Source organism: Lagenorhynchus albirostris, chromosome 2 (genome assembly GCF_949774975.1).
Source record: "Lagenorhynchus albirostris chromosome 2, mLagAlb1.1, whole genome shotgun sequence".
Lineage (NCBI taxonomy): Eukaryota > Metazoa > Chordata > Mammalia > Artiodactyla > Delphinidae > Lagenorhynchus > Lagenorhynchus albirostris.
This window is the reverse complement of record NC_083096.1, coordinates 2,184,765-2,328,943: the sequence shown is the minus strand read 5'-3', so window position 1 is coordinate 2,328,943 and position 144,179 is coordinate 2,184,765. Positions and strand designations below refer to the sequence as shown.

At 44.3% G+C, this 144,179-nt stretch overlaps 1 protein-coding gene across 2 annotated transcripts; it reads left to right on the top strand.

The window, feature by feature from the left end:
* Positions 1–24,788: 24,788 nt before the first annotated feature.
* On the top strand, positions 24,789–142,377 carry NR5A2 (nuclear receptor subfamily 5 group A member 2). Of its 2 annotated transcripts, none has more exons than XM_060126777.1 (7): positions 24,789–24,933; positions 28,989–29,107; positions 30,626–30,767; positions 33,258–33,904; positions 87,516–87,635; positions 93,017–93,164; positions 139,324–142,377. In XM_060126777.1, exons 1-7 carry the CDS (start codon positions 24,852–24,854, stop codon positions 139,569–139,571), a joined length of 1,506 nt encoding a protein of 501 aa, XP_059982760.1. In that variant the 5' UTR covers positions 24,789–24,851; the 3' UTR covers positions 139,572–142,377. The 2 variants fall into 2 exon arrangements, with proteins under 2 accessions (XP_059982760.1, XP_059982769.1); XM_060126786.1 differs by lacking the exon at positions 24,789–24,933 and adding an exon at positions 27,872–28,002.
* The last annotated feature ends 1,802 nt before the right edge of the window (positions 142,378–144,179 follow it).

The following is a 144,179-nucleotide window of genomic DNA, read 5'->3' as shown; positions in this document are numbered from 1 at the left end:
ATATGTCAATCCCAAACTCCTAATTTATCCCTCTCTCCCGTTTCCCCTTTCGTAACCATAAGTTTGTCTTCTATGTCTGTGAGTCTATTTCTGTTTTGTAAATAAGTTCATTTGTATCTGTTTTTTTTAGATTCCACATTGAAGTGGTACCATATGATATTTGTCTTTCTCTTTCTGACTCACTTCACTCAGTATGACAACTCTAGTTGCACCCAGGTTGCTGCAAATGGCATTATTTCATTCTTTGTTATGGCTGAGTAATATTCCATTGTATATATGTACCACATTCGCTGTATCCATTCATCTGCTGATGGACATTTGGGCAGTTTTCTCATTCTTTTTTTTTTTTTTTTTTTTTTGCGGTACGTGGGCCTCTCACTGTCGTGGCCTCTCCCGTTGCGGAAGCACAGGCTCCGGACGCACAGGCTCAGCAGCCATGGCTCACGGGCCCAGCCGCTCCGCGGCATGTGGGATCTTCCTGGACCAGGGCACGAACCCGCGTCCCCTGCATCGGCAGGCGGACTCTCAACCACTGTGCCACCAGGGAAGCCCTCTCATTCATTTTTTAATTTGTTTTTTGCTGTGCCACGCAGCTTATGGATCTTAGCTCCCCGACCAGGGACTGAACCCAGGCCCTCGGCAGTGAAAGCACAGAGTCCTAACCACTGGACCACTAGGGAATTCCCAGTTCCCTCATTCTGAAAATAGTTCTGGGAGATATTTCCCTCATGGAGGAATTAAAATCATTTACCTAATACCGGGTGCTTTTTAAAAAATTATTTATTTACTTTGGCTGTGCCAGGTCTTAATTGTGGCGTGCAGGATCTTTAGTTGCGGCACGCGGACTTCTTAGTGCAGCGTGCAGACGGGATCTAGTTCCCTGACCAGGGATCGAACATGGGCCCCCTGCATTGGGAGCGCAGAGTCTTACCCACTGGACCGCCAGGGAAGTCCCCAGCGTGCTTGAAATGAGTCAGTGAGACAACCTGCACTACAACTTAGCCCCGTGCCTGCCACACAGCAGGGACCCAAAAGTTAGCATTTAATTGTGTACTGTAGCCAACCCTGCACCCTGCGAGCCAGAGTTTCCTCACTCTGATTCTCTCCCCAAGTGACCAGCCCCAGTTCACACTACCAAGACCCTCACCATATCTTCACACTATCTTCCCTTTTTTCACCTTCTCCATTTCCCTAACATTTAATCCCACTTCCCATGATCATTTTTTAATTAATTAATTTATCTATTATTTTGGGAGGGCTGCATTGGGTCTTTGTTGCTGTGTGTGGACTTTCTCTAGTTGCGGCGAGCGGGGGCTACTCTTCATTGAGGTGCGCGGGCTTCTCATTGCAGTGGCTTCTCGTTGTGGAGCACGGGCTCTAGGCGCACGGGCTCAGTAGTTGTGGCATGCAGGCTCAGTAGTTGTGGCTCGCGGGCTCTAGTGCGCAGGCTCAGTAACTGTGGCGCATTGGCTTAGTTGCTCCGCAGCATGTGGGATCTTCCTGGACCAGGGCTTGAACCCATGTCTCCTGCATTGGCAGGCAGATTCTTAACCACTGCACCACCAGGGAAGTCCCCCATGATCATTTTTCTTTTGTTTTTTTCTTTCCTGTTCTCTCAAATAACCTTCATCTTAGATCTTCTTTCTCAATACTCTTCCTTCCCCAGACATTCACTGAGTGCCCACAGCGTATAATCCTTGTGTCGGGAGGTGGGGACAGACAAAAAAAGGACTCACCTCTTCACAAACAAAAGAGAAAATAAGCCATCACAGTACAGAGACATAAGTCCTATATATAAGATATAATATAGATAATAACATAGCATACAATATATAATAGAATATGCGCTGGGCACCATCTGAACATTTTATGGAGACGTGAAAACACCCAGGGAAAGTGGACTATGGGTCTGTGGGGTGTCAGGTATCACATTAACCACTTGGAACATTTTGTTTAATATTCACACAGTGGTCTGAGGGAGGCCCTGTCATCTTCAGTCTAGAAGAGAAGAAATTTTCATATGCTGCTTCTGACAGCTTCCAAAGAGAGAGCTTTTAAAAAAGAAAAAAGAAAATAAACCAAAAACAAATGAAAAAACAAAGAGTGTTTATTGAGTACTTTCTTTGTGCCAGCCTCGCTTACAAGGAAATGCATTTTAAGTCATTTTACTTTTTTTTTTAATATTTATTTGGTTGTGCCAGGCTCCTCAGTTGTGGCAGGCAGGCTCCTCAGTTGTGGCAGGCAGGCTCCTCAGTTGTGGCAGGCAGGCTCCTTAGTTGTGGCATGTGGACTCTTAGTTGTGGCATGTGGACTCTTAGCTGCAGCATGCATGCAGGATCTAGTTCCCTGGCCAGGGATCAAACCTGGGCCACCTGCATTGGAAACGCAGAGTCTTAACCACTGCGCCACCAGGGAAGTCCCCATTTTGCTCTTTATAACAACCCTATACTATTACTATTTCCATTTTACTGAGGCACAAAAAGATTAAGCTGTCCATGGTCACACAGCTAATAAGTGACAAGGTCAATGTTATTTAAATCAGGAAAATTAATGAATGAACACTGAATGTCCAACAAGAGAACGATAAATTACAAAAGAGCAATCTAAAGGAACCACAGCCAGAAATTAAAAATCATGATTTAGAAAAAATATAATGGGATGGAAAAATATTGATCATATAACGTAGATGTTTAAAAGGGCAGAATATAGGGACTTCCCTGGTGGTCCAGTGGTTAAGACTCCATGCTCTTAATGCAGGGGGCACGTGTTCAATCCCTGGTTGGGGAACTAAGATCCCACATGCTGGAAAAAATAAATAAATAAAATGAAATAAACGTTGTAATATCTATTAAGCAAGGGTTGTTATAAATAATTTTTTAAAGGGCAGAACATAAAACAATATATACAATATGATACCAAATTTGTCTGTATTTAAATCCTTAAATACATAGGAAAAGATTAGAAGAAAATATTTCAGAGCTTTAAGATCTCAGGATGTCAGGATTACAGGTGATTTGTATATCTTCCCTTTATACTTGACTGCATTTTCTAAATTGCTTTAATCTCTTTATTTTATTTGTATACATATCTACATGCACACAGATTTTTACCTAAACGCATAAATGTGATCACACGCCTGTATCATCTTTTCTTCTCTTTTGCTTGGTTCTCCCACGCATACAATTACCTTGCTTTGCCCATGCAGCCATAAATACTTCACAGGAATCCCTCCAAGCCATCCAGTGAAGGCTCTGCTTAGCTTGTTTTTTTTTCAATGGCTGCATTGTAGCCAGTGAAGTGGAGATAGTATCATTTATTCAGCCATCGCCAATTGTTGGCCTTTCTCTCTGTTTGCATGTTTCCAGGCTCCAAGGACATATGTTAAACTCAGGCCAGGCTTTGCTCCTGTGGAATGGGGTTAGGGCCCCGAGCACGCCACATCTCACGCTTCCATGGCTGGTGTGAACTGCTTCCTCCCAGGAGCCCCCTTGTCACTCGGCTCACTCTGGATCCTCAAGGATACTCCAGCCCCACTTCCTCCCCACTTCCTCCAGGGTGCTTGCTGTTCATCTCTCCCAAGATGGATTAGGGACACCTGCGTACCCCCAGCACCCTAAGCTCTGATAATTAACTCTCCTCTTTTCTCTCTTCCACCAAATCGAACCTCGTGAGGTTGACTCTTTATCCCCAGCACCATTATAGCCTCTTGTACATTTTAGCTGATGAAGCAGATGGATGGATAAATGAACAAACGAAGAGATGAGTGAACAGAGAGAGGCATGAAACACTGTGATGTTTTGAGACTTGACAAGTAGTTCTTATAGGTAGAGTACAGAATGAATGAGAAAGTGGGGGAGAAGATAGATCAGAGAGGTTAAAAAAAAAAAAGGTCAGATCCTAAAGGGTCTTGTGTAATAAACTTAAACAGTATGAACTTTTTATCCTAAAGAGTATGGCAGGGCTTCCTTGGTGGTGCAGTGGTTAAGAATCCGCCTGCCAGTGCAGGGGACAAGGGTTCGAGCCCTGGTCCGGGAAGATCCCACATGCCGCGGAGCAACTAAGCCCCTGTGCCGTAACTATTGAGCCTGCGCTCTAAAGCTCGCGAGCCACAAATACTGAAGCCCGCACACTTAGAGCCCGTGCTCTGCAACAAGAGCAGCCACCGCAGTGAGACGCCTGCGCACCTCAACGATGAGTAGCCCCCCCGCCCCCGGCCGCAACTAGAGAAAGCCCGCACACAGCAAAGAAGACCCAACACAGCCAAAAATAAATACATTTATATATATAAAAAACGAGTATGGCAAACCACTGAAGAATTTTAAGCAGCAGAATCATTATTCAATTTTTTAAAACTCGTTAAGCAGGAGTGTGTGAAAAGCCTAGAAAAGCCAAAGCAAGACAAGGAACCCTCGGGAGGTGACAGAAAGGATCAAAAGGAGAAATGATGAGGGGCCTGTGTGTATCAGTCATCAGGCTACACCTGCCCCGCGAGTTCTCATCTAACCTTCCCACCATCTCAGGAGTCGTGGTTCATGCTGCACCCACACTGAGAAAACAGAGTTAAAGGGAACACAGAATTCACCAAGGGTCACCATGTTAATCAAAGATGTGCCCAGACCAGACCTCAAGTCCCTCTGCCTCAAAGCCCGTGAGCTGTCCGGTGTGGATGTCGGAAGCCAAGGCGATGACAGAACCAGAGGACGGGATGCCATGGAGGGATGTTATTGAAACAGAATGAACTAAGCTGGCAACTGAATAGCAAGTAAATCTGACAACTGACACAGCAAGTAAATCAAAGGGAGATTTTTAGAATGGTACCCAAATTTCCGATTTAGCAATTTGGTGGTGTCATTCATCCAAAAAAAAAAAAAATGGCATTTGAAATGAAAGATAATGAGTTCCATTTGGGACACGATGAATTGGATCTGCACTTATGATTTGTTGATATGTATATATATTTACATCATTTAAGGACATCATGCATTACCAGTTCTATGTTTAAAGGTCTTTGCATTTCCCTAGTGTAAATCTTCCCAGCCGTCAATACTAATATGGTCAGCTGATGTTTCTTGAACAACTACTGTGTGCCAGGCATATATATCATTTAATTCATAATAATTAGTTTTAGGATTAAATGATAGAGCATATGTGAGGCACTTCACAGAGTGCCTGGCATATAGTATGTGCTCAGTAAATGGAGAAATGATACATGAGGCTATAGAGGTAAAGAGAGGTCGAAAAAGTAGTCAAAAATCACATATCTAGTAACAACTGTTCTAAATATCATATCTATTCTAATATTAATATTATATAATTAATATGAATAAAGCTTTAAGATCATAATAAAGGCCAAAAATGTCACTAAATTTAAAAACAGCACATTTAAATTTGGGTGGCAATGGAAGTTAATGAAAGAGAGAATAGATAATTGAAATCTCACAACAATTTCAATTTTTTTATTTACCTGTAATATCAACTCTTTTTTCTCTTAATTATTAGCGTAAAATAGAAAACTTGGATGGTTTGTGGCTTTCTGGGACATGTAAAAGAACTTGAAAAATCTAAAATACATTAGTATCCAAATAAATTATGCTTGAGGGTATAACTTGCTATTTTCATGGAAATAAAAATAACAGGTAGAAAGTATGCCTACCTCTTTGAAACTCATTTTTGTTTTTCTCAGTTACATATAGTATAAGATGACCTTTCTAAGTATCTTCAGTTTTTTTTCAATTAGTCCTTTCTTTTTTGGTTTTATCTTTCCTTCCCCAAAATGTAATGTGCATTTATGCCATTATTTTATTACAGTCAGTAGATTGATGATTGATGTTTTGACTAATCACAGATTGCTGTGTTGAGAAACTGTTTAAGGAATAGATATTTTTAAATTCCACTTTATCATTTTTGATTAAACATTTTTTTTTCACAAAGGATTGAGAGGGCAAAAAAAACCACAATAAAACGATGTCTATTAGAATAACTGAAACGTAATCAAGATTGAGTTGTATGTCCCCATATAAGATTTAACCATATAAAATATTCCATTCTAGAGGAACACTTATTACTCGAAAAAGTGTTTTATTCATGTGGTCTACGAGATAACGTCAGGTAATACATAACCTTCAGTTGCATGAATTAAGCACGTCTGAGATGTATTTTGTGGCTCCGTGTTTTTTAGAAAAGAATTACTACGTAACTCCTGGGGAAATCACTTTGGATGCTCTACAGATCCCTCTTTTAAAAACAGTTTAGATAATTTAGTTATTTGCCTAAATGTTTTAAAAGGCCTTACATGGAAACAAAATGGCACTGAGTTTATTTCATTTACTCTAAATAAAGATATGAACCATAAGTCAAATCACAGATTGTGATAAACGTGGGGAACTCAACACAAGCCTACAGAAGAATAAAGTCTTAAATATTTCAATTGCTGAAAGATTGACTAAGGCTCTGTTTAATTATTAGTGCTATAAAAAGTGAGTAATATTTACCTGGCCATAATAGTACTGTGTAAAAGTAACTTATCTTTCCTGCCAGGTGCCACATTTCTCACAGTTATTAAAAAGAATGAAAAGAAATCTTTACATAGTCATTATTTTTCCAGATCTGCCACCCCATCATCTTATATAATTTGGGGCTTGGGGGTTGTTAAAGAAGCGGATTATTTATTTATTATTTATTCAGTGCCAGTGCTAGCCCAGGTCTTCAATGAAATCAGTAACAAATGGCATTGTTAGTAAAGGGTATCAGCAAAAACGCCCCAGTAAGCCATGGTTTGGCAAAAACTAACTGGTTCTTCTTCTGAGTCCTCTGTAAACTCCCCAATATCTGCTGCAATCAGTCCATTTGAATGATGAGTCATTTCGGGTGCTTGTTCTTAATAAATCCCAGTATAAACATACCCACAGGGTCTTTCTGGTATATGCTTATGCACGGTGCTGCCCAGAAATCCGACTTTACAAGAATATCCATTCCTAACAGATATGTCATAACGCCTTGGAAGAGTGTATTCAGGAAGTTTACAGTGACTGTAATTCATTAACTGAACTTCAACATCCTCATGCAGTACGGGCTCAGATGACATTACCGAACGCTTTCTGGATTTTGGCAAAGATGCCTAGGAGTCATTAGTTATCTGTCAATCATTTACAAATCCTTTCTGAAATCAGTTAGCAAATAATGTTTTATCATTATAAACACGTATCCTTGTACATGTGAGTCACTGTAAGTGTGCTCTGTGGTGGTATCTGAGTTCGGTGGGGTAATGAAGGTGATTAAATGCCCACATTCACCAAAAGGAAGTGGTTAGACTGCCTTGATTGGGAAAAATAATTACTAAAAATTGAGGTTGTAATTTCTTTTGTGCTTTTCCCCCAACCCGGTTGGAACCTAAATTGTTCATTAACCATCTGTGGGGCTGAGTTCCGAGCACCTGTTATTCATATCACATGTGAATGTTATTCCAGCCTTTCTTTCACAAAAATATGTTCATTTCTCACAAAGTACTGAGTATCTATTTCTATTCAATTAGCCCCCTAGATAAGCTTCAAAAGACCAAAGTAACTCATTAATGCAACGTTTCCTCCACATGCCAGTAAGTTCTACAGGAACGTGAATAAGAGTGACAAATAGCAAATAGTATGTTTTAAAGGTTCTGGTGGGAGTTATTAGGAACCCAGTAATGCTATCATCCTTTAACATTTTTTGTATATTTTGTAAATAATTCTGTCTAATCAGAAGCATGTAACGAAGAATGAAATCCAATCTTTTTTATTGTTCCACGTATTATTAGCCATACACAAAAAAGGAAGAGAAAGCAAAGTGCTACATAATACTATTAAACTATAAATCATGGGAGGTCTTCTATAGGGTGTCAAGTAGTATGTGACCAAACTAAGAACTGGTGTCAAAAACAAAATACAAAAGAAGAAACTTGCATATGTTTTCCAAAATTCCATTATGGAAGATGAGTCTCTCACCCAAGAACCCAAGTCACACGGTCCATACTGGTTTTTAATGACATCAAAATATGTATTGGGCACTTTCTATATATGAGCTCATTTACTTCTCACAACAAACACTATCGGATTCCATAATTTTTGTCATTTTTACTTGAAGACTCTAATGCTCAAAGAGGTCAAGCATTGCTTTGCCCCTGAGTAGGGAACAAAGCAAGTATGGCAATTGTGAATTTTCTGACCCCAAATCCCAGATGCTTAACTACTACCTTCATGGCGACCATGATCTTATAATGTGCTCTCCTGCTCAGATAGGCTGCATTCACCAACCACAACTGCATGGTTTTTCAGGTAAAGACAATTAGGTGAACAGCCAGCGTGTTGGGAGGATTTGATGGGCAAGACTATTTGATGGGTTGAATAATATGTAAGGCCTTAACAAATGTGTGTCCAACACTCAGGCACGTGTGAAAGAAGACTTACATCTTCCAAAGCAGTTACAGGTGTAAAATATGCCTGCAAAAATATATGCTCCTTCTGGGTTTCTATCTGAAAATTAGAGAAGAAATCATTGGTTTCAATAAGAATCATATTTTGAAATCCATGATATATTTAAAAGAAAAAAAGTAATCTAAGTAAATAATACCTAATGTATTCATGCAAAGTAGAGCGTACACAAGAGCTTAAAGCTCAGAGAAAACAACGGCATGTTTATCAAATGCCACCTCTGGACCACAGTCATGGCCACTGCCAATTCTCACCCTGATTTCCAGGAGTCACCCAGGCCCCACGCCACCCAAACCGGACACAGAGGAGAGTGTACGTCCAGCAGGGCTGGGAGCCAGCAACACAGCTAAAACGCGGCAGAGAGAGAGGAGGTGAGAGGTCTTCCTTTATTCTCATTTCTCTTCTAACTGGTCTTCCCATATAGCACTTTTATCTTTCCGATGCAGTATTCCAACCATATCTTTCTGATGCAGTATTCCAACATTTCAACCAAAATAACATGAAGAGGAGAAATGAAAACATAACAGTAATCAGAGTAAACAACAAAGAAAAAAAGGGGGGATAATGAATTCTATAATGTGACTCTTCAGACAATGACTGCTTAATCTATTACAGTATATGACGTGTGAAATTATGTTGCAACCAACGTCCACATATTCAGTTATAAATGATCCGTACACATACATACGCACCCCATTTACTTGGTTTAAAAAAAGCATCCACACTACTATATATAAAATAAATAATCAACAAGAACCTACCGTATAGCACAGGGAACTCTACTCAATATTCTTGTAATAACTTATATGGGGAAAGAACCTGAAAAAGAATGGAATTATGTATAATTGAATCACTTTGCTGTACACCTGAAACTAACACAACATTGTAAATCGACTATAATATAAAATAAAAATTAAGTTAAAAAAAGAAGCATCGGGGCTTCCCTGGTGGCACAGTGGTTGAGAGTCCGCCTGCCGATGCAGGGGACATGGGTTCGTGCCCCAGTCCGGGAAGATCCCACATGCCGCGAAGCGGCTGGGCCCGTGAGCCATGGCCGCTGAGCCTGCGCGTCCGGAGCCTGTGCTCCGCAACGGGAGAGGCCGCAGCAGTGAGAGGCCCGCGTACCGCAAAAAAAAAAAAAAAAAAAAAAAAAAGAAGCATCAATGTTAATATTGTTTAAAAGCACATAAAGGCTTGAAAATATTGATACATGGGCTTTAGTCACTGATGGAGAAAGATTCTCTTCCAGAAACCTAAAAGAATAAAATAAAATTTCAATTTTAACATGAAAATTAGCTAGTGTCATAAATTTATATTCCAACTTACCCAGTATCCCTATCCAAGCAAAATTTTCAGAAAAGGTCACTTTGTTTTTATCAACTGCACAGCAGTGTAGTGTACTGATCCCTTCCTAACTAAGGCCCAAGTCTGTGAGTGTTAGCTAGCAATACTAGGTGTCCATCTGATCCTGCAAAGAATTTTTCCATTTATAAAACTTTAAAACTTGGACTTTAGCCTTATTAACATTTTGATTTAAACAACTGATCTAATTAGGTTATAATGTGTTCAAGTCTGTTCTCTATGTCTGTGAGTCTGTTTCTGTCATAGATAAGTTTGTTTGCATCATGTTTTAGATTCCACATATAAATGATATCATATAGTATTTGTCTTTGTCTGACTTGCTTCACTTAGTATGATCAACTCTAGGTCCATCCATGTTGCTGCAAATGGCGTTATTTCATTCTTTTTTATGGCTAGGGACTATTTCATTGTATATATGTACCACATCTTTTTTTTTTTTTAACAAGATGTTGGGGGTAGGAGTTTATTAATTAATTAATTTATTTATTTATGGCTGTGTTGGGTCTTCGTTTCTGTGCGAGGGCTTTCTCTAGTTGTGGCAAGCGGGAGCCACTCTTCATCGCGGTGCGCGGGCCTCTTACTATCGCGGCCTCTCTTATTGCGGAGCACAGGCTCCAGACGCGCAGGCTCAGTAGTTGTGGCTCACGGGCCTAGTTGCTCCACGGCATGTGGGATCCTCCCAGACCAGGGCTCGAACCCGTGTCCCCTGCATCGGCAGGCCGACACTCAACCACTGCGCCACCAGGGAAGCCCGAAAGTCTGAGTTTTATCAGTGAAAAAAGTACTATCACTTTTTTCCTTGAAGTAATAGTTTTACTTCGTATTCAAGAAATGTCTCCAAAATACCTATGTCTAAATAACCATAATCTGTCAGCCATTCTCAAAATGTAAAAATAACATTTCATTAAAAAAGCTGCCACGTTCTTCAAGAGTAACATGGTTTTTTAAAATTGAAGTAGAGTTGATGTACAATGTCGTGTTAATTTCTGCCCCGGTCCGGGAAGATCCCACATGCCGCGGAGCGGTTGGGCCCGTGAGCCATGGCCGCTGAGCCTGCGCGTCCGGCGCCTGTGCTCCGCAACAGGAGAGGCCACAACAGTGAGAGGCCCGCGTACCACAAAAAAACAAAAAACAAACAAAAAAAACACCTCAGACTTTCAAGTGAACATTTGGATTTTAGAAAATCTGTATATTCCACTGAGAGTTGGACAGCTTCCTAGCATTTAAAGACTTCTGATGAGATCAGTGGTGATATTAGTGAGTATAAGTTTTGATATTTGTCCACATTTGGAACATTTGCCAAATTTGATGAACATATATTTTTCCAAATCACCAGTGTAAGATGTAATAAAATCATGCACAGGAGAAGGTGCATTTGAAGTGTAAAAAAGGTCAATGAATTTTAGTGCAATAGAGGACAAAATGTTCACAGATTTGGTTAAAGATTGCACATTTCAACTACGAAGAAGATATCACTTGTGGAATTTGGGTGTAGAATCAAAGAAAAAGATCCATAATTATCTGGAAAAGCTGTTGTAATATTGCTCTTTTCTTCTGCCTTCATATTCTGAAGACCATGTTTTTATTATTATTATTTTAAAATTTTATTTATGTTTGGCTGTGTTGGGTCTTCATTGTTGCGCGCGGGCTTTCTCTAGTTGAGGCGAGCAGGGGCCACTCTTCGTTGCGGTGCGCGGGCTTCTCATTGCGGTGGCTTCTCTTGTTGCAGAGCACGGGCTCTAGAGCACAGGCTCGGTAGTTGTGACACACGGGCTCAGTAGTTGTGGCTCATGGGCTCTAGAATGCAGGCTCAGTAGTTGTGGCGCACGGGCTTAGTTTCTTCACGGCATGTGGGATCTTCCCGGACCAGGGCTCAAACCCGTATCCCCTGCATTGGCAGGTGGATTCTTAACCACTGCGCCACCAGGGAAGTCCCATGTTTTTTTATATACTTCAGCCAAAACAACATATCACTAAAGACTGAATGCAGAAGGAGATGTGAGAATCCAGCTTTCTATTAAGCTAGACATTAAAAAGACTTCTGAAAATGTCACTTTTTATGGATTATTTTGTTTTGGAAAACAGCTATTTTCAATTTTCAATGTGTTATTTATAGTAATATACTTTAATAACTACAAATTAATATATTTATAAATAATACTTTTTAGAATGGATATATATATATATATAAAACTGATTCATTTTGCTGTACACCTGAAACTAACACAACATTGTAAATCAACTATACTCCAATAAAAATTTTAAAAATAATGATTTTTTTACTTTCCCAATTTTAATGTCGAATAAAATAAATACTAATAGATACAATTCACATAAGCAAAAAGCTTTTAGAGCCTTATAATTTTTAAGAGAATAGCTGCTTTTCAGGGTCATAGGTCCTCTAATATCTACATATGTACATTTCTGGTATTATGCCACATTATTGCTTGACTGTTTAAAGAACTAACAACAAAGAACCGACATGGATGGTTATAATTACCCAATCCTTGTTAGTTTGAAATATACATTTACTTGCCCAGCTATATACTTCACTCCCCAGCCTCCCTTGCAGCTAAGTGTGGGTATGTGTCAAATTTCTGCCTAGTGAGCTGTAAGCAAAGTGTTTACATGGCACTTTCAGGAAATGTCCTGGAAAAGGAATATGTGTTTTCTCCCTTCCTCTGTACTGCTTCCTGGTAGTGATGGCTGCCCTCTAGCAGTCATTTTGGAACATGAGGACAAGAGACAGAGGACAGTAAAACGGAAAGAACCAGGTCCTGAACAACCTTGTAGGGCCACTGTACCATCACTACCTCTGAATTTCTTTTACAAGAGATAAATAAATGTCTTACTTAAACCACTGGCATTCTGCTTTTTCTATTATACACAGTCAAGCCTAATCCAAAAAAATTAAAATTTTGATGGGAAAAAATGCTATACATAAACATTCTGGGTTTTCCAAATAGGATCCCAGGCCAATAAAAAATTAAAAAAAAAAAGTTTGCTCCATTAGCAAAATCAAAACATACAAGAAAATAACTAACTGTTGTTCCACAACATAGGAAAAGACATACGTTGCTCTAAGAATCCAGACTTTATTACTTTAAAGAACAACAGGGATATTTCACAAGAGCCTAAAACTACCCTTGGTCATTTGAGTAATAGTTCTTTCATGGTCAGGAGTAATCCAGATTTTTTCCATGGATTCAAGGAAAGAATGATAATTTTTAAATTATGGAAAACGTATTACACATTCATCATTTTGCCAGCATTAACCTCAAAGTATAAGTTTTACTTTATTGGGGTAAAGAGATAGGCTGCCCTTTTAATCAACTGACCAATGTACAAACAAGCTAAGGTTAACTCCTCAGCTAATGAACAGGCATGATAAAAAAAGCTGGTTGACGAAACATGAATAAATAAATGAGCACAAGCTCGGTAATGCTACCCGTAGTGCTTCAAAGTGTCAATCATATCCCTAGTCATCACTTAAAGAATGAATGTCTGCCAACGTTATCATCTAAAATATATTTACAGAGGTCAGAAGAGCTACGTCTGTCCTCCTCTATGCAAAGAGGTGATGACATCAAGGGGGTATGTCACAAGCCTAAGTTTAGTTAGTGGATTTAAGCTGGTTTGGAGTTTTATCCACTAAGTATGATCTTCTGACCCCTCAGTTTTACAACTTTCCACTCTCTAAGCTGCACTGCCCCTCTCCATTTCTGAGTTAATCATTTGTTTGCCATTATCTGCCGAAAGTTCTTATCTCTTTTGCTGTCACTTTATAACAGGGTCCTCTTATCAACCTGCATAGAGTCATGTGATTAGTCCAAGCCTATCGAAAGTTTCCATTCCTCTGATTAGAAACCATCATGAAACTGGATACATTGTTTACAGCAGGTCACTAATGCTGGAAAAAGTACAGAGTCCAGGGAAATACTTGCTTGTAACTTTCTGGATTCTTGGATTTTTTTTGTTTTTTGCTTTTTCTTAACTTTCACTAAGGGTTACTGTAGTCTGATGTGTCCTCCCCAAGGCTACAAAATTTGACAAGCTGCACTTTTTCTTATGCTCAATGATTTCTGCTTTAAGCCAAAGGACTGCCTATAATTTCATTAACAATGTCTTCTAATTCGGATACTGGGGATTTACAAGAATCTCTAAAGCACGGACTTACACCTATTGGTAAGTAGGAGTTGCTCTTTTTATCATCTATTTATTATCCTGCTACTACACTAATACATGTAATTTACTCTCATTGATGGATTTACTATTATAAGTCACTGCTTTTCCAATTGTGTTTATTAAAAGCACATAAGTCCACATATATATCACACATATATCTTTCTTGAAGTTCAAAAAAGGCAAACGAATACTTCAAGTATTCATCATATCCTCTGTTTTTGCACGTCATCCTATTAGCCTAAAACGGCCAGAAAACAAAATGTACAATATCTCACCTTCATCCCTAATATTTTCTGATAATTTTAAATGAGAAATAATAAACTAAGATTTGAACACCTTGAAACAAGTTAGCCATATGGAGTCACCATTGATCAAACTTCAACAAGTGCTTTCGCGTGTCTGTGGAGTTTCAAGCCACATCACAGTATGTCTCATTCATTGCAGATATCATGGAAAACTTTTGTTTTTCGAGCCAAAAACAAAAACAAACAAAAAAATACCGTCATTAGTTAAGGATTAGAAGTTAAGGGTGAGTGTTTTGCAAAATAATGAGCATGTCTTCTTTTCATAAACAGAATAAGTAAACAAAGTTTATTTTCATTTTTAAAAAATAATGGCGAGTCACAAACGTTAACGTTACAGCAAGAATACCTTTAATTAATCCTGAAAGTAAAGGACTAAAGGGAAGTAATTCCCAGGGGTCTGTAATTATTAGTCTGTTGGATATCTTGCCCTTCTTCCTTCCCACTAGTTTTTGAAGGACCTAAGCCCTTTCTTGTAGCCCTTTCTTAGACTTTCGAACCGGAATTTCCCTGTAATTCGCAGAGGCCTGTCATCGGCGCCGAGTTCCAGCGCCGCTGGAACAAGAAGGAAAATCAAGGCTTCGGCTTTTCCTCTCTCTCCCTTGATAACCAGCTGACTCCACCGAACGCAGTGATTGCTTTTTTTATGGGCCAACTACACCCTAAAGTATATCAGTTGAGGAAATGGTTACCAAAAAAAAAATGTTCTGTACTTACGAAAAAGAAAACACCGGGAAGGCAGGCAGAGTGCAACAGAGAAGCAATTGCTCTGTTGATAAAAAGAAAATACGGGCACAGAAGGAGCTGGAAGAGAACACAGAGCGATTTCAAATCTTTGCCCGGGGCGCAGCCGCCTGGGCGCATGGGCGAAGGGTCCCTACAGGCAGCGGCCGCGCTGGGCCACCGCGCTGCTGGCGTCGGCGGCGCGCGGCGAGGGCGCGCTCGGGCCGGGGATGCGCGGGCGCGCGGGGAGAGGCGCGCTCGGGCCGGGGAGGCGGGGGCGCGCGGCGAGGGCGCGCTCGGAGACTCACCCGCCGCGGATGCGAATTCAGGGCGAGGGCATTCCCGAGACCACACACGACGACCCCCACGGCGCGGCGCAGACCCGGGGTGAAGGAATGCGGGGGAGATGGTGGAGAAGCCACTTTCGCGTTGCCTCGGCTACCGCGGAAGAAGCGCATTTTTCAGCCGACGCGCCGGGTCCGTCCCGGGCGTGAAGCTGGACCACCTTTAAGTTTGGGGTCCGCCGGGTCCGGAGCGCCGGCAGCCGGCTGGGCGTCCGTCTAGCCCCGGAGGGATCGCTAGAGGCTGAGCCTCAAGAAGGCCCCGAAGGAGAAGCCCAGGGCCTCCGCGAGCCCGCCCCCGACACCCGAAACCTGTGCGGGCACTTCCGGGCGCCAGATCCTAGGGTGACAAAATAACAGTGAATTTTCCGGTTAAAAAACCCCTCTTTCCGGATCTCATTCGCAGCCACCGCCCCCTCCCGGCCCAGGCACACTCTCTCCCCCGTCCCCGGCTATTGCAGCCCCACGGTTGGTTGTGAGGTGTCCCTATTTTGAACATCTTGGTTACCCGGAGGCGGCTGCTGGCATTGAGGGTCCGTCTGTTCCACAGCGTAGCCTCCCGGGGGTGCTGGGGGCCATTCCCGGGGTTCTTGGCTAGACCGTCACCCGGAGGGACAGTGGAGCCATCAGGTCCTCCAGTGGGTCCCTGAAAGCCGGTTGCCTCTTGGATGGGGGTCTGACCGCCCCGGGCAGGCCCAGTGAGGAGAACCCACGGGTGCAGCTCAGAGGGTCTGAGGTCCCGGTGGCTTTGATGGCAAGTTGCACGTTGGGATGGAGTGGGGAGAGGTTCCCAAAACTAAGCCCAGTGTACGTACAGCTCAGTCAGGGTTTGAATTCTACATCAGCTCACTTGTGTTTTTCTGGGAAATGTGCCTCTGTTTATCTAAAAAGCTGTCTCTATGGGTCCTAGAGACATGGCATGACATTTTTCTTCTTTGCACACCAGTGGTTCCACGAAAATTGCATATAGACGTCCGTGCTCATATAGAAAAGTGAAAATAAGATGCCATTGTTCCTTCTGCCTACCTGCAAGATAATCTGTGCGGTGTAAGAGCAGGAGACTTGGGTTACAACCAGATCGTTCCCCTAAAGTTAACTAGCTCTGGGATGCTGTCCAGATTCTCGGTTTCTGACTTAGGCTTTTTTCTTTCTCACAAATGGGGTGATTTTACTGAATGATACGCAGTACTACTTTGAGAGACACAATAAAGTACCTGTCTATGTCAGCAAAAGAGCCAAACCTGTGTGGTAGGAAACATGTCATGTCACGAGTATTTATTGACCCTCTTGCAATGTGCTCAACGTTATGTTTGATTTGTATTAAATGTATGTCATTCTTCGAATTAAGTGCATTTTTGAAGAATATTATACAGTCCATATAATGTTGCATCCTGACCACAGGAGGTTCTGTCTGTGTGGTTAGGGGTACGTAATACACAGTGCAAATGCTGTCTTGAGACTGTGATGTACACGTTGCTATCTGGTCCCCTTAGCACTCTTGGAGTCTCATTTGATTCCAGTGATAACCTCCAGGAAGCTCTGTGCCCTTAAGATCTCTGGAAGTCAACGTCACACAGTGGAAAGTGAGAAAGCCTGTTACGTCACCATAACCTCTAGCCAGCTTTATTTGCAGTGCTGTTTAGAACACCAGTTACCCAAGCCCACGGTCTGATTCTTGCTGCTGGGCTTATGCACCCAGTTCCCTCCAGGAAGCTGAGCCTCGGAGCCTTGTCTCCTTCCGGGGTCCTGCCTACTTCCGAAACAATGCATCTCAGATTCTCTTTGCTGGCCTGGATCCTCAATTGTGATGGGACTTAAAGAATTTCTTTAATGCCTCTTTTAATAAACCAAGAGAGGTGTATGGATGAAGCCAGAACAGAGGCTTGGGAATGCTTTTTTTCTTTACTTGACCCCTCCACGCAGACACAATGTCTAGGGTTATCTTGGATTCAGCCTTGAACTTGAGCTGAGCTAGAGAGGGAGGGGCTCTGGGACAGTCTCCCGCCAGTTTTCCAACCTCCCCAAACACCTCCAGGGATGCCTTATGCAGGGCAAGAGTCAGATGTCTTACTCCCCAAGTCCAGAACCTACCTCAGGATAAAGCTACTTATTTGAGGGTATGTCTTCACTCTTCACCCTGCTGGAACAACTTCTCTGAGAAACTCACTCGGCTTCAAGGAACTTCAGGAGTTTGGGGGGCCATTGTGTCTGGGAAGGGCCTGGGGAAGAGCTGAAATGTGACCGGTGTATGAGAGATTGAGCCTGGGGAAACATGTGCACTGAAATTGACCAGACGGATCAATAAAGGCTGCCTGTGTGTTTTTGTGTGACTGACAAGTAAGAAAAGATACATTTTACTTTTAAACCTCAAATAAGCTGAATGTCTGCGGGTAATGTGACTGAGTCCTGAGGACTGTGCCAAACACTGCAAGATGGTGGCGTTGGCAAGAACCTCCCACTGGAAGGATCCATTTTTAATGGTCCTTAGAATGGCAAGCGATTCCCTTCCTAGTTGTTTTCCTTACAGAGGATGGTTTGGGGGAAATTAGGGAGAAAGAGAAAAAGATAAAAGAACTGATATGAATAACAGTGCGGTGGGCTGCTCTTCTGACACGATCACACGATCACGATAAAGTTTATTTTGTTTAAAAAAAGTTTTCTTTGTTAGCCTTACTTTACTGATGAAGAAAAAAATGGACTCGGAAAGGTCAAGTGATTTACCCAAGGTCACTCAGTTTGTCAGAGAGTGGGGCTGTAAATGGAAATCATGGATGTGACTCTGAAATCCATGCTTTTTCCTCAAGGTAGTATCTTTTTGCTCTTGTTGATATAAAGCAATTATGATTACAAACAATGTTTGTCTACTCAGACTTTCTTCCGAAAGGCATTTTGGACTTAAGTAAGACATTTGTCAAATGCTCTTTATCTCCCTCTTCAATCCGCAGTGGAAACCCCGAAGAATTTGGAAGGGTGGGCTGGGGCGTGGCGTATGGGTGGGGTGGAACTATCTGGAGCCCTGAGAGCTGAGCAGAGATGGGGGGCGGGGGGGTGGGGGCAGGGAGGCACTTCTGGTCTCTGACTCTGGAATTTCCTGAAAGGATCTCTGGAGTTTGACGTTGAGCTTGCAGTTCTGTGGCTTCTGGTAGCAACTCGCGAGGCTCCTGAGTGGATGAAAAGGAAATTGAGAGGAAATTCACAGCATCCACTTGTTATAGAGTCAGTGATAGGAGGACGGCAGGGAAATCACCCCAAATGAGTGAGTTTAGAGAGGACTTTTTACTCCTAAGAAACGAGCAAAGGTCTCCTGGGGGGAGGGCATAGGGAAAGAGATAGTTTAAGCACCTCCTCCCCCGCCCTTTTTAAGCACTTTTGACAAAGCCGGGTGTGTCTCCCGCAGGGAGATGCTGGTCCCACGCCCGGCGCTAACGTTTTCCACAGTTAATGCTGCTGAGCCTTGGCTCTGGACGTCCGTAGCCTCAGGGCCCCAAAGCTCCGCCGCATCCAGCGGTGTCTATAGGATTGGAAAGAAAACTGCTCGGAACCCGCCACCAGGTCCCCGAAGCGAGGCCCCACAGTGTCCAGACGAGAAACCCTGGGGGAAAGCGAAAGAATTCTGCCCCAAGGCTCGGCGCACGCTGGCCACCATCTCTTAACCACGAAAGTTGTCTGCAAGTCGGAAAAGGAGCCGACACCCTCCGAAAAGCGCGATCCGCGGCATCTCGGGGCCCCTAACACTCTCCCTACGCCCGCGCGGCAAGTCCCAGGGGGACGAGACCACCCCGAGTGCCGCCTTTCCAAACCCACTCTTTCTCTATTGTCCAAGAGGGACCTGAATTGCTCGACGGCCGCAGTTCTGGCGGGTCCGGCACTCTTGGATCTTAAGAACCAGAACACCCTGCGCGGGGGCTTCCCTAAGGCCGGAGGCTCCCGATGTCCAACCCCGCGCGGCCACAGCCGGGGCCCCATTCGGAAGCTAAGCGGCACGTCGTTCTTTCCCTCATGAACCTTCCAGTCTGGCCAGATTCAATGGGATGTCAGCCTAGCATCACCTAGTGCTCAGATCTGAGTTCCCGGTCCAGGTTGAGGCGCGGGAGGGACCATGGGGGTGGAGTCGCCGTGTGAGCGTTCAGCAGGTTTCACCCAGCGCTTGGGGGCCTGCAGGCGCCAGCGTCGTCCTCGAGAACGTCACTCAGTGTTCTGGTTTGTCCCGAGAATGGACAGGGATGGTTCCGAGAGTGGACTCGCCAGTGTTGAGCTGGAGCTGACTCACATCTCCATTTCAATTACAGAGAGGAAGAGCTAGATTAGATTGGACCACCTACCCAAGGTTATTTCCCAGCCGGCTCCTTTCTCCAGACCGGATCTCCCCATTCACCTCGAAGGGCACCACCTCGACCAAGGTGGGACGCGCCTAGACCCCTGGGCAGGGGCAACCCGCCCCAAAGAAAATGAAGTCTAAAAACTTCTACAGGGAAGCCTTATTACCGAGAGCTGTAGATTCCCATAATACAGGCCAAAGTCTCCAAAAACCTCACCTGTCCTTCAGGGAAAGGATGCGAGTTTGTTTGGAGAGGGTGGAGGAGTCTTGATTACCCAGATAAATGCGGCACCTTGCGTTTTCCTCGCTGGTAAAGAGGGGGCCCTGATATACTAAGATACTCCCATAGTGACTGTGAGTCAGTCGCCATTGGCTGGCCACCCCCTACCAGGCAGTCTTTCTAGGGGTAGAAGGTCTAGCTAGACTGGCCGCAGTTTTTCCTCCTGGACTACAGGCTGTTTACTCAGGCAGCAGAAAGGGATTTTTTTTTTTTAACATGACAAGACTTATCACCTATTCCAGTTTATTCTCTGAAAGCTTCGGCCAATTCGATGCTCTTGGTTAATTTATATGTCTGCACTAAAATTTAACCTCTCTTTAAAAAAATAAAAAAGTGCTTCGAACGCGGGGGTGGAGCGCCTAGAAGCGGGGGGGTGGGTAGCCCAGCACCACCCCCCTTCCCGGCTCCAGCTCAGCAGCGGAACTCTGGAGTTCTAGCTGAACTTAATTTTCAGAGGAAAGCAAAAGTGGCTTCTGATGGGCTTTTCGAGTGGGAGGGGCGGAGAACTTAGGCAGAACCCGAGCTTCAGTAGACTGATAAACTTGTTTCTCTTTCCCCTCGGGCTATCCCGGCCTGGTTGTGGAGACTTTCGGAGGGGAAAAGAAAAAAAAAATCTAGGTTTCTTCTGCGGCTAAAGAGTAGGCACGTGCTACGAGAAAAGTATTCTGGTTTCTCGAAAGCACCAAAAAGTAGGAATGGAGGAGGTGTTAGACATTGTTTCCAAGGATGTAGATTTGCAAGTTTCGTGCGGGGTTGGGCGGGTCGTGCTGGGTCGTGGCAGGCTTCTCCCACCCAGGCGGGCGGGAGACGTAGGTCTTCCACGCTGTTCTTCCGGGGACACGTGTCTGCCGAGCCCAGGAAACTTGAACCAGTCCTGAAAATCATGACCTCTTACGCCTTTGCAGACTGCACGCGGGAAGCGCGCGGGGCCGCCCGACACTTCTCAGGTCAGGTCAGGGGCAGGCTGTGCCCGACGCGCGCTCGGGAACGCGGCGCGGAGCCACGGGAAGGCGGCGGCGGGAGAGCAAGGCAGTCGCATCCTCGCGGGCGGGGAGCGCGATACCCCCCTCCGCTCCTGCCCGCGGGTGGACGGGGCGCACGGCCCCGTGGCGCTGAGTCTGGATAAAATATGCCGGGACTGCGCTTCTCGGGCTCATCAAGGCTGCGGGAGCCTCCCCGAGGCATCATCCTTTGTAATTGCAACCGTCAATCAACGCTCGAAGACACAGTCAGAACCGGGAAGGACGAGCCTGGAGACCAGCCCTGTAGGAAAGGAGGTGGAGGCGCGGGGGAAGCGGGGGGAAAGGGGAGCGAAGTTTGCCAGGAGTTGGCAGGGGAGCGGGGGAACGAGTTCAGAACGCGCGGGGCGGCTAAAGCCGGAGCGGTCTCGCCCGGCCTCGCGTCCCCACCGGTTGGTTAAATGCCCCGCAGCCGGGGTGGATTCCTAAGTGCGCTCCCACTAAGAGGCAGTCGGTGAGACTTCCTCGGAGGAGGGTGGGAGGCGTTGGCCCGCCTGCCGGGGCTTTATCATTCCAAGGCAGTGGGTGTATCTCTCCGAGAACGCAGACCACCGCGAGCCGAGACGTTTAGACCACACAGGCCCAGTCCCCCATCCTCATCTCAGGTGCCTCCCCTCCTGGCGTCCGCTTCGCCCTCCCGCCTCGCGCGGAGGCCTCTGCCACCTGGAACCATCCCCAGGTAACCGAGCCGGCACCGCGGTCGGGCTCGGGCACCTCCTCCCCCAGCGCTCCTTACGCCAGGGTGCTCTGGGAGAAGCCCAGGCCCATCCCAGGTCACGGGGCAAACGGGTCTTGGGCTCCAGTGGGGACCCCCAGCCCAGCGGAATTGAAGGGGCAAAGGACCAGAGTAAGTGCTAGGGGGGAGGATGGGGGAAGGGTGCACTTGGAGGGCGGGAAGGAGCGCGAGGTCGGAAGCCCCCCCTGCCCCCCTTGCCTCTGCGTCTGCTCCCCTAAACCCCAAGCAGAGCGCCCGGGGTAAAGGTGACTGTACTCTTGGGTCTCTCCCGCGGGAGATTTCCCGCCCTGTCCACCGAAGACGGGGTTTCGACGTCTCCCGAGGGGACCTGGAAAGGTCTGGGGCCCTCGGGAGCGCCTCCGTTTCTGGAGCTGGAGGCCCGGAGCACTGGGGCCTCGGGGTTCCTTTGGTTCTCAGAAAGGGAAGTTTTCTCTCGGCTTGAGACCTCCTGCGCTTTCGGTGCCCGTTGGGCTCGCAGCTGACTAAGCAGAGCCGTCAGCCTGGACTAGAGCTTCAACTGTGGATTCTCTTAAAACCTTGACCCCAGCCCCTATTCTCCCGCCATCGCCGCGCGCTTTTGTGAGGAGACAAATGGATACCAGCTGGCCCTTTGTCACCGTCACTCCAGGTCTCTGGGGGTGCGATGGGAGGGCAGGCTGGCCTAGACGGAAGAGGTGTCAGGTGTGGCCTAAACAGGCCGCTTCTGGGGCTGAGGCTGGGCCCTGAACACGATCACAAAGTTTGCCTCCAGCCAGGTCAGGCTCAGCCCCAAGTCCCCGGCAAAGATTCAGGCCACACTGCAAGTCCCTGGTGCTGTCAGACCCTCTGTCTACTTCTTTCAGCTCTCCTAACCTCGTCCTCCCGTCCCAGCAACCAGAGGGCCTTCCCTCCCACAGAGCTCCAGCCTGGTGTTGGGAAGGCGTTGCAAAAGTACCCCCATACGCTGTTTGGCTGTTGTGGGATGAGGGTGCTCTTAAATTAAGGCTTTGTAATAAACTGATGCTCGAAGTTCACCTGCATCTATAAGGAAAGTGCAGCGAGCACTGATTTGAGCCCTGAGACTTTATCCCCTTTCTGAATTTAATTCACAGTGATACTTCAAATAACTATAGGAAATCCTGCAAATGGACGGACTGTCACCAAAATCTGAGCATCTTAAGGGTCACTAGTTTTGGCAACTTCAGCCCGCTCCCCTCTACAAACTAATGGGCAGCCCTCCCACCAAGTTTAAACATTTTCATGAAACCTGCAGATGCTACTAAAACTGAGATTTAAATAACTTAAATTCTGCATACTGCATGTTAAACAGCAAAAATGACAAATCAGTTCCGAGAGGCAACAGTATCTGAATCGCCAGGCGCGGGAAGGCGATGAACGACCCATTTCATATAAAAGTGTAGATTATGCGTGGCAGTGACTGGAGTATTTTTCAAGTCATCAAATACTGGACTGGCCAGTTTGACTGTGTGATCTCTATACCATTCAAGTAGAATAAATTCAGAGCCTTTGAGATTCAAATTCACCCCCTTGTGGATGGACTCTGATCTTTACCCGGTCTCACAGCAGACACTGAATATGAGGCATTTCACATGCAGTCAGGAGGCTGGGAAAAAAAAATGTTTTCATCTTGTTGGGATGAGATCTGAAAACTTTGAAGATGGGGCTGGGCGGGTGGAGGAATAGCTTGCCTAACAGATGGTTCTTTAAAACTTTATTTAAAGTGCGGGGCCTCTGGGATGTGGATCGTCCCACCCAAGAGGCAGCAAAATGAAAAAGAAAGCCCAGGCTGCGCTTTGCATTCTATATGGAAACCCAGTTCACCAAAATTTAGGAAGTCTGCCGCCAAGATAATCTTGGGCTCGAGGAGGCGGGGTGGTGTTTATAAGCGAGAGGAGGAACTGGGGAAGAATGGGGAAACGGGGATAGCCGTTCAGATTCCCGGCGACACGGCTGCCCCCTCGGTGGGCAGGTGAACCGTGACGCTCCGCCACTCCCGGGGACCCGCGGACTGAGTGCCGAGGGGAACGAGGCCGGGAGACCCTCGAGAGCAGGCCAGCTCTTCTTTTCATTTCTGGGTTGTTTAAATGTGTTTAACTCCTCCTGCAGCCCCTCACCCGGCGCACACGGGGGGCGCCCCCTCACCCCCAACTCCCACTCGCGTCCCTCTGGCTTCCCCTCTGCGCGCGGACATCTCCGCCCGAGCTTCTCCTTGGCCGCCGCGCTCAGACAGAGGTCGCCTCTCACCCGCTGTTAAGACCCGCCGCGTGCGCATCCCCCGCCCCGGGCCTGGGTGGGGTAGGAGGGGGCGAGGCGGGGTGAAGAGGTTGGGGCAGGCGAGGGGACTGGAGCCTGCGCCTCGTCCTCATTGGCTGGCGCCTGGTGTCCGACCCGAGTCCGGAGCCCGCGTCCCCATTCACTGTCATCACCCCTCATCCCCTCTTGCCCCTACCCAGCCCTACTCGCCTCCCTTCTCCTCTTCCTCCACTTGTCCTTCCCAGCCTCGCCTCCCCGGGCTGGAGAGGAGTAGACGAAGCGACAGAGGGAGGCTGGAACTTCCTAACTCCAAGCCTGACAGCGAGCGGGAGGGAAGCAGAGACGGGGAAGGGGCGGAGAGGAGAGGAAAGGCGAGGAGGGAGAGGAGAGTGAGGCCAGAGAAAGCGCGCGCGAGAGACCCTGCGGATCCGGAGCGCTGGGCAGCGGAGGGCGGGGTGCGGTTGCCAGAGCCGAGCCGTCCGGGAGCAGCGGCACCGCCGCGGCGGCAGCAGGTCGGCCGCCGCCTCCGCTGCGCGCCCGGAGCTCGGCCGTACGCGCGTTCGCGCCCCGGGCAGCTGCGCCCTTGCCGAGCCGGACCGGGGCGCCCGGACGCGGTCTAAGCCTGCAGCCCGCTGCCTCCTCCTCGCGGTTCCGGGGCGGCTCGGGAGCCGCGAGCCTGGACGGGGCTCGGGGGTCCTGACGGCAGCCCCGGAAGCGGCGGAGGCGCGCTCCTGACGGCGGGCGAGGAAGCAGCCACCCGGTCGCCCCCTCCTTCTTCCCGGTGGAGTTGAAGCTGTGCTGCCGGCGTCCAGGTGCTGGGCTTCCGGACCGGCACGGACCCTCTACCCCGCCCGCGGCCGCCTTGTCATGCTGCCCAAAGTGGAGACGGAAGCTCTGGGACTGGCTCGGTCGCATGGGGAACAGGGGCAGATGCCGGAAAACATGCAAGGTAAGGAGGCGCTCGCGGCGCTTGGCTCCCGCGGCTCCAGCGCCCCGGGCTCGCCCCGCGGGCTGCAGCCGCCTGCCCCGCGCGGGCGCTTGTGTGGCCGCCGAGCGCTGGTCGCCGCGGGGCTGCGGGGCTGCGGGGCTGCGCGCGGGCGTCGGGCCCCTTCCCCAGGGGCAGGCATAAAAGTTTATGGCTCTTGAACAATGCGGGGCGGGGATTTTCCAAGCAATGCCTAATTGGCCACTTCTAATTAAGAAAAGAGAGGCTTCGAGCTCTGGCTACAAGAGCGGGTCAGCTTCAGGCCAAAGATCTTATTATTCTAAAGATCATTCTAAGGAACGGAATGTCTCGCGGGAAACCCGAGCAGGTTCCCAGTCGTTGGAATCGGCGGGAACTTGAACCAGTGCTCTTCAGCGGTGGAAGAACACTGCCTGGGAAAGTCAACTGCAGGGAGAGATGGAGCCTCGGGGAGAGCGGGCTTAGCGGTGTTAGGACGCACGGGCGCCCCACAGCCCAGGCGCACCCAGGGAGCCGGCTCGTATTTGAACAACTTCATAAAACTGCAGGCAGAACTGGAGAGAACCAGTTATTCCCAGCCCGTCCTCTGGTCGGGCGCTGCGGAGTGAGTGTTGGGCGGGGGCGGCGGTTTAGCCTCAAGCTCTTCTGTCTGAGACCTGGGAAACTGGAAGTCCTTTTTCGTTTCCCAGCTTTTGATTGCTAATAACAACAGCAAAAAAAAAAAAAAAAAAAAAAGCAAATCCCGTAGGCTGTATTTTCGCCGCATTCCAAAATAAGCGACTCTAGATCTGGCCGTATTGAGCCCTTCAGAAGTTTATCGCAGTTGCTCGGGGCCGGGGAGGGAACAATGCTAGGAAAAGTCACCGGTGCCCTTCCATCCTAGCCCCTGCCAGCGCGCAGGATGTGCGGGCCGGCGGGCCTGTGATCCCGGAACGCTTCCTGCCATCCCCTTGAACGAACTTGAAAGGGCCGGGGAGGCGTTGAGAGCAGAGTTCAGGGCTGGTGCACGCGGCTGTGCGGGAGAGGCGGCGCTGGGCCCGGGGCCTGAGGTCGCCCCGCTGCTTTGAGAAGACGGGGCGGCGGGAAGGCGTGCGTCCTGCTGGTGGGGTCGGATACCAGTCGCGGATCCTGGGGTCTCGCTCAGCCTCCAGGGAGGGCCGTGGACGTCCCCTGGGCCCAAGGCCCTAGAGTCCAACTTGTAGGTTGGCTGCCGAGGGGACCCGGTTGGCCCAAAGAGGCTTTCCCTCTGGCACCTGGGATTCCGCGAAGGGGGGTCGGGGGAAGCGGCGCCGGGGAGCTGCCTCCGAGACCCTCCGCCGCCAGCTGCCGCGAAGGACTATCCTTTGGGCGTCCTTGGGGCCGGCGAGATTTTTGGGTCAAGGGGAAGTTTCTGCTTCTCCTTACCGCGCGCGTTTCTGGGTGACTCGGGAAAAGCCGCGGAGGGAGAAGCTGGAACAGGAAGCCGGGGAGGCAAGAATCAGGGTTTGGGGGCAGGTGGGACGGAGATGCCATTGCAATATTTTCTTTGTAGAATTCGAGAGGGGCGTTCTCGACCCGACCTACTGCCCCAGAGCAGAAAGCTGGCTTTCCCTGGTGCCTAGGGCTCCTGGAAGCCTCCGGCCGCTGGCTCAGCCCCGGGGTCGAAAGCGGGTGGGCAGCGGCCGGGCGAGGCTTCCTCCATCCAGGCCACGCGGCCTGCCGCCGGAGGGGAGACCCGGCGGACAGGCACCCCAGGACCGGGCTCGCTTTGGTCTCGGCCGGGGACGCACCGCCGTCCGACCCGCGGGGCGGGGGACCGGGGGGCAGAAAGAGGACCCGCTACCGGGTCCCGGGACAGTTCGGGGAACTTGTCCGCGTGCTTCTGAGGCCTTCGCTGTCCAAGGCCCCACCGCTCCCTCTACTTTCTCAAGACCGGGACTTATTTGCTCGGATGCACTCCGTGCTCCAAACGCTATCTTGGGTTAACAGCACCTGGGCGCCTCTGAAAGGTGCCCCGGTCTCGCACCGCACCGTCGGTCTCCCCACACGGCCTCTGCCTTTGAATTTTCCAAGAGGGTCCCACCCCCAGCCCCGGTCTTTTGGGTGTCGGATCCCCGAGGCGTGCACCGGGTCCCCTGGAAACGGTTGCCTCTCCGAGCCTCTCAGAGGCGAAGTTAAAGTTTACTTTGTTGGGGAAAGGGGGAGGGAGAAGAGAACACACTTGGTAAAGCACACCTTTTTCCGTCCCTAAAACGTGCCTCAAGACAATAGTCACGAGCTTTAGGAGGGATGGGGCTATTAACAAACTTCTGGAACTCTCAGCCTCGGCCAAACCCCCAGGTTCCCCAAACGCGAGCGCGGCCCGCTCAGGGCACCGCCGGGAGGACTGCGCTCTGCTTCTCTTTATTTCTGTTTCTCGGAGCCCACACGTCTGCCTCGGCTGGAACATCTCTTCCCGGCACAGCCCCCCCGCCCCCACCCGCCCCAACTCTGGCTAACTCACCTAGGTTTATGCCCCAGCCCAGGGCTCTGAGTCCCTGGGAGAGAGCCGGCCCCACTCTGCCGGTCGCGGCTCAGCCGAGAAGCGCTGCAAGGACCCTCACCCCGACGGCCCTTTCCGGAGGCCCCTAGGATCCGTAAAGAAAATAGAACTTTATTTTAAAGAGAAAAAAAAAATCAGTAATCATTGGCAAGGAGGCCACTATGGTGATAGAGCGGCCGAGTACTTTGGGGGTGGGCTGGGGGCTATTTCTCCCTTTCCTATTTGGTAAACAAATCAGAGGAAGCTTCTGCCCGGCCCTCGGTTCCCCATCCACCCCCTCCCGCCCCGCCCCGCCCCCTGCAAATGCCACTGATTAACTTAAAACAAACTTGACTGGGGCGTTTGTGCGCCTGTGTGTAGCCGAAAGTTGAGCAAGGGGCGAGAGGCGAATGCGCCCGGGGTTTCACCGGAGGTGCCGGGAGGCTGCGGGCGGCGGCCGGGCTGCGCGGACCTGCCCTCGCCATCCGTCCCCTGCGGCGCGCGCTGCGAGGCTCGATCGGCGAGGACCGAGTCTCCGGGAGGGACCGGATCAGGTATTATCTGGGGTCTCCTGGCCACTGCCTCCGCTATGCGGTTTATCCATCTTGGAGCTGTGAAGACGCCTTCGCGGTGCTGCGTCGGAAGGAAGGCCGGTTACCCGATCCCTGCACGGAGCCGCTCAGAGCCGCGGCCTGATTTCTGTTTAACAGGGCGAACTCGAGGTGTTTATATTTTGCGGTGATGATCGGAAACATGTGAAGTTCATTAAATGACTTCAGTACTTTGCGACGAAACCAAACCCTCGTGTGTATCTTTTCCCTTCCTTCTTTTTCTTCTTCTTTCTTTTTTTTTTTTTTTTTTGGTCCAGGCGTCCTGCCTTTTGCCTTTTTATTTTTACAGGAGATTTTTGAAAAGTGTGGAGGGGAAAGCCCTATCACTACGTAACTGAATGTTTGGATTAATCTAACAGATCTGAACGCTGGGAGCAGCAGGCTGTGGTTAAAATGGGGCTGCTGAGAAGGTTTCTGGGGCATCCGTTCCCCCGCCAAGTGTTTGCATATTGGTGTTGCTTTCCCTAAACACCCTTGTAGTTCGGTGGACTTTAAGCAAACTCATTCCAGTGGGAGGATAATGCCGTGTGCTCCTTTCTCTCCCTTAGGCAAAGGTGACATTTTGGAACTTAACCTCAAGGAGGTTTAAAAGAAATTCGAAGTTGTTACTTTATGCAATTCGTGTTTCTATTCTGATCTGTTGCTTTGCAGAGTTAGGGGGACTCGTGTTCAACAGTGGTCAGCTTAAGAATTTTTAACGCAAGATATTAGAATTATTTTTAAATTAAAATAATGCAAAGCGCGTGCCAAAAGATGTTTTACTTCCACTGTATGAAAATAGCTCTCTGCAGTACATCTGGGTAAAACATTTTTATTTTCTATTTTACCTGGTGATGTTTGCCCACCAGTCACCAAAATGGTTTTTATTGCAGGATTAAAACCTACCTAGTAAATTAATTGGATGTGTGCATGCATTTCTCTTGTTTCAGTGTCTCAGTTTAAAATGGTGAATTACTCCTATGATGAAGATCTTGAGGAACTCTGTCCCGTTTGTGGAGATAAAGTGTCTGGGTACCATTATGGGCTCCTCACCTGTGAAAGCTGCAAGGTTTGCCTTCTACGTTGCTATCTGAGAAATATAATGCTCAAACCCAAAATAAACCATTGGATTACTTCTTAAAGCTAAATATAGGCTGTCTTTTTTGGACCCAATTAAAAATGAGAGAGGGAATGAGTGAGTCTTAGTGAGATGATTCTTAGCAATATGTGTCCAATTTAATTCAAAAGGCAAAGAGATTTATGCTGTTTAGAAAACTTTGCCAGTCTCATGGCTTTAAAATAGTTTATGGTAGGAAGGTGATAGAGCTGTAGAAAGACTTCTATTTCTAACGGTCCAAAGTATTGATTTTGCTTGACTTATATATATTTAAAGCATCGTTGTTCTTGAGAGCGAACATGACAAAGTATTTCCCCAATACATTTTAACTTCAGAGTGTTCTGTGCTACACATCCAAACATTTTTTACCCACAGACATAGAAAAGTCTAAATTCCCAACTGCATGATTTCATCCTGATTTATTCCAAAAATAACCTTTAAGATTTTTTTTGAAATCTATATCATAAAGAATTAGAAACCAGATCTTAAGTTTACAATAAGAGTAGATTTCATAAATATATGACCTATTTAAATGCAAGAAATTTTAATATGTAAGATGTACTGTATTACTACTAACAATGTCAACTGTACGTTAAGGATTTATCTCAGACCTTTTTTATATATTCCCAGTAAATTTGATACCCCCTATTTTTCAACATTTTTAAAAGTAGAAAATTCAGTACAATTACTTAAACCACTGCCAAGAAAATCCCTTCTTTCCTTATAACAAAGTAAGATGGTTTCACTTTGTGGCTAGTAGGACAAACAGAATATACCATCCAAGCTGTTATTATGTTACAAAGCTACAGATTTTATTTTTGATTAATTCTTGTGGGTGAAATATAAGGAAGGCATACACTCTGCTAAAATTCAGCTCTCTGATATATATGCTTTTTTCCCTCATGAGTTTCACCTTTTTCTTTACACAGTTCCCCAACTTGAATGTATTCCCATGGAATTGTGAACATTTTCCCATTTTATTCTCTAAATCCTTTTGCTTTTAACTATCTAGTGCTGACATTTGTAAAAAATCTGAGGTGTTTTGCTATTCCATTTTTCCATTGCTATTATACAGTAGTTTGCCACTGAAATTGTATCAGGCTACTTAAAAACAATGCCGCTCTCTCCATAAGTGCCTTATCTGGAATATGAGGGTTAATAGGAAAACAGATTTTCTTCGAAAAATTACTGGTTAATATGTATGTATTTTTCCCTGAATGTTGAGATAAGATGGTACGTAGCTAAAGGTCCCCAAGATTTGATGCAATTCTTGAAATACAACTTGGATGCCAGGAAAGTCTCTACCATAGCCTGGTTTGGGAGGGTTGATCTTGTTAAAATGTAAAACAAACCACAGAACCACATAAGGGCTCAAACGGTGCAATGAAAAGATTTACTGGTGATTTCCTTAAAATGAAACAATGGAAGAGACGGGTGTTAGCTTGATAATATATCTATTTTCTCTTATAGGGCTTTTTTAAGCGAACAGTCCAAAATAATAAAAGGTACACGTGTATAGAAAACCAGAACTGCCAGATTGACAAGACACAGAGAAAGCGCTGTCCTTACTGTCGATTTCAAAAATGTCTAAGTGTTGGAATGAAGCTAGAAGGTAAGTTTTTTCTAAAGACCACTGCCTGTTAAAACTCTCCAAGGACATAGGATTTAAAACAACATTGTACTTATAACATGGTAACAGTATTTTCCTAGTCTTTTAACACTATTGACAATAAGATCTTTTGATGTTTTGTCAGCAGAATGGTCTGAGTCTCATTTAAATGCTGGTGAAATTTACTAGGAAAAAAATTCCAATACCAGAGTGTCGCCTTCTCACCTCTTTTCTTAGTTTGAGGAGCAGATGCATTTCATAGGTTAGATGAAAGGTCAGGTCAGATGAAAGCAAGACTAACATGATTCAGCTGAGAACAGGTAAAAATAATTTGCCAAAATATTTTTTAAAATCCTTTAAGTTTTCAAATCAGGATGCCCCAGTAAAAAAGTTTGATTTTAATCTTTTTAAATAGGTACGCTTGTCATAATTGTTACTATTAGTTTCATGATTCTTGAACAAGAGTTAAAGCCTTTAATTATAAAAAGATTTTCTCATGTAGAGTATCATTTTTGATTGTGTGGGAAAGCACGTTTCTTTCTTTTTTTTAAGATGATGACTGAGTCTGCAAAGTAAAAAAAATTTTTTTGAGAAGCAGGAAACATGAAAAATAATGAACCGTTACATCGGTAGCATTGGTTTGACGAAAACAAGAGAATGGTTCCTCAAAAGCCACGTTAAACTTTATGTTGAAAAAGTAGAACCTGCACTTACGAGGTACAGGTTGGCAGGAAGTAATGTTTAATATATGACTTCTGTAAATAATTTGTAGTGCATGAACTATTACGGTGTGTTGCTGTTTTGCAGCCTCTGACCTACTGGCTTCCCAGAGATTAAATATATTGTAAATAAAGTAATAAGAAGCGATAAAGATCCCTGAGGTGTGCCAAATACAGGAGTGCATTTTATTTGATCAATGAGGCACAGACTAGCCGTGTTTGGGGCTTTTCTGTTGTGTAGCACTCAGACTTGATGGCAATACTCAAAAATTTTCAGATAAGTCTGCTGAATTGCTGATAGCAATAGAAGTAGCCACTTGGGTTATCAGGGGGACTGTTAAGTCAGTGTTGCTTTTAAGAGGAGGCTGAGAAAAAGAAGTAACTGATTCTTGTTAATTTCTTCATTACCAAGCCCTGTATTATTTTCCAAACAGCAAAACAATGTGGTAGATGCTTACTATAGTATGAGACTCAGAAGATAAAATGTTAAACATTAAATGTTGTGATTGCATATGGTGTCATTTGATTGCTTTTTTTTAACAAAGGGAAAAGGTTACATTTCTTTACCTTAAAAAGTGTGTTTTCTTAACAGTAAGTCACTTGCAACGCATGCTCATGCTTTGTTCACAGTGATATGAAACAATTAAACATTCAATAAATTATCATCGGGTTGAAAAACTCTTTATTATCTTGTGCAGTGTTCTGGATACCTAGCATTCACAATAAATTTTTAATGCTACACTAATCCTAAGATAAAAAGCTCAAAAACTTAACCTCCAGCAATTTCAACATGTCACAAGCTGTCAGAGGTTGCTGGGTCCTATCTAATTGCCACTGGCCACCATGAGCTAGGAGAGTCCCGGTAAGTAAATTACTAGACGTGGCCCCAGACGCCACATAGCATCGTGACGGTGGACCGTTTTGACAGCTTCTGAAATGAACTTGCTTTAATTATGTCCAATTCTGCTTAAATGGAAAACAATAACCGGTGGCTACCTAATGTGTGCCCGTCAAGTCCAGGTGAGGATGCTTTTCCAAGAAGAGCATGTACCTAACACTTTTGCAGCAAATTAACCAAAAGACTTTGAGAGAGGAAGATGTTCTAAGGAAAAGTAGTCACAATTTAATCCAGAAGTGGCTCCTTTGATTTTTTTTTTTTTCCCTTTTAGCAGTTTGGGTTTCCATAAAGAGAATCACAGCGTCACTGGCATGATAGGACCTGAGCCTCTTCTTTAGCAACATGAAGCATCTCCTGTGTGTAGCAAAAATTAGGAAATCTCTGCAGTCACCAAAGGGTTAATATGTCCCTACATATCTGAATTTTTTTTTTTTTTTTTTTTTTTTGCGGTACGCGGGCCTCTCACTGTTGTGGCCTCTCCCGTTGCAGAGCACGGGCTCCGGATGCGCAGGCTCAGCGGCCATGGCTCACGGGCCCAGCCGCTCCGCGGCATGTGAGATCTTCCCGGACCGGGGCATGAACACGTGTCCCCTGCATCGGCAGCCGGATTCTCAACCACTGCGCCACCGGGGAAGCCCCCCGAAATATTTTTTTGATGACAAACACACTTGGAGGAAAGAATTCATAAATAAATAAATAAAGAGGACATGGCTTTTTTTTGGAATCTTGGTGGGCTATTGTAGTGAAAACAACCACACACAGACCACTTCCGGTCCATTTTCAGCCTTTCTAACTATCTGGAGATCTGGAGAATGCTAATAATTTACATCTTATTTTTACCCTTACTTTCTTTTATTTCTTCCCCCACCCCAACAGCGGTAAGGGCGGACCGAATGCGTGGAGGGAGGAATAAGTTTGGGCCCATGTACAAGAGGGACAGGGCCCTGAAGCAGCAGAAAAAAGCCCTCATCCGAGCCAATGGACTTAAGCTAGAAGCCATGTCTCAGGTGATCCAAGCCATGCCCTCCGAGCTGAGCATCTCCTCTGCAATTCAGAACATCCATTCTGTCTCCAAAGGCCTACCTCTGAACCATGCTGCCTTGCCTCCTACAGACTACGACCGCAGTCCCTTTGTAACGTCCCCCATCAGCATGACGATGCCACCTCCCGGCAGCCTGCAAGGGTACCAGCCCTACAGCCACTTTCCCAGCAGGGCCATCAAGTCTGAGTACCCAGACCCCTACACCAGCTCCCCGGAGTCCATCATGGGCTACTCCTACATGGACAGTTACCAGACCAGCTCCCCCGCCAGCATGCCCCACTTGATCCTGGAACTGCTGAAGTGTGAGCCCGATGAGCCCCAGGTCCAGGCCAAGATCATGGCCTATTTGCAGCAGGAGCAGGCGAACCGCAGCAAACACGAGAGGCTGAGTACGTTCGGGCTCATGTGCAAGATGGCAGATCAGACCCTCTTCTCCATCGTGGAGTGGGCCCGGAGTAGCATCTTCTTCCGGGAGCTCAAGGTACGTGCCAGGCCGCGGAGCTTAGAGCGCCCCTTCTGGGAGACCCGGCTCTGTCCCTGCTTCATAGGGTCTTGGTGCGGAAAACACGTTCTCCTTACTTTTCTTCTTTGTAAGATGATGTTTTCGACCTTGACTTCAGAAGTATTTGCAACTTAACTTTACGGGGCTTTTCTTCTCTGTAGCTCTTCATCTGGGGGCATGGCATTTCATGTCAAATAGGGGAAAGTTGGTTGGTTTGTTTTTTCTGAGGAGGAGAATGTCTCTACTTACTCCCTTTAACCTCAGATGGTTTATGGCTAAAGAACTGAAGCCAGTGTGAAACAGAACCTAGTAAACTTTTAAAAGATGACCAAGTAAAGAGCTCTGTTATAATGATGCCAAGTTAGAAGGAAACAAGGCCAACATTTAGTTGTGTTTAGACGCTAAAGAATGCAAGTGGTACCACTGGTTAGTAGTTAGCAAGTAGGTATTTACTACCTGTTTACCTTGACATTAGGTTGGTAGAGCCTTTGTTTTCGGAGCAGATTCCAATAGGATGTTTACTGCTGTCGGCTGGGGAAAGGGCCCATGGCAAGTGCTAGCCTGCCTGGCTGGGCCTTGCTACTCATAATCAATGTCTGTCGTTGATTTTAATGGATTGGTACATTGTAAACACAGCCCTTGTTTGTCTAAGGATCTCTGTTTAACTACATAATTATTTTATTTCCTGAAACTGAAGACCGAATTAATATGGGAAAGTTATAGGGAAGTTTGGGATCTGAGAGTAGCTACCAAACTGTATTTGGTGGTCAGTGATTTCGTTCTCTGCGTTGAAAACAAAACTGAATCCTGGGTTTGATTTCTAGTCTGTCTGTCACAAAATCAATTTCTTCCTCTTCCTGTGGCTGCTTCAGACACCTAGGACTTTGGGAGGAGATTTAAAAATCTCTGAGAGAAGGACAGTACAAAGCAGACTTTTAATTTAAAGGTTTCTGTTTAAAGTTGTGTGCGCGCGGATGGGCTGGGGAATGTGGAAGCCACGTGCAAACGGAAAACGGCGCTTTCCGTGGCCGTCTTCACCTGGCACTGTGATCTGCAACAAAAAATTTAATCTGAGTGGATCCGAGTAAGTTACTAGGCTACCCCCAGCCTGCTGTTAGGATGCTGACCGGTCCAGCCCTACCCTCTAGGCCTCTATGCTGCGCGTACAGACAGCTAATGGTGGGGATCACTCGGGGCGGGGGGGGGGCAAGCCGAATGCACTGTTAGCTGTCAGGCCAAACCCTCTTGAGTGTGGAACCACCCTGGGATAGTCAGGGCGTTGTTTATCATTAAAAACCAAACCAAACCAAAGCTTCCTGGTGCTCTTAGGTTCACGACTTTGTCCCTTAAGAGAACAGGTAAGAAATTGGAAAATGAAAATGAAAATGATAATTTTACATACAGCCGAAATGTTAGGAAATGTGCAAGCGAGGAAAGCACAGCCTTCCAGGTCAGAGGAAACCAGTTTGCGTTCGATCTTTGCTACTTAGTAACTGTCTTTGTGGGCAGGTCCTCAATCTCTGAGCCTTAGTTTTCTTGTAGGTAAAGTTGTAGGTGTGGTGTTTGGGGGGTGATGGAGGGTATGATGGGAATAGCAATACGTGTATTGAGGTTTTTAGAGTAATAAATGAGACTATATGGGCAAAGCCTCTAGTCCTGGGAACCCAGCCTATATTATATACTCAATAAATCGGTGCTATTTTAAAATTGCTCTTATTGTTTTATGACAAGTGTGTGGAGGTATTACTCTTATATTCAGGAAAAAAACATGCACTTGTACTCTGATTAGTTTGACATTGGAAAACAATATTACCACATGTGTGGCAGAAAGTAAAATTGTATAATAGTCATTAACTGCTACCAGTTGAGGACCTCAAATTTGTCGGGCGGTTAGTTGGTGTGAGATGGATGTAAAGGGGAATAAGACAAAATATTTGCTCTCAGATTTTATGATAAAAGACAATTTCATAAATATCTATTCAAAAAAAAGACTGTGGAAGTTTGTTTCACAAAAGCGTGGGGAAAGAAATCATGTGTATTAATTACATGTGAAAAAAGAAAGGAAGGTTATCAAGTGAATATAGAGCCCCCCAGGTAGGACTTTAAGAGTGCTAGGAAAAAACTCTCTCCAAATTTCTCTTTTCTTTTCCCTGCAATTAAATTGTATGAGATTCCTTTCTAGGGCATGAGAGTTCATATTTGGCTAAAATGTAAACACTTTTGAGAACGGGACATATTAAAGCACTATCAGTCATTTATACTGTTGTTTAAGGCATTTATCAGTCTTTCATGAGAATATGCTTTAAAGAGGGAACAGGTATAAACCCTGCGGGTGACACCTGTAAGGGGTGGGAGGTGCTCCCAGGAGAAAAAGACAAACTGGACCCACTTCACCATTTGCCTTGGGCTTACACTGATTCTGTTTAAGTATTTTCCAGAGAAAGAGAAGTAGAATTTCAGAATAACTTAGGGGTCATTTAAATATGGAGCTGTGAGGTGACCATTTGCTTCAGAAGAATTCCTTTTCCTTTGTTTATAAATTTACTTTGTGGAAACCAGACCAAGGCATTTGAAGCCAGCATGGAGACGTGTGTTGCCGTGTATTTCTCCAGGGCAGAGGGTTTCAAACTTCTGAACTAAGACCTGCAGTAAGAAATATATTCTACCCTTAAACCTGGTATACCAAACATATCACACACACACACACACACACACACACACACACAAAACGCACACACGCGTACAACTGAGCCAGAGTTCCACTAGGCAGTACATGATTTTGTCCATGACATGCACTCTGATATTTTCTGTTCTGTTCTGCTTTAGTCTAATTTATTTCATGCTTTTAAAAAATTTCTGGTCATGACCCACTAAATTGGTTTCACGACCCACTAATGAGGCATGACCAGCAGTCCAAGAAACGCTGCTCCTGGAAAGGTGTCATGGACCTTCTGCTGGGCGTTGTCTACCTGCCACCACTAAGAATGACTCCTGGACAAGACCTCTCCCTCCCGGCCTGGCCTCCAAGACATCCCCGAAACCTGCAGCCCGGTCCCTGCCTACCTTCCTGCAAAACTTGTGATTTTTTTTTTTTTTTAACTTGTGATTTTAAAATATCGTGTGGGAAGATGAATGCTCCCCTTCACACATTTGTCTTTTTCTTGTTAACTTCACTGCAAATTACCCATCAAGCGATACACTTATAGGGCAGATCAGATTGCTTATACCTCTACAACCCCAAGATGAAAAGGCACATATTTGCTCCCGGAGAGTAATAGGATAATAAGGCAATTTTGCAAATGACCCCTTGCACACTCTCCCAGGACAAGTTAGACTCTCTCCGTGCATAAGAAGAGGGAATACAGATTCCATTTGTTTACTATTTAAGGGATCAGAAGGGCCAGAGGAAATTTGGTGGGTTGTTTTGTTTTCTACTTAGTTACAAGGTGCAAAAAGAGATATTCTGGTTCCCTTAGTTACAAGGTGCAAAAAGAGATATTCTGGTTCCCATTCAAAATATTGGAACGGGAAAGAGAAAAGTATAACTCCCAAACACGTATCTTGAGACATAGCACATGAACAGCAAAAAAAGAGAAAAAAAAAGCAATATACTCATAGAAAGCGTGCAATCTCAGAGCTGGATGACAAGCAGGGAAACAGATAGAGGATACATGTAAGTCAGCGGTTTCGTTTTTCTCTATACCTGTAAGGAAGGAACAATCCTGGTCTCTATCCATAATCATGGCATGGAAAAGCTGAAATGAACACCCTGAAACTAGTAGGTTTCCAAACAGCACTTGTGCGTCCAATGATACTCCTTGCCTAGAAACCACAGATTTTCCAGATCTGGAAGAGACGGTGGGGGTCGTTTCTCCCCCCTCCATTTACATACGAAGAAGCTGAGGCAGGGGGCCTGTGGCTTGTACCAGATTATACAGCTACCGAAGGGCAGAACTGGGACTGGTAGATTCAGCTTCCAAGAAGCTGTGCTTCTCCGCAGTCCTGCCCCCCACCCCCCAATGCACACACACAAAGAAGCCGTGTAACCTTTGACTCCAGAAATACACGCCTTTGCAAGTGAAGCTAAAGCAAATCTCCACGTTATCAGAAGTCCATCACTACCACCCAATTACTAAATCACTAAATAATCAGGGAGATAGATTTTCTCTGAGCCCAGACGACCCCCTGGGAGTGAGTGAGTCACTTTAGAAAGCTACTATAATTCTCGCAGGCCACTGGGGCATCATTCAGTGAAGTGCATCTACCAGCCGGCACTTCTGAGCCCTGGAGGAGTGTCCAAATCTCTCCGAGTGCCTTTCCCTCTGCTCACAGCCCTTCTTGGGGGAGAATCGGGTGCGGCAACCACGTGCAGTTCTGCTCAGCAGGAAAATGGCTAAAGGAAGTTATGTCCCGGGTCCTGCTTGATGCTGGGTGTAACAGCAAGGGCTCCTTTTTATGTATGTTTGCAAAAATAGGAAAGAAGAGAATTTAGGATTGCAACCAGTTGATAGATGGGCCACGAATTACTGAAGTATGACGATATTTTGGGGGTAGTATCGTACATTCGCTATACCTTCAAATCCTTTTTTCTTTTTTTTGGCTGCGTTGGGTCTTCATTGCTGCACGTGGGCTTTCTCTAGTTGAGGTGAGCGGGGGCCGCTCTTCGTTGTGGAGCGCGGGCTTCTCATTGCGATGGCTTCTCTTGTTGCGGAGCACGGGCTCTAGGTGCGCGGGCTTCAGTAGTTGTGGCATGCGGGCTCTAGAGCGCAGCCTCAGTAGTTGTGGCACGCGGGCTCTAGAGCGCAGCCTCAGTAGTTGTGGCACGCGGGCTCTAGAGCGCAGCCTCAGTAGTTGTGGCTCACGGGCTTAATTGCTCCGTGGCATGTGGGATCTTCCTGGACCAGGGATCGAACCCGTGTCCCCTGTATTGGCAGGCGGATTCTTAACCACTGCGTCACCAGGGAAGTCCCTCCCTTCAAATCTTTAAACCCCATCTGTCTTACAGTGGCCTATACTTTTGACGTTTCCTTGTGTTTTTGGAAATTAAGAGCGAATTCCAGAATCCCCCCTTCCCCCCCCCCGCCCCACCCTATCATAGAAAGCACTGTCTTTGTGAGTCAAGAAGATTGTGCTTTTTTCTTTCCGTTATTTTTCTCTCATCTGTGTCTTGAGTATCTCATAAACACAAGAGCAGTGAGAAAATAATTCCCACTTTGTTAACAACTAATGAATCTGGAGGATCTATTTGATCTTCTAATGAGACCAGATGTCTTCAGAGGATTCTGGGAATGGGTATAGAAGAACTTCCCCTCCGTGAATGATTCTGATACATGGAGGAATAAAAAAAAAATTCTAAATTAATCCTGAGTGAAACACATAACTAGTGTTCCTGTGGAAAATAGGGCTCAGAGGCTCAGGGAGTTGATGCCAAAGGCATTCAGCCGAGCCGAAGCCAGTTTTCTCGAAAGTGAGGAGACTGGGGGCGGGAGCAAGTCTTTTCTCTCTGCTCTGGTGCAGAAGCTTTTTGAGCAGAGTTTTATTTATTTATTTTTAACACCCTAGATCACTTTTCCCAAGCCTCAGTTCACTTCTCCCAACCCATGTAGGTCTGTGGTTTGAGATTTCGCTGGATTTGCCCCCATTTTTTTTTTTTATTGGAGTACAGTTGCTTTACAATGTTGTGTTAGTTTCTGCTGTGCAACGAAGTGAATCAGCTCTATGTAAACCTATCTCCCTTCCCTCTTGGACCTCGCCCCCTCCCCCCCGTCCCACCCATGTAGGTCATCACAGAGCACCGAGCTGAACTCCCTGTGCTATATAGCAGGTTCCCGCTAGCTATCTGTTTTACACATGGTAGTGTATTTATGTCAATCCTAATCTCCCAATTCGTCCCACCCTCCCCTTCCCCCCCACCCCCGTGTCCACATGTCCATTCTCTACGTCTGCATCTCTATTCCTGCCCTGCAAATAGGTTCATCTGTACCCTTTTTCTAGATTCCACATATATGTGTTAATATACAATATTTGTTTTTCTCTTTCTGACTTACTTCACTCTGATGACAGACTCTAGGTCCATCCACATCCCTACAAATGACCCAATTTCATTCCTTTTTATGGATTTGCCCCAATTTTAAGCCATGTTTAATGGACTTGCTTAACCCTTCTTGTGTGTGTGTGTGTGTGTGTGTGTGTGTGTGTGTGTGTGTGTGTGTGTGTGTGTGTGTGTGTGTTGGGGGCAGTGCGTGCATCATGTTTTCCCACATTCACCCGCCGTCCTGCTCCCCTTTGATTCCCCTTGAGCTTTGGGGTTCAGGGTCATATACCCAGACTTATAGTTTGTCACTTTACTTACCTGTGTTTTCATTTCTTTGGATGCAAAGTAGTTCCTCCTGGAAGCAAATGATGAGCATTGAAGTGATTTCCCATCAAGAGGGGAGAAGTGTTTCTATCTGAAGGCAAATTAAAATATCTATGACCATTCAACCTACTCATCAAAAAGAGATCAGAAGAAAAGAAACGGACCCTTTGTATGTTTACAAGGAAATGAGAAAACTGGCTTTTCTTCCACTGGGGCTGGGAAGTTTTCTTCTGCCTTTGAATTTGGAGGGAACATTCCATGTTCTGATTCCATGACTCGGGGCTCTTCAGGCATCAGACGTCTGCTTCTGTGATTCCCTGCAGGCAGACCTGGCACAGAAGCCTCTGGGCTGGTTGATGGTGCTGAGAATGTATATGATTCTAACCTCCCTTGCTTGTACAGGCATGGGTCTTACTGCACCCATGTCGGTTACTGATGGAGAAATCCATTCTTAAGACTTTAAAGTCTTCTTGGTCACTGTCCCATCAATACCTGCTTGTGCTATAGGTGTTGTTCTTTGGTGGAAATGGCCCCCTGACTGCGGAGACGTGGCTTCTCCACCTTCTGTGTTCCTTTTTAAAGTATTACATTTGCTTTATTTAGAGAGGATGCATCTGCAAACTGCAGACTCGGTTTAGACTCTTAACTTCTCGAAGCTTGGTTTCAGCGTAGCCAGGCGCTAGTCGTTTCCTCCCTGGGAGGCCAGGAGATTTGGTCGAAGCAATGACGATGGCTTCATACCGGGTTTGCTTGTTCACACGCCCGATAGGCTTCCTGCTCCTTTAGATCTTTGACTGTGTTGGGTCTTCGTTGCCACACGCGGGCTTTCTCTAGTTGCGGCGAGCGGGGGCTACTCTTCGTTGCGGTACACGGGCTTCTCATTGCTGTGGCTTCTCTTGTTGCAGAGCATGGGCTCTAGGTGTGCAGGCTTCAGTAGTTGTGGCTCGCAGGCTCTAGAGCGCAGGCTCAGTAGCTGTAGCGCACGGGCTTAGTTGCTCTGCGGCATGTGGGATCTTCACAGACCAGGGCTTGAACCTGTGTTCCCTGCATTGGCAGGTGGATTCTTAACCACTGCGCCACCAGGGAAGCCCCCTGTTAATCTATTTGTTATCTACCAGCATCGTGGGGAGCATGGGAATAGCCAGCCGTACCCAAGGAACCCGTGTTTAACTGGCTGGGCCATTGTGAGGCATCTGAAATGAACAATGAGGGTAGGAAGAAAATGGGCATCTTCCTTGCTCTGCTCAAGGTCAGGTGGTGAAGGGAAGAGAGGTCCCTTTTACTGGGTGCTCACTCTTTGCCTGATCTAGGACTGGGTGCCTCAGGCCCTTTTCTGGTCCGCTCCTTAGGGCAGCTCTGGGAAATGAGGACAGGACAAGGTCTCCTTTGGTCTTAGAGAGGGAGAGGGAAAGCCCTGGACCACTGCTGTCACATAACGTGGTCCTTCCAGAGGACACGTCCATCCCTCCCTTATGGGCCTGAAGAGACACGGAGTTAATTGATTAATAAAAGTTTGTTAACTAGGTTTTTATTTTTTAATTTTTTAAAATTTATTTTATTCAAGTATAGTTGATTTACAATGTGTTAATTTCTGCTGTACAGCAAAGTGACTCAGTTATATATATTCACTTTCATATTCTTTTCCATTATGGTTTATCACAGGATAGTGACTATAGTTCCCTGTGCTATACAGTAGGACCTTGTTGTTTATCCATTCTATATGTAATAGTTTACATCTGCTGATCCCAAACTCCAAATCCACCCTTCCCCCAAACCCCCTCCCCCTTGGCAACCGCAAGTCTGTTCTCTGTCTGTGAGTCTGTTTCTGTTTCATAGATAAGTTCATTTGTGTCATATTTTAGATTCCACAGATAAGTGATATCATATGGCATTTGTCTTTCTCTGTCTGATTTACTCCACTTAGTATGATAATCTCTAGGTCCATCCATGTTGCTGCAAAGGTATTATTTCATTCTTTTTTATGGCTGAGTAGTATTCCACCATATATACATATATATATGTGTGTGTATATATATATATATATATTACATACATACACATACATACACACCACGTCTTCTTTATCCATTCATCTGTCGATGGACATTTAGGTTGTTTCCATGTCTCGGCTATTGTAAACATTGCTGCTATGAACACTGGGGTGCGTACATCCTTTTGAATTAGAGTTTTGTTTGAATATATGCCCGGGAGTGGGATTGTAGGAAACTCTATTTTTAGTTCTTTAAGGAACCTCCATACTGTTCTCCATAGTGACTGTATCAATTTACATTCCCACCAACAGTGCAGGAGGGCTCCCTTTTCTCCACACCCTCTCCAGCATTTATCATTGTAGGCTTTTTAGTGATGGCCATTCTGACCAGTGTTAGGTGTTACCTCACTGTACTTTTGCTAACTTGGTTTTTTTTTTTTTTTCTTTAAATTAAGGTTTTCTAATTTATTATTAGCTCACCCATTAATCTTACGGTCAATCTCTATTCTGCACAGAAAATCATTTAAAATTACATATTAGAATAAATGCTTCTAAAGACCTAATTTTTTTTTTACATCTTTATTGGAGTATAATTGCTTTACAATGGTGTGTTAGTTTCTGCTTTATAACAAAGTGAATCAGTTATACATATACATACGTTCCCGTATCTCTTCCCTCTTGCGTCTCCCTCCCTCCCACCCTCCCTATCCCACCCCTCCAGGTGGTCACAAAGCACCGAGCTGATCTCCCTGTGCTATGCGGCTGCTTCCCACTAGCTATCTACCTTACGTTTGGTAGTGTATATATGTCCATGCCTCTCTCTCGCTTTGTCACAGCTTACCCTTCCCCCTCCCCATATCCTCAAGTCCATTCTCTAGTAGGTCTGTGTCTTTATTCCTGTCTTACCCCTAGGTTCTTCATGACATTTTTTTTCCTTAAATTCCATATATATGTGTTAGCATACGGTATTTGCCACCTCCTAGAGAAATGGAAATAAAAACAAAAATAAACAAATGGGACCTAATGAAACGTCAAAGCTTTTGCACAGCAAAGGAAACCATAAGCAAGACCAAAAGACAACCCTCAGAATGGGAGAAAATATTTGCAAATGAAGCAACTGACAAAGGATTAATCTCCAAAATTTATAAGCAGCTCATGCAGCTCAATTAAAAAAAAAAAGCTAACTTGGTTTTTAAACAACCAAGTTTTTTAGTCAAATAATCTGTTAGTACCAGCAAAATTAACCTAGGCACTTGAATCGGTTGGGGGATGGGTGGGGATCTGGAATGAGAAAGATGGAGAAAGAGACAAAGACGTGGGGAAAAAACACCTCAGCAGGTAACCTGCCCCGGAGGTTGGAGCTCCATTAATAGGCGAGGGTTTAGGGAAGACTCAAGGTTAACAGAAAATACTTCCATTTTTCCTCGACTGCAGAGTTTGGATAATAGGTGAGAATAATACCCGCCATTTATTGAGTTTTTACTGTGAGTCAGACCGTTGTTAAGTGCTTTACCAGTACTGTATCTCACTTAATACTAATTAATCCCTGGGCAACGGGCATGTTTGCTCCCAGTGTACAGAGTAGGCTACCAAGACCTAAAGATTTTCACCGATTTGCCCCAAGTCCCATGGCTAATAAGTGGTAACAATGTCATCGAAACAAAAAATGTATATGGCGGTCTTTTGTAAACTACGCCCATCTCAATACCACTTTACAATAGGTCTTAAAGGACCTCTGTGACTCTTAAACTACAGAGAGCAGTTTCTTAAATTGGCCCAAGAACATGTAAATTCTTTCTTTCTTTTTTTAATTGGAGGGCCACCTTGTAGGGCTGGAATCCGGAACCGTTTGCATTGGAGAAGATGAGTTTGCCATTGGTGGCAGACTCTGGAGCTTCTAAACCTTCATCCGTAAAAGGGGCCGTAACTGGGGGGGCCGCAGAACCAGGCCATCGGGTGCAGCAGGGGTGCGGTCTTCTCGACTTGGGGACACTGGGCAGGCTGTCCCCGCTGCCCCACCGCCCGTGCCCAGCACCACTTTCTACCGCGTGATCAGTAGAGGCAGGTGCATCAGTCTGTCTGCCTAGAAGCAGGTACACACTTGTTTGCTGAGAACAACGAGGGTCCCTGCTCACTCCAAGACCTGCGTCTGCCCAGCAGGGCACACGAACTGCTCACAGATCTTACAGAAAGTCCGAGACGTTCATTCCTCAGTGTGGGGGAGGGAGAGCTCCCTGAGTCCCTGAGCCCCAGGACCCTGTCTGCCCACGGTGTCTGCTGTTATACAGAGTCAGGTTATGGGTGACAAAGCCAAAAACATGACTCGTGTGTGACACTCCTTAACACGATTTGAAGGACTTTGCCCTCTGAACCTGTGAGGTAAAACAGGTCTTCCTATTTTCCAGGGTAAGTGAAGGATGACTGTACTCCTACTTATTCTTTGACTTGGGAAGTCGATCATACAAGTCTTTGAGGGCTCCACATCCATTTGCAGAATGGCTGCATGGAAATTGGGCATTTGTGCTATTGTTCACGTTAAAGACATTAATGTCTAACCCAAGAATACCACCCACACTCGAGAACAGAGACGTACACGGCATCACCTCTGCCAGCAGCTGGGTCTTTCTTAAATGACTGATGCTTAAAACCTAATTCTTTCTGCACTTGTGCCTTTTCCGTGCACCAGGCGAAGCTCAGGCCGCCTGTTCATGGGTCCCCAGCCAGCTTCTCTGGAGACACTCGGACCTTCTGTATCATTTTCCTGATTTTCTCCACTTTCCTTCACCTCCGTCTCTCCTTTTCAATCTGCCCAGACTCCCTTCCTCTTCTCACTCACGTGGCTTCTCCTCCTTCCCTCGGGATGCCTCAGCTTCCTAGAGGCACCTGCAGGCATTGCTTTGTACAGCATCGTGGTCCCTGGGACCCCTGTCCTCGGCCGCATCTGCGTTTTCCCTGCAGGTGGAATGTGGTGGACCAGGAGAGCACCCGAGCCCCGTAGGTCTGAGGATGGGAAACAGTTGAGTACATAGACCCTAGGAGTGGGCTGCATTCAAGGACGTTCCACGTAGATGGAACGTCTATGTGGCCCTGTCTCCGGGTGAGGGGACCCCACGCAGCGGGGTCTTCTGTTGGGGGTACCCTGTAACGCCCGTGCAAAGACAGCTTCGAAATTCTCCTTGTTTCTCAGCAGCGGTGCGTGGCAAGGCCCCGCTACCTATGTACGTTGTGTAGCGACATCTCCACACAGTCCCACAAAGGTGCCAAGGCGTCCCTCCCTTTGAACTTCCTCCCTGGAAATCATTTTCAAATGCCATGCTTCCGACCTCCCAGGACCAAGTGTGTGAGTTCTTCACGTACAGCGTCCTCTGAAGGGACAGCCAAACACTTGGAGGGGAAATTGCACAGATCTGAAGTGCGCAGGACCCCTGGGCCGTGCTGCTGTTCATTTCTCTCCAGAAACTAAAAGAACACCACGTTAGCTCGAATATTTAGAAGTGTCACCAGGATTACACAACATTTGGGATTAACTTTACAACCAACCTTGATCCGACTTCTAATTCCGTAAGAATGCTTTTTCTTTACATGACAAGTGGACTCATTGGCCAGTAGGTCTAAAGTCTGTCTTTTATTGCACAATAAGAGCGTTGCAAAGGCAGAAGGTAACCCCAGATGGGTGCCTCTTGTCTTTCATTTGGGGAGCGCGGAGATAGCTGGCCTTTCATCCAGTGGCTCACAGAGTTGAGTTTTGAAGTCAACCGGTGAATTGACTATCACATTTCTAAATACCCTGTTTACAGAATACTTTACCTGTGAGAGCAGGATAATTATTTCATTTAAATTAAAAACATATTTTTTAGGGGGGGATGAAACATAGAAGGTACCAGATCCGTGTTGAACGGATACACCCAAGGTGTGGAGGAGGACGGGTTGGGAGGGATGGGGGTAAGGCAGCAGAGATAACATTCTGTCTTCACTTTGAAGCGACGTCAAATTGCTAATTGGTAATCGGAAGATTCTCAGGATTTCAATGTCTTCTTAAGCAGTGTTCCTGACGTGATTGATACAGACACGCTCACATTCATTTGGTAAAAAATAATTCCACTCACATACAGGTTTTGGGTCCCACGTGGATAGGTTTTGGGTCCCACGTGGTTCCCCCGGGCAGATCTTGTGTGTATATATCACAGAGTTTTGAGTACATATCCTGTTTTCAGATGTGTTCCCTGAAATGTTGGCTCATTCTAAGACCTGTTTTATTTTGACCACTGTATCTTGCCTCGTCTAACATCACCACAAATCCTCCTTTACCACACACATCCCAGCACCATGGTTGTGCTTTTTGGATCTGTAGTCGTGATGGATAAGAGGCTTGGCTTATTGCCTAATTAAAAAAAAAAAAGAAACCTACTAAATATTACATTTCCCCTTGTAAAATAATGATATAGATTAGTGTTTGTGCAGAAGTGTTGGCAACAGAATTCTTCAAAAGTTTTCCTTCGGGTGATGAAAGCTGTTATATTATTTTGACTAGCTAATCAAATATAATTGGGGAGCTTGAAGTACCTTACATTTTCCTTGTACAGTTATCAAAGTGGGAAATGTAACTCGTGGAGCTGATGAAAGGCATCTCTCTTCAATTATGAACCTTACAGAGGGAAGAAAGAACAGTTCTGTTGCTAAAAACTCAGAGCTTGAAATGCCCCTTAATGTTAATTGCTGTAATAGCTAGTTAACACATTATTATACATTTTAATTGATTCTTGCTCCAGTTTCGGAGAAAAAAAAAAACTCTGGATCTGTGCGGCAAGTAAATTAAGGAGGGAAGATGCTTGGGGACAGTAGTATTACTGTTTATATTAGGTTTAAATCATGCCAGATATTTGCAGTACAAACGGTAGCCCTCACTTTTGTGGGGTCTAACTTGCTTTAAAAGCATTAATAGTTTGCACTCATGTATTGGGGTTTGTGGTTATGAATGTTTTCAAAGGAGTTTTATTTGACCATTGAGAATTCCTTTTACGGTTTTATCAATGACATGTCACAATCTTGAAAACATAACTTCATTCCAGTCATGTATTAGGATGGGTCCAGCTGAGGGTTGGCTTTTGAAAAGAATCAAAACATATTACACCTGCATTTCATTCACCAGGACGTAGCATTTTTTTTTCTTTAGGGTTGAATCCCACTCTCAAGCTACCTGTAAAACACTTCTGGCATAAATGATGAGTTGTGACCTAGGATCAGGACAGATTTCAGCTTTTATTCATTTATGAATTCACTTGTTCACCCCCTCGTTCATCAAACCTGCAATGAGTTCCTACTGTGTGTCGGTCCCCTTGCTACATTATGGCAGACGAGACAAGTGGGCCTGGCCGGACACAAGTTACATCCTCCTGGGCACTTTTCTCAATTAAAGTCAATGCAGCACCAAACACCACAGCCAAGCCTGACTTTGAGAGCTTGTGCAGCTGACTATGCTTCCACTGATGTGTGAAATGTACTGGAACTGGAAAAGACGATTGACTTCTCATAGACAGCAAGCCGACCTCTGAGAAACATGGCAGTAGTCCAATAATGACGAAAACTGAGAGATTGAGGTGTGTCCAGAAAGTAGGGTAAGCTCTTGGGGGGCGCCTACCCAGCCTGGGGCAGGGGAGGGGGAAGTCTTGGAGGATGAGTGGGAGATGCCAACCAGATGAGCAGCTAGAAGTGAGGGGAGTCAGGGAGGCGTCCCCAGCAGAGAACGGCTGGTGCAAAAACGTAAGGCCTGTGCACTGTACTTTGGGGACCAGTGCATAATTCCTGCGGTGGGAAGGTGAGCCTGTACATGGGAGGTGGCTGGACAGGGGACCAAGGTCACTCGCGTGGGCTCTTAAGTAAGGATTTTATTCAAGGCAAAGGGAAGCTACCATGGGAAGTTGAGAAGGGGTGACCCAGAGGGATTGGAAATGTACCACAGTGACTGTTGGACATATATGCCTACTGTTTCCTTTTTTGTTTTGTTTATTTATTTATTTTTGGCTGCGCTGGGTCTTCGTTGCTGTGCGCGGGCTTTCTCTAGTTGCGGTGCACAGGCTTTTCACTGCGGTGTCTTCTCTTCTTGCGGAGCACCGGCTCTAGGTGCGCGGGCTTCAGTAGTTGTGGCACGTGGGCTCAGTAGTTGTGGCTTGCGGGCTCTAGAGCGCAGGCTCAGTAGGTGTGGCGCTCGGGCTTAGTTGCTCCGCGGCATGTGGGATCTTCCGGGACCAGGGATCAAACCCATGTCCCCTGCATTGGCAGGCGGATTCTTAACCACTGCGCCACCAGGGAAGTCCTGTTTCCTTTTTTGAGTTCAGCTTTGGTGTGGTTTTCCCTCGTTTCCCAGCATTTAGCTGAAATACATTCCAATGATTTCTTTTTGTGTATCACTTAAAACCTTGTTGTTGTTGTAAAGAAGGCATATAGTTGATCTCTTTTCTGTATAGTTTATTTCTGCTATTCTTTCCAATAGACCTTTTCCTTCTAGGTGAATTCCAGTTAATTGGTGACATGGATATATTTGAGGTCTTGGTCTTTGTTTCATGTTTAATTTAAACAGATGTGACATTTGAAAATTTCTTCAGTATAACTTGTGTTTTGACCAGAAGAGGTTTTCTTTATAACCTTACACTTATCTATTGCTGTTTATTTCATAGTCATGGATTTAGTGGCACCAAATCAGTTTATATTCGCGTTATTGGGGGGAGGGTGCTATCTAGCCCAGTGGATCTAGAGTTATCACATACCAGCTTTTCAAATTATTTGTTCGAATCATTCGTTCATTTATTCATTCAATACATGTTAATTAAATACCCACTAAGTGCCAAGCCCTCCTCTAAACCAGAGGATGCTGTTGTGAACAAGACCAGCTGGGTACCGTTTTTATGGACACTCGCTTTGTAGTGGGAGGGAAGCAGATGATAAACTGACAAGAAAGATCCTGTGAACAGTTAGAATAAATGAGTGAGGAGCGTAGATAGGAAGAGAGGGAGCAGTTAGAGGGCTGCAGAGAAGACAGACGTGAAGGGCGGACACTTGAACTGAAACCTAAACAGCAGGAAAGAACCAGCCTTGCTAAATCTAGAGATGTAGCCGTCCAGGCACAGGAACAGCAAGTGCAAAAGCCCTGAGGTGGAAACCAGCTTGGTATTTTCAAGAAACATGGAGAAGGCCAAAGTGCGTAAGTCAAAGAGTTGGCAACGTGCAGCCCACATAGGGCTTGGATTTTCTTCTGTTTGGGATAGGAACTCTTAGGATTTTAGGCAATGGATGGAGTGTCTTCATCGAATTTCATCATAGGAAATGTTGCTCTGGCTGTAGGTGGGAAATGGGTCAGGAGGAAGCAAGAAAGGGCGTAGGAGAGTCAGCAGCCCAGCGGCTTAGACAGGGCGTGACGCTGGGAATGGGGAGAAGTGGATGGACTCAGGACACAGGTTGAGGTAAAGCCGGCACAATTTTGCTCAAAGGGGCTTTGGGAGAAAAAGATGAGGCAAGCACAACTTGGGTTTTTGGCTTGAGCCGTTGAGAGCCATTTGTTGAGAAGGAAGGAACCAGCATCCCTGGGAGCAGGGGCTGCCAACTTCCTAAAATGCTCCTGGGACAGATAGACGCAGAGGCCAGGGCTGGTCCTTAGATGCCTGCTTTGGGAACCACGGATTATTCTGGAGAACACAACTAAACCACCCCGTGCAGATAAAGAATCCAAGCTCTTCTTAGAGGCCAGGATTCTCCACACTCGCCTGCAGTCTACTTCAGAGTTTAGCAGCAGTCAGTATGCTCTTTGATTTGCAACTTAAACCCTTCCTTCTGCAGAAGTGTCACCCCCTCTGTCATAAAGTCAAAACAGGAGGGTACCCTTGGCTTGATTCTAACCTGTTACTGAGTTACAGCTTGTTGAGTTGTAGCTCCGTGAAAACCTACAGATATTGTCCTTAAGGGATTCAAACTGATTTCAGTAATCAAGACACAGGAGTCTGGTTAAGACTGGACCCCTCTGCCGACACAAACTGACCAGGATGCAAATTCAATCGGAGTGGCACCTCAGGGAAATTAGTGGCTGATCCCACGTGACTTTCCCCTTCCAAGAACGTAAACCAGATTTGGACCATCGAACCTTTAAAAGGATTTTTCTTACTTCAATATGGATTCTCTAGAATTTGACCCCAAAGTTTGAGTCACCACCTTGACATGGACCCAGTTTGTTTTCCTCCACAGTCCTTTTTATGAGGAGAAAATTGCTAGTTATTTTAAATATTCTTTCTAAGCTTTATCTCCAATCCTTTCATTATCTTTGTTGCTTTTCTAACAGCTTTCACTTTCTTTTCTGTAGTAGAAATCAGAGATAATCTAAGCTATAGTCTTTGCAAAGCTTCTCTCACCCCAGTGCAGAGCAGTGGTTGGTGTTTGGACAAATCCAGGGATTTACCTACAAAATTATAGATGGGCATGAATATGCCAGACATACCAGAATCAATAACCCTGCCAGCAGCAATGAGTGTTTTATCTACTCCGAAAGGACTTTGTTTCCCACTGTGGAGCACCTTACTTAATTTACTTCTAGGCACTGAAAAAACCCTGATACTATTTTGTCCAGTATCTTTGCAGTTGAAACACCTTCTTACCCACTCACTTATTAGCCCAAGTCAGTGGTCACTTGCAACACAGACTGACCTCAGCTTTGTGGACCCTGAAATTTAAACAATTTGGGAAGCACTCGATGAAAACAAAAACAAAAATATCTTCTCTTTTGCACATTTTACAAACTTTAGTCCTTGTGCATAGAATTGCTTGGATTCCCTCAAGAGCCTGGAGAGCACTCATACATGGGAAGGTTCCTGAAGCTTAAGCTCATTCGTTTCAGGTATAAGTGCCTCTGATCTGCTGTCTGCTAAGGAATTTCTTGCATAGGTCATCACTGGGGCTAGCAGGAAGGTGGGGATAAAGAATCTGCGTGGTGGTCCAATAGGATTTAAGTGTAGACCACCCAGATTGAATAACACAGATATGAAGCCCAGACACCTTCACCGAGTTTTCTTTCTAAAAATAATTCCTCATTGGTCATGGGACAAGAGATAGTCCTGCCTGTAGACTGAAGACATAACTACAGCATCGTTAGATGCTCTCTGGGTGGTCCACCTTCTCCTCGCCTCGGCTCACTGACCGGCCGCTGTGACACCTCATCCTATCCGACCCCACTCTCCTTGCCCTAAGAAATGTCTCATACACATATCCAACCAGTTTATGCAGAAAGTGCTGTTAAGTTCTATTTCAGTTTTGATGAAGGATTCATAGAGAATTCAGACTCTCCGATAACAGTAGTACTTCGTGTACATGCAGGTGCTACAGTGATCTCATGAGAAACGTTAGGGGTTTCCCATGGTGCGATGAAAGAGGATATAAAGGTTGGGGGCTCCTCAGATTGGAAAATTTCAGTTTTTTCCTTCCTCTTAGAATCACGTTGTAAACTATTACGTGATCATACATTTCCTGTTTGATTTTATTTACCCAGTCTTGACTTACACATCTGAGTAAAAAGACCAGAACTCTGAAGGGATTCGTTAGAAAGAACATTGGAAAATAGAATCTCTATCTGGGTCTCAGTACTGTGCACGCATCCACGAGTGGTTACCTCTAAGCTGGACGTGTTGGCTTTCAAATGGGACCTTGCAGAATGTTTTGATGAAGAGTTTAGTCTCGAGAGCTCAACATTCAAAATAAAGTTTAAAGGTTTTGAGAGGTTTTTAAAAAGTGAATTTTACTCGCTTCTAGTATGGCTAAAAAAATGAACTGAATTTCTCAAGTGTTTTTCATTTGTGAGGTGGTATGACTATATAAATTGTGCAGAAGAACTTAAGTTTCTTGCCAAAACAAAAATAAATAAATGAGATGGTAGATGTGTTCATTAACTAGATGGGGGGAATCCTTTCAAAATGCAGCAGGGAGGGATAAACTGGGACATTGGGACTGACGTACACACACTACTATATATAAAATAGGTGACTAATAAGGACCTACTGTATAGCACGGGGAACTCTACTCGATACTCTGTAGTGACTTATATGGGAAAAGAATCTAAAAAAGAGTGGATGTGTGTATATGTATAACTGATTCACTTTGCTGTACAGCAGAAATTAACACAGCATTGTAAATCAACTATACTCAATAAAATTTTTTTTAAAGTAGATGTATAATCAAATCATCACAATGTACACTTTAAATATCTTACAATTTCATATGTCAACTAAATACATCAATAAAACTGAAATAAATTCATTTATTTATTGTACAGGGGACCAAAGGAGTATGTATTCGTTGAATGGACGGGTAACAGGGTCCCTTTGTGTATTAACTATGGACTTTTGTTTTGAGGAGTAGTTAAGGTAGAGAGGAAAGACAGTCTAGCAAATTCTATGAGCCAAGTCATATTTTGGAGTGTCTTGTGGTTTTTATTTCTAAATAAACTACAAGTCAAGAATCTCCTTTAAATAAAATGGTCAGTCAGAGGTTTCATGGACTGTTCCTGCATAATAACGTTTAATAGAAAATCTCTTCTAAAAATGGAATGTATCAATGAATCTGGATTAGAGCTGATTCAGGTTGCTGACTCTTCGTGGGAGCATACCCTACCTCGTGACGTATAAACATGAGTTGTGGCAACGGTCATTAATTGAGAGAATTCTGGAAGAATTTGTAGGGCAGAGGAGAAACGCGTTGACATCCTTTGGAACAAAAGAGTGAAAATGAATTTATTTTTTAAAATTTTTATTGGAGTATAGTTCATTTACAATGTTGTGTTAGTTTATGCTGTACATCAAAGGGAATCAGTTATACATATACCTATATCCACTCTTTTTAAGATTCTTTTCCCATATAAGCCATTACAGAGTATTGAGTAGAGTTCCCTGTGCTATACAGTAGGTCCTTATTAAAAGGAATTTATTTTTTGAAATGAGAACAGACTACCCATTTTTCCAGATTCCTGTCCTTTTATGAGATTTTTTTTTTTTGAGCCATTTTCTTCTTTGGTTAGGAATTATTTACCCAGATGACTACCTAGTGAGAAATTAGAGATCGGTCACATTATGTATAGAGCCATTTAGATTAACGTTCTTTGATTTCTAAATCAAATGTGCCACACAGAACACGCTTTCACAGTGTTATATCCACAAAATAGTGGCTACATCACGGTGCTTATATCCACAAAATAGTATTTCACATGCTTTTGCAGTAGGTTTTTCCACAGCTTTGAGCCCTGACCCGCTTCACTTCAGGAGGAAGGAAAAACCCCACTAAATCAATGATTAGCTTAGATCTGAAAACACTTTGCTGCAAAGGTGTAATATCTTTACAAAGGTTTCTGAGGTAAGGAGTATTTGTTTAGCTTTAACTTTATCAAAATAGAACACTAGGTAAAAACACATTGAAAGGACACTTGAAACAACAGAGCTGCCCCAAATCTATTGTTCTGTTACATTTGAGGGTCGGGCAAATCCAGTTGTTAAATTATCTCACGTTGAGAATTGGTTAAATAAATGTTTATTAATTGCTCCCACTTTTCCTGACTCTCTTAGTTCAATCAGTTTTAGAGCAGAGAAGTAAAATATATATATATATATATATATTAAAAGAGAGCTTATCCTCTACTTAACTGCTGATTATTTCTCTAAATAGACTATCTTCTTTTTTTCTTGTATTTTTTTTTTTTTTTGCTGTACGTGGGCCTCTCACTGTTGTGGCCTCTCTCGTTGCGGAGCACAGGCTCCGGACGTGCAGGCTCAGCGGCCATGGCTCACGGGCCCAGCCGCTCCGCGGCATGTGGGATCTTCCTGGACCGGGGCACGAACCCGTGTCCCCTGCCTCGGGAGGCAGACTCTCAACCACTGCACCACCAGGGAAGCCCTTTCTTGTAATATTAGTTCCCTTATTTATTGTATGAAAGATTCATTAAATTCTATAGTGCTTTACAGTTTTCAGAAGCTTCACACACATGATTTCATATAATCGCAGAATAACCCTCCTCACCCCTATATTGCCCCACCCCCCCATCAAACTGGTAACCACTAGTTTGTTCTCTGTATCTGTGAGTCTGCTTCTTTTTTGTTTTATTCACTAGTTTGTCATATTTTTCAGACTCCATCTATAAGTGATATCATACAGTGTTTGTTTATTTTTCTCTGACTTATCTCACTTAGTGTAATGCCCTCCAAGTCCATCCATGTTGCCGCAAATGGCAAAATTTCATTCTTTTTTATGGCTGAGCAATATTCCATTGTATATGTGTACCACATCTTCTTTATCCATTATCTGTTGATGAGCACTTAGGTTGTTTTTGTGCCTTGGCTATTGTAAATAATGCTGCTATGAACATTGGGGTGCATGTATCTTTTCGGATTAGTTGGGGTTTTTTTTCGGATGTATATCCAGGAGTGGAAATTCTGGGTCATATGGTAGTTCTATATTTAGTTTTTGAGAAATAGACTATTTTCAATTTAAAAAAATACACTTGTCTCCATTCTAGTGGATTTAAAGCTGTGATGCAAAGCAAAGCTGATATTCAGGAAGACCGCAGGGGCCGGTACACCTGGGTTACTCAGCATCTCACTCCTCCCAGACAGAGCCAATCATAATATTTAGCAGATATTTTTTTCTGAAGGTCTTAAAAGTTGATCAGTTTAAAAACAGATGTACACAGGCTATCTTGCATTTGATTTTGTGATTAAAACAGTCTGTGCTGTGTTATGAAGGGATCCAGGGACATGGGACGCTGCTTCAGGTTGACAGAATGTGCTTGTCTCTGGTCTGATATGAGGGAGAAATTGATTTCTCTTTGCTATGACTGTCTTCACTTGTAAACAGATAGGCTCTAACTCATCAAAAATCAAGGTAATAGATGGGAAAAGAATTTGAAAACGAATAGATACATGTATGTGTATAACTGAATCACTTTGCTGTACACCTGAAACTAACACAACATTGTTAATCAAACTATGCTCCAATATAAAATGAAAAAAATCAAGGTAAAGAAACAGCAGAAGTAAATCTCGCAAAATTGATCTTCCTGATTTTAGATACTTCTTATACCAGAATACCCATTAGCTACAAAGGGAATCCCTAGGTGGGACCATTTACAGAGACTGTATTCGAGCAAGCAGTTTGGGGGGCAAGGGCAGGGAGAAAATGAGGCTTTTTTGTGGGGGCTGTGTTGGGTCTTTGTTGCTGCGCGCAGGCTTTCTCTAGTTGTGGTTAGCGGGGGCTACTCTTCGTTGCGCTGTGCGGGCTGCTCACTGCAGTGGCTTCTCTTGTTGCAGAGCATGGGCTCTAGGCGTGCAGGCTTCAGTTAGTTGTGGCGCATGGGCTCCGTAGTTGTGGCTCGCGGGCTCTAGAGCACAGGGTGAGTAGTTGTGGCGCACGGGCTTAGCTGCCCCGCGGCATGTGGGATCTTCCCAGACCAGGGCTCGAACCCATGTCCTCTGCATTGGCAGGTGGATTCTTAACCACTGTGCCACCAGGGAAGTCCCAAGGCATTTTTTAATATTATTTTTTTAACCATATTATACAGCCATCAGATATGTTTTTAAATGATAGTCTGTTGATTAACAAACTCCTTGTGGGTTAGTTATAATAGCAACTTCGCTTCAATATCAAAAGACAAAATTTGAGTGACTTGAGGATACATGAGCTGCCACCTGAAGTGAGATTCTTTTAATCAAAACATCTAAAGGTCAAATAATACTAATTCATATAAAATTTGGAAAGAACACACCGTTGTATACCCCTCCCACACCCCACCATTGAAATCTGTTTTTAGTTAATAGGAAATGGGAGTAAAATATTTTATTGAGTCTAAATATAGACTTTCATATATTAAAAGAAATGCTATTTACAGGTGATTTGTTACTAAATAAAATCTTGGAGGGACACTTTTAATTACCAGAATGGTAAGGTAACAATAAACACGGGAAATATAAATGAATAAAGTGTTCACAGACTCACACTGCTATAAATAACCCCCCAAGTCTGCTACTATTATTAGCATGGATGAACAAAAGAAGAATCCAGAAATAGAAAGGGGAAGAGCTTCTCGGAGAGCCTTGTATTCCATGGCATAGGAAATATTTCTAGCGAGCTCAAGAATTTAGGGGGTTAATTGATTTTTAAAGAGGACATTTCCATGCTATCTGTTTGCCAAGGAAATTCTTCTTACTGGCATGTTTGTAAAGTTGGCCGGCTAATATTTCCTCTGGGTGACAAAAGGTGTGATGAAGAATTTTATCTTGACCTCCTTACTAAAATCGGCACTGAGGGCTTGCCTTTTTGTTAACTTCTTTGGTTATTATCAGATTGTATCTCTAGAGGATTAGTCGATGTGGCTGAAGTTGGAAGGGGCCGTGGACAGCCCTGGACCGAGAGTCAGGTCTCAGCATCACCTGAGCCACCAGTGAGCTCTGGGTCAAAGCACTTACAGATGTGTCCCTGTGCCAGTTGCCTGACTGACGCATGTAGCAAACACGTATCGAGCCGCCAGGCCCAACGCTAAGCAGTGGGGTTACAAGGTAAATAAAAGTACCTGGTTCTGGGCTTCCCTGGTGGCGCAGTGGTTGAGCGTCCGCCTGCCGATGCTGGGGACGCGGGTTCGTGCCCCGGTCCGGGAAGATCCCACATGCCGCGGAGCGGCTGGGCCCGTGAGCCATGGCCGCTGAGCCTGCGCGTCCGGAGCCTGTGCTCCGCAACGGGCGAGGCCGCAGCGGTGAGAGGCCCGCGGAGCGGCTGGGCCCGTGAGCCATGGCCGCGGAGCCTGTGCTCCGCAACGGGAGAGGCCACAACAGGGAGAGGCCCGCGTACCGCAACAACAACAACAACAACAAAAGTACCTGGTTCCTGCTCACAGGCCATTTGTGGCTGGGAGGGCAGACCTGGAGTTTACAGAGAATGTATCATAGAGATGATCCCTATGCAAGAACACAGGGCAGAACTGTACTCTATCTAAGGAAAGGGCACCCGGGAAAACTTTGTAGAAATGGGGCCATCTGAATCAACTCCATCTTGAAGGATGCCTCATTATAAAAAAGGATGAAAATGGCTGTGCTTGGTTATCTTACAAGGCTCTGGTGAGGATCCAATGGCATGATAAAGGTGAGTTGAAAAACATAAAAGACAATATAAACATAGGCTACTACGGTCCCATATGACACATAAAACATTTCTATTTTATCTTATTTTTTATAACAAAGGATTCACATGCATGAATAGTATTATACATTGTCTGCTGCGTTTTTTTTTCTTTTTTCATAACTAGTGATGAGTGCAATTATTTGAGAACTGATTATAAAACTGTAGTTAAGTGACAGAAAAACAGATGTCTAGTACTTTGTTTTTGTTTTTGCTCAGTATGACCCAGAATCAAAAGAAGAAAAGATAACTTCCGCAAATACAGCTATATTTTTCCATATGTGGTAATGATAGGAATTATTTTTAAAACGGTTATATTTGTGGTGATTTTCAGGATATGAAGTTATGACTTTGAGGTATTTAGTATTAGTAGATTATTATTTTTAAACATAAATTACTTATGCACAAACTGTGTGTTTTCTGGTGAAAAAGGTTATCTTTCTTAGGCAAATGAAATATGAGATTTATCTCTCTCCAGTAGAAATTATTATTTTCTTATCCTCAGTTGGATAGCTGCCTCTGTGATTTAGTGATTTATTCAACAAGTATTTTTTGAGTGCCTATTATGTGCAGTGTCAAACAGGGCAAACAGTATCTTACAGAATACGTTCCAACACGTCTTTTTAGAGTGAAACATTTTTTTAAATTAATTTTTTATTGGAGTAGAGTTGATTTACAATGTTGTGTTACTTTCTGCTGAACAGCAAAGTGAATCAGTTATACATATACATATATGCACTCTTTTGTAGATAGAATGAAACATTTTAAAAAATACATGGAATTCAGGCATTGATTGCATTTCCCCTCAGCACCTCCATGCATATAAGTGAATCAGTGTTTGACCCCCAAAAAACAGGGAAGCCTCTTTGCTTCAGCAATATGCAAATTAATTTGGAGTATGCAAATAATTTGAGCAGACAATGAGTTACCATTTAGAATTACCATTGTGAATCACTTTTACTCCCGATGTGGTTTTTGTTTAAAAGTAGACATGAAACAGAGAAAAGGTGTAAAACAGAGGAGAAATCTCTCCTGTGCCCTTGCACGGCTATTGATAGGTTAGCATAAACCATCGCTGGTACAGCCAGGTTCAAGTTCAAAGGCACAAGCCCCACGTCTGCATCCTGTGTCCCCCGCTCCCTGTGTTCTATGCACACTGGCTTTTCTCCCGGAAGCTCTTCGCCTTCCTTCTTTTAACAGCTTGGACTGAGGTGAGGATTCTCTAGTCAGGAGCCTTTATGAGCCCTGTGTTGCCAGGTTTCTAAAAAGTGTAAGCATGGTAGTTTGAATTTAGGAAAAAAAAATACCAAAGTGTATATAAAAGCTCTTCTGGTTTCATTTGATTTTTTTGTTAAGAAACAATGGTGTTTATTTACCATGTTCGGCTTAGAATTTCTTTGGTTTCTCGGTTCTCTCAATTTTTTCCAAGAAACTAAACTCAATCACAACCTTAGCAAACAAAACGGTTTGCAGTTGAGGGTGGATGAGGAAGTTATATGAAGATTGAGTGGGAACGTCAACCCAAGGACATAATAGACAAGAAACCATGTTTTTCCTCCCTTTTCTTCAGAAGTAGTCTTCCGCATGGTTTAATGTGCTAACATAACCCCGGTTCCAATATTTCAAAAGATACAGAACTTCCCAGCACGATGATAAAGTTTTCCTGTGTTCCAATAATAAAACCTCAACGTACCAGTGACTTCCAGTTCCTCTGTGGCAACTTGTGAACACCAACCAGGTCCTGAGTCCTCAGCCTGCAGTATCAGTGTAGGAGTCGGAAACAGATGTTCACGGGACAATGCCATTTGTTGTCACTGTCGATACTATGTGGCAACTTTCCCAAACGAAATTGTTTGTGGATGGAAAAGAATGTAAGCAGTGATTCATGCCCAGGAATTCTTTTTTCTTTTCTTTTTTTTTTTTTTGGCTGCAGGCTAACCATATTTTTATTTGTTTTAAAATCATAGACCATTACTGGATTAAAAAATTTAGGATAGCTTATTATTAGCAGATCTTTTCCATTTTGGGGGTCCAGCATTTCCTTTTAAAAAGAGCGACTATTTTAGGTGGTTTACTGGAAGTATTCAATGCCTTACTTTAGTCTGAGGATTCAGGTAATTGAATGGCATGCCTTGCTTTGTACTTTTGTTCATAATTTGGAAGCAGAGAGAATTCAAAATAAACATTAAGTAGAAACATATTTATTGGTAATAGGTAGCATTACATGATCTTTGTAATTTGAAATTTTCATGAATATTCCAAAGGCGCATCCATGCTTACCGTAAGAGACAATGGATTTATCTGTGCAAATTAAATATTAATTTATAGAGAAGCTTAAACTGTGCTTACAATGAAATAGGTACAACAAAGCTACTTAAAACTTAGGCCCACCCTGTCCTACGACACACACACACACACACACACACACACACACACACACACACACACACCATCTATTTCAGGAAGGAAACCTAACAAGAATTCAAGGCATCGTATCCATCATTCTACTGCCGTTTTTGTCAAAACAAACTCTAATCCGCAAAGGAAAGTCTTTTAATGTTTATTCATAACAGCAGATGCCTAAGGCCATAATTATAAAATGTTCTATGCTTTTTAAAATACATAGGTATCATAATTAGGCTTCTGTATCACAGAGAAATTATTTTAAGGGACATGAAACAAAATCTGACTTTTATTTTTTGTTTTGTTTTTTTTGCGGTACGCGGGCCTCTCACTGTTGTGGCCTCTCCTGTTGCGGAGCACAGGCTCCGGACGCGCAGGCTCAGCGGCCATGGCTCACGGGCCCAGCCGCTCCACGGCATGTGGGATCTTCCCGGACCGGGGCACGAACCCGTGTCCCCTGCATCGGCACGTGGACTCTCAACCACTGCGCCACCAGGAAAGCCCCCAAATCTGACTTTTAAACAACAGTCAATGGAAAGATTGGGATCACATGTAAGGGAGGAGTCCTAGGTTAGGAAGCAAGAGTCCGGAGGTCTCATTTCACTAACTAGGATTTTATTATAAAATCGTGGCCACGTGGCTGCCTTCGTCAGCCTATTTTGTCGCATCTGCAAGTCGACAGGTCAGGCTGAGTGACCTTCAGGGGCCTTTCAAGTTTTCACAGTTCTGGATTCTAGTTTGGTGGTAAAAACTTCGGGGCTTCGAATTCTAGTTTCTGTCAATCACTGTTCACCTTCTTTGGATCGCAAACGCCTTTGAGTATCTGATGAAAGCTGTTATGACTCTTCCCAGAAAAATGCATAAACAAGAGTTCGCATGCCGTCCTGGGGCTTCACAGACCCCCTGGAGCCCAGGGGCAGCCCCTGGTTAAGAACCCTGTGGCTGGGTAGCTTCGTGTTTCTGTGAATATTAAGGCAGGCATTTAAAAATGGCTCAAGACTTTAGCAGCAGAACTTTCTAATTATTTCTTTTAAGTTAATTATTTTTATTTTCTAACGTTTCCACATGGTAGACACTTGACATTGGTGTCAACCTGCTTGAAGAATGGAAAGTCACGTTACTTGGCCAACTAAAGACCAATATGTATGACACTTGGAAGAGATCCTGTGTGTACACAGCTAGAGGAGGGGGTGACAAAGGGTGTCACACCTCCCAGCTGAGGCCTTGCTTTAGAGCAGGAAATGAATGAACCGAGTTCTGCTTGCATCTCCCAATCAGTGGATCAAGAATGTTGTTGTTGTTTTTAATGTATGAAAAATTCAAAATTAAATGCTCCTACCAAAGAGACAAGGGGCCTAGGGAGGACTGTTTCCAGCCTTGTTCATTTTCTGTACCCAACACAGAATATTCAAATGCACAAAGTGACTGGAGAAAATCATAATTCAAGTGATAAATACTAAGTAGGAATTAATTCTAATTCAGTTTTAAGAATATCTAAACTGCTGGGCTTCCCTGGTGGTACGGTGGTTGAGAGTCCGCCTGCCGATGCAGGGGACGCGGGTTCGTGCCCCGGACCGGGAAGATCCCACGTGCCGCGGAGCGGCTGGACCCGTAAACCATGGCCGCTGAGCCTGCGCATCCGGAGCCTGTGCTCCGCGACGGGAGAGGCCACGACAGTGAGAGGCCCGCGTACCACAAAAAAAAAAAAAAAAAAAAAGAATATCTAAACTGCTAATTTCCTTCCAGCAAACATCTCTGTGTTTTTAAGCCACCTAAGGGTAATTCGACATTTTCCTAAATTCTAATGTCATTTGGAGAAAGGTTTGGACTTTTTGGCTTTTTAATTTATTTTTTGTCATGCTGCGTGGCTTGTGGGATCTTAGTTCCCAGGCCAGGGATTGAACCCATGCTCTCAGCAGTAAAAGGTTGGAGTCCTAACCACCGGACTGCCAGGGAATTCCCTGCACTTTCAAAAGTACTTTCATGTAGGCGATCTCATATGATACTATCTTGTTTTTTTACACATGATACATACGTAACTAAACGTGTACGATTCCTTTTAATGAGTAGTGTGAGCCTCAGAAAATTTACTAACCCATTTCTTTCCTCCAGCAAATTTATAATTTTCAGTAAAACTTTGTGTTTACCGTCATAACTATAGCTTTTAAGTTAAGTGGACACATGCTTCGTGCGCGCACTTTCACCTTTTTCGAATTCTATTACCTTCTCTGTCTTAAGGTCAATTTGATAGATTCATGTTGCCTACTTCTGGCATTCACAGCAAGTCAAAGGCACTGTCCAGAAAACAGAAATCGAATCCTGATGTTACAGGAGAGCCCCAATACCACTTGACAGAAATGATTTCAACGAGTGCGCCCCGGCCTTACCTTTCCTATTTCACTGGAACACATGGAATCGGTATTAGGGACATCCTTGGGTACCAGAAAACCCTCTCACTCTGTGGGAGCGGAGTTCCTTAGAGCGCTCGAATCGCATCTTTGATCTCCGGCGATATTTTTCTCTGTTATGTCACAGAGGTCACCTGGCTCATGTGTGACAAGCTGCCTGCATAAGTCACAGTGCCAGTGGCAGAGATTTGTAACCGTGCCCCTGGTCCATTGCCTTTGAATTATTTCACAGGCCTGCTGCTTTACATTTACACTCTGTCGGAAGATGAACAGGGGAAGGGAGTAATATCAAGGGCAGGGTCTCATCCTGAAGGACAAGGGGAAACAGGTGGAAGGTTAATGGCCTTGGAGCGATTCCACAAGCCGCTCAGGCTTGATATATGGGCCTCGGGCCTAAAACGGGCATTGGCTTTCAAAGATATATTATTTCATTTGGGGAGAGACATTCTGGAGTTCCTGCATTTGTCTGCTGATAGATGACCCCCTGTCCACAATTGGTTATGGCGTGTGAGTTTTCCTTGGGTCTGCTCCCATACATAAAAATTTTGCTGAGCTCTCCAACCTCTCCCGGGCCTGAGGAACAAGAATGGGACGTGTGCAAGCCGCCTACCAGGCTGCGGCTGGATTTCTGTTGCTATTTTAGTAGTTCCTTTTGAGCCATGAGGCGAGTGGGGGATGAAAGAGACTTCTGTTCATTCATACAGTACTTGATAAGGGCGGCCTTGCCCAAAAAAATGAGGGTGGAAGGGATGGTGGGTATCGGACGTGTGTGTGGGTCGTGTCAGGTGGACCCAGGGGGCTATTCGGTCATTAGGGTTTCAAAAGTTGCTCGCATGAAAAGACAGATGCCGCCAAACAGCTTTGGACTTGCAGTTTTGCACTCCCCCTAAGCTTTGAATAAAGGGCTTAGTCTGTTTTATTATCGTGCTCAGAAAGTTTGAAGTGATTTGGGGAAGGGAGAGAACAAGACCTTTGCAGAAAGATGCTTGACACACAGACCGATGACGGATTTGCCTAACGAGAGCCACTGGTCGACGCCACAAAAGATATGTCTAATGGCTCCAATGGTACAAGTGAATGGAACTGGATATCAGATTAATGGAACGAGTGTCTTGCATGAACCTTGTGTGGCCTCTTAGAAGTTGTACTCCAGATTCTAAAGCTGCAAAAGGGACTTATCTCTGCCTCCGAGTGTTCATAGATTTAATGATCACTAAAATATTAGGAATTCTAATATGCCTTAACTTAGAAATCTTCGGAACTTAATTATTAACTCTGGCTGGGGGTGTGTGTACATATAAAATCTTTGACTGTATAATTCCTGATGACTGTTACACTAGCCTCGTCAGAGAGAGAATGCTTATTTTTATGGCAAGCATTCAGGAGAAAGGAGTTCTGTAAACTCACTATCTAAACACAAGGTGAGTTTTCTTTCCACTTCTTTTGTGTCCCACTGCCCTTGTGTTTGCTGAATACTCACACCACTGTATGAAGTGTTAAAGTTCTGTTTGTGGACATTTTTATTACACTGAATAGCTTTGTCAAAGGCAAATTCATTATCATCCTAGATACATGGGGATTTATAAGAAGTTAATACTGGGCAAACCGTCTGATAATATATAAGTACCAGTAGGCATTTAATTTTTGAGTGAGAGACACAGCTGTGCCACAATTTATAAATAATTCACATATACTTTACAAGGTACCCTTGTCCCAATCCTTATTCAGGCAACATCAAACCCAGCCCTCAGTAGAAAGATGCAGTGTCTGACCACTGGCCCTGCTAATAACAGGCTTATAGAGATGTTCGTTTCTTTTCCTCTGGAATATTGCAAAAGCGCAGGTTAGACCAGACTGGGGGACCTGTTTAGTACCTGCAGGAGGAAGATGGCCTGAATTTTTTAAAGGAAAAGCTTCAGAATCACTAAGTAAAGAGACAGTTGGATGGTGAGTGGAATCTGCTTTTCCACTTGTTGCTTGGATAGATGAGGCCCCCAGTCGGGGCACACCGTAGATAAAAGAATCGCAGCAGAAGGGCATCTCCCAAACCACATCAGGATGCTTTTCAGTCACAGAATATAATGTGGTTTTAGACTTTTTTTGCTTGTGACCTAAACGCCTCATTTTCACGTTGGGAGAGTTACCAACTGTATTTCTGCCCTATTCACCCTTCCTCCGCAGTATTTCCCCATCAGTAGACCATCATCCTGTGGGTGATGTCCGTGCCTAAAGCAATGATCAGATCGCAGGCTCTCACATAATGGGGGCTCACTCTGAATTAGTGAGGAGCCCCAGTCTTCTGCATCTGTCAGGTCTCCCGCTCAGATGGACTCTTCCAGAAGGGAAGCCAGAGGAAGCCAAACACTTGCAGTCTCTTAATTGCTCATTTGCAGTTGGACAAAATGCTAACCACAGAAAGGCTTCAAAGCCAATGGAATCTGCATTGAAAACAGGATCTCAATACCCATAGTTGCTTATTGTTGCAAAATTAGAATAACAAATGTTCCCAGCATGGAGCCAACATAAACTTGCTAGAGTATTACTCAGCCTGAGACAGATTCAACTTTTTCTTTTTTTCCACAGCAATAGAAGACGCACACTTTGCCCTCTGTTTGTTATTCTATACTGTTCATTTTAATGATATATTTAAGTCTCCATCACACTTTGTATTTTTACGTATAATTACCCGTATTAAAAAAAACACTCATTAGTGTTCTGTTCCACTGACTTAATTATGCCCTTAATTAAATCTTGACTAACTGGGGGTCACTGCGGTGTCAGTGGGATTTGTCACTGTTTGTCAGCAGGTGTCTGGTTGCCTCTATTTCTGGTTTTCCTCTGGTTTGAATCTGTTTAAGAGCTTGCTTTTTTCCTCAATGCCACAGAGAGAGAGTTCTCACTGGAGGGAAGGAACAGTATATATTTGACAGGCAACTGCTCCCCGAAAGCTTGTTTGTAGGAGGACATTTTTGTTATCATTAGTCTAAGGATATCTCTGAATTAGGGGAAAGATGCTGAAAAAAGACTTGGATATCACAGATGCACTTTTTTAAAGATCAGCATGTTTACATTCTAGAAATCATAATCATATTCATGTATACAATTCTGGAATTTCCTTGAAGAACAAAAAATGATTTTTTGTGGTCGTGATGAGACCATCACATTAGATGTCTTGCACCAGGGTACTTTGTATTAGTTAATTATTTGACTGACATTTGTCATTGTAAAAATATAAAGCTAATTACAAAATCAGGAATCAGACTGAAACAAAAAAATGTCTTTTATGTGTCTAATGTTCACATAAAAGTCAACTCATTATTTGGAAGGACTTTTAATAATTAGACTCCTTATACCTTCACATTTCATGTTAGAATGTTTTAGACTCCTGGTTTTAGTACATTACTTAAGGGAGATATAATTCCCATGTTTATGTCTATAATAGGCACCTAATGTTGATCTGAGTAATTGATTAGTCCAGTCAGGTTTTTATAATTAGTTGTCAGCTTTTCAACAAAGAACCCCAAAACACTTGCTGTGAATCTCCAAAGCTTTTACATTTATTAATCAGTTTTTCATCTAAAAATGTATGCAAGCTACCTGAAAAGAATTTATATTTTTTTCTGGAATTAGGATGGCCCATCTAACATAAGCTCTAAGAAACTAAACTCAGACCAAATGTCTCTGAGTTTTTCAGTCTAGAAATTCTTTTCTTTTTTTTTTAAGATTTATTTATCATTTATTTAGTTTATTTTATTTATTTTTGGCAGCGTCGGCTCTTAGTTTCGGTGTGCGGGTTTTCTCTCTCTAGTTGAGGTGCACGAGCTCCATACTTGTGGCGCGCGAGCTCCATAGTTGCGGCCCACAGGCTTAGTTGCCCCGCAGCATGTGAGATCTTAGTTCCCCGATCAACCAGGGATCGAACCCGCGTCCCTCACATTGGAAGGCGGATTCTTTACCACTGGACCACCGGGGGAAGTCCCCAGTCTAGAAATTCTGATTTTTCATATAGCATTTTTTTCATTTAAAGTTAAAAAGTCACAATTTTTCTACCAGTTAAGATCTTTTTCAGAACTTAGATTTCTAATGGTAACTTTAAACAAGACAATGGGTTACAGATATCAGACTATCAACAACATAAAACAGTATTGTCACCTTATTGTCATTATATTTTGATGTTCCATAAACCATTTAGATTTACCTACTAATAGGGTGGGGCAGAGTAAGAAGGGATTTTTAAAGAAACGTGTACCGTAGTTCAACTCAATGTATTTCTGAAATAAAATCAATTCATTTCATCCTAAGGCATTAATTCCAGCTGCCTCTTCTTGAGTAACAAATATTCTCTTTGTTATCCAAATTATTCTCAATGCAAATCTTATTTGAGGTTTCCTTTAAATTTTCTTATCAACTTTAAAAATAATTTAAATATGTGAGCATACATGGTTTTTAAATCAATTCAAATGGTGAGATGATACCAATTTTTATAGATTCTATGGATTCCTGTACAGCCTCTTTTTTTTGGCGGTACGCGGGCCTCTCACTGTTGCAGCCTCTCCCATTGCGGAGCACAGGCTCCGGACGCGCAGGCCCAGCGGCCATGGCTCACGGGCCCAGTCGCTCCGCGGCATGTGGGCTCTTCCCGGACCGGGGCACGAACCCGTGTCCCCTGCATCGGGCAGGCGGACTCTCAACCACTGCACCACCAGGGAAGCCCCCAAAGTTTATTTTAATAGTTAGTGTTCCTTTCTGAAGCTCAGAGTCAACGTAAAAAGGAACAGTAATGGTTAAGGAGAATAATAATTTTTTTGTCATAAATTAAAAGTAACTTTCTTAGGTGAACTAATCAGAGAAGGTGGAAATCATACAAATAAACAATGATTTTAAAGCCTGATGGAATCTCTAGAAAGTTTTTTTCCATGTGACAGCTAAATGATACCCATTTGTAGACTTTCATTTGTAACCTCCACAGAGCTGCCATTATTCTTAGAGAGTAATGAGTTACACAGTTTCATTAAAAATGCATTAATCCTTTTGGAGTGCCTTCTCTAATTCATCGATTTGATAATATAAGTACAGTAAACATTTTTGGCATCACAAAATGCAGTACTAAAGTGTACTATACCCATAAGTACAAAATGTAACAGGAAAGCGAACATACTTACCAAAAGAGAATCAGGTTTTCTAGCTACAAAATAAAGCTGGGTTGGACAGTGCTAAAATCTAATACTGAAACTGAGCAGGAACCTTTGGTGCCCTCCTGGGTACAAAAGCCCCTCTGCGTCCCCCGTTTCATGTTTGCAGAAAAAGGCTGTAGCCTCCTGGGCCTTTCCTGAGTTCCAAAGAGCAGACTCAAGCAGTTACTGATTAGGGAAGTCAGGAGATGCAGAAACAAAGGAAAAGCAGTCAGGAAACAAAATAGTTGAGCAATGAAACAGAGTATGATTAAAATTCCCCAAACATCACCCCATTACCTCAGCACCAACCAATCAGAAGAAAGACGCACACCCTGCAGCCCTCACCCTAACTGTTACCTTTAAAAATTGTTCCCTGGGCTTCCCTGGTGGCGCAGTGGTTGAGAGTCCGCCTGCCGATGCAGGGGACACGGGTTCGTGCCCTGGTCCGGGAAGATCCCACATGCCGTGGAGCGGCTGGGCCCGTGAGCCATGGCCGCTGAGCCTGCGCGTCCTGAGCCTGTGCTCCGCAACGGGAGAGGCCACAGCAGTGAGAGGCCCACACACCACAAAAAAAAAATAAATAAATAAATAAGTAAATAAAAATTGTTCCCTGAAAGCCATTCGGGAGTTCTTCAGGTCTTTTGAGCACGAGATGCCCGTTCTCTTTACTTGGCATCTTGCAATAAACGCTGTACTTTCCTTTACCACAACCTGGTGTCTGTAGATTGGTTTTGCTGCATGGTGGGCAAGCGGACCCAAGTTCTGTTTGGTAACAATGTATTAAGAATTCTGTCGTCGGGTCATATTGTAAGCAGTTTTGTACCAGGTCAAATGACTTGAAAGTCACGGGCAGCAGAAACATCCGGGCTCTGCCCCAAGGAGGTTCCAGCATGAGTTACCCTGGATCTGCACCTCTTGAGAATGGAGAGGGTAGTGGTCAGAGCTGGACGTGTCCCCTCTCCCAGTCTTGGGTCTCTACCTATATTGTGTAAGAGTCAGGCTCCCCTCTGCAGAACACAAGGTTACTTCTTTCACAGGCATAATGGAGGATTACAGGACTTCACACAGATCAAGTTCCTGGTAGTCTATGATCAGGAAATGTCAATTTCTTCTTTCCTTAATTGATGCTTGACAGTCTGGTGCTGTATTTGATACAAGTACCTGGGCTTGGTGCAGGGAGCTGGGTAACTTGTTACTTCCCTCTGATCACAGCAGAGGCCTCCTGATGCGGAGATTACATGGGCTTTGGAGTCAGACTTGCCTGAGATCCTAGCTCTGCCGCTTTCTGGTCATATGCTCTTAGGAAACGGACTTAACTTTAGTGTCCTTGTCTATATAATGGGGATCATGTACTACTGACATGGTATTTTTAAATTAAATAAAATAATATTTGCAGAGTGCGCCGTGCGAGAATCTGGACGCACAGAGATGAAATTGTCTCCATCTTCAAAGAGGAGGGCTCGTGTGTGTAAAACATGAACACCACTGCTGCTTGGGGGCTGGGGGGAGAGGCTAGAACACTGTTCCCCAACAAGAATTACATTTCTGAAATTCTAAAATAGAGAGATACCTGGTAAAGACCGACACAGTTTATTGTTCAGACCAGCAGATGTGTTTATTTGTATGCATTTGGTGTCTGCTGTGTATCGAGCAGAATTTTACGAGACAGTTCTCTTAAGTCTGTATCGCTCTCTCCCGTTTCTCTTGGGTCTGATGTAAGACCTGCTCAGTCCCTCGTCCCCACTGAAGGATGGAGGGAGGGGAGGATGGCTGTGAGACCATCAGTTTATCGAACTCCGTGGTCAGGAGACAAATGCTGGGTGCACTCAGGCTGAAGGGAAGGAAAAGAACTACAAGAGTCCAATATGATTCACTCACTGTTGCTAAGTGACTTTGTGCTTCCTTTTATTAGTATGTCAGACAGGCTTATTTATGCCAAATAATTATGTCTATTATTAATGGAAGGGTATGAGGGTAGGGAGAGAATGAGTTCCGGAAACTTCTTTAGAAATTAAAAAAAAAACAACCCTCAGATAATTGCATTACGATATGATGAGTGCAATAATAGAGATCCCCCGAGGAGAGGTAAATCTCAACACATGGGAGTCCCTTTTTTTCTCTACAGCCCTGACCTGGGTTAAAACTGGGACAAAGGGGCTTCCCTGGTGGGGCAGTGGTTGAGAGTCTGCCTGCCAATGCAGGGGACGCGGGTTCGTGCCCCGGTCCGGGAAGATCCCACATGCCGCGGAGCGGCTGGGCCCGTGAGCCACGGCCGCTGAGCCTGCGCGTCCGGAGCCTGTGCTCCGCAACGGGAGAGGCCACAACAGTGAGAGACCCGCGTAATGCAAAAAAAAAAACACAAAAAAAACCAAAACTGGGACAAAGAAGCAAAGGGCAGGCAAATTGTAGTTTCTGAAGAAGCTGAGGGCTTTGTTCAGGTGATTTCTTTTAGCTCTGACCTACCTGCCATGTTTTAGCCACAGGTGTACTCCACAAATGCACACGCCCGCCCATCAACACATACACACACACACACACTCTCTCTCTCTCTGTCTCTCTCAAAACCTCTCCTCCAGAAAGGCTCACGTGTGTGCTTTCAGCTCCATGTCCCCTCTTCCTGTCGTGAAGTCTGAGGGTCCCTTCTCTTCTCACTTTCCCACTGTTCTCTTCATCCTACTTTCCGAGAGCACATCTTCTGTCAGATTTTTCATTCCATGTCAGCTCTTCTCAGTCTTCCGCCTCCACTGGGTCCCCTCAGTCCACAGGGATGTGCAAGTCTCCACTCCTAAAAAAAACAAAGCCCACCTCCCTGATCCGGCCTCCTGTCTGTCTGTCATCATCCTGCCTTTTCCCATCATGGTACCTGCGCCCTTGGCTCTGCTCCCGGTGTCTCCACAGCCGGGAGGTCTGGAGCTGGACCAGCACGGGGGCTGTACCCACACTTCTCAGTGGAAACGGCTCACGAATCTCAAGACATTCCCGGTAACCTCAACCACATCTTCTCTGGCCTCGTCTGCTCTCCGTTTTGCATCCCTGAGGTTCCAGGGCACCAACTCTTGATTATTCCCTCCCTGGCTCCCCTCCCTCTACCCAGCCCCAAAACAATATTTTCCTCTAAGATCCGTTATTGGTTCCTTCCCTTCTCACACTACACGTTCTGCCCGTAAACCTTCTCTTCCAGACTCCACAGGAGCGTGTGCACTGCTTGCAGGACACAGATGTTCAGTCACCAATGTCACCGCTCAGAGGTCTCCTTTAGTCGCCCCCAATTTTTCCTTCGCTGACTCTCAGAGAGCACATTCCTTCCAGCGGTTATCCTGGGTTTTCTAATTTCATCACACTGCTCTCAGCTGTGAGCTGCACGTGCAGAAAAAGTTAACAACCACTCAGTAGGCATGTCAGCATCTCCACCTTTCCATCTCCCTCCCCGGTCTAGACACACCCAAGTGTTTCCCACCTTTGCAGCCTTCCCACTGCTATGCTTGGCTCGCAACGAGACCCCTTCACAGCATTTATCAGACGTGGCTGAGCTAAACCCCAATTCCAGGAACCTTCCTCAGTGGCTTGACCTGGAATTAATTTCCCTCCTCCCTATATGACTATAGTATTTTGCTTGTTATTTTTTAGCTAATATGTCCATATATTCCACCACCAACACCACCACCAAACTCGAAGCCATTGATGTGACAAGTGTAGTCACGGAACTCTCTGGAATTGGGGCTGTCTGACGAAATCTGGGACATATGTTGATCATCTTACCCTCTTTCCCCCCCGGTGGTATTTACTTATGTCTATCTCTCCAGTTCGTCCCCACCCCTTCTTTGTCACTGTTGAGGATCCTCCCACAAACCCTAGCAGGGTTTTGAACTCACTGCACAGAATTGTTAACTTGTCAGAAATTCACCCATGTTAATATGAAAATGATTGATACTGATTTAAAGCAGCGATCTCAGACTTTTCGATTGCAAGACCCTTTGCACTCTTGAAAATGACTGAGGACCCCAAGACCGTTAGTTCATGTGAGTTTTAACTCTCACTGTTAACGTCTTAGGAGTTAAAACTGAGAAATGGTTAAAGCACAAGAATTTACCAGCACACGTTCCATCTGCCACAAGAGTGATGTCATTTCATCCTGGGGCCTCTGCATGTCCTGAGAGGCAGAGGGTCAAAGGGCAAATAGCATCTGAGCACAAATGGGAAGACAGTTTTCACCTCTTGGACCCTCTGACCGCGCTTGTAAGACGAGTGGTTTAAATATCGCTCCTGTGGGTGTTTACTCTCTCATAGGGATTAAAGCTTGATGCCAGCTATGCAGTTCCCAAACCAGAATTTTCACACCAGCAAGTCAGTGGAGACACCCAGGGGAACAGAGCCCTTCTGGCTGTCAGCGGTCGAGAAGTCGCTCTCCAGGGCCAGGGCAGGGACGCCAGCAAGGCCGGGGCAACCATGGGGGCAGACGGATGTTTGTGGAGGTCACTGACAAACAGGCACCGACGTGCACGCACTCACTCACCCGGTGCCGCCTGGGCCTTGACTGGGAGTGGCCGGTAAAGGGACAGCTGGGTACCATGGCCCTCATCGTTCTGAGGTCAAGATCCTCCGGGTTCGCGCAGCAGCTACAGTTTCTGTCTGGTCAGCCCCGGGGACAGGGAACGAAGTTACTGGAGGGACCACGTCCCAACAAAAGCCTGGAGTTGTTGCTTTGGTTTTTGTTTGGGTTGAACTCTTGGCTGGTAGTAACCGTTGAGCTGAGGGTGAAGGACTGAGGCAGACTTTTGTGGAAGCACAGGGGTGGCCTCTAGACAGGGCAAGTATTATTTATTGAGCCCAAGCCTTGCCCAAATTCCAGGCATGCACTAGCTCAGTGAACTCTCCTTCCAAATTCAGGGTGTCAGTGTTAATTAGAATTTGATGGGAGCTGGGGCAGGAGGATAAATCAGGAGCTGGGATTAAATACACACACTACTATACATAAAATAGATAACCAACAAGGACCTGCTGTAGAGCACAGGGAACTCTACTCGACATTCTGTGATAACCTACATGAGAAAAGAATCTGAAAAAGAATAGATACATGCATATGTATAACTGAAACACTAACACAACATTATAAATCAACTATAATCCAGTAAAATAAAATAAAAAAAGAATTTGATGGAAGCTGGACTAAAGTAAGGCTCAAGGAGTTAAGTCCTTTACCCAATGTCACCCTCCTCTGGCAGCCATGGGTGGAGTCTGGCTTTGCATCTGGCCTGTCCGATTCCCAGGCTCTCACCCTTTACCATCTCTGTGTATTTTCTCGTGCCATATTCCTGGGCCCAAAACGATGGTGTGCGAGTGTATGTGTGAGGCCGTGTGTGCACACACATGCACATGTGGAGGGGAGATACCCATCTTTTTGCTGGAATTTTCTAGAACTTTTTATTCAAGGGGTGGTGATTCCATCAGTGCCGGCCTCACTGGTCAGCTTGTTAGATGTGCAGGACCCCAGTCCCAGAAGCTGCTGCATCAGAACGTGCATTTTAACAAGGTCCCAGTTAACTGAAGGTGCCTTGAAGTTTGAGAAGCACAGGGGGTGAGCACGGATATATCTCCTGAGCTCTTAAGGGAGGATGAAGTGAAGCTGTCATGAGGCTTCCTGCTTAGAGAGACATCCAGCACCTTTAGCTTTAAAAGAAGGAGAAGAAAAGGGTGCTTCTTAAGAGAATATGCTTTAAAAGCAAGCACTTATGCTATCTTGCCCATAATTTCAGACAGAACGTACAAATTCTTCAAGACCTAGTCTGTAGAGAAGATGCACTGTCATTTCGCATAGTCATCTTTGAGGTCTGCCTGCAGTGTTGAAGCAAGCAAAGACGGAAGGGCCGCACTGGAGAATGTGGTTTGTGGTGGAGTCTAATTTGTGCCACTGGGCAAAGGTCACGGAGACGAGCTTGTTAAAGTGCTCAGCCTGGGACGAGATCCATCTCCATACTTCATCGTATCGATCTGAGCTCACGGGCGCTCCCCTCCTTGCACGGATGGGCTCACGTGTGGATGGAGGTCTCTCTGAGCTGAGGATTCCACCCAGGGCAAAAGGTGGCTGTTTTAACACCCTCGTTTAGGTCCTCCTTTCGGTTCCAAGTGATTTGTTTATCAGTTACTCAGAAAAAAAAGATTTTAAAACACGTAGGTTGCTTTTCTACTCTGAGGAGTATTGTTTTTCTTCTGTAGTTTCTATAAATCATGTCTGTTCGACGTAGGGATTAAATGTATTTGAATATAGGCAGATGGCTTGCTTTCAAGTATAACGCGGATGTTACCAAAACACAGCTCATTTCTTTCTTTATTTTTTTTAATTTTAATTTTTTTTAACATCTTTACTGGTGGCACATATATACAATGGAATATTACTCAGCCACAGCTCATTTCTTAATTAAACGATACCTGCTCGGTGTGGTCTTTAGGGCCCAGGAGTCACTCCTGTGTTCCTTTTTTGTCAAAAGTCCCTGCCATTCCTGTATAGTCATCCTTTAATTGCCGGAGCACTGAGGAAGCAGTGTCTGGGTGAATCCAGCTCGTAAAACATTTATGTGACCTTTGTGTACTTCTTCCTGGAAGTAATGGGCCATGGGAATTCTAGAGGTGAGGTGGAAACAAGCCAACATTTCCCATCAGAAAAAAAAAAAAAGTGTAGATTCCAGGTTCAAGCTGGACAGGGGCACACTCAGAGCCCTTCTAACTCAGGCATAGTTTCCAAGGGCTCTTGGGCAAACCGCAGCCCCCAGCCCTCCTTATTTCCATCCCATGTGGTGACAGACCCTTTGAGAAGTGTTTCCTGCTCACCCTTGACCCCTCCCAGCCCCAGCACAGTGCCGTGCACGGTAGTGAGCGATCTCTTTAGAGACGCCATAGGCTCCTCCTAGACTCCATTTTGCTAATTTTCTCCCAAAGCAAAAGCAAATTTTGCTTTGGGAGAGAGAGTCAGGCTTGAGTCGGAGGCAAGTAGACTTAGGTCAAATTTTGGCAACCTGGAATTAACACCTCATTCTCCGAATGGGGATTTCTGAAATTGGCATCTGTAAAATACCACTTTGAAGTTATTTTTCCCATTGAAAGTATTTTTCACAGGAAAAGTTGCCTATCTAGACCTTTGTAAGATTCCACATCTTAGGCTCTACCTCTTAGGTCCCCCCGTCCGCCACCTTGCTGAAGGCAGGAGGTCACAGTAAGGGACAATCTGCTGTGTCTGAGCTCCTTTTCCAGAGGCTGCTGGAGAAGAAGCAGCGAGTAGTTGAGAGCACGTTGACTTGGGCCCCAGGGAACTGGGACGGGACACGGCTGCACCATTCAGCTTAACTTGCGGCCTGGCTAGGTCCTGCATTGGTGGATTTTTTTAGGCCCTCTAGCCTAGGAGTGAGTTATGATTATTTGGTATCTTCTAGGTCTGAATCACAGTCAAGAAAGATTTTTAAACTATATTTTGGGGGGCAGGGAAAAGTCCTAATTGGTCATAAAGAAATAATAGGAAAAGTACTGCATGTTGGACCTGAAAGGCCTTTCCTTTCTAACTTGTGTGCAATGGCCAACATCATAAAGACAGCACATGTGACAGACTAATTCTAAAGACTTGTGTTCCTGTTGCTGCATTTTTGTTACTGCAACGATCAGAACCCCGCTCACACCACAATGCTGCTTTCTTAACACGCAAATGCAATCACGTGCTAATTGTATGATCAGCTGTGTGAAAGCAGAAGTATTGCGTGATTGATGGGTAGTCATAACTCATCTCTAGGCCTGTATCCGTCCACACAATCTAGAAACTGTTGATCCGTCCAATTTAAAAAATTAATCGACTTCATGGGTTGGCTGAACTACCTTCCTGGTGGATGTGAATTGACCAGCCTACACCAAAAATAAAGCCAGCCAGGTCACTCTGCAGACACAGACTGTCATGGAATACTCAGGAATGTGGGATGTATGAATAAGGATGTGCCTCTAAAACCAGAACCACACGGCTCTTCTTTCTCTGAGGAATGCTTTCCCTCGAAGAACCAGGTTGCGTGCAGAAAATGTCAATAATTCGTTCCTATTAATATTATGCCCACTTTCTGTGTGATCCATACTTAGAATAAAATGCAAGCAAAATTAATCACTTAAACTGAGTATTACTTCTATTGTGTGAAACCCAGAGGCAGTGGAAAAGGACACAGTTCTCTCATTCCCTCTTCTTTCTTGAAGATGCTTAACCCCCGCCCCCGGCTTAGAGGGGTTCCTTCAATCCCAAGGGTAGTTCTCCCATTTTACAATGAGAATAATTGGGAAAATGGAATTCAGTGTCTGCTTTTCACTTCTCAGCCGTCTTTGCAGGAACTTCTGTGTATCAGGGTAGCTCTGCTATGCATAATTCTCTTAGATCTTGATTTGCTATAATATAGATAATAATACAATGATCTTTCATCATTATAGTCAGATATAAACCCTGTAGTTGTGCAGTTTACTTAGAGTGAATAAAGGAAACACGACCTAGAAGTACCGGAAGGCATAAAGGGATTGACTTGGGACTGATCTGTAGGATACTGGCCTCATGGGGAAGATTTCAACGGGGCAATGCAGCAGCAGAGCCCACACGGTTCTCTCTGAACCTGGAACAGAAAGAGCATGAAACAAGTAACGGGAAATGTATTGTAAGGCCCAGCCTCGTCACACAGCTGCAAAGAGCTAGGGCTGGTGTCGATAAAAATCTAGCTCGTGTGATTTTGATTCCAGATATCACTACCTTGCAACTTTGTAGGATGTTTTCTTTCCCCTTTTAACTGGCCAGAACTGAGGAACTAAAACATGATTTGAAATGAGTGCCGATGCAATATTGGAAAATAGTGTTTCCACGTTGCTGACGTTGTTCATGTTTCACTCTGGGCCCTGTAGTGGGGTTGAGGAGTCCTGTGTCCCAGCGGTCCCCAAACTTTTTTGGCAACAGGGACCGGATTCGTGGAGGACAGTTTTTCCACAGACGGGGGCTGGGGGATGCTTCAGGTGGTGATGCAAGTGAAGGGGAGCGGCAGATGAAGCTTTGCTCACTCACCCATCACTCACCTGCTGGGCGGCCCAGTTCCTAATGGGGGTTGGGGACCCCTGCTGTATCCCTCCCTGCTGAGCTCTAGGAAAGGGCGCCGGCAACCAGGAGTTATGTGACAACTCAGTTTGCCTTTGGGTCTTCTGGGACCAGGGCCAGGCCAGGCAGGGGCTACCTGGCCCTTCAGCGATGACCCAGGGGGCACTAGGAAACAAGGTGCATGGCTATGGAGGTACAGGGCCGAGAGGTTTGAGGGAGGTGACCCCAGATGCTGCTCCAGGGACACAGCTGGGGAAAGGTGGTCCCCACAGATGGCTGGCCAGGTGCCACTCTTTCTGTCATGACCGAATGGACACATCCTATGATGGGCTCTTAGGAAAAAGGCCCCACGATCAAATTAAGTTAATATTTGCCTAAGTATCTTGAGAGAAAAATGTAGTCAGTAATATCAAATCATAATTTGTGAGTTTTCAAAAATAGGAAGAGAGGATACTCCTTTTTCTTTTTCTTTTCTCTAGGCCCTTTTTCCATCTTGATTCTAGTTTACCCAGAAGAACGTTATCCCCATTTCAGTTGGGGCACAAAACAGATCCCCTTGGGATTAAGTAAATGCCAGGTCTTAGCTCACCCTCCATTCAAGTTACCTTCATAGTCTTTCCCCCAAAATAGGAAAGAGCATCTATCTAGATTTTATGTCCAGTTAAAAAATTCCAAGCTTCTATCGTTGGGTAACCATATTTGTTGTATATTTCCAAAGGACTTTATTTCTCAAGTCAACCTTCTTCACATTTGAAATAGAGACATTAAATTACCATTAATATATTTCCTTGCAGGAAATAAATTGAGGCAATGTTACCTTTTGGTTTTGTTTTGCGGTACGCGGGCCTCTCACTGTTGTGGCCTCTCCCGTTGCGGAGCACAGGCTCCGGACGCGCAGGCCCAGCGGCCACGGCTCACGGGCCCAGTTGCTCTGCGGCATGTGGGATCTTCCCGGACCGGGGCACGAACCCGCGTCCCCTGCATCGGCAGGTGGACTCTCAACCACTGCGCCAACAGGGAAGCCCAACGTTACTTTTAAAAAAAATTTTAGAGAGAAAGATTGTTCTTTATTCCTGTATGAAAAAGGCTTAGTGACAGAGCACTGGGCTAGGATTCAGAGCACCTGGATTCCCACCCCATTTCTGGCCCCCGACTAACCTGCTCTACACCACAGCCCACCTGACCGGAATGTCCTCCTCTGTAAAATGAAGTCTTTGAACTAAAGGTGGTTACTGGGTCCTTTCAGCACCGACCAAGCAGACATTAATTAGGCAAAGCGAAAATGGTTTGGTTTACCTAGAAATAATCATCCTGCACTTTCGACTCCTGGAGTTTTCTCTTTAGTTGCCACCACTTCTGTGAACATATTTCTGGGCACCGCTGAAGGCGCAGGTTCATGTATCCTCAGCACTGCGACCTGAAGGGGGAAGTTGAATCCTGTGACGGGAGCATGTCCTCCTATGTCACTGGGGAACCGGGTGGAGGGATTCTCCCAGGAGCCTTTGTACCCAGAGAATTCCCATCACTGAACGGTCCTGAGGGGCCTCTCCTTTGCCTCTGCCCTAATGTGGGTTGTATTTTTGGTGAGTGATATTTAGGCCACTTGGGTTCTTTCCTCCTTTCTTTGGCCAAAAGCCTGATTGAAGCAGCCAGCCGGAAAGGACTCAAGGACATTTTAGCCTCTTGAAAACTTTTTTTTTTTTTCTTCTGGCTTTGAAATGCAGTCTACCAAGGAGATAGCTGCATTCAGACCTTAAGGGAGTCACAGCTCATGCATCTTCCTTTCTTCTCCATCTGGTGTCCCAAGGGCTCCAGCCGTGGGTCCATTTCATGGCATGTAGGGCTGCCAAAACCTTCCCTAATTTATGCCTTAATCACTGTTGTCCAGACAATAGGCTGTTGCATACCTGGAATTCTGTGGCTGGTGTCATTATTGTCTTTAAGGCAGTGTCTGGAAAATGAAGATTATAATCTTAACCTCGCTACCCTATTCCGAAAACGACAGTCATATTCACAGATGCTTTCTGGACATTCCAACCAGGCTTAAAGGGCTTTGTCCTCATGGCTGGAAGATCCGCCTGGTCAGACATGTGAGGAACATTGCCTTAATTATACAGAGGAGATTTCTAAACTAGAGGACAGGAAACAGGCAGTGGTCATAAATGGAACAATACCTACTAGGAGAAAGCACTGGAAAATATTTCACATTAATCTGCCCTAAACTATTTATTTTCTTGTTCGGCAACCTTTGCCATCACCTGAAATCTCTTTCCTCTGTACTTCATTCAGCACCTCTTATATTTGGCCTTTCTTTGTTTATTTAGATTCAGGTTTCCTTACCATTAATAGGGTGTCTGCTATGTACCAGCCACCCAGCTGGGCACACTTGTGTTTATCCCGTTTAACAAAAACAATGGCTTGGGAGAGCAGCTGAGGTTTAAGGAGTTTGAACTCTTTGCCTAAAGTTACATGGTGAGGCTGTCGAGGTAGAAATCCAGGTTTCTGAGCTGTAAAGCCCGTATGTTTCCTTTGTAGGGTCTAATGGTCCTGAACTAGGCTATACATGAAGGGGCCTAAAATGTATACCTTTTCTCCATTTCTGGAGTGTCTCAGCTTATCTTTGGAAAACAGACCATCAGAAAATTGTGTTCTAGGACCAGATTATCTTGGCTTCTCTTAACACTGCCATCAGCTTTACAGGAGCGTTTGCTGCGAAGCTCAGTGTTGGCTATGGAGGGGGTGTCGTCAGGGCCTGGTTTATGTGCCATCTAGAGCCCTCCTGTGAAGACACACGTGAAGTTTCTCTCGGGGTCCAGTACTAGGAGAAGCTGCTTCGAACGGCACGTGTCCACAAATCGTGTTAGCAGTGGTGCTCTGGTGATGAGGACCCAAACTGTGGCCCTTTGCCAGCCACTGGAGCAGCCCATATCGAGCTTGTTTTGGGAACCGATGCTGTTCTTGGCTTCGACTTATTTTCCTATCTCTATTTTCCCTTTATCTCCATTTTCTCATTTCTGTCATTTCATCTTTTATTATTCGTACGTACAAACTGCTTCAAAAAAATTTTAGGGCTGTTGCATTTTATTTTATTATTATTTTTAAATTTAATTTTTATTTTATATTGGGGTATAGTTGATTTACAATGTTGTGTTAGTTTCAGGTGTAGAGCAGAGTGATTCAGTTATACATGTCTATATCTATATTCTTTTTCAGATTCTTTTCCCATTTAGGTTATTACAGACTGTTGAGTAGAGTTCCTTGTGCTATACACAAAATATTTAAAATTTGTATGGAAACACAAAGACCCCAAACAGCCAAAGCAATCTTGAGAAAGAAAAATGGAGCTGGAGGAATCAGGCTCCCTGGCTTCAGACTATACTACAAAGCTACAGTAATCAAAACAGTACGGTACTCACACAAAAGCAGGCACATAGATCAATGGAACAGGATAGAAACCCAGAAATAAAGCCATGTACTTATGGTTGATTAATCTTCGACAAAGGAGGCAAGAATATACAATGGAGAAAAGACAGTCTCTTCAATAATGGGTGCTGGGAAAACTGGACAACTGTGTAAAAGAATGAACATGCTTTGACATTGAAACAGCAGAATGTGATCTGTTCCTTAGACCACAAGGAAGAATGGTCTCTTTACCTCTTAGTGCTCAACTTAGTCAGATCACGTAAATTCTATGTGGCCAGACATAGAAACCTGAACAGAAGACACTACCAGTACTACTGGGTGCAAACTCTTAATTGACCCCACAAGTACGATGAACATACTGTTAACTTATAATTAATTCATATTTCACTAAGAAGCTGTTTGAAATGTGGATAAGCGGAAGGGGAAAATCCGGGCAAAAGTTATCCTTCACTCTGACAAATTCTGAGAATGTAGCTACAATTCTGTTTGAAAGAAATTGGTTAAATTACATCATGTTGTGTGGTGATGACATAGATCTCAATAGTGATATTTCACGTTTACATACACTATGCAGTCTTTTTCTTCCAGACCTCAAAGGTGTCTCTCACTGATGTAATAGCTTCACAAGTATATAAATGAAAAACGTCGGCATTGAATATCTGGCATTAGCCCATCTTTAAATAAAAGAAAGTTGAATTCAGCATCCCTGGGAAATAAGGCGTACCAGGCATCTGAATGTTCTGGATAAACATTCTTTCGTCTTCAAAAGAAATTTAGTGATTGTTGATGGAAAGCCTCCAACACAAATCACATGATTCCCTCGCTTCCTAACCGAGGATTTTTTTTGTTTGTTTTTGCGGTACACAGGCCTCTCACCATTGTGGCCTCTCCCGTCGTGGAGCACAGGCTCCAGACGCACAGGCTCAGCGGCCATGGCTCACAGGCCCAGCCGTTCTGCGGCATGTGGGATCTTCCCGGACCGGGACATGAACCCGCGTCCCCTGCACTGGCAGGCGGACTCTCAACCACTGTGCCACCAGGGAAGCCCCCCGAGGATTTTTTGAGCCTGTTCTACTGACTCATCATGGTCCAGGGCGCCTGCTCTTGGACCCTGGCTTCAGGGTGGTCCCCTTAGGGCTCCCTGAGGTCTCGTGCCCCTGACACCTCTGCTACCCCTGGATTGAGATGTTCAAGAAGTAGATTGAGGGCTGGTCTGTTTTATCTTCTATCTCCTTCCTCAGCTGACAGCTCCCGTGTTCACTTCCCAACCACTTTACCCCTGATGGTGTGGAGGTGGCCCAAGTCCCCGGAGGTCGAGGCTATCAGCTGTAGGGCAGCCACTCGACCCCCTCAGTTCCTGGATGATGGGCCAGTGGGCACACGGATCGGTGTCTGACCCCCACACACTGGTCAGGGAGGTTTGCTTTGGGAGAGGTCTTCGGAGGGAAATCTAGGGAATGTGGATGAGGTTTGTGTCCAGAGGAGTAGCCTGACCGAAATAGATCGTTCTAGTGACGGTGTATGTGATGAATTACAACTAGATGGAGAAGACCGTGGGCTCACGGGGTCCTAATTTCCATGGACTCTTGGTCGTGACCTAGATGGGAGGGAGTTGGTGGGAGTGGAAACACAGCGCAGGTACCCTGCAGTTAGACCTCTCTGCCTCCTGCTTCCCTCACCTGGAAGAGAGTGTCGATCCCAGAGGGAGAAGAAAATCCTTTGTTGGTCCACTGGAGAAACGGAGAAGGGGCGAGAAGAGCTGAGTCCCTGGCTAAGTGTTGCCAGGCAGGTCTTTGTACTCTGGACCGACAGCCCGCAATTAACAAATAAATACACAGGAATCACTTCAGTTGTCTCTGAGCCGGGAAGAACTGCTCATAAATCTGTTGGGTTTTGCAACAATTGACAGGGGAGTTAGGCTGTTATTTCCCTTGTACAGTATTGTTCTTAGTGCTTGTTTAATCATTGTTAGTGTGAAATCATTTTTTCTTGGACTTTGTAGCAGTTTATTACAGAGGTTGCAGATAATCATCAGTGTTGTTTATAAAGCCAGTAAAGGAGTCAAGCAGTTGTGTGTCTGTCTTGACCAAAGTAGGTTCTCATTAGGAGTTGCTAAGTTGATGCTGATTTGTCTGGGTTTTGATTTTTCTCTCCCTGCTTCTGACTATACCTTTATAAATGTCATCATTGTCACAAAGGAAAGTATAAGGAAGTGGAGGTCCACCTGCAAGGATTTTTTTCCTTTTGTCCAGAAATAATAGCTGGATGTTATTTGTAATGGTTCTGAAGAATCTTCACGTTTTTTTAAAATACTTTGTTCCAAGTATTGTTTTCACAGGAGCTACCGAGAAAAAAAAAAGTTTATTAAGTGGTTCTACAACATTAAGACCTGCTTAAACGTACCCATCTCAGAAGCGTCTGTGACCCCCTGGAAGTCTCCCCAAGAAACGAAGCAGGGTAAAGTGACCCCCAGCTTCTAGTGCACATGGGGTTTTTATAATGGATGTACACTCCTGTCTCCTCTCCTTGGAGTGTGCCTTTCTCTTACTTTATTTTATTTTTATTTATTTATTTTTTTTGCGGTACGTGGGCCTCTCACTGCTGTGGCCTCTCCCGTTGCGGAGCACAGGCTCCGGACACGCAGGCCCAGCGGCCATGGCTCATGGGCCCAGCCGCTCCGCGGCACGTGGGATCCTCCCAGACCGGCGTCCCCTGCATCAGCAGGCGGACTGTCACCACTGCGCCACCAAGGAAGCCCGGAGTGTGCCTTTCTTAAAGGCAGGGATTGTGTCCTGGCCACCTCTGTTTTCCCCCAACTTTCTAGCACAAGGCCTGGCACACACCAGATTTAATGATCCGAAATTAGGAATGGATTCGTGTCCACTTTAAATTACCAACCCATGTCAGTTGAATGTTTTGCTAAACATATCTTTCTTAAAGCTTAACCACAATGATTCACGATGTCGATTTTCAAATAAATGCCCCTGTAAGAGGGAAAGTGGAATAACCGTTCAGTGGCCAGACTGTGCAGAGGTAAATTTGAGGGGGCAACAAAAAGGGTCTGATAAGTTCAACCTGGGCTTGAGAAAGATCTACACATTTTTCTTCTTCTAGTTGTTTGCCAAATTCACTCCTCTTACGAGAAAGCACAGCTTTCTAATGATTAACATCCTGGGTTGTGGGAAGGTGTGTTCGCAACAATATGAGGCCTGTGTTCCCTCACACGCTCATCTGTAATACCAGCGTGAGTCTTTTCTGATGAGTGACTAGGGTTCTGAGATAAGCCCTTCTTTTTATTACAGCTGATAACGCAGGATTGTACGAGGGGGTATTACCAACTAGTGAGAGGTTTTGATATGTCATGGAGATTACACTCCCTCAGTCCCCTGTCTGGGCTCCCCAAATGCCACCTGAAGCTGTTTGTTGACAGCATTCATACCTGGAAATCTACTCAAAAGTAGTAGATTATTTTTCTCCTCTCCTCCCCACCCCCTCCACCATATCACCTATAACACTCCTTCCTAAAGAGAAATTATCTTCAAAATTGCCAACGTCTCTTATCTGGAGATAAGGAACAAGTCGGTCATCATATTTGCCTTGTCCTTTCATTCATAGAGCTGCATAAAAACTATGTCACCCAAAGCCCCGTGAAACTGCATACTCTCCCATTTCAAGATAACATAAAATATCACATAATCAATTATGGAAATATTGAAATGGAATGTCAGCCTGGAAACCTCCTCAGAGAGCCTTAAAACAAGGAATCAATTACCCGAGAGGGGTGTTAAAATTACAATCAGTCGAGAAGTCTTTACCGAGGGCCAGCGGTGGGTCCAGACCTGCCGGCCTGTGTGGGGAGGGTCACCCGTGTGTTCATCACTGGGTGAAGACGACCCTTCCCTCCACGAGCCCTGAAGGAGTCACTTTTGCTGCTGTTGTCCATGTACCAGAGACACCGGCCAAAAGCAGACACTTGCAGGAGTGATGGCACCACGGTCAGTCACGTGTTCCTTCATTTATTTCACAAGCTGGGGCTGCGCTGGACGCCCCCCCCCCCCCTCCGGGAGCTGCGGCTTCCAGGCTGCCCCGGCCTCATGGAGTGAGATAGATAAACAAGCACTTAACAGTACTCAGTGGAAACAGAAGAAATGATGACATGAACGGCACAAAATACAAAACCAAAAATGAAGGGCTAGTTGTGGGAAATAGACATGCTCAATTTCATCTATTCCTGCAACTTCGGAAGCAGCAGAGGACCCAGGAAATACAGATTTTCAAAGCCAGTCCATCTCCACACACACACACACACACACACACACACAGTTAGGAATAAGGTCTGAAAATGATACACTCCACTCTTTTTCTGAGCATGACACACAAATATATCCTTATTTGGAAGTGTATCCTGATCACAAAAGAAAAGAAGGCCAGGGAGAGTGAGGTTTCTTATCTTACAACTTGAACAGGCTTTGATGCTGGCAAACTGTTGCCATAAGTATTCCTCTCGTGTTATATACCAAGGACAGGGACCACCACATGCACATGAGGAGGAAAAGCCCCTCAACGTGATGGCTCCAGGAGACAAGCTGCTTTTAATGGTCACCCCACCTTTCTCCATCTCATACATGGCCAGAAGATCATCTCTTAGCTTTTTCATGTTTCCACCTGCAAGATGGGAATCATAAATCTTCCTGCCGTGTAAATAGGTTCTTAAGCTGGAATCCCGTCCAGACGTCTTGAAACACGCTTCGAGGTTATTCCCCAATTCTTGGCAACCTTTGGGTATCATAACTGTTTCCGGGGAAACGATCTCAAGGTGTAGTATTTTCAGCTTCCCTGGAAAGAGCGCTAAACTAATAACTAAAGCTTCACATCACAGAAGAAAATGTGCAGGGGAACTGAATTGCCGCCGTGGACTGATAAATTTGAAATAAGACGCTGATAGGGTATGAGCTGGAATGAAGTGTAGTAAACCCAGTAGAACCAAGTGCAGTTGGTTCTGAAGTTGCCCCGAGCATCTGAGAGGGACGGTCCCTGAAAACTGCTGGGCGTGAGGACACCGATGTTGTTCGGACATTTAGCTGCAGCTTCTGGTGTGAGCTGTGTGCAGAGAGCAGCAAGGTGGGTCTCCTTCACCTGCTGCGACGTGGACACACAACACTGGAGATTTTCCTCTGAAGAAGGATGAGCTAGCTCCCTCTGTCACCAACCCACTCACCTGTGTTGGTGAGCGTTCTCCCCTAGGAGAGTAATTTCCACAAGGTACGGACTGCTTCTACCTTGTTCACCATTATACCCCAGACCCAGCACTTAGACTCAACATTAAATGGCTCTGAACATCTATTTACGTAATGAGTGAAATTCTTTTGGTCAGAACAAATCCTTTCTGACGGAGATGTTTGGGGATGTCTTTTCCTGATCACAGAGCCTGACTGTGGGGATGTCTTTTCCTGATCACAGAGCCTGACTGTAGCTTCAGTTTCTGCAGTTACCTTTTTTCCTTCTCAACAGGATCAATATGGTCCATCCAACTGGGAGCCTTGTGTTTGGCATTGTTTCTTCATTAGTGTATTGTTTCACACTTTATTCATTCCATCCTCAAGACAAAAACTATCTTTTGTATTTCTAGGTGGGAAGATAAGGCTTAGAGAACTAAGCGGCTTGGCCAAGCTCTCAGAGCTGGAAAGTGCACAATTGTACCTCGAACCCTTGCTTTAGTCTAAGTTCAGTACTGTCTTGTTTTCTAGACTCATGGAAATAGTCATCCCTAAGCTCCTATCACTGGTAATATATGAGTGGAAACTTCCTAAGAATCACCCAACCGTCCAGAATCTCATTAAATATCTGCTTAAAGATGAATTTGTTATAAGTGAGTTAAGTTAATTCAGTTTAGAAAATTCTAACACCTCTTTTTCTTTTTTTAAAAAATACGGGTATAGTTGATTTACAGTATTGTGTTAGTTTCAGGCGTACAGCAAAGTAATTCAGTTATATATATATATTTTTTTCAGATTACTTTCCATTATAGGTTATTACAAGATACTGAATATTGATTGTTCCCTGTGTTATTACAGTAAATCCTTGTTGCCTGTCTATTTTATTTAGTGTATATTTGTTAGTCCCGTACTCCTAATTTATCCCCACAACTCTCTGCTTCCCTTTTGGTAACCATAAGTTTGTTTCTTATGTCTGTGAGTCTGTCACCTCTCCGTGTAATTTGGAGACATCCTAGAGCTTGAGAGAGAGAAAGAGAATCCTCTAGGTGCACCAGTTAATAGGTCTCTGAGACCATATTTTCTCCTAATGTAAATTGAAGAAAATGATGCCGGTTCTGCTAACTCCACAGGCAGGTTCTCTGAATTAAATCTAAAACAATATGCAAAACTCTTCAAAACTGTTACCTGACATCTAAATATCAGGTGTTGTTGGTATAAATGTGTGATGTATTGGGGCACACCAAGACCTTTGGCTGGTACGTATTACGAAATGAAAAGAAACGTCACAAATAGCCATGGAAATGGATCAACATGCCCTCCACGTTTGACCGTGGATACGTGGCCTGTGCCTGAAATGGGTATGTTACTGTCATTAAAGAATGCGGTCCCCTGGGCCGGGCGACACCATGTGGATAAAATACTCACCGTGATGCATTCCTCTTCGTTTTACTCCCCACTGCCATCCTGTGAGGGGGGTACTGTGCTCGGCCCATGTTTCAGATGTGGAAACTGAAGTGTAGGGGGTTTGTGGGAAAATTGTCCAAATCATAGAGCAGGTGCAGGTGGACATCAAGACCAAGCGTGGTGGTTGTTCTAGTCCAAGTCTCGCACAACGTGGACTTCGGGTGAACACTGATGACAAACAACGGCCGTGTGCCTCTAAATTCAAGAGTCATTCGGGCTGTCCTACCGATTGCCTCTCGTATAAATCCTCACAGTTTGGTGCCTTGCTAATATCCATATCCTATTTCAGCTTGGGCTCAATGTATTAACCTTTACACAAGCCTGGGCTATTGGGGGTCATTCTTTTTATTTTTGGGGGGCCTCTCACTGTTGTGGCCTCTCCCATTGCGGAAGCACAGGCTCCGGACGCGCAGGCCCAACGGCCATGGCTCACGGGCCCAGCCGCTCCGCGGCACGTGGGATCCTCCCAGACCAGGGCACGAACCCGCGTCCCCTGCATCGGTAGGCGGACTCCCAACCACTGCGCCACCAGGGAAGCTCTATTTGGGGTCATTCTAATGGGGTCCACTGAGGACAGTCTGAGGCGCCTGGACCTCCCACAAGCAAATGCTAATAGATCTAATGATAGACCCATCTAATAGAGTACCTTTTCCTAGCAGCTCATTGATTATAAATATTTAGTTGAAGTATTTATATGTGGCCTAAAAAGTATTTGTCCAAATGAAAAGAATGATTTTCAGGAGGAAGGATGGAAATTCTGAGCATCTGTGCTTTGGTGGTCCTTCCTTGCTTATAGTGGGTTCTCAGGTAAAAAATCATGCAAAAAAAAAAAAATACTGAGTTACAGTGTCATTTTTTTCTATTTCTTTTACAGGTTGATGACCAAATGAAGCTGCTTCAGAACTGCTGGAGTGAGCTCTTAATTCTCGACCACATTTACCGACAAGTGGTTCACGGAAAGGAAGGCTCCATCTTTCTGGTTACTGGGCAACAGGTGAGTGTAGACACCAAAAAAAAAAAAGTGTCTTTTTATTAAGCACGTTCAAGATGGCAGGAATTTAACTAGGTTAGGAGCACTTTTGTGCTTTGAAAGGGACATTGGCTGCAAATAATTTAGAAAAGCTGACTTGGTGTGCTCCGTTCCTGCTTGGGTGATTACGGTGAAACTTGTAAAAGCTGGCGTGATCACAGCCTGCCGCTTCCAGGCTTCTGGGATTGAAAGTTGTGCTTTGAAGGGTCAGAACAATTGCTAAATCAAAATTAATGGTTAGTACCTAGGGTTTTTTCCTCAAGCTTCTGCATGAATCTACCACACTTGTTTGTCTGCCTTTTAAAAAAAAACCTTAGAAATGGTGGAATCCTCGCTATTTTGGAATCATGTTGGTGGAAGAGACCGATTCATAGATCAATCATCTAAATATTTGGCCTAATGGCAAGCAAGTGAGAAGGGAAGGGAGTGTTAGTGTTAGTTAGTAAGAACCAGTCATTATTGAAAAGGAAGGTGGAAAGAGGAAATGACAGCGAGGTCCTGCGCTCCTTTCTGAATAGATATTTGTTCAGTCAACAAATATTTACTGAACATCCTACAGGGTCCAGCCATTACGGAGCTTAACACTGTCACAGGAGAAACTGACAATAATCAATAATCCTAATAAATGTTAGAGGTCAAAGTGCTATTGAATTTTTTTTAAAAAGGAACTGTTGTGTAAAGGAGAATCAACGTACATCTGTGGTTGTGTTGCTGAGTGACCCTTGGGTTGCAGTGTTAATAGGACTGGTTGGTTGAGCCTTATTGAGAAGGTGAGATTTGAGCAAAGGTTTGAAGGAAGAGAGACGTTTGACCTTCTGGGCACCTGGGGGAAGAGAAAGTCTACTTAATGGGCCTAATTCCAACTTTACAGGATTTTGGCCTGTCCCTCCCATTTCTTTTTTTTTTTTTTTTTTTTTGCGGTACGCGGGCCTCTCACTGCTGTGGCCTCTCCCGTTGCGGAGCACAGGCTCCGGACGCGCAGGCTCAGCGGCCATGGCTCACGGGCCCAGCCGCTCCGCGGCATGTGGGATCTTCCCGGACCGGGGCACGAACCCGCGTCCCCTGCATCGGCAGGCGGACTCTCAACCACTGCGCCACCAGGGAAGCCCTGTCCCTCCCATTTCTTAGCCCCCGTTTTATAACTGGTGTGTTATTAAAATGGATGCAAGGAAGGCAGAGATCTGTTTACTCCATTGGGCTGTTCCAGGCATGCGTTGAACGGTGCTTCGGGACTCGGGACTCGGGCACTGTGATCTTCTACATCGGCCATAAATGTTTATGTGCTGTGAAGCCCCAGCAGTGCATATTTGAAAATGAAAGGCTGTCTCCACATCATTTGCTGAATTATAAATAAACCACATGTTCCCAAGCAAATTCAAGGAAAGCATTCTTTCGGAGTTTTTGCGGATTGGATCGGTCTCATCACTGTCTGGTCTGTGCTTTCTGCACTATTCATGAGAGAGGCTTTCCAGAATCAAGCCTCAGTGGGCTTACTTCCTGATCTCGGGAATTTTTGTTGAGTCTTTTCATCCCGTGGCTCAGGTCTTTGGGAGAAGTGTACCCATTTTCAGAGTTTGAATCACGGGTCTGACTCCCAACCCCCTCCCTCCGAAACCCGACTGGGAGCTGCATTAGAAGAACAAGACTCAGCCCACAAATTAATTTGATTTCATCCTCTGAGTTCCAGAAATCAAATGGGTTTGTGTCATTATTTCGCAGAGCACTTCCGTTCCTGCTCTTTCGAGATGCTCCTTATTCCGTGTTTCATTTTGCCTTAAGTGCTGCCCCTGGGTAAAAGGTAATTACCATGTAAAAAGTAGAGAAAGTGCATTTCTTTCTCTGGTTTTCCAAACCAAGAACAGTCAAGGAGTAGATGGCATTTCTGGTCCTTACTATCAATTATTGCGACTTTGCGTTTTGCCAACACCACGGAATTTCTTACTTAACCCTTAAGTTAGCTATGTTAGTTCTGTCTTTCAGTCTGGCTTCTGTAAGTGTACATTAAATAACCTCGTTGAGCCAAAAGGAAGTCATGATTATCAGTGACGTTAAGCACTGCCAAATCAATTCCAAATATTGAGCATTTTATCACTATGACGAGAATTCGTTTCTATCCAGTATTTTAAAAATACACGCACACAAAACATATGGCTGTATGTGTACATATAAAACAACAGTGGAGGATGTTGGTGTGCAATCACGATTCAGTATTTGCATATTGTAGCTAATTAACAGCCGCTGTAAGATTTTCCTAAGGGAAAGGACTCCCGGCACCTTATTCATTACCTTCTATTATTGTGTATCGTATTAAAAAGACAGGCATCTTACAACATACAAGTCATCAAAAATTGCAGCTATTAGAACTAAAAGCAATTTAGCTACAACTGTTGCTACCTTCATGATGAGCGAAATTTATCCGAAGGGGATATCTGCTTATAGTATTTCTTCAATATCTCTGTTGAATTGAGTGGCACAAAGATTCCACGTAAGAGAGCGATAAATTAATTTTACTAAGTACGTGAAAGACAAGGCCAGCTGCTCCTGAAATGAGGGCAAACTCCGCATTCAACAATGAAAATATAATTATGTTTGTAATAAAATGTCAGGAAGTTGCCGATCTGGGCGCTGTTTCAGGAGTAAATCACTGCCCCTCCTTCAGAGCCACGCAATTTGATAAATTATCCTTGAAAGAAATGTCATCAGAGCCCCCATTTCATAAGCATGTTTGGGCTTTCAAATTAGCATGTAAATAAATGTATAGCAATAAAGTTGTGGGCATCACAATTGATTTCCTGAAGTCCTTCTCACTAAGTACAGAATCCTGTGAAACCATTTCAGTCCCTTTCCATTAGAGCGTGTTATTTTCCAAGTATGAAGTTCTCATAGTTGAACTTATTTCATACCTGTTCAAGTTACACACATAGCAAATTTTAATTAACCCATATTTTAAAAAAAATTAATTATTTCGAGTCCTTTCAGTTACAATGTACTACATTTGCAACTGTGAAGGTCTAGTATTTGAACTTACTGCCTACCTGTTAGAACCACAGACATAGCAAAATTGAATTAACCCCATCTTAATAATAAAAGATCAATTAATACCAACATATTGCTGGCTTATTTTAGTAGTACACCTTCCTGGTTTAGGGATCCACTAGTGATTTTTATGAAAATGTGTTACGTACATGGACTTCCCTGGCGGTCCAGTGGTTAGGACTCCACGCTTCCACGACAGGGGGCGCAGGTTTGATCCCTCGTCCGGGAACTGCGTGCCACACACTGCAGCCAAAAAAAAAAAAAAGTGTTATGTACATTCTAAGCTACACCAATGGTGCTCTCAGCAATTGATTCCAAGCTTAAGTTGGCAGTGTTGTCCCAACTACTATCATTTCTTGATAACAATGGAAGTGGGTGTCACCTTACTGTTATCCAGCTCAAGTGCCTCACTGAGAGATGGGGGCACGAAAGATGGACCCTTCTTGTGACTACCCAAGGCTCTTGCTTCGTCAGTGGCTTCACTGGCCCACACCCTCTCCTGTCTTGTCCCAGGTTTCCTCTACCTCTGGCCCTGTCTGCCATTCCCAATTCTACCCCAGTTGCCCCTATAGGATTTATATTGCTATCCTGTGGAGTAGTTAGACCATGTACGGTTTCTAAGGGACTCAGAGCTCAGCCACCCCTGTTAAGTAAGAAGAACATCCTTGGAGTAGAAAGTTCTCCTGTAAGAGAGCTGGTACAGTGATGGTTGGGACATCCCTGGGAGTGCCAGGCAGGTGACCCTCACGTGGTCCGTGACATCCTCTGCTTCCGGCTCATGGTTCAGGCTGCCTGTGTGCTGGCCCTTCCTTTCACACAATCTGCAACAGAAACCACAGGCGCGCTTAGGACAGTTGATGTTTGAATTTAGTGGGGAGATGCGGGCACCTGGACCAGGCGAGTAGGACAGTGCGGTGGTGATGCGGGGGCCTCCCCAGGACACGTACAGACTGGGGCTTTTTCACGTGCAGTTGACGCTCTATAAACTGATTGACACCTCTGGGGGGGCCGTCTTTCCACTGACTCATAATTTTTCTCACTCTCAAAAAAAGGTTTCTGTACACCCAGTATTCTCAAGTTAAAGCTGAAAATTCAACTCATCATATTTACACAATAAAAAAAAAAATCCATCCTTCCTTGTTTTTAATTGCAAATTCTCCTCAAGGGACTCATTCTCCTGCTTAGGAGGCAGCCCTGTGCCTTCTCCTAGAGAAGCAAGTGCAGTCAATTATGGTAATGAAATGTCAATAAATATAAAAATTTAATACAGTCTGCTCCGGGTGAGTGGCAGATGAGGGCTTGCCTCCCAGACAAATTTGCTGCCGCTGCAAATATTAAATGCACCTAAAAGAGTATCTGGTTGCCTGAGAGCTCGCCAGTAAAAGAAGAGAAAAAAAAAAAAAAAAGGATGGGAGCGTCAGGTACCAACTGGGCTTTCCCATTATGCTGTAATTGCAGCCGCAGAGCCAGTTCTGCCATTGATAGCCACCCCTACATTTTAACTTATTATTGTAAATTGAACTTTCAGTGTCCCCGTGAATAATCTGAGATGGATGCATTGCAGCCCCTTTTTTTGTTTGTTTCAATGAAGAGGGAAATACACCTTTTTTGTTGTCTGAATCAAGACATTATTCTTCTCATAAATAAGATCACTGCTGTCATTAGAGAGGAATGTATTGACAATCATAGGCAAGTAGCTAGTCTTTGTAGCTTTTGAGGAAACAGCAAATCAAAGAGTAATCTAAATGTGATTCTCTCATCCTCCGTAAGCATGCGGTCTTGAGCAATGATTACTTTAAAATGAAGTCTCTTAATAAAATTAGAAACATATCTCTGCCTTCACTTGCCTCGTTAATTAACTGCATGTGCCTATAGAATGCCACCCTGGATTCACGTTTTATGGACAGTATATTTTTCTCTAAACTTACTCATGAGCTAACAATTTTCTTCTTAGGTGATGACGCCACTTCGCAGTAGGAAAAAAGATAAAGGTATCCGCGTGTACCGTTGAGGCAGTCAAGACCTGCTTCCTACAAGCTTATCAAAATGATTAGGTGGATCAGGATGATTATGATACAGTTTATAATAATAGAATGTGTCTCAAACTGTTTTCGTGGGGAAAGTCCCCTGTGTTATGAATCTACACTGCAACCTGATTTTACCCACAGTGCTTAAAAGTCTCAAGGGAAATATATATGTATACATATTTTTAATATATGTGTATAGACATATATCCATTTTAATGTAAATAATAAATAAATATAGAATTTCCGGTTCTGAAAACCCCCTAAACTGATCCTGTGTTGCAGGTGGACTATTCCATCATAGCCTCACAAGCGGGGGCCACACTCAACAACCTCATGAGTCACGCACAGGAGCTGGTGGCAAAGCTTCGTTCTCTACAGTTTGACCAACGAGAGTTCGTGTGTCTGAAATTCTTGGTGCTCTTTAGTTTAGGTAAGGAATCCTTTCCTCATAAAAATGACTAAATGATACTGACCTTCAAGTGTCTTGAGGTTCATCCATGTTTTTGTTCTTGCAAGATAATGACCTTCTTTTCTAATCGTGAAATCTTCCAGCTCAGTTACGTTTTCCTGTGTGTGTTCCTGGCCGAGTCATAGCCCTGTAGTGGGTGGTTTGGCGTATGGGGGAGGAGTTGTGACTGGAGTCCTGAGTGTTCTTCCCTGATGGGTATAATGAGTGGGTGACGCCACGACAGAGGGTTAGGAAAGACGCAAGGTGTCACATTTTGGCCACCTTTCTGCTGTCGGTCGTTTCTCTGCACCCTTTGTTTCAGCTTGCAAGCTCCTGCTGTTTTTGTTTTGTAAAATATGGTTGGTCATTAAAAACCTGTTTCCTAAATCTCTATCAGGATTAACTAGAGAATGTTTATAACCAGATGCACCACTATGCAAGCATAAAAGATGATGGTTGTCAGGGGGAAAGGAGGCTTCTTTAGGAAAGCTTTGGAGAAGAAAGATAACTAAGCAAGACAGATTAGCTAAATCAAGGCTCCCAGTGAGTCAGTTGAGAAAAATCACCAGTTCTTGGAATAAAAAAAGGATTAAGGAGATGGATTTTTAGCGACTTCAAAGGAACAGAGTTTTCTGCCTGTCCCGTACTTGATTTCTGTATTTTGTTGGCTTAATAAAGCCAACTTAAATAAACTTTTTGCCAAGTCCATTTATTACTTATTGGCAGACAGCTGAGGGGGGGCAACTCCCCTTGAATGAAAAAAATGCAGAAATCAGATTTACCAACATATGTTTTTTCTTTAGTCTTCAGTTATAAGATAGTTGTGAATTCATATCCTTAGAAATAAAACAATAAAACATACTGCAAAGTAAAACAGATGTGTCTACACTCCAAATTTGGTACTTTCGTTTTAAAATGCCTCTTGACAGCACTGCACAACTGTTGCTAATAAAGGGATAGTTTGAAGTAATAGAACCAGAGTTAATTTTTCACATGTAGTCAACATTTAAAAGGAAAGGAACATTTTCATATTTTGGAAAATGTGATAAATATAGCAAAAAGAAATGTTACTGAAAATTTAAAAAGACAACAGAATTTCATAGATGTAGTGTTCAAAGGTTTACCATGCCAGCACTGGGTCCTGTATGGTTTCTGTGTTAACCACAAGAAATAGGAAAGTTCTATTTAACTAAGTCTACGTGTTTTACTCAAGAACAGTTTTTTAAAAAATCAAGAGGAAGATAGCATAGGCCTGCTTGCTGTCATCTCACAAATTATTCTGGTTTATGGCAAGATCTTCGTCTTTTCAACTCGTACATTTGATCAGTAATTAAATGAAAAGTGTGGTAATGTGTGTGTAAGAAATCTTATAGCGTCTTGTTGATAAAATATTTAAAGAGATTCATCTCACTTCAGTGGTATTTTAAATTAGTTGAAGAACTGCATGACATTGGAAGATGTAGAGATTAACCATCAGCCGTGTTTAGCTTTCATCCCTTTTATCGTTTCTTCATTATTTTTCAAAATTATTATATCTCTGCCAAACACTAGGGATGGGTAGTCAGGATGGGGTTGGGGTGTTCCTGAAGTGCTCTCGGCACTCGAACCTCACAGATCATCTTCCTGAACAGTTGGGTTGTGTGTTTACCAGAACCTCAACCACACAGAACTCTCTGGTTTTAATAAGGGTGTTAACTGTTTCAGGATCCTGGGCACCAGGGAATAACTAGTTGAATGTCCCTTAAAACTATGTCTGTTTGTTGTTTAAGGAGGAAAGGACAGCATGGCTTTCCGATCGATCAGAGGTAAATCAGGTTTGGCCAAGAGTTTATTTTTTATTATTATTTTTTTGCGGTATGCGGGCCTCTCACTGCTGTGGCCTCTCCCGCCGTGGAGCACAGGCTCAGCGGCCATGGCTCACAGGCCCAGCCGCTCTGCAGCATGTGGGGTCTTCCCGGACCGGGGCACGAACCCGTGTCCCCTGCATCGGCAGGCGGACTCTCAACCACTTCGCCACCAGGGAAGCCCAAAGAGTTTATTTTTAAAGAAGCAAGAATAAAGTAACTGGCAGTAAAGTTCAGGTGGTTTCCAATTTGAGAATGGAAAGCTTTTCTCCCCCATAGAAACAATGAATAATCAATCTTTGGGGGACAAGAACTTCATTGAGGGATGTGGATAATTAACCTTTGGGTACCCAGGCCAGCCTCCAAAAGCCTGTTTTACCTGTGATGGGAGTGAAATCATACCAGGGCCTCCCTCAAAAGCTGACTCTGTGCCCCTGAGTCTGAAACCTGCTGTGTTCTGATCCCAGCCCAGCCTTGAGCCTCTGGGATCCTGGAGGAAAACGAGGCTTCTGTGGACTGATCCAAGGCCAGGGGCTGTGTGGGGAGAGACCGTGTGCTCTTGGTGAAAGGTGAAGCAGGGTTTCCTGATGGACGTGGTGAGACAGTAGGTGTGAGTGCGTGCAGGTACAGTCTCCTAAGCCTCATGGATACCTGGGGCAAAAGCACGGAGGCAAGAGGTCAAGATGAGTTCAAGGTCTCGGGACTCTTGGGAGACCAGTGTGGCTTGAGGGAAACGGCAGATGTGCTGGAGAGGCAGGTGAGAGACACTCCGCAGTTACTGAGCACTTCCTGTGAACAGCCACCGAGATACGGCTGTGACCAAAACTGGGTACCACGGTCTTCATCCTGCAAAAAGTCTAGCCAGACGGCAGGATTCTTTAAAGGGGGATGAAGTGCGTCGCTGAAGTTGATTTGCCTTCCTGGTAGTCGTGTGGGAAAGGGACTAGAAACTGTGTTCCGAGTGGCTTTAACGCCCTTGGAGACAGGAGTGAGATGGGGTGTGGACACGTTACAGGGTGCAGACCATGGGATGTGATGGGGTTCGGAGGAAACAGCTGGGATGCGTCTCAGGGTCCTGGGTGCTTCAACCAGAATAGGAAACTCTATAGGAACGGCAGCTGATTAGTTGAGGTCCAACCACCTTCCTTCCAAAATTCATCCTTCACTGAAGCTGGGTCCTGATTTCATGAAAAGCTTAATGACAGGACTAAAGTAAAAAGTACAGTTGACCAAAATTCTTCCACTCTGCTGCCTGATTTTTTTCCTCCTCAAATAGTATCCGTGAGCAGACATCAATTGGGTAAGCTGGTTGAAAAAAAAGGGAAAAAAGTGAAAAATGCCCATCTCCCAGGATATTTCTCTGTGTGTGATATAGCAGACTCTGGAGGCCCAGTCTTTGTTGGTTGGAATGTTTTCTTAAAATCCTATTACTCCCCCCTCCCCCTGACCCTTTTTCTCACCTAACTGTGAGGTAATTTGCATCCATGGAGATAATTCTAAGTTGGCCAGTTAATATTGACGACCCAAGAGAGGCCAAAATAAAATTTTTGTTTATTTATTGGTTTGTACTCCCACCTTTTAAAAAGGAATCAAAGTGACTTGATGAACTATGCTGTCACCAACCAGGGCAGAAATAAATCTCATAGAGGAAGAGGTGTGTGGGTGATCCCCAAATACTGTGAATATCGCAGGCATTCCAAAGACCAGTAGAATTCCCATTCACTGTATCTCCTGAAAACAAATGCAGAGCTGGGAAGCAGTCACCTGGTCTTTAACTGCAGCTTCCTGAATGATGTCATTCCATGGTCGAGCCCATCAGGAATACGCATGTGGCCTAAGTGCTCAGAGCAGCAAGTGACCAGAATGTGCCGGCTAAGAGGTTACTCTGGCTTGGGATTTCCTCAGCCTTGAGGCTCCGTGGCTAGACGCTGCTGGACTCTCGTTCGATCCCAGGTGGCAGGAGAAAGTAGAGGCCTATTGCATCCTGTTTCCCCTGATGAGTGCCCTTGACTCGTGGTGAGTTATTCTCTTCTCTGGTCAGCCAGTATTTCTGAAAGCACTTTTTCTTACTCAGCTGAGTTAAAGAGATTGTTGATTCTCTTTGAGAGGATTTCCCCAGGGTAAAAAGGAGATGGGGGTTAGAAATTGTCCTTTATGTTTCTCTACATCCCAGATTTCTAGCACATTGCTCAGTACACCGGAGGGGCTTAGGAAATGTTGCTAATAAAATAGAGGCATCAGTAGAGTTACTTCGTTTTTGTTTTTTTTTTTTTTTTTTGCGGTACGCGGGCCTCTCACTGCTGTGGCCTCTCCCGTTGCGGAGCACAGGCTCCGGACGCGCAGGCTCAGTGGCCATGGCTCACGGGCCCAGCCGCTCCGCGGCATGTGGGATCTTCCCGGACCCCGGCACGAACCCGCGTCTCCTGCATCGGCAGGCGGACTCTCAACCACTGCGCCACCAGGGAAGCCCTTAGTTTTTTTTTTAAGCAGATACTTTATTTAATGTTTATTTTATATTGGAATATAGTTAGTTGATTTCCAGGGTTGTGTTAGTTTCAGGTGTGCAGCGGAGTGATCCGGTTAGATTTACTTAGTTTTAAACTCAAAGCAAAGCCTTTACCAAAGTAGCTCGTGATCTGTAATGGGAAGTGGTTAAACTGCAAAGTCCTATCCAAGTGCAGGTTAGTTTCGGAGACTAGTTTTTCCAAAGAACTCTCTAACAGCTGTTTTCTGTTTTTTTAATTGAAATATAGTTGGTTGACAGTGTTTCAGGTATACAGCAAAGTGATTCAGTTTTGTGTGTGTGTGTATGTATTCTTTTTTAGATTTTTGAACATTATAGGTTATTACAAGATATTGAGTATAGTTCCCTGTGCTATACAGTAGGTCCTTCCTGGTTACCTATTTTATATATAGTAGTGCTTATATGTTAATCCCAAACTCCTCATTTATCCCTCCCCACCCCTTTCCCCGTTGGTAACCATAAGTTTGTTTTCTCTGTCCGTGAGTCTTTTTCTGTTTTTTAAGTAAGTTCATTTGTATCATTTTTTTTTTAGATTCCACATATAAGTGATATCATATGATATTCGTCTTTCTCTGTCTGATTTAACTTCACTTAGTAGGATAATCTCTAGGTCCATCCATGTTGCAAAATTACATTATTTCTATTACCAGTTTGCATTCTGCTCCTGGCCTACCCTCTGACACATAGTAGGTTTTTAAGAAGTATTTATTGCATTCATAAGTGCAAGAAAGCTTTTCCTTCCAACTTCTAGGTTAAAAAAAAAAAGTAATGGGAACTGGAAAAATTAGTTTAAAAAATGCACAGAATTTGAAGAAAGGGAGACTAGAAAATAGATCCTATAAAACGTATTAGACAATTTGACATCTTTTAATTTTAGAAAATAATGATATGTGTTCACATTGTGAAGGGAATTCTTATAAGGAAAGTAGAGACTAAACAGAATCTTTCCCTTTGGGAATAAAATAATTAATGGAATTAAGGACTGATGATCAGTATTTACATTCTGTTGGAATTGTGACACTAAGCAGGTCAGATATCAAAGTGAGCTGCAGAAGGAGGGAGCAGGAAGGCTTTTCTTCTGTAGTGTTAATAATAAAATACTTCAAGCGGGTAAATCATTTACTCTCTCCCTTCGATTTTGCATTTGAAATAAAAAAACTAGGTGATTTACCCCCAACATTTTAGGCTCAGAGCCAGGTCTGGAACTAACAACCCCAAATTCCAGTCCGTGTTTTCTCTGCTACAGCACACTGTCCTCTTCAGGGACATATGAGCTCATCAATCAATATTTTTAAAAAGCTCCCTACATCCTAAGGCAGCATCTATACAGACAGAATGATGTAGGGAATTGGGACCATCATCTGAGGAATATGGACCAAAAAGAAAACCAGCCTCTCCTGGGTAAAAGCAGGGAACTGCTTTACATGAATTTCCAATTTTTACTGAATATACTAAATAATTGTGAAGCTTTTTACTTCCCTTGGTTTCTAAATGTGAGTTGTTTGCATGTGTGTGTTTGTATGTCTGTATGGACTCTGGGTTCAGGATTTCAGCAAGCTTGTTGAAAGCATTTGCCTTAGAGCCTTGGTACCTCCCTCTCGGAGAATCCCTCCTTGTGATTTTGTTGTCGCCTCTTAGGTTCGTCGTTTTCTTTGGACCACTCACTATGCATTAGGAAAGCGGCATGACCATAAGCTTTCATTACTTGTATGTCTACTTTCTATCCATTTGAACTCTGATGTTCAAAGGAGAAAATTAGCCAAAGTAAATAACTTCACGCTCATTGTCTGCTTCCCCTTTTGGTGGTCTTCAGCATTAAAAACCCTAAAATAGAAAAAAGAGGAACCATAGGTGTCTGGGAGGTTCAGGGCATGCAGCTCCTTGGTGGGGAGGGGAAGAATTAGTAAATTCTATCTTCAGGTACAACCTTCCGCTTTGCTAAAGGGTCCACCCTGACTCTTGCAATATGATGTTGACATTGTTAATAGTAAATAAAAGTGCACCGTGTTTTCTAGCTGGAGAATGTGGATGGTAAGTTCGTAGTCTTTGGGGTTAAGGAAATGTATTTTCAGTCATTGGTTTTCCAAAGGGCTTAGTTTTTGATAGGATAGGTATTTTTTTCTTGTTTGAATTTTGTCCAGTAATTCTTCTGCTTGGGGCTTTAAATATAGGTCTATCTTTGTTTTCTTTTCCTACATATGTCATTTCTCCTCCTGGCTTTCAAGGTCAGAACGTGGCCAAGACGCATTAAAAGAGCTCCCCACAGAGCAGAAGGCCAAGCAACATGCCAGTAGGGAGGTGACCCGCATGTAGTCAGGGCCTCTGTGCAGAGCTTAGAATTTCTGTCACATAAGGGAACTCTCATCACTGTCAGGACCAGATTACTTATACCTGTAGATTTCAGTTGAAACGTGAAGGCTTTCTAACGGGCCAAGAATTGCAGAGCAGCTATTGCCCTCACATCTCATTAACCAGAGGCCACAGGGCTTGCAGGAATAGCAAACATTCCGTCCTTAAGTACGCACACAAAAGGCTCCTGTGTTACAGGCCTGGAGACCATAGCAGTTCAATCCTGGCCCCCTTAAGGGCGGACTCGGTTCTTTTGCTGCTGGATGAGAAAGGCCACCTTGAAGCTACCAGCACAGATGGCGCGTGCTCTCCTATAATAAGAGAAGACTTCACCCACCTTGCACACCCGCTTCCTCCCTTGCCCCTGGGTGTTTGCAGCCCTGAGGAGGGCGGCAGAGGAAGGTGTAACCTCTTTGCTAAACTGCATTCCAATTGCCAATCCCAGTCCAGAGGTCAGCACAGCATCAGTGTAAGTCCCCGCCTCCTGGGGGGAGGAAGCAGTTTTCTCAGTCTCCCCTGACGATTGGCGAGTTGTGGGGTGGTCTGGTTGTTCTGCCCTGGCTGTGCCCGGGCGCCCCGCCCTCCCCTAGCTGGGCATCCCTGGCAGGGGCGCACACGTGGACACAGTAGAGACGCCGTGCTCCGTCCCCCGGCACTTCTAGACTAGCCTGGAAATAGCGACGAGCGCTCTCGGAGAAGGGAGTGCCAGGGGTTACGGAAGAGGCTGCTGGTTTTGCCCACCTCTCCAGAAGAGGTCCAGCAACTTGTTGGGTCTGAGGGTTTTTTTGCCATCGAACTGTGTGCCCCTGTTGAGTTGGAAGGGGTGGTGGACGGGGGCAGTGGGGGGAAGAAAACACAAATCTAAGAAAACAGGAGCAAAGGGAAACTGGAATGCCCCTTTGCTTTTTCGCAACGTTAAATCCAGTTCATGAAAGAGGTTTCCAAATCCAACAGACAGATTTGATCACAGTGATTAAACACTGTGTTTGCAGTGCCTAAAGCAGAATGAACTGATCACTTTGTCAATCAGAAAAGTGTATGGACCGCTGTGGAGCAAACCCACGGCCAAGCCAGGACGCGTTTGAGGGCCCATTCCCATCCTCAGCTCACAGCCTCCCTCCAGAAGCGCTGGAAAAGCTTCTGAGGCTGGAACACTAGCAAACATTTGTATTTGTGCATCACCATGTATATCTGAATACTGTATTAATTCCATTCTGAAACAAGCACAACCGTCCACGTGTCATAAAACGCTGCTTACAAAGTATCTGCATAAAAGATGGAAACAGCAAAAACCAACCTTCCCATGATGTGGTAATTGTCCTTCCTGAGGCTGGTCACAAGATTTGCTTTATTGTAGCCTTTCTACACTTCACCGTGCAAACCCTCACACGTGCACGCACACACGCACACACGCTGTCACCAACTGGCCTGCAAAGTCTAGTGATGGATACATTCCCCTCACATCTTTACCCAGGTGCATTGGTTAAATTGTTCCTCATGAAACAGATAAGCGAAAGAGAGCTCCCTGGGTTCTTCTTAGAATTAGCATTCAATCTCGGTTTTTCCTTTTCCGTATATGATACTCTAATTTAGAAAACCACTCACTAGACACTTGTCAAATAACCACACTGATCTCCATATTAATGCCTGGCTGATATATATGTAGCAGAGGGTAATGCTGGCAGATAAGCATTTCCTAAAATTTATGTAATCATTTGAAATTCAGAAAGGATTGATTAGCATTCAAGGGATACCGCCGTTCAATATTTACACCATAGAGATTTCACAGAAGCAAATAATGGCACATAAAGTTAATGCTTGTCTTAATTAAATGCAGTGTAATAGGTGTTGTGTGGATTTTTTTTTTCTTTCAGTGAGCAAAGCAGTTTAGCAATGACCAGATATCATTCATTTTGGAGTTCTAAGTTTGAAGTGAATCGATACGAATTTACAGCCATGGAAGAAGTGATTATCATTTGTTATCTGCTGGCATAAGAATATAATTGCCCAAATAGCATTTATTTAGGCATATTTCTGAATAGCTTATACCTAAAGATATTTATTATTTTTCAGTTGTTCATACTAATATCGTCATTTTGCTAACTACTGCTATTAAGGGAGATGATTTTTCAGAGTTGTATTGGCCTAGAAAACTGGGAATAACCTACGAGGAGAGTGAATGAGAATGCTGAATGTACTACCTGATGTTTTTCCTGCCTCAGTACTGCCAGCTGCTCTGTTAAAATCCCAGAATAAAGTGGCTGTCTTAGGGACTTCTCTAGTGGTCCAGTGGTTAAGACTCTGCCCTTCCAATGCAGGGGGCGCGGGTTCAATCCCTGGTCAGGGAACTAAGATCCCACATGCCACGCGGCCAAAAGCAAAAAGTAAAAAGTAAAGCGGGGGCTTCCCTGGTGGCGCAGTGGTTGAGAGTCCACCTGCCGATGCAGGGGACGCGGGTTCGTGCCCCGGTCCGGGAAGATCCCACATGCCGCGGAGCGGCTGGGCCCGTGAGCCATGGCCGCTGAGCCTGCGCATCCGGAGCCTGTGCTCCGCAACGGGAGAGGCCACAACAGTGAGCGGCCCGCGTACCGCAAAAAGAAAAAAGAAAAAATAATAACATAAAGCGGCTGTCCTAGCCTTGACTCAGAAGAGGTTAGCTGGTTAACGTGGTCAGTTCAGGTCCTGCATATGAGTTAGCTCCGGACCCCCCAGGCCTCAGGGTCATTCTAGAATGGAGCCAATCCGTGACTCACAGCCAAGTCATTCGGATGCCTTCTTTCTAGTTGACTGATAAAATCCAGTCTTGAGTTCTGGGTAATATTTGGTTAAGACAGACCAATTCAAGCCAGGAACCAAGAGCAAATATAAAAGATGAAGGCCCTTCATTGCTTTGAAGCATTCAATGACAAAACATACTGAGTGCCTACTATATGCAAAACCATTGCATTCGGTGGTATCTGAGCGGATACCACAGAAGGAAGCGCCCCACGTGGTACAGAAGTTCACCTGGACGCTGCAGACACCCTTCCAGAAAAGGCACATGCAGGACTGCACTGCCTGATGCACCGGTCATGGCTGCCCAGCCACCCCCTTCCCTCCTTCCTTCCCTCCTTCCTTCCTTCCTTCCTTCCCTCCCTCCCTCCCTCCTTCCTTCCCTCCTTCCTTCCCTTTTTCTCCCTCCCTCTGAATCACTGCATATGCCACACACATGCCCGTCTCACCAGTCCTGTCTTGTCAATGAAAAGGCCTTTCTCAACCTTCCCATGGCCCGAATCTGACCTCCATCAGAGGCAGGAGGAATTGGGAAGCCGGCTGGGGGGCCCCCTCCGGGACTGCTCCCACACACCCCACACCCTGAGCTACCTGGACTTTTCACAGAAACTTCGGCCCGATCCCTGAAAAGAACCCGCACTGTGGCCAAGTCCAACCACTTCTCCCTCCTGGATGAGGAAATTGAGCTGAACAGAGGTCAAGTGACTCGTGCGTAGTCCCACAGGGTCAAGGTCTGAACTGAAAGTTTTGGACTCCACACACAGGAAAAGAGCACAGACGTGGATTTCAATACTGACTGAATTACCGCTGTTGCATTATTTCAAAATTAGATCAAGATATTTCTTGGCCAAATTTCTTCACTAAATCCAAAAATGTCATCATTGTGTTGCATACAAGTAATTTCTCAGGAAAGCAAGGAATGCTCGTTGCCTTTTCTTACATTCTGGGGGGCTCTGCAGCGCATGCCAGGTCCTGGGTGTCCCGGCTTTGGAAGAAGGCACCCGGCACATTCATCACGCTTAGATTCCCCCAGCTTTGCCCCGGGGTCGGGGGCAGTGGGGTGGGGGGTGGAGGAGCCATCCATAAAGGCAGGAGTGTGGCCAGAGTGGCAACACTGACCTCAAATTGGACAGTTCTGCCTAGTCCCTAGAGGGGAATGAGCACATTCAAGGTGTGTATAGTTTTGTCCTGTCTCAGTAATATATAAGCACTGATAGCATACCTGAAATAACCCTTTCTCTCTACTCTTTGTCCTAAGAGAAAATAGTGATTATATTAGTATTACTATCATCTCTGCAGGATTTTTTTTAAGGTACAGATTTTTTTTTCTCATTTTAAATTTTTTTAAAATTGTGGTAAAATAGACGTAACATGAAACCTACCATTTTAACCATTTTTGAGTGTTCGGTTCAGCGGCATTAAGTACATTCGCGTTGTTTTGTAACCATCATCGCCATCCGTCTCTAGAATATCTTTCATTTCCTAAATTGAAACTCTGTTCCCATTGAACCAGGGGTCCCCAACCCCTGGGCTGAGGACCAAACCTGTTAGGAACCGGGCCACACACACAGCAGGAGGTGAGCGGCCGCGAGCGAGTGAAGCTTAACCTGCCCTTCCCATCGCTCACATTACCGCCTGGACCACCAACTACCCACCCCGCTGCATCCGTGGAAAAATTGTCTTCCACGAAACCCGTCCCTGGTGCCAGAAAGGTTGGGGACCGCCGCATTAAACAACTCCCCCTCCCTCTTCCCTCCAATGCTTGCTACTACCGTGTAGAACTTTTTTATTTAGAAAGTACTATTTACATATAACATAACAAGTTAGAGTCATGATAGAACGTGGCTAGGTTCAGAGACTGTGGCTGACGTACCCAAGGCCACACAGCTCAGAGTCTGAGAGCCTATGACCCCAGCTAGGTTTTCTAATCCCAGACCTGTTGTTATCCATCTACACCCACTGGGAAGGAAGTCTTAGGATTTGGGTCCTGACGTTGGAAGAGGGGAAGGGGGAGGCGTTCCTAACCAGCTTATTACTACCAAGGTGGGAAAGGCTGCAGGCTTGAATCCAGATGCCTAGGCACCTTAGCTCTCCTGTTTCCCCATCGGTAAAACCGAAATAGTAACGTTCTCCCTAAAAGCACTATTGTGAGGGTTAAATGCAGTCATTATTATGAACTTAGCACAGCACCTGGCCCATGGTACCAATAATTATTATCCAAAGCCTCTCTATTGACATTCAGCAAAAGTCATATAAGTGAAGGCCCCTTATTGGGAAATTCCTCTTCCCCGAATATAACCTCTGGTGTACAGATTCTATGAAAAAGATCTTCCCTGTGATAGCGGAAACTGCTCTCTTAATTCAGCACCGAGACATAGTTTGAAATCTTTGATCTACTAACCCAAGGTACCATTATCACCTTTGATATTTTGAAATATGTCAGAGGAAGCGAGCTGAAGCCAGTTCCTTTTAGTTCATCTACCATACATCCCCAAATCAGACCAAAGTCACACAGTAAACAGCCGGTCCCCTTTGTAGGCTGCTGGGGCCCCGATAATGATGACATTGTAGCAATGTGGAATAGCTGGGTTGCCACCTGCTCCCTGGAGAATGTTTTCCCCAGGAAATTCTTCAATGTTTCCCTCCCATTTTCTAGAATTATCAGTGTTCTGTAGTTAACTTTACCTAAAAAGTTTGTAAATTCTTCTTTCAAACTTATTAATACTTAATCTCTAATTCTAATGGCTAAATAGAAATCACAGCTTCCAGTATACAAAATGGAAGATTTCACTTTGAGAAAGAAAGCTATTTCTTTTGGAATGAAAATCCTGGGTAACTTATTCCTTCCAAGGGAAGTGTTGAAATTTGAGAACTAAAACCTTTCAGAGAAATTAACTTTGTTCTTTAAGGACCATATTTTAAAATAATAGGATGCTTTATTAATAATAATTACTAATAGTGATTCTAATATTATCAGATCCCCCCCCCACCCCGAGTATTGCTGGCTTCGAACTCAAGACACTCAGTGGAGTGGGAAAAATGAAAACATGAACTTGCGCATGTTTTAAAATATTTTTGGTTCAGAGTCCTGGGTTCTCCCACCTGGAAGCAGGATGGGTTGGGGCAGGGGTGGGGGGGAGCCCCAGCTGATGGCTGCAGCATCCCTCACGATGTGAGTCCCCCTGGAGCTTCTGCTCCCTCGACTGTAAAACACGGACATCAGGGGGTGTCGGGTATTTGTGTGGGGGTCACCCTTCACATCTCGGATCAAAGTCACCTTCTCTGACAAGTCTTCTTTCTCTCACTTCACGGACAGATCCACACTTCTTCCTCTGAATTCCTGTTGCTTCTTTCAGAAATCTCCACCTACCACAGTATGTTGTCATTGTGTTGTATGCCGCGCATAGAACGCCAGGCCTCTTTTCCTTCTGCGTTTCTAGCACTTAGCACCATGCCTGGAAAATATACTTCATGTTAGAAAAAATACTCACTTAGCGAGTGTGCTCAGTGATTAAGTGTGGAAACCGTAAGGCACTATACCAATGTCATTTAGGATAGTGATAACCCCGTCTAAATAGACCAGTCGGGAATCTGGAGGATATCTGATCCTTCCACATCTTTCTTGCGACAAAAAGGGTGGAGTACCCGCCCTACCATCTTCGTGGCTAGCAAGCCCTCTCCCCAACAACCCGCTCAAGACTGCCACGTGGGGTTTCACCCAGGGCTGCTTTCTACTGACCAGTTTTAGGTATGGGATGGCGAGTTTTCTCAATGCAAAGTCAGAAGCACTGCTGAAATTTCAGGGCACTTAGGGTACATGCTGACTTGCTGATTCTACGCAGACTTTTCTTTCTAATATGAAGAAGGTGTCCAAATCCCTATCCTCCACATCTTTAAGGTAAACAGAATCTTATAATTTATCAGATATTCTGAGCCTGGGTCATTAACAGATTCTCCCTTTCCTACCATGGCTAGCTTCAGAATCAAAGGACTGAGCTGAGTAGCGTGGGAGAGTAGGAAATAGAGATGAAAAGACGAATGTGCGCAGGTTTTAAAGTATTTTAAGAATAACCGAAATTAAAGTTTTCATCATAAAAATCTTTAGTACATTCCTAATACTCATAGTCAGGATAGAGTTTTAGTAATTATCCGTCTCTTTTAAAATTAAAAAAAAAAAAGTTGTCGTTATTGCTTGCCGCAAGAAATTACAGGGCAAATTGGATAGCCACATGTTCTGGCATTTGTCCAGAAGAACCCATATCAAAAAGGATTGGTGGCATGAATACTGTAACAGTATCGTTTCTATTTATAACTTCAAGAAACTTCCTCACTCAAGGGGGTAACTGCAGAAACTTATCTTTCAAAAGAATTGAGGCTTTCAGGATGAAGAAACATCTTCATTTTCCCTTTTCATTCCATGTTGTTTCCCAGGTTCCTATTTTGACTCTTGCAGATCAGGAGTCGTTAATAAATCCAGAGCCTGGATCATCATTTTCACTGGGCCATAGATTTCGTTATTTAATGTACTGCAATCTATTGATTCATTCTCCAGGTGGTGGATATTTCTTACAAACCACGCTAAGGGAACAGTTTTCTACACGTCTTCCTGGACGTATATGGCTGGGAATCCTTTTCAGTTCTAGAAACTGCCACATTGTTCCTCAGAATGTCTGGACCAAATTGCATTCCCAGCCACAGAAACTGAGAGTTCCCATTTCTCCACGTCATCAGCACTATGATTGAATTTCTGTCGTTCTGATTACAAGTGAGATTAGGAATCTTTTTACATGTCTCTCTGAAGGTACCTGTTCATGTCCTTTGCCTATTGGGATGTATGCCTTTCCTTACTGATTTGAAGGGCACTCTTAGATATAGATGTAGATATAGATATAGATATATACACAAATACATAGATACATAGATAAGTTTGGCTTTTCCTTTCACTCTTTTAATGTATCTTTTCTTTCACAGAAGTAGCCATATTCATTCATATTTTCCTACAAGGTTTTTGCTTTTTGTAGCTTCTTTTAAGAAATCCTTCCCTACCTTTGAGGTCATAAAATTCCTTCTCCTTTAGCTTTTTTCCAAATATATTAAGACCTTGATTTTCACATTTAGATCTTTGAATACACCCAGAATTAATTTTTGCGTATAGTATGAGGTAGGGATCTAGTTTTTCTTTTATTTTGTCTTCTTTTCTTTACTGGGACTCAGGACTGCCACATGGGGTTTTGTTCTTCTCATTCTAGCTTCTTGAGTTGAATATTCTGTGAATCTGTTTTCAGCCGTGCCTTTCAGTTATTCTTCATGAGTGCACTCAGTGTTAGAAAGTCGCTGCTTGGCATGGCCATAGCTGAATCTGCAGCAGGTCCGATGGGGCAAGCTTTCTGGGACATGCAGACCTGCCTCCGCGGTCACTCTGCCGACCTCTAGGGGCCGCAGTTCTCACCATTGTCTATGTCAGTGTGTCCCTTAGGGTGGTGCACAACCTGGACAATCCTATCAGCTATAAATGTTTCATGATCTCCATTCTGATCTGTTTTTTTAAATCCGTGATTTATTTAATAGTGGGTTTTGAAATTTCCAAAGAAAGGGGTACATTTTGACTAGCTTTTCGTTTTTGGATTCTAACTGATTGCGTGATGAGGTTATGCATGTTGTTGATTCACTGAAATACGTTAGGACGTCCTTTATAATTTGATATTAGTTAATTTATCTAAATGTGGCACAGGTACTAAAAAAGAATACAGTGTCCGTTAGGTGCCAAGTTCTATTTGTTTATATTATTCTTGTTACCTTTGTTGTATCTTCTTGGTGGGTTATTTCTTATATTACTATAATGTTCCTCGTTTTTTAATGCTTTCATCTTAAAATCAGCTTTGTCTGATGTTGAGTGTTTTATTAGCTTTTACAAATTAATATTGACATATTTTTCCCCATCTCTTTACTGTCGACTGTTCCGTTGATTTGGTAGGATTTCTTGCGTTTCTGGGTTTTAGGTGGCTAACTTGGAAGTAGCATGTTGCAAGACTTTGATGTTTTGTTTCCATCCAGTCTGTCATCTCTTTTGAAATTTAATTTTGAGAACATTATAGATTTACGGGATGTTGCATTCCACATACCCTTCATCTGCTTTACCCAATGCCAGTATCTTGCATAACTACACTCAGTGTAGAAACCAGGAAATGACATTGGTGCAGACCAAGTAGAGCTTATTCAGTTATTCAGTTTGCTTATTCCACCAGCTAAACACCCGTTTGTGTGTGGTCCCTGCAATTGTATCACATGTGTAGATTGGTATAACCACTAGCACAATCGTGATACAGGACCTTTCCATCACCACAAGGCTTTTTGGTGCTATCCTTTTGTACCCACACCCACCCCTTCCCCCATTCTTAATTCCTGGTAATTACTCCTCTGTTCCTCATCTCTGTAATTTTGATATTTCAGGAATGTTATAGAAATATAATTATACAGTTTATAACCATTTGGAACTGGCTGTTTTCACTCAGCAGTACTCCCTTGAGATCCATTCATGAGTGTACCAGTAGTTTGCTGTTTCTGTGGCCGTGTAGTAGCCCACGATGTAGATGGACTACAGTTCATTCCACTCTTCATCTGTTGAAGGACATTTGGGTTGTTCCCAGTTTAAGGCTATTACAGATAAAGCCGCTATAAGCATCCTATACAGGTATTTGCGTAAACTTGAGTTTTCATTTCTCTGGGATAAATGCCCAAGAATGTATTTGCAGGGCCATATGGCGAGCAAGTGTTTATAATCTGTATTTTAAGAAATGAGTTCGATCTGTTTACTGGTAAACCATCCTAGTCTTTGTAGGCATGAAAATGTTTCAGATTTTGCCTCATTTGAATAGTTTAGTTGGATATAAAACTTTAGGTTGACAAGATCTCTCAACACTTGAGAAGGCTATTGGAGGTCTGCTGCCTTTTCTCCCTGGGAACTTTTAAGGTTTTCTCTTTATTGCTGACATCTTACACTTACACCCCAAGATGTCTAAGTACAGTTGACCCTTGAACAACGTGGGATTGAACCACGTGGGTCTATATACACGTGAATTTGTTTCCATAAATACATACAGTACTGCATGATACACAGCTGGTTGGACCTGTGGATGCAGAACCGTGGATGTGGAGGGCCAAGTATAGGACTTGAGCATCCGTGGATTTTGGTATCCGTGGCGGAGGGTGGGGCGCATGGAACCAATCCCCTGTAGATACCGAGGAGCGACTTGTACAGTATCCAGCTAGAGGATACTGGATGAAAGAAAATTATTCTCTTTTCATATGTTACTTCTTTGTAAATCTCTCAGTTAACGCCTATTACTCTATCTTTTATGTCTCTCTCTCTTTTTTTAAAAACTTATTTATTTATTTATCTTGGTTGTGTTGGGTCTTCGTTGCCGCACGCGGGCTTTCTCTAGTTGCGGCGAGCAGGGGCTACTCTTCGTTGTGGTACGCGGGCTTCTCGTTGCGGTGGTTTCTCTTGTTGCGGAGCACGGCCTGTAAGCCTGCGGGCTTCAGGAGTTGTGGCACATGGGCTCAGTAGTTGTGGCTCACAGGCTCTAGAGCACAGGCTCAGTAGTTGTGGCACACGGGCTTAATTGCTCTGCAGCATGTGGGATCTTCCCAGACCAGGGATCGAATCCGTGTCCCCTGCATTGGCAGGCGGATTCTTAACCACTGTGCCACCAGGGAAGTCCCTATGTCTCTCTTTTTCATGCCTTTCCCCCCATTGTCTCAATGTGCTGTTTTTTTTGCATTAATAACGTTTCATTATCTCTTCAACCATATCTAGTCTAGCAAGTATCCCATCAATTAATTTTTATTTGAATAATTATTTTTGATTTTAAAGATTTCTAAAAAATTACTCTTCGCATGTGTCTACTAGTGTTTAATTTTTGCCAGTTGGTTTCATATTTTTTTAATGAATAGTATCCCTTTATTTACCTCTTGAACACTATGCAAACTAATTTTAAAACTCTCATCCAGATCTTCCACAGAAACGGTTCTTCCTGGAGTGAATTGATGTTTTCATTGTTGCTGTTGGCTTCATCCTTAGCGATATGTGTCTTGGTTTTTCACGATATGATTTGCAGACTGGTCTCGAGTGAGAGTTTTGGTGGTTATTGTTTCTGCCTGTTTCTCTTCTCTGACTCTTGGTCTCTAGCCCACTTTGTGCTGGTGTTTACTCGGCATTTCCCCATTTCCTTCCATCTAGAGCTTCAAGAGCCCGAGTTTGGAGCCAGGTTTTACAACGGTGATCGGGCCTCTGTACTGTGGCAACACTGAAGGCGGGTCAGATCCAGGCACAGAGACAGGGGATGAGCTGCCTCAGTTCATCCAGGGATAGGTTTTCCCCGCTACCTTTCCTAGTCCCACAGCTTTCCAGAATACGCCGCTCAGGCAGTAAAGCAGGAATAGTTAGTTTCTCTTCTTTCTCTGTCTCTCTTTTTTGGAGTCCCTCACCTGGCCCCATGCCATACCCTGATCTCTGGGCCTGACCACAGCACTTCAGCCCTCACCACCCTCCAGAAGCTGGACTCCAGCTACCGTTTTCAGCCTTGGCCACTGCCCTGCATTTCTGTTCTGTTGCTGACAGAGATATTGGTATTGTGTTTGAGCCTAGCTGTGTCGTTTTTCTCTCACTGAATACTTTTCTGTTGTTGATGAGTTTGAAGCAGGAAGGGTGTATCCAAATGTGAACTCACGGACACTCTGAACTGAAGTCCAGCAGGTCCCTTCTCTTTCCAAAGATCCCGGCATCCTTCGATCCCTACACCGCTACCGCCACGCACACACAGGCACACACACAGAATAACACGTCCAGCCGGGATTTCGTAGTAAAGCCCTGTGGAGTGGGACTCCAGTCTGCCTTTCCCAGTTTACGTCCCACTCTTTTCTATTCCCTCCTCACGTGTTTCCCAGCAAACCGGACAACTGGATGTTCCTAGACCCTGTGGGGCATCTTACTATCTTGTTCTGCTCAACTTCTTGAAATACCATTTATAGGTCCCCTCAGTCTTTCAAGCTCAGACAAACCCTTTCCTCCCTCACTGAGAGACAGACTTTCCCAACCCTCCTCTTTGGGAAAAAATGTCTGTCTCCTACTAATCAATGTGTTTTTCAGTCTCTACTATAGCATTTGCAGTAATCTGAAATAGCATTATAAAACGTGGTACCCAGGCTTAATGACTTAAAATAGTCTTATACTGTCTGACCATACATAGATAAATTATATATACGTATAACTGAATCACTTTGCTGTACAGCAGAAATGAACACAACATTGTAAATCAACTCTACTTCAATAAAATTTTTTTAAAAATAGTCTTACACTGAAGATGGTAATTCAAGTAATATTTATTAAGAAACTCCTATGTGCCATGAGCTACCCAAGACATTGGTATGTCATGTAATGCTTTCAACAATTATGATCTAGTGTGAAATGTGCTCATTCTACAGACAGGAAAACTGAGCTTGAGTACGTTCCGTAGGATCAGCGAGCACGTGGTGAGGAAGGTACCGTCCAGCCCGGCTCACCCCAGGCCCACGCCCCACGCCCCACTCTGTTTCACACGTGTCCATACCCAGGACTCGTGTAATTGCTGTTTGTGTTGTTCAGACGTGAGCCTCTTGGGCCACTGTCTGTGGACCCCCCGTGTCAGCATCGCAGGGTCCTTATGAAAAGCACAGATTTCTCAGACCTACTAAATAGGAAAACCCAAGGACAGGGCCCAGGAGTGTGCATGTAATCCCCTCAAGCACTCTAAGCCTTAACAGTAATTGCTGAATTTTGTTGCTCATTAGAACCACTTCGGGCATAGGTTAGTATGCCCAGAACTACCGAATCAGAATTTCCAGAGTGATGTCAGTGTTTTAACAACTTCTCAGGCAAGTCTGAAGCAGATGGTCCACTAACCCTGGTCTGAAAAATATTAACCTAGGCAATGTTTTAAACTGGTGGCCCATTGGTAAAATTTGGACCTTTTTTTTTTTTTAAGAAGATGATCCAACTTTTTAAGTAAGAGAACCAACATAAAATGTGGCTGTCAGGTTCCTTCTGAAAAATTAGAAGGTCTGACCACACCAGGTCCTCACCTCGCAGGTTCTTGGGTGCCTTGATGCCACAGTAAAGAAAGAGACCCTAAGAAGGGCCTGAGCATCAAAGAAGAATTCATGTACTAGAAGAATGCTGTTTACCATACAGATGGAGATGTGAGCCCTGGAGATCGGAGATTTCAAAATAAATAAATATTTGGGACAAATATACTGGATACATGATTGTAAACTTTACTAAATATTACCAAATATGACTGTATTCTTCAAAAATGGACATATATAGAGTTATACACCTATAACCTCTCACTGTGATAAAAAACAAAATAAAACTGGAGCCTTGCCTGGCGGTCCAGTGGTTAAGACTCCACACTGCCACTGCAGGGGGCACAGGTTCGATCCCTGGTCCAGGAACTAAGATCCCACGTGCCGCACAATGCGGCCAAAACAAAAAGATTGGAAAAGCGAAATAAAACTACAGATAAAATTAAAATTATAAGATGACCAAATATTAAAGACTATGAAATCCAAATACAAGATTTCTAAATATTAATAAGGTTGCTACGTATTGACAGTATGTCTTGAGTTGCTAATTTAGTCGAGGAACTGCATCTACGAGGTCTGCAGTGTTATGTGGAGAATTCTTTGAGGGGAATGTGAGCCGTCTACAGCCCTCCACATATAGATACGGAAAAAGAGGAGGTTTGCGTTCTGTCTCCCTCAGTGGATCCCGTTGCTGTGGATTGCTTAGCCGAGGCTACCGTAGGAAATCTTCTGTGGAGGAGGACACAGGACAGTGGGGTTTGCTTGTTTGTGTTAACACAATACAGCCGTGATTTTAACAGCCTGTGGGAATGGCCATCTGTAGGCACCACGGAAACCTTCTGTCATCCTTTATCTCTGGGTACTGGAGCACATCTAAGGCAACTTATGATATAGTTAAGATCTCATTTTCTACTAATAAAAATATCTTAAATATTAAATAACATCAAATTAGAACGATTTATTAAAGAACTGTCCTGTGCCTGTTGTCAGGAGAAGCACACAGCAATGCCCATCCTGTCCATCTCTGAGAATCATGGCTCCCAGACCACCCAAACCACCCCAGGAATTTTCAGTACTTCTAAGCCTCCATTTAGAAATTGTACATTTACCTACAAGAAGATCGCCGAGGCTAAATAACACAACATTTCTTTCGTTTTTACTTAATGATAGCGAGTCAGTATACCAAGAGTTATCTCATGCTGAGTAGGGTGTCTGACTGGCAGTATTATGTTTTTCATCGGTTATAAAAAGTAGACGTTTGGTAATTATTAGTTAATAACCACATGTTCGTAAAAAAAAAAACTTTAGAAAATGGGGAGAGAAAACAGTACAATACAGTGAAAAAAGTGAGAAAACACTGATACAGAAGGGAAGAGGTCTGAATCAAAAATAAGATACGTACACACCTGAAACTAACACGTTGTAAATCAACTATACTTCAATAAAAAAGTAAAATTTTAAAAAAGCAAAAAATAAGATATACATAGACTGTAAGTCTGAACAAAAAACAAGTTTTGAAAATAAAAACCTCCCTGATAAGCTTCAAATGTATTAAAATTACCATTTCTACATGAGTGATTTTCTCTTTCCTTTTATGCATTTCATTAGCTGAACAAATTATCTATAAAAATAAAATAAAAATGGATCTCCAGGCACAAGGAAAGGTGAAGGGGACCCTGTGGGCATGTTCTGGCCTCATAAGGGTGGAGATGATTCCTTCATCGTTTCGTGTCCATCTCTTGGTTCAATCCTTGGTACACAGCACGCTGGTAGACAGGGTCTATTTGTTCGTACTTCTTAGAGCTGTAAATTCACACCCTGTATTCAAAAGGGTGACCACGACCGATGACAGTGGGTTTGGGTAACTGGTGTGCGACCAAGGCTGCTTCCCACCCTGCATGGCAACGGCTACACCCCGCTCTAGGGATTATACTTCCGGTGCCGAGGCCAAGAGCCTCCTTGCTTCTGATCCTGATCTGTCAGGTCAGTCCATCAGCCACTGAGTCACTGCTGTTTCCCAGCCACCTCAGCTGTGTTTTCACATCCACCCGTATCCCCCTCAACACACTGCGAGCGCACTCGAGGGGATAAGATTAGGGAGGAGGGGCCTTTCTACCAGGGAGGGGCTTGCGGGCAGAGGGCCCTGGCACCTGAGGCTGACTGTAGCAAGGACGTGGTGCAAACTCAGAAAGCCCCATGTGCCAGCCATGTGTGTGCATCACAGAGCTGGGAGCACACGCACCACGAGCTCCTCACCTGTAGGGAGCCCGTCCCGCGGTGCTTTACATCCCAAGGGTGCATAGTGCAGCGCCGACCGTGCAGGAGATGGTCCCCGTCTGTGTGACTTAGCTTCTGCTTCCACCTGTCGACTCCTGTCCGTCCCCTAGGGCCCATCTTCTTCCAAGATCCTGCTTGACTCCCCACGACATTTTCCTACTGACTTCCACATAGTAATTGCAATGATCTGTTTGTACTAAGGTTTGCACCACTTGCTGAAGTCCCCAGTCTTGGCAAATAATAGGTGTTCAAGCAGCCTGGAATGGGTGGAGGGATGGATGGAGGGATGGAAGGATGAATGGATGGAAGGCAAATAGTAGGTGTTCAAGCAGCCTGGAATGGGTGGAGGGATGGAAGGATGAATGGATGGAAGGCAAATAGTAGGTGTTCAAGCAGCCTGGAATGGGTGGAGGGATGGAAAGATGAATGGATGGCTGGATGGAGGGATGAAACATTCATTGATTAAAAACCATGTCAAGCAATTTGAAGCAGGACTCTCTCATACGCTTTCTTTCTTTCTATCCCAATTCATTCTATCCCCAGAAAGACACATAAAAGGGGACCAAAATCAAATGCAAAAGCTAAGAACCTAACCCGTATTTTGTCATCCTTGGTACATACTTAGTGGGGCTAATGTGAAAGTGTGCTACTCGTTCAAAGAATTAATAAGTAAACCAGTTTATCCATCACTAGCTTGTTTTTATAGCATCAATCTGATGGAGAGGCAAAAACAATCCTGGATGTTAGTGTCATTTATATTTCATGCCTCTGCGTTTATAGCAGTAAGTCGGCACCACTTAAAAATATGGCTCCCTGGCTTCCCTGGAGGTGCAGTGGTTGGGAGTCCGCCTGCCGATGCAGGGGACACGGGTTCGTGCCCCGGTCCGGGAAGATCCCACATGCCGCGGAGCGGCTGGGCCCGTGAGCCATGGCCGCTGAGCCTGCGCTCCGGAGCCTGTGCTCTGCAACAGGAGAGGCCACAACAGTGAGAGGCCCGCGTACGGCAAAAAAATATATATATATATGGCTCCTTGTTAAATCATTAATAATGTAATGTGGAGAGCTTCAAACAATGCTCAGAGATCCAGTAATTAATGGACTAATTACAAGATGCTTGTAAAATGGCTTAAACAGGAAGAGTACAGAATAGGTGTAATTGTTGTAGAGTTAACCCTGTGTATTTAAATGTGGGATAATGTTCAGTGAAGCTGGTGGGAGGTTGGAGACAAAGAGGGAAAGAAAAGTCGTAAGATAGCACGTTAATATAGGGGTCTTAGTAATTAAGATTTTTTTAAGGTTCGATAAAGACAGAATGCAGGCATTGTTGATGCCCCAAACGTTTTTTGAGCATGATTCTAATGACATAAGAGCATCACCATGAGTCACAGGATACCATGTACCTTTTTGTGGTTTTAAATTTTTATTAATTAATTAATTTATTTATTTTTGGCTGCGTTATGTCTTCGTTGTTGTGCCCACGGACTTTCTCTAGTTGGCAGTGTGTGGACTTTTCTTTGCAGTGGCCTCTCATTGTGGAGCACAGCCTCTAGGTGTGCGGGCTTCACTAGTTGTGGCATGCGGGCTTCAGTAGTTGTGGCACGTGGGCTCAGTAGTTGTGGCTCGCAGGCTCAGTAGTCGTGGTTCACAAGCTTAGTTGCTCCGTGGCATGTGGGATCTTCCTGGACCAGGGCTCGAACTCGTGTCTCCTGCATTGGCAGGTGGATTCTTAACCACTGCACCACCAAGGAGGTCCCATGTACCTTTTGAAGGCAGAAACTGCCACAGTTTAGGTCCTTTCAGCTTAGGCACCTTTTCTGACCCAATAACTAAAATACTCTTATTACCAGTGCCCAGCTCTCACACTGTTGGGTGTTAAGAAGATAGTGGTACTTAGTGATTTTCTCTCTGTCGTTTGCTGTCCTCAGAAATGACCTACCCTCTGAGCTTTCTTAGGGTCTCTGACATTTCAGCTCTTTTCCACCTAGAGAAGTTCCTTTAGCATTTGTTGTAAAGCTGGTTTGGTGGTGCTGAATTCTCTTAGCTTTTGCTTGTCTGTAAAGCTTTTGATTTCTCTGTCGAATCTGAATGAGAGCCTTGCTGGGTAGAGTAATCTTGGCTGTAGGTTTTTCCCTTTCCTCACTTAAAATATATTGTGCCATTCCCTTCTGGCCTATATAGAGAGTTTCTGCTGAAAAATCAGCTGATAACCTTATGGGGATTCCCTTGTATGTTATTCGTTGCTTTTCCCTTGTTGCTTTTAATATTTTTTCTTTGTCTTTAATTTTTGTTTGTTTGATTAATATGTGTCTCAGCGTGTTCCTCCTTGGGTTTCTGCTGTATGGGACTCTCTGCGCTTCCTGGACTTGAGTGAGTGTTTCCTTTCCCATGTTAGGGAAGTTTTCAACTATAATCTCTTCAAATATTTTATCAGACCCTTCCTCTCTCTCTTCTCCTTCTGGGACCCCTATAATGCAAATGTTGGTGCGTTTAATGGTGTCCCAAAGGTTATGACATTTCAGCTCTAGAAAGAGGAGGGGGGAAAGGAAAATGGTCCTCCTGACGGCACACCACCCAGCTGAAGTGACCCCCACTCACTCGCCCTGCAGAGGAAGAAGGGCCTCTTGAGAAGATGAAACACGGCCTGGTGTCGTTTAGCACCTTCCTGTGCAGTTAGTCTGTTAGAACGTATTGGGCGATTATAGGACGGTCTTTTTCAGGAAAGCCATGCGTTTCGAGTTAGCAGGAACAATCTATCAATTCCTAAGATTATGCCGTGATTTACTGTCAGAGCATCATGTATTCTCTGATTTTCTGCCTCCCATGAAACATTGTGCTTTCCTTTTCTATTGATGTATCAACTATAATAGTTACAAGCAGCTACAGAAAAATCAATAGCGAGCTTTCATTACCGTGTACATCAAGCGAAGAGCCGCGGCGAGACCCAGCGTACCAGCCGCGGAAGGTGCGCCCACGTGACCCGTTTCTTCCAGGCTGAATGGAAAATGGTGGGATTCGGCACATCCGTTGTAGGGAATTTTAGAAATGCTGCTGTATTTGAAACAGAAGAGTAGAGAGAGCCCGGGAAAGCCACTCAGAAGGCACGGAGAGCTTAAGCATCTTTCAAAACAAAAGCGGGCTGTTGCCCAGATGGACATAAAGATGCTTCTCCTGTGGGTTCTGTTTTGCAACTGTCCCCTTCAGGTCCTCTGGGCAGCGGGAGGACGTTCCAGGTTACTGTGTCCCCAGACTGACTCTCTGAGCAGGAAGTGAGCACAGCTGAGGTGAAAGGTACAAAAGTTACACATCCACCTGGCTGAGGACGATGCAAACCGTGTCCCTGTGAAGTGATATCGCCAGAGTCTAATCAGCTCGGGAAGCCCGACAGACACGTGGATGAGTTGAACTCTCTTACAGAGCACACTGGGGAGTGGGGGGAGACTTGGGATTTCAGAGCAACAAGTACCTTTATTTGCCTTGAGAGCATCTTGGCTGCCAATCCCATGCCTGGGAGACGGGCAAAGCCTCAGATCTTCTCTAGCATTTTGGCATCAATTTGGGTAAAAGAAAGAGGAGATCTACAAAGCAGTTCCTAAGAAGTCTCAAATCTGAGCTGTGTGCAATCATAAGTCCTACTAAATTCCCAAACTCAAAATATATGTACAATGAAATGTGCACACACACACACACACACACACATTCACTACTTTCCGATAGTAATGATCTATACGGTAAGTCCCCTGCACACGAACCTTCAAGTTGTGAACTTTCAAAGATGAGAACGTGTGTTCGCATGTCCAGTCACGTAAGTTAGTTCACGTGTCTGGCATACATTGTCACGTGCGTGTATCCTCTACAAGTGGTTGTGCTTTTGTGTGCTTTACTGTACAGTACTGTATAGAGTGCAGTAATACAGTATCTTTATTTCAAGCCTAGAATGTCCAGAAGCAAACGTAAAAGCAGCAGTCTATAGCCAGCTGTGTTAGTTGGGTACCTAAGCTAACTTTGTTGGACTTACAAACAAATTGGACTTCTGAACGTGCTCTCAGAACAGAACTTGTTTGTATGTGGAGGACTTGCCATATAATGGTTTTTCATATTTCACTACTATGCTCCAACTCCAAACCGCCATTATAAAAATTATCTTTAGAGATAATATATTTATCGAGAAGGTAGAAACTTACACCTGGATAATTTTTTCATTTGTATAAGAGTCTTAAGGAACTACAAAAATATCTTTTGGAAGTGTCACTCAACATTAAACAAACAACAAGCAAACAAGCAAAAACCTTGAGCAGGAGATCAACCTCCCCAAAGGAGCATTTAAGGATGAATCTGAACAAGTGGTTTGACTTCTCTGGGTTTGTTTGTTTGGGAGTGGGGGGCAGGGAAGGGAGGGAGGAATATGTCAATGATGAAGTTTTCAAATATTCCATTTTCTTTCATATTATTCCCACCTTCTGGGTTTTTTGGTTTTTTTTTTTTTCCTTCTGTGTCTATATGCTACCAGATTTTGTGTGAGAATGTTTTAAATTTCCCTTTGAAATTCTGACAACAGAACGGACAGGCTCTCCCCTTCTGCACGATGGCCTCAGAGATAGATGCTCCTTTCCCTGGCTAGTCGGGTGGCTGTGACATCCACGAAGTTACCCTTTTTATTTGCCAATGTCCCCAACAATTAAACCTGTACAGATAATTCATACACGGCCAATCTCTATTTATATTATTGCTCTCATTTATTTCTTTTGCTATTTTCTTGATTTTGCGTGTTAGTTATGTGCAGTATGTTTGTTAACCTGCTTTAGAGGTGGTTGTCCTGACTGTAATTGGAGATCTCAGTCAAATGGAATATCATGTGGACGGTTTTCAACCAGGCATCATTACAAAACCCTGTGAACTCAGCTAACACTTCTCTCCATGTCACATCCGTGCTCTGTTTTAATAATTCTGTCGTCTGGTGGCCAAAATGCACTCTTTCCACGTACTGTATTTCGCGTAGTTAAAAAGAACCCTTTCCATGACACGCTGAATGAACCCTAACACCAAACATGCTGGGGCTGCCCCTGAGCTGCTGGCGGTTGCAGACAGAAGGCATAGGCCCTGGCAGGAAACCCCGGAGCAGGATATTGGGCCTGGGAGGGGCTTCCCAGCCCAGCTTCCTCAGCCCTGTAGGGTCAGATTAATGGGGAAATCCAGAATGACAGCAGATTAGCCATCAACTCATCTGGTTCCCCGCCAGAGACGTTGCTGGTCCGACATCCACATGTGCGGTGGGTGTTGAATTTTTTTAAAATAGGTGCAGTGAAAGAGAATACATTTTAAGCAAGAATTGAGAATGCAGTAAAAATGAGGTGATAATGTATGAGAAAATAAACAAGGTGAGGACGAGAGAGGAGGGAAAGAAAAAGGAGGGAAGGGAGGGAGGGAGGATGGATCAGTTAGTAGTAGAAAACCAAATATACACTAAAGCAGAGGGACGATTATACTTATTTCATTCCCTAATCATATACGATTTGAATTTTCTTCCTAATCAAGAAAAAATAAAGGAAGTTCATATATCAAAAAAAGTACTCTGGGGGCTTCCCTGGTGGTGCAGTGGTTGAGAGTCCGCCTGCCGATGCAGGGGACACGGGTTCGTGACCCGGTCCGGGAAGATCCCACATGCCGCGGAGCGCCTGGGCCCGTGAGCCATGGCCGCTGAGCCTGTGCGTCCGGAGCCTGTGCTCCGCAACGGGAGAGGCCACGGCAGTGAGAGGCCCGCGTACCGCAAAAGAAAAAAGTTCTCTGGAATTGCACTGGCATAAATATTATCCTGTGATCCAGTTGAATTCTTAAATTGGTGCATCCTTTATGCAAATTGGTTAAGAAAAATAATTTGGATATTTTTATATGTTTCACAAGTATTTTTTCCATTTTCACCCCATTACGAGGTCTTCCCATCACAGGGGTCCCCACCTGCCCTGCTTCTTCCAGCTCCTCAGTGTAGGACCCTTGCAATCTGTCTCAGCGTCCAGAAGCCAAGCATGTGAGCATGGTCAGGAGTGCTTGTGCAGGAATGTTCTAGGACCGACCGGCCTCACAGATGGTGTGATTTCCTGAGCTAGAGTCCCCCCTCGCCAGTAGCCGTCCTCACACTTGACATATTTGGGAAGGGACAGGCTTGTCCCAAGGCAGAGGCCACGCACCTCTCTTCACCGCCTCTAGTCCATCCACAGGGGAGACACCTGCTGACCTTTCATTGGTTCAACCGATCGCAGTGGTCACAGGCCCCATGAGTGTTCACAGAACAATGAGTGACACTTAAGAGACAGAGGGAACCCTCTCCTGGTGGTCCCACAGCAACTCACCACTCGGAAGCGCGCACCCTGATCATAAAGGGATTATGGGAACCCCAACCAAACGTTCTGGAAGCGTCTTACCAGAGACAGCGATGGACCTGTGCTCAGGAAGCTGCCTTGTCTTTTCACTGATGCCTGGTTTCTGTTGACTCCGGTCTCACATCTCCACTCTTCTGGCATCTCCCTGAGCGGCTGGCAAGCTCTTTCAGAAGTTTAAAAAGATTTCATTTTACTGACGCATCAGTTCTGCACTTCCAGCCTCTCAGGGGGACCCCCTTTGTAGATGGGGTGTTAGGAATATCCATGCTGCAACTTTGGGACCAACATTCAACCGTACTTCAGGAGGGTGGAAGGAACTTTTTTCTCCCTCACCTCCACTCCCACCAAAGACCTTGTCTCCCGGTAACAAATGCAGGGCATGATTAAAGGCACGGAGGGCAAAACTGGAAAATCCAATGGACCCGGATTCTAATCCAGTTCCCAGTTCTGCCACCAGCCAGCACCAAAGTGGAATAATAAAAACAACAACAATAGCGTCAACCTACTGGGTTGTCTTAGCTTTAAGTGAGATAATGGGAGCATAGATAGAGACCTCAGAAATGTTTCTTGGTGCTGTTATTAGTTAATAGGCCATTCACCATAAATATACAAGGTCCCTACCTTACAAGCTGAAAATGCTCAGATGGCCCTTACAGGATAATATGTACTTCCATACATCCAACTGATTTCCTTTCCACCATGACTTTTGTTTTAATCAGAGAAGTAAGAACTGTTCTTGATTAGATGATGAAGGATTTGTTTACTTTGAAATAGTGACGGTAAACAGTTGGTCTGGTCACCTCATACAATCTAAGCTGTGTACCTATTTAAAAAGAGACATCTCTATCCACCAATGTCATATTCATAGAGTTTAAAATAAAGCTCAGAAAAAGATTTTGCTTTTTTCACTATTACACAATAGACTGGGAGAAAGACAGCATCTCAAGAATCTTTTGTTTGTTTGTTTTGAGATGTGTTTAATGCTTTGAAGAAGTGTTTCTTTAAAGTTTAGGAAAGGGAAGCTTCCTTATTTCTTCACAACCAAAGAATAACCACAGCACAGTTCACTCTTGGAAGAACCTCACCGGTTCTGGAGTCATTGTTGCCTTTGGTCACAGTCAGATCAGCTCCCAGATTGCTGTTTGTGATCTAATGTCACTCTGGAATTTTAAAAATTATCCCCGATTTTCTCTGTTAATGAAGGCTGAAGGACAACAGATAATCGGGAGATTATCCAAAAATCAAATCTTAAACAGCTATTTCAGTCCTCTGCTTCACAAGATGAGAGCTGTTATGAATACCAGCTGTACCTTGGAGGTGCTGAGTGGTGTGGAGCTGCCCTTGAACTCGATGTGGGTCCAGTCACTGGGCCCCCACGGGGCACAGGGGAAGAGTATCTGGTGTTTTGTCTCATGTACTGAATACTTAACGAAATGTCCATGAGACCCGGCAGACACCACGCAGGGCTCCTCCTCGGGGCCACGGGAGCGACGCCCTGACTGTGGGAATTAGCACAGTGAGCAGGTCGGCAGCTCAGCATCTCCACCGCTGACCCTGACCCTTACCAGAGCCGCTCTGGGGGATGGCTTGGGTCAGGAAGAACCTTCTCTGCACCGGAGATACTTCCCGCCAAGGAAATATCACTGGATGAAATGACTAAAGATACCCTACGGCCTGGGCACCGTCCTGCCTCGTGGGAATGACTGTTAAAATACATTTAAAAGATGAGGAAACTGAGGCTTGGAACCTGTTCCTCGTTCCAAGGTCAGCCGGCCAGTGAGAGGTTCAGAGATTTAAAATCACCTCTTTTCCCTTTTCCCAGAGGTGGAAACGCAAGGATCAATAATTACCCTAAATAGTCAAGCGTGGCTATAATACAGCCCCAAGAGCGCCAACCTCTGCCGACTCTTAAATTCATGATACCTGGGTGTGGAAAGGTATGGTCACCACCTATTCATCGTTCCCTTGCTCTGCAGGCTTAGAACTGAGCACAGTATTTTCCAGAACAAATATGATCAAATATAAGGTATTGTATTATCAGCGCTATCACTGTCTTAGCAAAACCCACAGACACATCGAGGCGGGCAGGTGGGGTGTGGACAGCTTCCTTTGCAAAATGTTTCAAGCTCTTAAAAGTTCTGTCTCATCTTTCCTGTTACTTTCTGTGCCACATCGTTACACAAATACAAAACAAATCGGTGATGGATTTTCTGTCTTTCACCTACAAATATATATCCTTAAGCAGTTGGATGAATGATTCACTTATGTCCAAAAAATTGACAAGTATTTGGCGTCAATGATCTTGTTAGGTAATCAGTTTCCCTTCCCCCTTAGTTCTCACCCCAAAGACCTCTCTTTTCTTTTTACAGTCAAGTGATTCAAAGTAGGTCTTGATATTTTTTTCCCCCTTCATTCAACCTCTGATCTTATTGAGCGGAATTTTAATAAGCTGAGGAAAATGATGGAACGATAAGTAACAGGTGTATCTAGCTCTTAAAGAGAAGTTTTATTTTAACACTACAAACTAAAAGAAGAAGCCAAACAAAAAAACCTTGGATGTTTAGAACAGACGTATACAAATTTTAACAGCTCTCATATGGGCCTGAAGTTGCAAGCATTTTCCTGATTGTGATGTTACTTTTTAGCACAAGTGGAAACAGAACGTGCGAAGTACGAGAAACCGCACTAATTCAACTTGGCAACAGAAAGCCGAATTCACATGTAATTAAAGAAATGCAATTTTAGTGATCTCACCCCAATGCTTTTTCCAAAATAATAGAGTTATCACAGTGGGGTACAATGAAAAGAAGATTGGGAACATCAGATGCAGCATTAAAAACTTCCCAATTCTGACAGGTTTTCCACCCAATCCTATCATTCATCCATGGTGTGTCTTTCTCAGAAGGCTGGTGCCAGGAGTGTTGGGGGAGGGGAGATAAAATAGATGAAAAGGCTTTGATAAAAGTTCAAAGAACTAAACACATGTTTCATTCTCAGAAATTGTAAGACACACTAAGCCTATATTTCATAAAATCCCTTACAAAAAGCCTTTAACAGTTAAAAAATGGATTTTAAAATAGATGACACATAAACAGTACTTTTAATTCCTTGAATTTTGATTCTGCTGCTGGTTTCAGGTAGAGTTGATTTCCCCAGAGTTAGATATTCACACTGTGACTCAGAAAGGCATTCTTTAAACTTCGGATCAAAAATAAAACGCAACTTGCATAGAGCTCAAGTAGCCGAGTGTTAATTCGTGCACCAACCACAGACAGTGCTGGCGTTTCCCATAGTCTATTTCTTGCTGTTTGGGAGGCAAAATTCCTTACCTTGTTACACGTTCTTGTATCGACTTAACTGTAATGTGTTTCCTTCTTTTAAAATAACCAAGACTTACTGTTTCAAATGATGCGTGTGTTACATTCACGTCTTGGTTTCTGTTGAAATGAGTGGGATGAGAAGTGGTGCACCGGGTGTTGTGTTTGATTCTTTCATATCTAATCACAACTGCCACTGGGCGGGAAGTATGAGAGCCAAGTCACAGCAGTGATATCCCCGGGGCCCTATCACCTGGGGAATCGGGTCGGGAGCACAGCTGGATGGTGGAGACACATCTATGTCTTTCTGGCACCAGACAGTCCTACCGTCTGGTGGCCTTGGTACCAGAGAAGATTCCTTGAGGTTCCTGCCCAATCTGCTACAGGCCCTGAGGTCTGAGTAATACAAGCGATACAGTATAAACTGGTTATTTGGGGGAGATTGTCGAATGCCTTTTTTTTTTTTTTGACATTTCCACCCGCTCTTTAGTTGGAAGGAAACTTCTCCCTCTTCTCCCCCGCTCCCCCGGACCCTCGGCCCTTCTCATCCCTGGCCCTTTCCATCCCTCGCCACCTCCCAGGCCTGGAAGACAGAGAAAACAGGCTGGAACCAGCCTTGTGTGTAGAACAAGCCACCCCTGGCAATGCAGTTGCGCTGCTGCCTGTGGACTAACAAGAGTCCTTTAAAGAAAAGGATTTCTGGGCTTCCCTGGTTGCGCAGTGGTTGAGAGTCCGCCTGCTGATGCAGGGGACGCGGGTTCGTGCCCCGGTCCGGGAAGATCCCACATGCCGCGGAGCGGCTGGGCCCGTGAGCCATGGCCGCTGAGCCTGCGCGTCCGGAGCCTGTGCTCCGCAACGGGAGAGGCCACAACAGTGAGAGGCCCGCGTACTGCAGGAAAAAAAAAAAAAAAAAGGATTTCTTTCAAATGCTGAATTATGAAGGAATGTTGATTGTATGGGTAGAAATAGCTAGAAGATTACATCTTCTGTCTTCCGGACTATGGCTCTAACGTGGAAAAATGTTTGAAGTCAACTGTGTATTGCAAATACAATACCTTGTTTACTAAATGTACATTTATATTCTCAAATGTTACCCTTTCTTTTTTCCCTTAGAAATAATCTCTCCCAGAGTCCGTAGGAAAGTTGTACAACACTAACCAAAGCTGAGTACGTCGGGCTGAGTTGGGCTGTTTGTCACTCACTCTGCCACAGAATAATATTTTAACTGGCTCAGCTAATATGGAATCCAAGTTCGTAAAAGTTTGAAATCAAATCATTGAATGCAAATACGGTCTTCATCCCAAAGACGATAAGAATGCCTTTAAGCTAATATTTTTAACAAGAACGGTTGGACAGCCTCTCTTGTAAATTTTATCATACCTGAGGCAGTTTTCCTCATTCGATTAGCTGGAAAGCTGAATTTATCCTGAGGCAAACCAGACATGGAGGCCAGGCTAAATTCAACAACTGGAGCTTAAGTTTGGCTTAATATATCCCCACTTGCATCTGCCTGTTTAATTCTCTTTCATATGATAACGTTGGTTTATTCATAGGCCTGACTTGCCTATGAACGAACTGAAGCCCATACCTTATTTGAAGAGAATAAGATAGCTTGGCCAAGACTGCAGACTTCCTGAGTGGAAATCAAAAATGCAAACGTATGATTCAAAAACTGTTTTAGAACGTGACGACGAGAGTGTGGTGCGGAGCTTTTCTCTGAAGAAGGACAGCTTTTTATGCATGTGGACATTTCCTATTCTGAGGGGACAGATGGTCTTTATAACAAGATAAGGACCCAGGCTCCCAAGGCCGGCCGGCCAGGGCAGCTGCAACTCGAAATGCTACCTATTTTATCAAAACATTGTATGTATTTGCCCTTCATATTAAGTCTGTTTGACAGACAGCTTTATTTGAAATTTAGGGGGAAACCGGGAAATTGTCTCATCCTGTGCCCCTTTAAATTCTGTTTCCTGGTTCAAAATATTCCATCGATTCCCAGCCAGAGACCTTTTTTTTCTTTTTTCCCTTTCATTCTCCATGCATTTTTATGTGGCTTTCAGTATCAAGTGGCATGTAGAGGTTGATAAAACTCACAATCTGTTTCGATTCTTGATCTTAAAACCCCTGTAGGATAGCCTTCCTTCCTCATTTGTATCCCTCGGAATTCTGCAAAACAAATTGCAAATGTATAGAGAGAAGGAAAATAATGAATGTCGTATGTCAGCGGTCGGTCCCTGACGTAGCACACAGCCCCCAGATAGACTTTTCTCAACATCTTCAGATTACCTACCACTTCACAACATCAAACAAACCAGATGGTCTTCCTTCTCCTACACATTGAACTCAGTTTCTTCAATTTTGTATCGAATTGTGAAAGTATTTTTTTTTTTTTTTTTTTTTGCGGTACACGGGCCTCTCACTGTTGTGGCCTCTCCCGTTGCGGAGCACAGGCTCCGGACGCGCAGGCTCAGCGGCCATGGCTCACGGACCCAGCCGCTCCGCGGCATGTGGGATCTTCCCGGACCGGGGCACGAACCCGTGTCCGCTGCATTGGCAGGCAGACTCTCAACCACTGCGCCACCAGGGAAGCCCTGTGAAAGTATTTTGAGTCAAAAATTCCTCATTGTTTAGAGAGGAATGATAGAAAATGTGTTCTACTATGATAGCTGAAATTGGTTATGAATGTAACCAAGTGAGGAACTCTGAAACTGCCTAAGGGTCTAGTAGCTGGGACTTGGGCTCGTGCAAGGTGTTCAGTCCTTCCTAGGGAGTTACTCTGCATATGGTTCATATTCATGGGACCTAAATTCAAAGTAGCAAGTTTCCTAGGATCTATATTGGGCATCTGGGCTTCCACGAGGATGCCGTCTAGGAGGAGAGGCAGGAAACAGGGACTGTAGGTTCAGGAAGGCCTTCCAGACAAACAAGGCAAAGATGGATGTGTGTAAATTAATGTGAAAATGTATTCTCGTTTAACAAGCGTGAAGGGGGTTCGACTTGGTCCAGGCACCGTGCTAGGCCTGGGGAGGGGTGACCGTTCCCAAGGTCGAGATCCCTGTCTTCACAGTTGACAGGTAATCAGGTGACATCCAGCGCCCCCTGTGATGGGCAAACGGAGATGGGCTTGGGGGAGGCTTCCTGGAGGCCGGAATGTCGGTGCCAAGGCTGGGGGACATTGGTCTGAAAATCGGTGCAGGAAAGTTAGGAGCTGGGACAGGCTCCCAGAAACCAGGGAATGGAGCGTGTGGTGTTACACACCCAGGTTTGTGATGCCCGCTAGCCATTCAGGCAGGGTGTCCAGGAAGTGGTTGGATCTGCAGAACTGCAGCCTTGAGCCTGGGGCCTTGAGTGCGCGGGGAGGGGGGACGGCGCAGCGGAGGAAATAAACGTTCTACACGCAGAAGGTGCAAAGGAGGCAAGAAACGCCGGCTGCCTTGGCGCTGCGGGCAAAGCACCCAGCCAGGATCCCCACTGAGACAGTGTCCCTAGAAAGCACAGCACAGGGTGGAGTTGGTGCTTTTTGTTTACGATTATGAAACAGTTCTGCAGGAAACAAAGTCTGCCGTGAATTTGATATGGAAGCATAACGGCATGTCAAAGGCCCCCAGAAAAAAGAAGAAGAAAAAGGAAAGAAAGATTTTGGTTTAGGGCCAAGCAGTATTTAACCAAGAAGTGTGTTCTTTCATTCATCCCTCACATATTTAGTGAGGGTTTTCTCTGTGCTGTGCACTGGCCTAGATGCTGGGGCTCAGCTGCAAATTAGACCAAGTCCCGACCTTCACAGCTTTCCTTCTTCATTTTTATTTATTTATTTGGCTGTGTCGGATTTTAGTTGCAGCATGCGGGATCTTCGTTGAGGCACGAGGGCCCTTCGCTGCAGCGCATGGGCTTCTCTCTAGTTGCGGCGCGTGGGTTTTCTCTTCTCTAGTTGTGGCGGGCAGGCTCCAGGGCAAGTGGGCTCTGTAGTTGTGGCATGCGGGCTCTAGTTGAGACACACGAGCTCAGTAGTTGTGGCTCGTGTGCTCAGTAGTTGTGGCACGTGGGCTTAGTTACCCCGCAGCATGTGGGACCTTAGTTCCCTGACCAGGGATCGAACCTGCGTCCCCTGCATTGCAAGGTGGACTGTTCTTTCCCACTGGACCACCAGAGAAGTCCCACAGCTTTCCTTCTTGTGAGGATGACAGACAAGTATAACAAGTAGACAAATAACCGTATACTGTAAAGTCAGTCAAGCATCAGTAAGAACGTACAGTTTAGGGATGTGAGGGAAAAGGAAACACAAAATGGATAGCGGTCACTACGGCATCAGGAATTGGTCCATGGAAGGAATACACAGGTAACCTGGAGGGTGTCAGTGGCCATCTGGTTCTGCAGAGCAGTGGATTCTCAGGTGTCTGTTACATTATGTTTAATAACCTACACGTACAGTACATTATTCAATGTTTAATTGAACATAAAATTTCTTTTTTTTTAATTGAAGTATAGTCGATCTACGATGTGTTAGTTTCTGCTGTACAGCAAAGCGACACAGTTATATGCATATACACATTCTTTTTCATACTCTTGTCCATTATGGTTTATCCCAGGACACTGACTGTAGTTCCCTGTGCTATGGTAGGACCTTGTTTATCCATCCTGTATATAATAGCTTACAATGTGCCAACCCCAACCTCCCACTCCACCCCTCCCCCAACCCCCTTCCCCCTGGCAACCACCAGTCTGTTCTCTACAGAACATAACATTTCTCACCTTCGCCGCTTTTAAGGGTACAATTCAGAGGTATTAAGTCCATTGACGTTGTTGTCCAACCAATCTCCCAAACTCTTTCCATTTTGCAAAACTGAAACTCTGTACCCATTAAACTACCCCCATTTCCTGCTCCCCCCAGGCCCTGGCAGGCGCCCTTCTGCTTCTGTCTCCATGAATTTGACTGCTCTGGGTACCTTAGATAAGTGAAATCATACAGTATGTGTCTTTTTTGTGACTGGCGTATTTCACCTGGCATAATGTCCTAAAGGTTCATCCACGACGTCAGCCTTGTTGTCCACGTTGTATCAGAACGTCCCTCCTTCTCAAGGCTGCTCACTATTCCATTGTATGTAGCGACCACATTTTGTTTATCTCTTTACCCAGTAATGGGCACTTGGGTGGCTTCCACCTTTTGGCTACCGTGAACTGTGCGTCTGTGAACAGACACGGGGCACGCATAGGTCTTGCACACGTGGCATATATTTTTAAGGCAGAGTCAGGAGCCAGAGTGATCAGATAGTGGGGCAGCGCTGTTTTAGAAATGGTTCTCCACAGAGGCTTCTCCAAGGGGCTGATGTGTGAGCAGAGTTTCGGGTGACGTGAGGGAGAGAGCCCCACACGATCGGGAAGAACCATCCCGAATGCAGGAACAGCAAGTGTGAGGTCCTGAGGCAGAAACCAGCAAGAGGACCGCTGTGTCCAGAGAGGAGCCCGGCAGAGATGTGGTCTCAGGGTTAGACTGGGGCAAGGATGTCCGACTTATCCTGAGAAGGACATGTCTGTAAACTCACAGAACAGTGTTTCGTTCGACGCATTTAAGTGACGCCGTTTGTATCCAATCTATAATCTGTAGACTTCCGGAAAGGGTGCCTGACCCGTGTCAGCACCCAGAGGCAGCTTTGCAACTTCTGCAAGCTTTGTCCTCAAGTCCATGCAAAAGCTACACCCTTCCTTGTAAAGGGGGGCGCTGCTAGGTCATAAATGAATTCAGGTACCATTTACCTGTGGCATGGTGTGTCAAATCATGGCTGCATACTAAACAGAGTTTGAAATAATTTGTAATTCAGGCCAAAAACCATCTTGGAGAATTGAAGTCCTATCCGGACAGTTGAGTGAAAACGCAGGTGATGGGGTGGGTGCAGAGCGATGCTTGTCCCTACTTGTTGGCGACACCAATCCAGCACCTTCCTTCCAAAATTTGGGCTCATAATCACGCAGTTGTAGACTCAGAGCTGGGTGACAAGAGATCGTCAAGTCCAGCCCTTGCCCTTCACAGGCCAGGAAACTTGAGGCCCCAAAGAGTGACATGCTCGTGATCTCACAGTTGGAGACAGAATCAGGACTAGAAATCACGACATTTGATTAGTGAGGAATGTTCTTCTCCTTTGGGAGAAAAACCACTGCCCCTTGGGGGTGACATATTATGAACGCAAAACTGACACAAGGGCAGGCCCACTGCGGGTGACATTCTTTATGCAATGGTATTTCCTGAGCCTGTACTTTTCAGCAACCATGTGAGGCACTGCATTAGTAGCCTTTTGTCCAGAGTGTCATATGTGTTTGGGGAAATTGGGCTTCAAAATTAAGAAAACATGGTGGAATATCTTTAACTGAAACTTAAGCCTTGGCCATGTTTTCCTGAATACTCTTTGTGATGGAGGATAGGATAAACTTGCAAGTAATCCCTCTACCTTCCATTAATTTTGGAAAACTGCAACATCAGAGATTCTGTTTTGTCCATGCAACTTTATGGCAGGAAAACGATCACATTGCTGTGTAAAAAGGTGTTACCTTCCAGGTGTGTACTGGAAGCAAACAAAATCTCCAGATTTTATCAGTAAAATTATAAGAAACATAAGGCCTCGTGAGTATACAATGCTTGTACACTTTTTAAAGTTTATTCATATTTAAGGTATCATTTTACTCTTCAGCGATCCTAAGAATTATTTCCCCATTTTGCAGATGGAAAAACTGGCTCAGAGGGGACTGAGTGACTTGCTTGAAACTAGATTAGACCACCATTCCTGTCAAAAATCAAGTGGCTTTCAGACTTTTTAAATTGATGAAACCCTCTTTTCTAAATATAAAGCAGGTTAGAATGGAGAAAGTTACTTCGTAGTCCCAGCACCTCCACAGCCCCGGTGGCAAGGGCTGGGCTCAGGCGTGCCCAGAAAAGGCCCCCTGGAGGGCACCTATGACGCTGGACTCTACTCAGTGTCAGCTGTGACTATTTTTAACCATGATCTGTGGCATTAAGACGATTACGGTGTGTAATACGTCAGTATAAGTGTCAGGAGTATGTTATTTCATTCAAATTCTCTGAAAATTTCATTCAGGGATTATGAGACCCTTTAGAAACTGAACTATTGGACCAACCAGCACACCCCTTTCTCCAACCCCCGCAGGTGACAGGAACTTGTGGGCTGTGACGTGGGGGAAAAGCTCTGGGACTGGGATGTCCCGAGCCCTTTGGGGCTCAGGTCCCACCTCTGTGAGCTCATGGGGCAGAGCCCAGGGGTTTCGAGGGAGACACCAATTCCAGCTCAGGACATGTGTGACTCACTGAACCCCTCTCGGCCTGTTTCTTTCCCTGGAAAATGAGAATCATACCTTCCCTGTAAGATTCTTCACAGTATTAAATGAGATATGTAAAAAGAATCCTGTGCACGTTGACAAGCACTTGCTAAGTGTCAGCCGCTCCCCCATTCTCTGGGTGTGTCCTTAACTTAGAGATCATGGAAAAGCTGTTTAATCTCTCTGAGTCTAAATGTCATAACACCTGTAATGCCTTCTCAAGAAAGAATCCTTGGCAAGTTGGCCGTGTCCAGAATCCCACCACTGACCCCTTCTCTGTCCACACGATCCCACTGACTCCGGGGGTTTCATCCATCACCTGTCCGCTGACGGCTCCCAGATCTGGACACCAGGCCTGCCTGTCTGCTGCGTCTAGACCTGTATCTCCAGCCGTCTCCCCTACCTCCCTAGGGAATGTCCCACATGCTCCTTAAACTCAACCACGGCTGCCCCTCCAATCTGCTCCAACTCCTGCTGGAGGGATGGCCACCACCTGCCTGGTGTCATCCAGGACCTTTGCTCGCGATTAATCCAGGGCCAGCAAGCTCTGTTGAGTCACCCATCTTGCTGCCTTTCGAGTCCATCCCCACCCCCATGGCCACCGCGCTCGTCACCTGTATTCCTGCGACAGCGTCTCCCCACATCTGCTCTTTCTGACTCAGAGAGCTGACCACGTCCTTCCTTCTTAAGATGTTGCAATGCTTCTGCACGGCTTCCAGAACAAAATGCAGACTCTGTCTGGTGTGCAGCGCCCTTCACAGTCCTAAACCTTAGGGTCCATCCTTACTTTACACCCTGCTCTCCTCCATGGAAGGTAAGCCGCTTTGCGGGCCTCCAAGGACCCCGTTTCCTGTCTCAGAGGCTTGGTGTGGGGGTCGCCGTCTCCTGCCACCTTTTCCTCCCCGTGTTGCTCAGCTCACCCGTTTCTCAAAACCTCTCAGGTGTCACTTCCCCCAAGAACCCTTCTTGCCCCCAGGCTCTGGGTTAGGTGCCCATCCTGTGTGTGTCAAGGGCACCCACTTCTTGTCTCTGAAGCACTGGACACAGAGATTGTGTCTTTTATTCCTCTTATCTTCAACACCTGGCACAGGGCTCTTTGAATGAATGAATGAACGAATGAATGAATGAATTCATAGACTGTGTATACCTAAGGTATGAAAGAATAAGTGAAGCAGAGTAGCATGTTTTGTAACTTAGGAAGCACCAACCAGTTGGAAGGGCTTCTTTCTACATACAGAAATAATACGTATGCTGTCTGTCCACATTTTTACACACAGTTCCTGTTGAAGAGTTGCATTTTCTTGTTAGTAATTTATATATGAAGACATTGAATTGTATGTTCTGGTCGCTAAAAACAGCTCTTGGCTAATACTCATACACATGTGCACACATGTACACACACACACATTTATGTAAAGGACTTACCAGTAATTAATTTAAAATCTTGAGTTTAAGTTTTACTGGAAGCAGAGTAGAATCTAATCTCAGGCATCTGCACTGAAAGTGTCCTGTCTGCCCATCTCCAACCCCTAAAGAGCCCTCACTATTAAGCGAACTTGGTTCATATGAAAAGAGCCAGCATGTTGCTATCCGGAAGTTCCTACAAAATTATTTATACAGGGCTTCCCTGGTGGCGCAGTGGTTGAGAGTCCGCGTGCCGATGCAGGGGACACGGGTTCGTGCCCCGGTCCGGGAAGATCCCACATGCCGCGGAGCGGCTGGGACCGTGAGCCATGGCTGCTGAGCCTGCGCGTCCGGAGCCTGTGCTCCGCAACGGGAGAGGCCACAACAGTGAGAGGCCCGCGTACCGCAAAAAAAAAAAAAAAAAGAAAAATGATTTATACAAATTATTTAAATATAGCCCTTTAAAAATAATTTTAAAATGAATTCCTTAGAGAAAATTCATTTCCTTTCTCCTTTGCTGTCCTATCAAAGGAAAGGGTCTTCTGAGGACAAATTGTGAGCCAGTTTACAGATGTCACCCCTCCAAAAGCCACAGGGGAAAGAAGTGTCCTCCGGGTGCAGAATGGTACCTCTTTTCCCCACTTTTGTATCTTTGAAAGGACAGGATGAGATTTTTTTCCCCACGTGTGGAAAGTGAACAAAGATAATTATATTATTGGGCCATTTGAGTCTCCCGGCCCCCCAGCCTCCTTGCTCAGCAAAGGACCAGTCTCTGAAAAGAGTGTGCTGACCGGGAGGATTTACAGCCTATGCCGCATGGCAGGTACCAGGGAGATAGAAATCAGTATCTTCATCTTCAGAAAGAGCCTGAATGCCACGTAATGACCGAAAAGCCAGCTGTAATATATTCAAGAAGACCTAAGGGTTTACTTTCCACTAAGGATGGAAAAAAAATCTGAGTACCCCACTGTGAGCTTATCATAATGCTGCCTCACATAAAAAGTTGGTAATTAGTCCCTGAGTGAATAAAGTAGAATGGATGATAAGAGATTGATACTTAGAGGAGAAGCTCAAAATGATTTTGCCAGTCATCAAAATTTAAAGGCGCTGGAGAAAGGGTTGGATGCCTCTGTCTGTTTACATACTGTTTCTAACTCAGAATCTGTAATGATAGGGTTCATTAACTTGCGTTTCTAAATTGTATTAAGAGGAAGTTTACATAAACGTCAAAGAAAAACGTAGTGTGCCGAACGCGGGAGACTTTGGGATGAAGCACCACAGAAGAGCTGGGGGGAAATAGTTCATTCGCGAATTTCCTGTGTTATGGACTCCTGGTAGGGATGAGCTAAGACTCCCAAGCACGTCAGCACCCATTCATTAGAGGAGGGCTTGGTTGATAGGGGAGCACCCCAGAGGAAATGGTGAAGGTTTTAAATGTGTTTTATGTTTAGTTTTTCAGGAAAGGGCATTGAGTAGCATCAAAAGGAATTCTATGAGCATTGTGGGAGCACATTTAAATTTCTGGACTCTTCCTAAAAAGTACATACAAGTGAGTTATGTGAAAGAGAAAATTCCAAGTCTTCCGAGAGGTGGTGGCATCTGTGTTTTGGAACTTCTCCATTGGCTTTTTTTTTTTTTTTAAATTCACAATTTTTTTGTTGTTGTTTGTTTTTTTTTTGTTTTTGCGGTACGCGGGCCTCTCACTGTTGTGGCCTCTCCCGTTGCGGAGCACAGGCGCCGGACGCGCAGGCTCAGCGGCCATGGCTCACGGGCCCAGCCGCGCCGCGGCATGTGGGATCTTCCCGGACCGGGGCACGAACCCGTGTCCCCTGCATCGGCAGGCGGACTCTCAACCACTGCGCCACCAGGGAAGCCCTTAATTCACAATTTTTAAAGGTTATATTCCATTTATAGTTATTATAAGATATTGGCTATATTCCTTCTGTTGTACGATGTATCCTTGTAGCTTATTTATTTTGTATGTAGGAGTTTGTACCTCTTAATTCCCAGCCCCGATCCTGCCCCTCCCCATTCCCTCTCCCCACTAGTAAACCACTAGTTTGTTCTCTGTATCTGTGAGTCTGTTTCTTTTTTGTTATATTAATATTCACTAGTTTGTTGTAGTTTTTAGATTCCACATATAAGTGATACCATTACAGTATTTGTCTTTCTCTGCCTGACATGTTTCACTTAGCATAATACCCTTCACGTCCATCCACGTTGTTGCAAATAGCAGAATTTTATTTTTTATGGCTGAGTAATATTCCATTGTATATATGTACCACATTTTCTTTATCCATTCATCTATTGATGGGCGCTTAGGTTGCTTCTGTATTTTGGCCATTGTAAATAATGCTGCTATGAACATTGAGGTGTATGTATCTTTTCGAATTATTGTTTCCATTTTTTTCAGATATATACCCAGGAGTGGAATTTCTGGGTCATGCCATATAGTTCTAGTTTTAGTTTTTTGAGAAATCTCCATACTGTTTTCCACAGTGGCCACACCAATTTACATTCCCCATAGTGGAAAAACCAAGGTCTGCCTGTCAGACCGAAAATGAAAGACACTCAGGAACCCAGGGGCTCACAAAAGAATTCACCACAGGATTCTTTGTACAGAACACACTATTACATTTAAAATATTTCAGGGAGAGGTCTATTGTATAAATGAGTTTTTGAAAGCTGCTCTCAAATTAGAAAAAGAAAGGAGATAGACTTATAAGATACATAACAGCTGTAAGATACATAACAGCTAATGTAATAGGTCATTTTATAACCAATCAACCTTGGACAAATACACCGCTAATATAAAGCAAACATTAATTGGAGAAATCCCTGGGGAAGCCTTGACTAAAACATATAATACATAACATGTCACCCGAAGATGCTGGCAGTGTACATAGGGAAATGGACGATTAATAAAGGAGGGCAAGATGCAGTGAGAGAGACAGGAGCTGAAAGAGATAAGCCAGAGCAATGATCCAGGAACTTCTTGGTCGGTGAATGAGAGTAATTCAATCAAAATCTTTTTCTTTCTTTCCTTCCTTTTTCTGGGGGCCCGTGTCGCGTGGCTTGTGGGATCTTAGCCCCTGACCGGGGATTGAACCCACGCACCCTACCGTGGAAGGGCGGAGTCTTAACCACTGCACCACCGGGGAAATCCCTCTTTCTTTCTTTTTTTGACCTTGTAGCTTACATATCAGAATCATTGCCACTAAATTACAAATTGCCTTTACAGACATGGAAAACAAAATAGACATTCAGTTAGTAAGTGCCTTTGGGGCAGCTAGCAGCATAACTTTTTTTGTGTTTAATGGTAAACACATTAAAAACACAGTCTTTTCTTTCAGAAGGAAAATTGCATGTATTTTTAAATTTTGGGGAGAAAGGTGGCGGTTTGGACCAGTATTCACAGAAATTATCCAGCAAATGCTGATCTGAAGATTTTAATGATTATATGTACTAATAGTAAGTGAATAAACCAGAACTTACGATCCATCCTTTGTTTTATGTTTGTTAGCAGTTGTCTGTTTTTGTTTTTGTTTTTCTTAACAGAATCCCATAATTTATCACAGAAGATTGAACCTCATTCTCAAAAAATACATTTATCAAAAAAAGAAGGTCTCAAAAACAACTTTCTGAAAAGACTATTATTCGTTTATCTTGCATGTCATTCCGTGCAAATTCCTCCCCTATAAACTTCTGTGACTATTGCTAGCTTTTCTTGCTGTGAGAATATCTTTCATTGTAGCATAAAATAGTGTGCTCCGTTTCGATTGTTTTCCTATGACTGTGTTAAAATCACTGTAACACTGGAAGTTGCTTGTTTGGGGTTTTGGTTTTTTTTTCAACTTCTTAATGGTAAATAAAAGAGAAAACTAAATTTTTCCTTACGTTTCATGTTTAAGTTTAAATGTTTTCTTTAGGTTGAGTGGAGGGTAAAGGGAAGCAACGCTAAGAAGTTGGTCAGAATTCAGATGAACTGTTTTTGCATTACCCGTTCTCTGCTGTGAAGCTTTAGGAAGGACTGATGTCTGTAAGCAGAGGGTGAGCGTCTGAAAGTATAAGAGCATGGCATTTTTCTGTCATCTGGCCAGGTATAGCGTAGTCAAGGTACTTCCAGTTGTTTGCATTTTGTAATTTTGAACCAAATATAACTAATATTTCTAAGTATTTGAAATAACTTAAAATAACTTTTAAGACATTTTAGATGAGATAGATGGAAACTGCTTTATTGACTGTCAAGTACCACCTGGGTACACCGTCCAGTGGGTAACAATTTAAATGTCAGTTTCAATGCCACAAGAAGGCGTGAGCTCGTAGCGTAGCATTTGTCTGTTTGTACATCTCATTAATAAATAATCAAATATTTCTGATTCTCCCATCGTACTTTGACATACATGTGATCCCGAATGCTCGCACTATGTCGATACTAATTCCCCACTGCTTTTAATCTGGGCCAGAGATTTGGGGACGGAAAGGGGGAAGCATGTTTCATGCAAAGTTACGGCTCAAAATGTAAACACTGAAATCATCCTGGACACATTTCAACAGCAAATGTAAGGCAGCCTATTGTAACAGCATTTAGAGATACCAAAGTGGACCCGCACATACATACAGGCTAAGGTTAACAACGCATAGAGCCGAAAATATTGGATAGGAGTTATTTTGGGAACTCTTAACTGAGTTTAGCAGACTTAACCTTTTAGTCATAGTATTATGTGGTATTCTATAGAATCGTTCTTATTTATTTTTCTCCAGTTAGAAAATAAAGCGGGGGGAGGGGTGGACGCATCTGTTTACCTTCTTAGCATGGATGTCTGTAAACACACACACATATCCCTGCATTTCTTCCAGAGGCTTCTATATACACATTGTGTAAAAGTTGTACAGTTAACATAAATAAACTCCACAAGAGAAATTCCACCACCATCGTTTTCCCTTGCTCATTGTCTGTGTGTGTGTGTGTGTCGGTCTGTCTTTTGACTCTGTTTCCCCCTATTCAGCATTTATGAAGACCTATAAGGCAGAGCATCTCCAGGAGTTAGGCTGGGTGGATTGCCTGCGTCCGTCTCCTCTGTGTGAGCGACTCATGTCCAGAAGGAAAAAAAAAGTGAAGTATCAGACTTTAGAAACCACATTCAGGTTAAAGGGTGCCGGCCATCCTGGCTTGAATTCTGCCTAAAGGACAAGGCTTTCATTTGATAAAGATCATTAGTCAGCAAGACATATATTTTAGAGAGTTCCCAGCAGCGACTATTCCTCTGGCAGTCACTGGAGTGTACAGATGGTTCATTAGCATAGGCTAGACAAGTCAAAGGCTTTCAGAATCATTTAGAAAATGTCAAACAGAAACAAGAACCCTGTCACTTTTTATTAGAATTAACTACATCATACCCTGGACACAGATTTCACCTTGGGTCAGAAAAATTAATACAGAATTCTATGAATTGTGTCATATACTGGGTTAAGATAGGTCTTCCTAGAGGGACTCATTTGCTGGCAATATATTATGATCTCTCTGCTTTAGGAATCCTTAAACCTTTCCTTTTGTGAGATATGAAAAGAATTGACCTTGCTCAGAATCCATTGGTGTCTAATTGATTTGGAGGTGTAGGCAGAATTTCAACAAGACATTCTTCTAAAGCTCTTTTGTGATCGTTTTCCCGGGAAGCTTGGTGAGTGGGGCTGACTGAATATGGAGCATTGTAGCACGTCTGCTTTATGTCGGGAGGAAAATACCTCCTTTAACTGAACACACTGCTGGGGTAAACAGGAATTAAAACATCATCGAATTATTGTGGGGTTTTTTGTTTCTTTTTTTAAATCCAGATGTCAAAAACCTGGAGAACTTCCAGCTGGTCGAAGGTGTCCAGGAGCAAGTTAACGCTGCCCTGCTGGACTATACAATGTGCAACTACCCGCAGCAAACAGAGAAATTCGGGCAGCTGCTACTCCGACTACCTGAGATCCGGGCCATGAGCGTGCAGGCCGAGGAATACCTCTACTACAAGCACCTGAACGGGGACGTCCCCTACAACAACCTGCTGATTGAAATGTTGCATGCAAAACGGGCTTAGTTACAGCCCCTAGGAGCGCGGCTTCCAAAACACAGATTGGTGGGGGGAAAGAAGAACAGGAAGAAAGGGAAAAAAATAAAATAAAATACTCTGAATGGCTCCAAGCAACACGAATGAAACACTTGGTTTAAAGATATTGAATTTAATAAAGCATAATAAATACTTCATAGCCAATAAGTGATGAATCAGGGTATTTGTATTGCAGACTGTGAATCAAAGGCGTCACATCCCCAAAGAATTCCGCATAAAAGACGTTGGAACGGAGTGAATTGAACTCACGGGTGGATCCCAACACCACATCAGGATGAAAATGGACAGAACCGTTCTTGTATAGTGAAACTGATCTCCGCTGTGAAGGAATCTAGGAACCGATCTGTGTTAGCCATTAGGCTTTTGCAGCGGGGGATTTGAGCTTCCAGAATTCCTCCGTGGTAAAGCGGAACTGAAACCGTTCTCAAGAGTTCGTCAGCTGCACCGATCATAGCCCCTTCCCTCTTCCTTTCCAGGACGCAGCACCTTCTGTCCCGTGATCGAGGAATCTGTACTAAGGACTAGCGCTCAGCCACACCCACTAGTAGCTCCACCAAATGATGAAAAGCCTAATCTTCAATGTCTGTGTCTTAGACCTGCAAACAGCTAATAAGAACAGTCTATGAATATGTTAGCTTGCCATTTTGACTATGTTCTGGTTTGTTTTGTCATGTGTTCATGTTAAAAAAAAGAAAAAAAGCAGGCAGTATCCCTCTTCTGATCTTACCTAAAGCATTAATTAATAGTAAGGGCAACGAGTACACACTTCGAAAGCTTTAGCTCTCGCATTGTAGGATTTCATAAAAATTTCCAGCAGAAAGGCTTGTTAGACTACATCAGCCTTTTTAACCATCCAGGTTTGTAGCTCATTAAAAAATACAACATGAAATGTATTTTGCTGGGATGTCAAGTAGTCACAGTTCTAACTAGTTTAAAACAAAACGGAAGCATGTTAAGCCACGCGAAATAAAGGAAGGGATGCGCAGATAAATTGACTCGTTGCAATCGATCATCCCCTAAACGCAGAGAGGAAACGGTGATCTTTACGTATGGCCTGGAAAGATAGTAAAGTGATTCAGATCTTCCCCAAAAGGGGAGGGAAGAGAGTGATACTGACCTTTCTAAGTCTAAAAGTCTGCTGTTGAACAAATTGGAGGACAGAGAATTGCGAAACAAACTCTCCAAACGATGCTGTCAGTATTATTCACGGGCGATGCCACAGATACAGAAGTCTTGCCTTACTTCACAATTCTCAAAGGTAGCTGTGCAGATGTGGATCAACATTTGTTTAAAATAAAGTATTAATACTTTAAAGTCAAATAAAATAGTGTTTACATTCTTTAGGTCCTCTAGGGGGAGGGGGGAACGTGTGATATGACAAAAGAGCTAAAGCAGTAATTACCTTAATGTTATTTTTCTGATTGGTAATTATTTTTAACAGTACTTAGTTATTATATGTCGTGAGACACTAAAATCAAAAACGGGAATCTCATTTAGACTTTAATTTTTTTTTGAGATTATCGGCGGCACAATCACTTGTAGAAACTGTAAAAAAAAAATGAAAGTTATCTCCTAGTCCCTTAATTTTTTCATAAATGTTTCTGGCTTTTGAATAGTTTATTTATATTGTATATCATAGTTTCAACTGTAGACAATTATGATGCTAATTTATTGTTCCTTGGTTTCGCCTTTGTCTAAGATAGCCAAGACTGAAGAAACCAAATATATGTGTTTATTGTAGCATGTCAAGTTAGCGGAACATAGTTCAGAGACAGAGAGGGGTCTTAATGAATTAAAATCATTCACTTGATTAAATGTCTGTAAATCTTCATAATTCTTACTGTAGTTTATTTAATATCTATTGTAAATTATGTGACTTGTAACCTCCTCTGTTTTCAAGTAAATTTAACAAGGGTGGAGTCTTACCTGGTTTTTCTTTCCAAGCGTTGTAAGTTGTATACCAAAGATATTAGTTATCACTTCTGTGTGTACAAAGAGGATTATTTTATTATTTTTATTAATCACCTCTAATACGCGTCCATGCGAAGGGTACCCATCAGCTAAGCCAGGCGTCCACAGCCCCGCGTGCAAAGCTCGGTCACCCGTGTCATCTCCGTGGCTCAGAGGACAATGGGAAAATAGAGTCCATACAGCAGTGAATAAAACAGCGGCATCTTTGCTCTCCCCAGTTAAAAACCAGGTTGGAGGGGAAGAGTGTCAACAGTTAATGAAATGGTTCCATCAGTGGGTATGGAACATGGGTGGAAGCAATTTCGAGATTTGGGGCATGGTTATTCGGAGGGTCCTTAACATTGCAAAAAAATGGTAAAAAACAAATACATTGATGCCAAAAGTCCAGGTTTTAGAATGCCAGCTGCTTGGCGTCCGTGGCCCACGCGAAGCGCGCGAGCGGATTTTCTCTAGTGTTCATCGTTAAGTGGCTTACAACCAGACATTGGCTTAGCAACTGCTTCATCAACTACAGGATGTATTAGTAAAAGCAGACTCAAATATGAAGGTTTGGGGCTTGGCCTGGTTTATTATCGTTAGTCTCTGTTTATAAACAAAGTCTGTCATGTCTGAATATTTGTCTTACAGATCTTCTGCTGCTCCCTTGGATCTGAACCCATGCAATGTTTAGAGTGTGAAGTTGGTTCCTTATTGACATTACTTACTGTATCAGTGAAATCAAATTGTCCTGTTGGTTCTTGCCAGGAATTTCTCAACAAAATGGAATTTTTTTTCAGTATTTCAATAAATGTTGATATGCCCAGCCTGATCATTTTTAGAAGTTTTTATGGTGTCCTCATTCTGTTGGGTTCTAAAGCTTCTACGTAACTGAGATCCTCGACTAGGAATGGAGTCCAAAGAATTCCACACGAAGAGATACTTTTCCTTCTCTAGATGCTTTCTCAGGTGGTCCACTGTCCTTAGTTGGATACTTGAAGCATTGAACTCAATCTGTGCATCACCTCTCCATACATGAAACAAAGCAATTTGTATCATTAACTGTTACAATTGTTGGCAGAAATCTCTTACGATATCTGTCTTTGTAGAGCTCACTGTGCCCTAGTCACGTGGCCAGGTGTTTCGTTAACTCACTTAATCCTCAGATCAGCTCCACGAGGTATCATCCAGCTCTTACAGCTTCTTGTTCAAAGTGATACACTAGTCAGTGGGAAGTGTGGCTCTAAGACCCATGGCCTTAAACGTGACAATATGCTGTCGCGAAATGAGGGGTTTGCTTCAAAAGGAAAGGAAAATCAGGCATCAGGTACTAAGTTATTGATATTTGATATCAGTGTTATCAATGATATTATTGATAAAAGCCTTTAAATTTTTTTGGAGTTTAACCCTAAAATTTAACATCTTTTTGTTCTAGACATTAGCCTTCTCTATTTATTTATTTAGCTATTTATTTATTTATGGCCACACGTTATGTGAGATCCCCCTGCCAAGACCAGCAGTAGGTGTCATGCCTTTGCCAGGCAGACACTGATTCTTCTTATGGTCCCAACAAAGGATACCGAGGAATCAGATCCAAAATGCCATACCTAGAGTCTAGTAGATTGCAGAGTTAAGATTTTTAGTCAACTAAATAGTGGCCCACAAAACACATCTCCCTTGTCAACCTCTTACTAGGAAGAACTTTAAAAAAAAAATTCTTGCTGACATATGAAAAAATATGTATATATTCATACTTATGAAAAAATGGCATATGAAAAAATATGTATATATTCATACTTAGTTGGAAACTAACTTCACATATAGGAACGTGTACAGTTTGATAAACTTTTACATATGTATACACCCAGGTAATCATCACACAGGTCAAGGAAGACATAGAACATAATTTTTTTAAATGTTTTTATAAGTGGTTATATACATTTGTTAAAAAATTGGTGGAGGGGGAGTCTTTCTGAAGCCCAGCCCGACAGCCAGCAGAGGTGATTCTGAAGAGCAGACACCTCACTCACATAACTTGGAATTTCTAACTCTCACAAAGTTGTTGAATCCATCAGCATGAAGCAGCCCCTGAGGGGGGGAAGAAAAAAAAAAAAAAAAGGTTCTCGCTGATGTGCATTTGATTGTTATATTCGATATTCACAAAAACTTTGAAGAGGTTTGTACCTTTAACTAAGTTTGACGTTCGGTTTGAAGCCATCTCTGATGTATATTTTTATGAGAACCATGTGGAGAGTTTGTTCTCCATAACACAGGTCAAAATGCTACGACACTCAGTGATCTTGACATTTCCCTGGAATAATAAAGACCAATTTTCCTTAAGGCTGAACAGGAAGTGTATGGTTTAGTCACTCAAAATAAATATTCCTGCAGTACTTTAACTGTTTCACATAGGCATTTGTTTTATGTTAAGTGAGGAATTAATAATTCAGTGACTGAGATCAGGCTGTGATGGTGGTTTTGTTTGTAGAAAAGCTTAGAACCAGTCTGTGAAACGTCGCATATTTAATTGTTGCTAGGAAAGAGGGAAAGAGGCAGAAGGGGTGTAATTAGACTAATCGCTGAGTATCCCTGATGTGAGTTTGACACTAAACGGTCAAGAAGCCAGTAGAC

Excerpts from the sequence above, each read along its gene's own strand:
- NR5A2 (XM_060126777.1), top strand. The coding sequence starts at position 24,852 with ATGCTGCCCAAAGTGGAGACGGAAGCTCTGGGACTGGCTCGGTCGCAT. Across the intron at positions 30,768-33,257 it reads TGTTGGAATGAAGCTAGAAG|CGGTAAGGGCGGACCGAATG; the intron begins GTAAGTTTTTTC and ends CCACCCCAACAG. Across the intron at positions 87,636-93,016 it reads TTCTGGTTACTGGGCAACAG|GTGGACTATTCCATCATAGC; the intron begins GTGAGTGTAGAC and ends CCTGTGTTGCAG.